At 53.4% G+C, this 137,816-nt stretch overlaps 5 protein-coding genes and 1 long non-coding RNA gene across 16 annotated transcripts; 3 read left to right on the top strand and 3 right to left on the bottom strand.

Annotated features, from left to right (window-relative positions):
- The first annotated feature begins 1,367 nt into the window (after nt 1-1,367).
- COL9A3 (collagen type IX alpha 3 chain) lies at nt 1,368-20,220 on the top strand. The gene is made up of 32 exons (XM_043479283.1): nt 1,368-1,592; nt 2,175-2,243; nt 3,421-3,456; nt 4,069-4,140; nt 4,809-4,862; nt 5,997-6,032; nt 6,244-6,267; nt 6,509-6,562; nt 6,867-6,920; nt 7,330-7,371; nt 8,454-8,510; nt 8,892-8,945; nt 9,562-9,615; nt 9,824-9,877; nt 10,272-10,325; nt 10,698-10,751; nt 11,349-11,402; nt 11,980-12,033; nt 12,125-12,178; nt 12,324-12,368; nt 12,494-12,547; nt 12,626-12,679; nt 13,135-13,188; nt 13,295-13,366; nt 13,684-13,719; nt 14,185-14,229; nt 15,502-15,534; nt 15,700-15,846; nt 16,008-16,062; nt 16,489-16,671; nt 18,696-18,773; nt 19,566-20,220. The coding sequence occupies exons 1-32, from the start codon at nt 1,383-1,385 to the stop codon at nt 19,754-19,756; spliced, it is 2,187 nt and encodes a 728-aa protein (XP_043335218.1). The 5' UTR covers nt 1,368-1,382; the 3' UTR covers nt 19,757-20,220.
- A 156-nt stretch (nt 20,221-20,376) lies between these two features.
- On the bottom strand, nt 20,377-36,675 carry TCFL5 (transcription factor like 5). Of its 7 annotated transcripts, none has more exons than XM_043479285.1 (6): nt 35,958-36,675; nt 34,833-35,019; nt 34,392-34,554; nt 32,414-32,660; nt 30,367-30,508; nt 20,377-21,164 (listed from the first exon to the last, which is right to left on the bottom strand). In XM_043479285.1, exons 1-6 carry the CDS (start codon nt 36,614-36,616, stop codon nt 21,042-21,044), a joined length of 1,521 nt encoding a protein of 506 aa, XP_043335220.1. In that variant the 5' UTR covers nt 36,617-36,675; the 3' UTR covers nt 20,377-21,041. The 7 variants fall into 7 exon arrangements, with proteins under 7 accessions (XP_043335220.1, XP_043335221.1, XP_043335222.1 ...); XM_043479286.1 differs by having other exon boundaries at nt 32,414-32,657; XM_043479287.1 differs by lacking the exon at nt 20,377-21,164 and adding an exon at nt 26,345-26,786.
- A 6,340-nt stretch (nt 36,676-43,015) lies between these two features.
- DIDO1 (death inducer-obliterator 1) lies at nt 43,016-92,268 on the bottom strand. Of its 4 annotated transcripts, none has more exons than XM_043480138.1 (17): nt 92,126-92,268; nt 74,211-74,384; nt 73,506-73,619; nt 71,990-72,827; nt 70,856-71,177; nt 68,807-69,019; nt 67,927-68,140; nt 59,083-59,554; nt 58,657-58,816; nt 58,146-58,262; nt 57,895-57,999; nt 57,524-57,659; nt 56,865-57,393; nt 56,161-56,314; nt 54,887-54,976; nt 53,977-54,172; nt 43,016-47,410 (listed from the first exon to the last, which is right to left on the bottom strand). In XM_043480138.1, the coding sequence occupies exons 4-17, from the start codon at nt 72,823-72,825 to the stop codon at nt 44,367-44,369; spliced, it is 6,588 nt and encodes a 2,195-aa protein (XP_043336073.1). In that variant the 5' UTR covers nt 72,826-72,827; nt 73,506-73,619; nt 74,211-74,384; nt 92,126-92,268; the 3' UTR covers nt 43,016-44,366. The 4 variants fall into 4 exon arrangements, with proteins under 4 accessions (XP_043336073.1, XP_043336074.1, XP_043336072.1 ...); XM_043480139.1 differs by having other exon boundaries at nt 74,280-74,384; XM_043480137.1 differs by lacking the exon at nt 92,126-92,268 and adding an exon at nt 84,388-84,541.
- Nucleotides 92,269-92,413: 145 nt separating this feature from the next.
- Nucleotides 92,414-98,776, top strand: GID8 (GID complex subunit 8 homolog). Its single transcript, XM_043480143.1, has 5 exons — nt 92,414-92,590; nt 95,197-95,326; nt 96,179-96,375; nt 97,007-97,204; nt 97,867-98,776. The coding sequence occupies exons 2-5, from the start codon at nt 95,209-95,211 to the stop codon at nt 98,038-98,040; spliced, it is 687 nt and encodes a 228-aa protein (XP_043336078.1). The 5' UTR covers nt 92,414-92,590; nt 95,197-95,208; the 3' UTR covers nt 98,041-98,776.
- LOC122448654 lies at nt 98,126-103,263 on the bottom strand. Its single transcript, XR_006271711.1, has 2 exons — nt 103,107-103,263; nt 98,126-99,680 (listed from the first exon to the last, which is right to left on the bottom strand). It is a non-coding gene; the product is annotated as an uncharacterized LOC122448654 (long non-coding RNA).
- Nucleotides 103,264-103,394: 131 nt separating this feature from the next.
- SLC17A9 (solute carrier family 17 member 9) lies at nt 103,395-118,005 on the top strand. Of its 2 annotated transcripts, XM_043480141.1 has the most exons (13): nt 103,402-103,597; nt 109,300-109,497; nt 109,729-109,868; nt 111,636-111,735; nt 113,034-113,164; nt 113,662-113,758; nt 113,926-114,022; nt 114,602-114,689; nt 115,340-115,374; nt 115,740-115,855; nt 116,466-116,521; nt 116,667-116,696; nt 117,079-118,005. In XM_043480141.1, the coding sequence occupies exons 1-13, from the start codon at nt 103,539-103,541 to the stop codon at nt 117,240-117,242; spliced, it is 1,311 nt and encodes a 436-aa protein (XP_043336076.1). In that variant the 5' UTR covers nt 103,402-103,538; the 3' UTR covers nt 117,243-118,005. The 2 variants fall into 2 exon arrangements, with proteins under 2 accessions (XP_043336077.1, XP_043336076.1); XM_043480142.1 differs by lacking the exon at nt 113,926-114,022 and having other exon boundaries at nt 103,395-103,597; nt 113,640-113,758.
- The last annotated feature ends 19,811 nt before the right edge of the window (nt 118,006-137,816 follow it).

Below are 137,816 nucleotides of genomic sequence, written 5' to 3'. Positions count from 1 at the left end.
CTCTGCGACCTCATGGACTGTAACATACCAGACTCTTCTGTCCATAGGATTTTCCAGGCAAGAATACTGGAGTAGGTTGCCATTTCCTTCTCCAGGAGATATTCTCAACCCAGGGATTGAACTTGGGTCTCCCACATTGCAGGCAGATGCTTTATCATCTGAGCCACTCTAGAAGGCAGGAATTTTGTAGATTCTCTTGTCCCTTCCTGATATAATTCTCCCTCCCTTTAGAGGCAAAAAGAGAAGGGGGAGGCAGAGGATGAGATGGTTAGATAGCATCACCAACTCAATGGACATGAATTGGAGCAAACTCCAGGAGATAGTGGAGGACAGAGGAGCCTGGTTGGCTACAGTCCATGGGTCACAAAGGGTTGCACATAACTTAGCGACTGAACAAAGATTGGAGGGTGTGGCCAAGCCTGATGAGCGGCTCACAGCTGAACCCAGTGAGGAAGGGAAGAGAGGTTCTTAACTGCGAGGTCTGCCTCCACGCACCTCCTCCATCGACTCAGAAGCTCTGAGTTGCCTCCTGCAGAAATTCTGAAGCCTCATTTCCTAGGGAATTCTAAAGACTCTGATGCCAGGTGGCGGGGAGCTGGGGATTCTGAGCAATCGGGGCTCTGTAGGTGACCTGGATGTTTGAGTGTCCCCCTGGGGGACATTGAGTGCCCCTGGCCTCAGGTGCTGCCCCTCACCCTTCTGTCCCCATGTGTTTCCAGGTGAAGCACAGCTCGCCGAGCTTGTGAGAAAGGAGCAGCCAGCCCCTGTCCACTGTGTTTCTCTCGAGCCCGGGATCACTGGGGCACTTCCTTTCTCTGTGGGGCCCCCACTTTCCTCTTGGGGTGGCAGTGCTGGGTGACAGTCCGGCCTTTGCCAGTGCTGGTTCAGGTGCATGGACCACTCAGTATAGTTAAAGTTTGGGGTGAGGGCCCCGGTGAGGGGGGGGTCCCAGCCTGGCAGGCATGGCCCTGGACTTCTGCTCACGGCAGGGACCGGGGTCCTTGGTGGGCCCTGTCTGGTCCCTGGCACAGATGTGTTCACTCTCTCTGAAGGACTTCCTGGGCCTTGGGCAGCGGGGTCCCTCTCAGGACCCCAGGGAGGAGAATGTGACTTGGCCAGCCCCTTGACAGGACCACGACTGCCCTTTCTTCAAAGGAGCCTTCAGCGTGGGGCTCTCCCTCCACACCCTGGTCCAGGACCAAGTGAGAAAAGAGCCTCTTTCTCTTTTGCTGAAAGGTGTGTGTGTGTAACTCACCGGTCCCAGGATAATTTTAACTCAGAGGCTGGCCCCAAAAATGCCACTGGGTTTCTTTTTTCCCTGGCTGGCTCAGCAGGGAGTGGGGCGATGCAGAAGCCCCCGCCCACCCAGGTGGGCTGGCTGAATGGGGGGCTTGTGCGAGGGCCGGCGGGGCGGGAACTGGCGTCTGGCCGGCCCACCACCAGCCCCGCCCGCCGAGCACAGCTCGAGGCCCCTGCCTCCGCCCGCCAGCTCCTCTCAGAGTGCGAGTGCAGCCATGGCCGGAGCCCCCACCCTGGCCCTGCTGCTGCTGGGGCAGCTGCTGGCCGCCACTGTAACCTTGACCGAGGCACAGGTGAGCGTGGGACCCGGGGCGCGTAGGGCTCACCGTTGAATGCAGTTAGGGTGGGGGTCCGTGGCTCTGCCGTCACCTGTTGAGCAGCGCAGCCAGAGAATAAGCTCCCCACTTGCCCCCTGTAGCCAGTCTCCCTGAGTCAGTGAGGGAGCCAGGAATTCCGGGGCACTTGGGGATGGTGGGCACAGTCTTGTCACTGCAAAGTTTCTGTACCACCTGGGCACAGGCTCGCCCTCCCCCAGCTGAGCCCCCAAGGAAACCCTGGGGATGAGTTCAGGGACTGCCCTGTCCTCACCCAGTGGGGGTGGTGCCAGAGCTGCATCTCCACCAGAGGCACACAATGTGGCCTTTGTTCCTCGTGGGCCTCGGACGTGGTCCCTCTTGGCCCAGTGAGGTGGCAGGGGACGCTGGAGGTCTGAAGGGGAGTGGGGAGGGGGGTGGTGCAGGCCCCTGCACAGGCCCGAGCTCTTCTCTGGACTGAGAGGAGGGTGTACTCTGTCAGGCTAACCCCAGGGCCAACTAGGGGGGCCCGCAGTGGGAGAGCATGGGGTGCTGCCACCTGATGATGTTTCTGCATTTCAGAAAGTGGGACCTCGAGGCCCGCCCGGTCCCCAAGGGCCACCTGGGAAGCCAGGCAAGGATGGCATTGATGTGAGTTTGGGGGGATGATAGGGAAGTCTCTGTGGGGTTCTCATTCTGGCCCCAAACTCCCTGAGCCCCAGGCCTGATGGAGAGAAAACGAAGTCCACCTCCCAGAGCTGGGGTGATGTTGGGGGTGATGAGCACCCCTGTGGGATGTGAAATGGGACAAATGATCCTTGCTCCTTCTGGGAGTGGACCCCTCAGGGATTGTCTCCCAAGAACAGGTGGGGGTGGCTGTGAAGTGCTCTTTGGGTTGGAAGTGTGGGCCCTGAGGCGTGTGTCTCTGGGTCCCTGGAGGGCCCACACTCCTCTTTTCTGGAGGTAAAGGCCCAGGCATGGGGCCTGTCCCCCTAGCAGGGTCTCCGTGGCTACTAGAGGTTGGAGCCAGCCTTGAAGGGGCTGGGGGGCTGTCATCTTCAAGGTGCCCCAGCCTAAGTGTGGCCCTGGCCATGTGGAAGCAGATGAGACCCCACAGCCTGCTCCCAGATCCAGGTGGGGTGAGAGCTCTGGACCCAGAGAGGCCCAGCCAGGCCATGAAAGTTAGGGCCCTCCGGGCTTCTCCTCACCAGTGCTGGTTCCCGGTGGAGCCACCCTTGACCAGTCCTCAGCTCTTTGAGTCCCAGGGGCCTGCCCGGCTCTTGACGGCCCGAGTCTCCCTCCTCCCACCCCCTCTGAAGGGCCATTGCCGAGTGCAGCCATGTTGGGCCCTGGACCCAGGCAGCCTCCCCTCCTGGTGGGGCTGGGCCCCTTGCACCCCAAGGCTCCGCAGCCAATAGGAGCCAGGCCCCATTGTTCCCTCTAGGGACGTTTCCATGTAATACCTGGCCTGGAAGCTTTGGGTGGTCATCAGAGGGGAGGGTGCTGGGGTGCCTTCCTCTGTAAGTGGGGACTGCCACCTCTGACTAGGTTTCAGGCAGGTGGAGGGGTGGGCTTCATGATACCTCCCATCATTTCTGGGGTGTTCCTGTGCCCTCAAAGTGGGCTCAAAAGCCCCAATCTGTCCAGCTAACCCCTCTCCCCACCACCTGCCCTCTCCCCACCACCCACTGCTGTGCCTGCCCCTGGAAGGGAGAGGCCCACCGGTGTGGACGACAGGATGAGGGGCTCCATCTTGTCTTCTGGAGCCTCCTCTGGCCCAGCTCTGCTCCCTGGGGACGCTTGGTCACATGACATGTCCTCTCTGCAGGGAGAAGTTGGTCCTCCTGGTCTGCCTGGGCCCGCGGTGAGTGTCCTGGCTGCGGTGTGAGCTGTGTGTGTATGTGTGTGTGGTTGGGGGGGATGGCCTCCTTCTATTCTGGAGGGGAGGGATGGGCCTATAACAGAGGGGTCATTGACATCCCTTCCCATCACGCTGGGCCCTGGGTCACCAAAGGGGAGGCCTGGGAGGAGGGGCAGAGCAGAAAGGGGTGGGAGGGGAGTAGGTGGGACTTGACTCCTCTCAGGGCAGGGTCTGGCTTTTGAAGCTTGTTAAGGCCAGGGGAGGGATCGACACAACCCTGCACATCCAGCTCATCAGAGGTCCCACAAGTGACCCTCCTGGAGCTGTTCAGGCCAGGAATTAAGGGCTCTAGGCTCACAGAGGGTACCCTGGCCCTTCACTGGGAAGGTTGAAGCATCCAGGTGAGTATCATACAAATGTGGTCAAAGAAGGGTAGGGGACTGCTGGAGGAGGCGCCAGCAAAGGTGGGCAGCTGGGCCAGGGTCTGTGGGCAGCACAGAGGTGGGGCTCTGGTGGAGAGACCCTCCTCGGGCCCTACTGGAGGACATCTGTCTTCTTGGTGAAGGCCATTCTCTGGCTCAGCTTCTGTCACGCCTCTGCCCTTTCCCCCCACAGGGACCAAAAGGGGCCCCAGGGAAGCCGGGGAAACCGGGAGAGGCCGGGCTGCCTGGACTGCCTGGAGTGGATGTGAGTGTGCCCGCGCCTCCCCTCCCTTCCCCCTCCCCTCCTCTCCTCATGCGAGCCCCCACCCCCTCCTGCCTGGAGGGGCTCCATCCCAGCACCCAGGAGTCAGGTTTAATTGCTGTTCTCCAGCTGGGCCAGCTCAAACAGGAGAGCCTGGCCCAAGAGGATCTCCAGAGGTCCCCCAGCGGGGTCCCTTGGCCTCCGTCCCAGACCCGTCAGTGTCTGGCCCTGTCCGCCAGACGACAGCGCCAGCACACAGGAGGGGCGAAAGTCCCGCCAGCTCTCGCTTCTCTGGGAACAAAGGCCCATTATCCAGGCCCCTCCGAGCCCCTGGCGGCTGCATCAGGGGTCCTCAGGAGCTTAAGGCGGGGCCCCAGGACGGGGGCTTTGTGAGCACTGGAGGGGGTCCAAGTGGGGAACTCTCCTGCTCCCTGGGCTTGTCCACTCCAGCAGGGGCTCCAGCTACTGGCTTCCCACTGGCTGCCCCCTCCCCCCAGCACAGCACACCAGGTGGATGGTGGGTGGGGCCAGTGGGGGGAGGTACCAGTCCAGTCTTTGTGACCTCTCTGGACTGGCTTTAGTCAGAGAAGGGCCCATGGCTGGCTCTTTCCCCCAGCGGGGCACATCCTTCCTGTGCGACCCCTCCAGTCCTCCTTCCATCTGCTCCCCAGGGTCTGAATGGGCAGGATGGACCTCCTGGACCCAAGGGCGCTCCTGGAGAACGGGTAAGGCAGGCACCAGGTCCAGTGGCTTCAGCTTGGGGTTGAGGTCCTGGCCAGGGGCAGTCTGGCTGAGCACCACCTGTCCACAGGGTGGGGGTCCTGAGGGCAGCTGCCGTGACTGGACTGGCTGGGCCCCGCCCCTGATGTGGGGTGGAGGGGGCAGGAGGGCAGGTGGACCCAGGGTGGCACGTTCCCTGTTCCCACCCCATCTGGGCAGAGCTGCCCCAGCCCTCAGACTGGTGGCTGACATGGTGGGGGGCATGGCTGGCCCTCCTCCTCCTGTGGTGAACCAGTGCCTCTCTCTCTGTGCCCACCCGAGGGGCCATGGTCACCCAGCCTGTCCCCTGAGTCTGACCAGTGTCCACCAAAGCCTCTTTCTGGTTGACTAACTTCTCTTGTGGTGCTGAGAGCAAAGCTGAACCCAACACTCCCTCTCCTTCCCCGCTTTAAGGAATGACTGTTTCCCAGCCCTGGAGTATAGAGGACAGGGGGCTGGGTGTGGGGGGACCCAGGGCACAGCACTGCCTTTGGGAACTGGGCTACGGAGCTTTCTGAGTAGCAACAAGGAAGAGAGTGGCTGCCTGCAGGAGGGCAGGTGCTTTGGTGATGCCGAGGAGGGTGTGGGAGATGGAGGAGGGTGGGAGAAAGTGGGTTAGCTCCAGGCTTTTCTGCTGGGAGCCTGGGACACAGGAGGGGAGGGGCCTCCAGTACAAGGACCTCGAAGTTGGGATACAGGCAGGAGGAGGGCCAGGAGGGTGCTGACAGGCAGGTGGCTGCTGGAGCTTTGGGGCTCTCTACTGTGGGCCAAGGTCGGAGGGCTTCCTGGAGGAACTGGCCATGGAGCTCCTCTGTGTGGAGGAGTCACATGGGTCACACCTGGTGGTCCATCCTGCCTGCAGCAGCACTCCCAGGAAGGTGGGACTGGTTCTGGTTTTTCCTCTGCAGGATTGTTGGTAAAGGGCTGGACCCAGACCCCTGGGACATCAGAGGTGCCCCCCACTCACTGCCTGTTGTCAGTCTTCTGTGAAACAGGAACCCCTCCTCAGGGGAGATGAACTTGGGAGGGAGGGGAACGGGTTTGCACACACAGGCATGGTGCCTCTGCCAGCCCCTCTAAAACCCCATTTCCTCCTGCAGGGAAGTCTGGGACCCCCAGGGCCACCTGGGCTGGGGGTGAGTACTGGTGTCTCCTCCTGGTGGGAGCTTGAGGGCCCCAAAGCTCCCCAAGTGCAGCCCCTCTGCAGCTTCTCCTGAGATCCTGGGTGCCATCCTGGCTGTATCCTCTCATCCCCAATGACCACCTACCAGCTCAGGGTGATGGGGTGGGTGGTGGGCAACCCCTTCCCATCCCCAGCAAGCCCTGATCGCATTCTTGGCATTGCAGGGCAAAGGCCTCCCTGGACCCCCTGTGAGTATTTACAACCCTCGTGCCCGCTCCCTCGCCCCAAACATGCCCACCACACTCAGAGCCAACATGGTCACCAGGTCCCAAGCCAGGGTGAGGGTGGGGCTTGGTGGGGCGACAGAGTCCCTGTCCCTAAAGAGAGCTGGCCAGCCCTGTGAGGGGATACAGGACAGAGTCTGAACTGCCCTGGGTCCTCAGAGCTCCTTGGGTGCAGAGCCCCCTCTCTCACTTTTTACCTCCCCAGGGAGAGGCAGGGGTGAGCGGCCTACCAGGTGGAATTGGCCTCCGGGGCCCCCCGGTGAGTGGCTGCCAGGACTCCCCAAAGGCAACTATGGGGGTCTTTCCCTCCCTTTTCCCTCCCCTCTTCACCTGCTCCCTGCACCCCTCCTCTCCCTCCCCTCTTCTTTGGTGGGCCTCAGTGGCTGAAGTCCAGAGACAGAGTGGATCTCAGGATGCAGAAGGTGGGGGAGGGGCGAGCAGGTGGGCGGCACCGTAACTGCATGGTCCTGGGTAGGGGGGCTGCTCCTCTCCGGAGGTGGCTGGTCGCCTCACCCATGGTGGGGGCTGCTCCTGCTCTTTCTGAGTCATAACCCCTCCCACAGGGACCCTCAGGACTCCCAGGCCTCCCTGGCCCCCCGGGACCTCCTGGCCCCCCTGTGAGTACTGGGCAGAGGCTCTCAAGCTCTCGGGCGAGTCTCAGGCATGGGTAACTGCTTGGTGGGTGGGACTCCCTTGTCCCCAGGGTGCCCATCCTCAGGCCCCCGGGCTGCCAGCCCCAGGACCCATGTCTTCAGGGAGAGTCCCGGCCACACCCCAGACAGGGGCTACGGCCAGGCTGGAGCAGGTGCGTCAGCTGACCTGGACTAGTGGGGCTCAGGTCTGGGGCCACCCCATCCCAAGGGCAGATGGTTTTTGTCATTGTCACACACCCTGCAGAGGGGGCCAGCAGTAACTGGCACTGGCCACTGGGGGATGAAGAGCCCGAGTGCCATGGTGGTCTCGAGTGGTGGGTTGTAGGCAGGGAGGGTGGAGGGCTGTGTCGAAGCTGGCATCTCTGTGTTTCAGGGTCACCCAGGGGTCCTTCCCGAAGGTGCTACTGATCTTCAGGTGGGCACATGCAGCCTTTTCAAAGCCTTTTGTGGGGGTGCCTGTCTTGGTGGGAGGGGGGGCCCATCTGGAGAGCACAGGAAGGCAGGGATGGGGGCTCCCTAGGAACAGGCTCAGTGCAGGCAGCACCAGTTCTGGGTGTAGCATCTCCCCTGCGCTGCCCTCTCCCCACCCCACAGTCTAGCCTTGCACTATCGCATCTCCTTGGCATGCACGGTAGCGCAAACGGAAGTTAATTTAAGCAAAATCACATGTTGACCAATTCCACTCCTCCTTGGCACAGCCAGGCTTTGCGTGTGAAGGCCAGGTTTTAGCCACGCAGGGCAAGCTTGACCACCTTGGCAGGGTAGACAGAAATTTTCAGGCTAGTCTAGTATTTGAGCTTTGCCTCTCATGTAAGAACAGCAACTCTGGAGGCCCGGGGTTCGTGGGCCAACACCCAGCCTCCTGGAAGGATTGGTTGTAAGTTATTATACAGAGGGCCTGGCCTGGCCCAGCTAGCCCACTTGTGCCCCTGCCGGCCCCTCTTGCCCCCACCTGTGTCCTGAGGGCTTGACATTGGTGTCCCTGGGGAGGCTTCAGGGGTCTTCTGGAAAGAGGAGAATGGCTGGGCCCCTGATGCTGAGGGAGCAACTGGAGGGTGACATCACTGGCTCTACCAGATGAGCTGTGGAATGATCCAGAAGCCCCCACACCAGACCCTGGGGATGCCCGAGGGTCACACACGCCTCCCTCTGGCACCTCCGTGCACCATGGGGACCCTGAGCAGGGCTGGCTGCCGAGCTGTGTGATGAAGGCCCCTTTGTGAAGCCAGCAGCCACCGTGCTGAATAGCTACTTTGAACCTGTGCTGGGCTGAGACATCGGAGCCGGGTGTGTGGAGGCGGCCTCGAGGGGCTGGTGGCTGCGGCCTGGCTCTACAATGCCTCACTGCACCCCGCGGCGGCCCTGAATAAGGCCCTGTCTCAGCCCCCGTGTGGCCCAAGGTCCCCTTCACCTGTGCCAAATGGCCCATCTCAGGGCCTCCATGTTCTGACCTCAGCGCCTGCTCCTATTCTGTCTGACCACTCTGTTTCCCCACAGTGCCCAGCCATTTGCCCACCAGGCCCCCCAGGGCCCCCAGGAATGCCAGGGTTCAAGGTGAGCAGCCACTGAGGGTTGACACAGACCCCAACCCACCTCTACACTCCCTAGGAGGTGACCGGGCCCCCACATGGGCCAAGGTCAGGGGGTGGTGGGGTCACAGGGCTGTTGCAGGAAGCAAGGGGGGCTGGGGTCCCACCCTGCCAGGATTCCTTGCTGTGTCCCTGTCCCCTCAACACTGGTGACCCGCCGGGATGGGGGGCATCGAGAGACAGTGCGGGGAAAGCTGGTCTCAGACCCCCACCCCCATCCTGGTCCAGCACTGCTCCTCCCACCAGGGCCTTGGTTTCCCCAGCTGGCTGGTGGGCTGGGCAGGCCTAATTATTTAGGGCTGCTTAGGGGTGGGGCCGTGACTGTCTGCCCACCTCTGTCTTTCAGGGACCCACCGGCTACAAAGGGGAGCCCGGAGAAGTCGGCAAGGATGGCGAAAAGGTGGAGGCTGGCCAAGGGGTGGAACCCGGCAGGGGGTGGGGAGGAACAGGTGCTGGGATGGGGTTGCGGTGAGGGGTTGGGGTGAGTGAGGAAGTGCTGGCTGCTTCTCAGGCAGGCAGATGGGGGCACCCTGACTGAGCGACTTCTGTGAATCCCCCATCCCCCCATTCTGGGCTTGCCTGCCAGCGCCCAGTGGTTTGGGGCAGGGTCTCTGCACAGACCCCCACCACCTGGCCTCACAAAAAGGTTCCCTGAGCCTGGGCAGGCCCGCTGCCCCGCCCCACTCCCTCATGGCCACTGCCCTGGAGGACGTGTGTCTGTCCTTACCCGCAGACTAGGGCCCCTCTAGCGTGATGGGAGTGGCCAGACTGCCACGTGAGCAGCTGACCCCCACTGGGAGGAGGTGTCTGGGGAGGGCTGGGTGCTTGCTAGGAGGGAGGACAGCGTGCAACCTCTCTGGAAGACAGCCAGCGCCCCCTTGGCCTTGGAGGCACAGCTGTGAGGTCAGGGCAATGTCCCCCACTACTAGGGCTTGAGCAGTGGGTAGAGGGTAGAGGGCAAGGAGGAGAGCTGGGGCTGACCCCACCCACCACCACTTTCTGCGCCTCTCTTGCAGGGTGACCCCGGCCCCCCTGGACCCCCTGGTATCCCGGGCACCGTGGGGTTGCAGGTGAGCAGGGAGAGGGGTTGGATGGGTGAGGATGTGGGGTGAACAGCTCAGGGATGCAAGTGGTCCACCAACCCCCAGGACGGGACTGGGTGGGGGTCCTGAGACCAGGGGCTTCTAGGGGAGACCAGGGTCTCCGTGGCTCCTGGGGGGTGTGCACTCCTAGGGGACTTCTGGCCCGGGCCCTACAGCTCCAGCTCTCTCCCTGCAGGGTCCACGGGGCCTACGAGGACTTCCAGGGCCACTCGGACCCCCCGGGGACCGGGTAAGTCTACAAGCCTCCCCGCCTCCCTGGCCCTTGAGGGGCTGTGGGCCAGCCTGAGGTCAAGAGGCATTGGGGGCCACCTCCAGAGGTCAGGTGGGCCCTGTGAGTGTGGGTCCTCACCCGTAGCCATGGCAGGGCTGTCTCTGGACTCCACTCACTGGATGGTTCCCCAAACCAGAGCCTGTGAAGGCTTTTGTGGGTCTAGAGGGACGGCAGGCATCGGGTGAGGAGGCCTTGGCAAATGTGGGGAGGGGGAGAGGCCTGGGGACCCTAATGGGGTGCTGATGTGGGCATTGCTGGGGAGCTCCTGGGAGGGCCTCTCCAGATGGACTTGGGTGCCTTGGGGATGCCCCCAGGCCTCTGATGAGAGGCTCAGGGTCTTTCTCCTCCACAGGGTCCCATCGGGTTCCGAGGGCCCCCCGGGATCCCAGGAGCCCCTGGGAAAGCGGTATGTGTGTGTCTGAGGGGGGGTGGGGCGGGCCCTGCAGGCCCGGCTCCGTTCTCGCCTCTCTTCCTCACCGTCGCCTTCCCCAGGCCCACTGGGCTGCCCCAGCCCTTCCCGGGGCTTCACTGTCCCATGGGCTCCCCTGGGGGACACGTGTCACACCTGGGTGCATGCCTGAGAGGAATGACCGGGAACACTGGGCGCAGGGGTGTTTCCCAGAGTCAGCCCGGCCCTCATGGGAGATCTGCACCCTGCTTTCCAGACATGAAGTGAGGTGGAGGTGTGGTTGGGGTCCCTCTGGCCTCTGCGACCCTCGGCAGGGTCACCCGTCCCCCCACCTTGTTAACTCTTTCCTGTCCCCCCTTGTCACTGCAGGGCGACAGAGGAGAGAGGGGCCCAGAGGGGTTCCGCGGCCCCAAGGGCGACCTTGTAAGTGAGAGAACCTGGGTTCTCTGGGTCCTTCCTGGGCAGAACCTGGTCCATGCGGGTGGGAGAGGCACACAGACAGCAAGTCCAGGGGCCTGGGGCTGCTGCCCTCTCCTCGGGGTAGGGGGACCCCCTGGCCTTGTTCCCCCTGTGGCTCCTTGAAGCTACTGTCACCTAACAAGCTCCTCTCGGGAGTGGCCGGGCAGGGGCCAGAGGACCACTGACGTCCATCAAGAGGCCCTGGGCTGTGAGGCCTGACCTTGTGCCAGGACTGCCCAGCTAAGATGGAGCAACAGAAAACACGACTCTTGGGTTAAGTGACCCTGAGATAATCAGGCATCTCCCAAAACGAACTGAAGTGACCGTCTCCAAACCCATCTCGTCTTCCCCCGGCTTGAAAGGCACCCCCAAGACCCTAAGATAGCTCCTACTTGATAGGCCTTTTTCCCTAGGGGTTGGGCCTGGCCCCCACAGCTGTCCCCCAGCCAATCCTGAGTCTAGCAAGTGGTGGGCAAGGCTCCTGTCCCCCTCCCAGGACCCAGTGACACATCTGGGAGAGCAGTCCCCAAGGCCTGACTGTGGTCCCTCCGTGTCCCCTAGGGCAGGCCTGGTCCTAAAGGCGTCCCCGGCATGTCTGGGCCTGGTGGAGAGCCGGTGAGTGTCTGCGGCTGCCAGTGCATGGTGGGGGGGCGGGGTGGGTGACCTGTGTGGCTCTCCTGGCCCTGTGCCCACGTTCAGCCCAGACCCGCACTTCCTCCTGGCCCCTTGGCTCCTTCCCCACCCGAGCCTGAGAGGACAGGGCAGCACAGCTGGTGGTGGGGAGGCAGAGCTAAAGGAGGTGGGGGGAGGAACAGACCCTGGCTGTCCTCCTGCCGCCCTCCCAGTACATGACTGTGTTTGTGATCCCCAAATTGGTCGAGCCTGTGGAACTAGGCAGGTCAGATCCTGGCTCCCAGGCCTCAGTCTCCTGGTCTGTAAAGTGGGCACAGCAGACTTTCCCTGGAGTGTTGTGAAGAGTCTTGGTGCATTAGGGGCAGAGTGTGGTCTGGGTGCATCCTCCCTGCCTTCACCTCACGATCAGAGGGCAGCACAGGTCACCACCTGCCTGAGTCCAGGAGGGTAGACCCACGGCACGGCAGTGGGGAAGGGCAGGGCCTGGAGGGCGTGCCTGGGAGGGCATGGCCTGGAGGGGGCCCACGGCTCACGCGGCCTAACACCATCCTGTCCCCAGGGCATGCCAGGCAAGGATGGCAGGGATGGCCTGCCAGGACTCGATGGCGAAAAGGTTGGTCCTGGCTGGGGGTCTGCAGAGAGGAGGAGGGTGTGCGGGGCATTCAGCCTGAAGGACCTCAGCACATGTCCCTCAAACTCCACAGGGAGAAGCTGGTCGCCATGGCGCCCCTGGAGAGAAGGGGCCCAACGGGCTGCCGGTGAGTGCATGCGGCTACTGGGTGGTCATCTACCCCAAGCAGGGGTGCGTGTGGGGTCTCTGCATCAAGGCCAGGGAGGCTGTGGGAGGCCCTCACTTTCAGGGTGTTCTGCCTCTCACCTTGTGTGCTGACCTCTGACCTACAGGGTCTCCCCGGACGAGCAGGGTCCAAGGGTGAGAAAGGAGAACTGGTACGTGGTTGCTTTCTCCTGGGGAGAGGGGGAGGGGAAGGCGCAGCCACAGTCTGGGTCCTGGGGGCAGAGGGCTCCCCCCACCCCCCACAGGCAGGCACTCAGGGTTCACCCCTCCCCTGCAGGGTAGACCTGGAGAGCTGGGCGAGGCCGGCCCCTCAGGAGAGCCTGGTGTCCCTGTGAGTATCTGCAGCCCTTGCCCCCTACTCGTGTGTACATGGAGCCCGCTGACACCCTCTGTCCCTTCCCGAGTATAGGGAGATGTTGGCATGCCCGGCGAGCGTGGAGAGGCTGGACACAGGGGCTCAGCGGTGAGTTGGGGAAATGAAGTCTCAGGGGGCAATGGGCTTGGGACCCATTTCTCTGCGGGCTGGGGTGGCATCTTAGAGGTATGAAAGGGCTGAATCTGTGAAAGTTGGGACATGGTGGTGGCTGGGCCCCAGCTGTCCTGTCCTTCAGACTCTGTGCTGAGGGCACAGAAGCCCGGCACCCGGCACCTGGCCAAGGGAGCAGCCCCGCCTCGGGCCCCTCCACGGACCCAGCAGTGACACCACCAGCCTCAGTGCCCAGGGCAGCAGGGGAATCGGTGCCTGGTGCCAAGTCCAGCTAATGCACAGGGTCCCAGGGCCTAACCTCTGCCACCCCAGCTGCCCCCAGGATGCCCTCCCCCCAGCAACTGGGCCAGATGGCTTGGGGTCCAGTCCTTTGCCTGCTCAGCCCCCAAGGGGAGGTGGAGCTGGACTAACGCTCTCCCTCTGTCTTTCAGGGGGCTCTGGGCCCACAAGGCCCCCCTGGGGCCCCTGGCGTCCGTGGCTTCCAGGTAGGTGAGGTTTGGGGCCAGAGAGCCCAGGTGGGCCAGTTAGGCTTGGGGAGAGGTCAACACTGGGCTCCTCTGTGGGGCTGACAAGCTGGGCACTTGTCTGTAGGGCCGGAAGGGCAGCATAGGAGACCCTGGCCTGCCGGGCCCCCAAGGCCTCCGAGGTGGCGTCGGCGACCGGGTAAGTGCTGTCCCAGCGGGAATCCCTGCACCCCCAGGTCCCTCATCCCACCTCCCACAGTTCATAGCACACACACAGGCAGTGTCGGTGTCTAGTAGTCAGCACTGGGGGGCCCCGTTGTCCCTGATACTCGGGGGCTGGGGGCATCAGGGAGGAGGCTGGGGGCTAGGCTCCCATCACGCTCAGAGGCCAGGATGCCAAGTGTCCGGGAGGGGCCCTTGTGTGCTGAGCTGGTCCTGGCGCCACAGTGGAGGAAGGGCACTGGCCCCCTCCCTCGCCCCGCTGCGATCCTCTAACGCTCACCCCTTTCTGACCAGGGCCCGGGAGGAGCTTCCGGCCCCAAGGGTGACCAGGTGAGACATCGGTGGTCAGGTCAGCTGGGGGGCTGCCACTGTCTTCAGGGCTGGGGGCACCTCCTTCTCTCCCTCCCTCATTCCAGCTTTGTCGCTGCCCCCCACTCCTGGCTTCCCAGGCTGACGACTCAGAGCAACCATCCAGACCAGGGTCAGTTGGCTCCTGGGTACAACAGAGGCTGCCTGTGGCCTGGGGGGCTTCTCAGGGACCTTCAGAGTAGGCATGCTCCCCGCTGACTGTCTGGGTCCCAGGAGCAGCACCTTTTCTCTGGAGGGCCCAGGGTGGGAGAGGGGCCCACAGCTCTGCTGCTGACTGCCCCCCCACCCCCGGAGCACCAGGAGGACCTAAAACAGCCCAAACCCACCTGAGGCTCTGCTCGCTGTCAGCCTGGCACCCAGGCCCGGGTCTCGGGCACGGCTCCCACCAAGAATGGGGGTCGGCAGCTCAGCACTGTGTCGTTTCAGGGCATCGCGGGTGCTGACGGCCTTCCTGGGGATAAAGGAGAACTGGTGAGTGTGACAGGCGGCCTCTCGCCACGTTTGTGGTCGGGGGGAGGGTGCGGGGAGGGCAGCATCTGCAGGTCTGTGGGGTGGGGCTGGGGCCAAGTCGAGGCCCGAGGCAGAGGGTGGGACCTGTGCTGTCCCCTGTGGTGGGCGGCCCCAGGCCCGGTGGTGGGGTCTTCTGTCCCCCACCCCCTCTCCACACTCCCTCTGTGACTTTTCAGTATGAATTAGCCAGAGCTGAGACTGAGCTACAGAAAATGCTGTTTCCACCGAGCTGATAGAACAAAAGGCTGATAGAACTGACAGACAGTCACACTTCAGAAGGTGACTGATAGGGAACAGTCAGGGTGTCTGGAGACAGGGACCTTCGTGGCCCCATGTGGCAAAGGTCTCTGGCTCTGTGACCAAGCCTTTCTTTAAGTCTGGAAACGGCTCAGTCCAGGACCCTCGTCTCCAGCAGAACCTTGTAGCCCAGAGCCAACCTTTCCGGCTGGGGTGCTGGGCACCGTCTGTGGCTGGAGCGGAGCTGGCGTCGGGCTCTCACCAGACAGCGGCCCAGGTGGAGGAGGGGTCCTGGGCCATCTGGCTGCTGGCTGGTGCCCCCCAGTCCCTGTCCACATCCTGCCAGGCAGATTCCCGGGTTCACAACTGGAGAAGGGGGGGCCTCAGCCACGGAGACCCTCAGCTCCACCTTGTGTGTAACAATAAAATGAGTGAGAACAAAATAAACATGGGTGAGAAGAAGTACACTGCTGCTAATAACACTGCTGAGGGAAAATGAGGTGGCTTCCCTGCCTATGGCTCAGACGGTAAAGCGTCTAGCTGCAATGCAGGAGACCCAGGTTCGATCCCTGGGTCGGGAAGATCCCCCAGAGAAGGAAATGGCAACTCACTCCAGTATTCTGGCCTGGAAAATCCCATGGATGGAGGAGCCTGGTAGATTACAGCTCATGGGGTCGCAAAGAGTTGGACACGACTGAGCAACTTCACTTCAGGGAAAATAAGTTTAAAAACATCAGTAGCTACAATACAATCTCAGCAATATAAAAATATAAAAAGAATATACAATATTTATGAACATAAAAGAAACATACCTAGAGTAAGAAGGAGTAACCCCTGTGGATGCTGTCGTGTAATCAGACAGCAGCTTCACGGGTGACTTGCTTTCTCTTCATCCCCACCTAATAACGGGCAAGGCTGGCTCCTGGGGAACTAGTTCCCACAGCCAACAACACGCAAGTAACTGAAGTGCACAACTTCCCTTCTGCTCTTTTCCAGGGTCCCAGCGGCCCTGTTGGCCCCAAAGGAGAGGTGAGTGCCTGGCAGACACTGGCTCCCCAGCCCCCTTGGGGCCCCAGGCTGGCTCTGGGGCACTGATGGCCATGTGGGTCAGAAGTGCGAAGCTGCCAGCTCCGAGGGAGAAGCCCCTGTAGGTGGCTCGGCCATGACCCCTGCCCTGCTTCTGTTTCCCTCCAGTCCGGCAGTCGCGGGGAGCTGGGCCCTAAGGGCATCCAGGGCCCCAATGGCACCAGCGGCGTAGATGGCGTCCCTGGCCCCCCTGGCCCCGTGGGCCTCCAGGGTGTGCGAGGCGTGCCCGGCATCACTGGAAAACCTGGGGTCCCGGTACGTTTCCCCCGGGAGCCAGTGCTCCTGCATGTTGGGCTCTTCCTGGGCCCAGATGAAGTCCTTTCCAGACAATCAGGGTTCCTGGTGTTAGTGGGGGTGCCCCAAAGAAATCCAAGTGGGCCCCCCAATATGATGATGGATTTGGGGGTGAATTTCAGGGGAAAGAAGCCAGCGAGCAACACATCAGGGAGCTGTGTGGGGGGCTGGTCAGCGGTGAGTGTCCTCCATCCCGCCCCACCCTGCCTGGTCCACGGTGCCTGCAGCCTCACCCACCCCCAGACCAGGTCCCATCTTCACCCCCAGCCTCACCCTCACTCCATCCCCACCCCATCCCCCACCACCACCCCCAGCCTCACCCCCACCCCACCCTCATCCCCACCCTCCATCACCTTCCAGCCAAGCCCACTGCGGTGTCCCTGGGGTCTGCACTGGGTGGGTGCCTTCCCCTCAGCATTCCTTAGGGCTGTGATTTGCTCTTCAGCATTTCTCACGGACAGCATACTGACACCATTTCTCACGGACCTAAAGCAATTACAGCCCTTTGCAGTCAATGAACAAGCTTTATTTGAAGGGCACTATGTTCACACTTCACGTAACACACTTCTGATGAATACACGTCTGATCTTTGTTTTCCAAAAGAGCAAATCGCGCAGCTAGCCGCGCACCTGAGGAAGCCCCTAGCACCGGGCTCCATCGGGCGACCAGGTCCTGCTGGTCCCCCAGGCCCCCCCGGCCCCCCAGGCTCCATTGGTCACCCCGGGGCTCGAGGGCCCCCTGGATACCGAGGTCCCACAGGAGAACTTGGAGACCCTGGACCCAGAGGTGAGTGCAGCCCACCCCACCATGCAGCCACACACTAGAGCCCCCCACCGGTGTCTCCACGCAGAGTCTCCACACAGAGATGCTCCCTTATGGGGACAGGGTGGGGAAGAGGCCCAGAGGGGAAACTGACATGAGGCCTCGGGGGCCCCACCTTTCCCCTCCGCTCTCCTCCCATCCCCTCCCCACGGGCTCCTCTAGAAAAGCCCCAGAGGTTAATTGATTACTAGAGATGTCTGGGGTACAGCCCTTCATGCTCTGGGGCCCAGCTCCTTATTAAACCCAAGGGTATGACAACATTTTCCAAAATGTGATGTTCTTCTCAAGTTTCATTAGAACAACATTTGGGGGAGGACTGAGAAGAATGTGAGGAATGAACCAACAGGAGCCCCATTTATACGTAAGAACAGTTCCTGTAATGAAAACTGGCATGTGTGAACATTTCTGTGGCAAAAGGCAAAAGTTATGAAATTGAGAAACGCATCTTAAGAACTAGGAGAGGTAATTTAGAAACGAGGCGGAAACCTTGACCCCCTGCCATGGTGCCATCGAGGGAAGCTCAGTGCCCACACAGTAACACGGCTGTGGGAACTGCTGGCCATTAACCTCTTCTAAAAAAGGCCTTGAACACTTGGTTCATTATACATCGTCTGCCACCACAGTCTGACTGTCTCAGGTCAGCCAGCCTCCCAGCCCAAATTTAGGATTTAGAGCTCCTCATTGCTGCTAGTTCGTTCCAAACTTATTAAAAAAATAATTTTCTATTTCTGAGAAACAGCTTAAGAAAAACAAAACTTACTTCTGTGAGTTCCTTTCTTCATCTGTGACGTTAAGTTTAAATACTTCAGTAGATGAAACTGCTTCTGTAATTGGTGGTATCGTTTCGTTACTGTAAAGACATTGAGACTATGTTCAGCACTAGAGGGCAAACACCGTCAGATGCCCTTCTCCTCCCTGGCCAGCCGAAGCTCACTGTCAGACAGCTTCCTGTTGTCTTGGAGACGTCACTGTCTGCAGCGGGGGGATGGTTCCCCCCAAAGACAGACCAACAAGGTTTTATCCAAATAGGGATCTGAATGCCGTAAAGACTGTTGAAAATAAAATTCAAAAACAGCATTCATTCTCAGAAAAACAGCGTGGCAGGAGTCAGTGGAGGCAGCCACTCGGCTACAGGGTCATTGTGCTCCCTGGGGTGCCTGCCTCGGGCTGGGGACGCCTGAGGGTTACTGTTTGAGTTAAAAGAGAACATATTCTGTAGGTCCTCAGACAGATGCCACTGTCACTGCTGGACGTCCATCTCCCCAGGACAAAACGGGTCAGGGAGCTGTAGAGGCCGAGGAAAGCCCAGGACCCATGGGAGGCTCTGACTGCCCGGCCCTGGGACTCCTAGTCCTTTGCAGAAGGTGTGCTACCTTCTGTGATGGGAAAAATGACAAACACCAATTGAAAGGAAACTGGTGTCACTGCTTTTAGCATCAGGCAGGACAGATGCCCCCAGCCCAGCTGTCTGCCTCAAGCAGCATCACTATGTGGACAAGAGGCTCAGTTTCCCCGGAACATCCCCAGGTCCTGCAGCCAGCATCACACAGGCACAGGCGGCCAGCGGGCGCTCGCAGCGGGCCTTAGCGCACCTTCCAGACACCAGGGCCACAGAGACCAAAAGCAGCCAGGAGTGAGGGAGCAGAGAACACAGTTCAGGGGGTGTTTGAAAACACCTTAAATAACTGTCAAAACTCATGTTGAACATAGGAATACAGGGCAAACGCTCAGATTGAACAAGCTACTAGTCCAAGAGTGATGCTCTGATACTGGGGAGTCACACAAGTGGGTGACATTGAGCCCGACACTTTGCTGCGTGTCCTTTTCTAAATGTGTTTTTTTTTCTAAATGTGTTTTGATTCAGTAAAAAGCTTAGAAAGCGGGCACCCTGCTTGTAAGAAGGCGGATCACCACTCACCACAGCCAGTCTGTCTTTGAACTTGAATCAGGGCTGCTAAGCATATGATTATGTCACTTACTCTTGACAGGAAACCAGGGTGACAGAGGAGACAAAGGCTCGGCTGGCGAGGGCCTGGATGGGCCTGATGGAGACCAAGGGCTGCAAGGTACGAGACCACTGTCACTAACGTCACACGGGCACATCTGGGGGACGGGTACACTTAGTCGCCTTCTAATGGAACAACTTCTTTCTCTTGGCAAACCATTCTTAGAGGCGGGGTCAGGAGCTCTTTCAGTAACCACTTTTATATGGAAAAGCTGAATCAATGAACTGATCACCCTGTGTTAAAGTAGATTCAGTTAGATTCTATTCAACTAAAGCCATCAGGCATTTCAGTTCAGTTCTAACAGAATTTTCTCTTAATTGACCCACGTGTACCCTGGGTGTTGGCATTTTTCATGTCAAATATAAATGCTCTGCCAAGAGGGAGGAGGGCAGCCCCAGCCGTGTTCCCTTCTGTGCCTTCTGGTGGGGGGGGGGGGCGGTACATGCTGAGGCCACCTCAATACACACCCGTCAGCACCCCCGGCTCCTGCTTTCTCCTCTGCTCCCACCTGCAGTCCACCTCCTCAGGTGCCCCCACACAGTCCACCCCTGTGGCTACCACCCTCATCGACAGCACCCCCATCCCTCACCCAAGACCCATTCCTCACTCGGCGCCGATTGACTCAGGTCCACGCTGCCCAGCTTAGGACAGAACCCCAACTCCCGCACCCTGGGCCCGTCCTCCCCTGCGAGGCCTCTGCCCTCGCTGCCCTCCAGCCTGAGCGCACCTCCCCTGGGCCCCTCCTAGAATTAAGAAACGAGCTAGAGAAACACAAGAGTTGGGTTGGCTTAATGGACACTCCACTGATGTCCCCTTTCTGTGTCTCCACTCACCTTTCTGGTGGCTCTCAAGGACCGCAAGGTGTACCCGGCGTCGGCAAAGACGGCCGAGATGGAGCTCACGGCGAGCCTGGGCTCCCCGGTGATCCTGGCCTTCCTGGTGCCGTTGGCGCTCAGGGGCCTCCTGGCATCTGCGATACCTCCGCCTGCCAAGGAGCCGTGATGGCAGCTGTTGGGGAGAAGTCAGGTCCCCGGAGCTCCTAAAACACAACTTCAGGAAAAGTGAGAAAGCGGTGCTGACTGAACAGCGGGCTCTGGAAGGATTGCGGGGACCAGTGGCGTCCTGGTATCAATGGGAAATGCCGCCCAGCAAGCCATCCAGCAAGGCCACCCCTCCTCGTCCTCAGCAGTGACGACTGGACACTTGGTCCCCGAGAGCATGCTTCAGTGAGCTGCTGTCAGAAGTGTTCCGTCTCCACGTGAATTTACAACGGTCCCTTCGGCTATAACGTCATACCTCAGATACAGGCCAACATTTCAGAGGGATTGAGGGTATACACACAGAAGGTTCCGTACAACTCCACGAGAGAAAGAACAGTCAGCAACTTATTTACATGGCATTTGTGTAAAGACTAAGATATCACTTCAATAAAATGACACATGAAATCTTCAGATTAATGACTGGCCACAGTATTACAAAAAAAAAATAAAGAATTTAATGTACGGTATCCCTTCCATACAAAGGTCTTGTCTGATTTACCTGCTTCTTTTGTGCACAAACTTTTAACTATCTCCGTTGACAGTATTTATTGAAAGTGACTGTATTGCACTAAAGCCTATTGGGATTATCTGTTGTAACAAATAAAGCCACTCATTTGAAAAACTCAGTTCCAAACATTACAGTTTATTACACAGAAAGTAATGACTCTCACTATGAAAATGAGGGCACTGAAGCAATACTACTGTGACAATATTTCATTTATGGACAAAAGTACCTTTAAAAGAGGTCTCTGGAAAGCTTCCAGCAAAAAAGTTTGAAAGAGGACTGCATTTTGCAATACCGTTTGGTGCAGCTGGAAATCATTACAAGGGGAAGTGATAAACAAAAGAAATAAAATTTCCAAACTACTTACAGTTAAGAACAATTTAACTCGTTCTAGTTGCTAACGGGGCATATTTAAAATGTAAATAAAATAAGTAAAAAGCAATGTACCTTTTAAGACTAAAGAAATTACAAAGGATGTTAATTTTTTTAAGTTATCATGTTAAGAAAACATGATGGAATCAGACAGATAATTGAAAAATTACTTACTAATTGTCAAGATGTCTTCATCCCCAAAAGGTCTAAGAGGACATTAATGGGTAAGTATTTTGTTCTAGATAAATATTTCTACAAAATGGGCTTTCAAAGTCCACATTAGAGTCCCACGAGCTGAGACACGTCCCTCTCAAGTTAGACTATCAAAGCGGAAGTCCAGGGTCCGAGGTAATGTTTGCGTGTCACAAAGGAGCGGCCGTCTACTGCCCAGGAACCAGTGTTCACATCCAGTCACTTGATCTCCATAGCTGGGCTGCTCTGTAGACTCTCCTGTGCAGGACACGTCACCAAGGAGTCTGGTCTAGTCAGCTTTAGCCTTCTGCCAGTTTTACCGCAAAATACACTCTCAAATTCCTAAAATCGAGACATGACCATCAATGTACTGTATGCACAGACATGAAAACTGCTATTTTCAAAAACACAAAAGGTTGACATTAAGAACTAAACTACATCAAAACATATAGTTAAGGTGTCACAAACATATGTCACATCTTGTAAGGGGATAAAGATGGGGATTCAAACACTTTCCTCGGTTACCTTTATTTTTATTTCATTTTCCAATAGATTCTCAAAAGGTCAGACCATATTGTAAACCCTTCTGATATTCAAAAATGCATCTGTAATTTTATATTTTCATTGTGGGAACACAGACATAAACTCTACTGTTTTAACCATTTGTAAGTGTGCAATTCAGTAGCATTAAATATGTTCACACTCTTGTGCAAACCATCACCACTCTCCATTTCCAGAACTTTCCACCACCCCACACAGATCCCGTGTACCATTACGCACCCCTCCCGCCAGGGGCATTTACAGTCCCCACCCCCCTGTTGCTATGTGCTCAGTACTGGGTATGGCGATGGCCAGACTGAGGTGACTCCCCAGTACACTGGCTGTGGGTCAAGTTAATGCAGCTCTACCTCTAAACGCTTTAGAAAAGGCCTCAGTCTCAAGAAAAGGCTATATCAGTCTCAAGCTCACAAAAGGAGAAGGCAGGTGCAGTCAGACAACTCGAGGCTCATAGGCCTCCAGGAGACAAAAGATACAGGTCTGTGAGGTGCAGAAGGCGGAAAGTCCCGCAGGCCACAGCTTGGGCCCGCTCACCAACATGCAGCTTTGCATGTCGTGAGAACTTAACACTGTGACAACTTCAGCAGAGAATTTTTTCCATATAAAGTTTTTTATGTAATGTACAATACTGAATAATCTTAATTGGTTTAATATTTCTTCCTGAGATGCCTCAGGAGTCTTCTGGAAAACAGTCAGTTAGAGAAGGAAACTTATTACAACCTGTTATCAATAACAGCTCAATATTCCAGGAAAACTTTGCTCCCTTAACAGAGAGAAAGCCCACATCGAGTCTTGCACCACCTTACTTTTAATAGCAAACTTCATTTACTTAATTCAATTCAGTCTAATCTGAGCCCATCTTGACCACATGTAAAACACTTTCCTTAAGGTTCCTTTTCCACAAACGTTCCATCACTTTCTGTATCCATGTTAGTTTGTCCTTTATTTTTGCCCATTCAGAAACAACAAGCTCTGGGACAAAACTATTCTCCCTTTACCCCCTGAACAAAGATATTTCCATTCTTTATATCTTCCTCTCACTGAGAGTGAATATCCTACTTTCTTTACATATCAAAATGCTTCCCTTATTACTTTTAGTAGCTTAATTGCGTATGTATTACAATTTTAACCCTTAAAAATTTTAATCTCTAGTGAAAACCAAGAAGCAAGTAATTGAACTGTTCTTTACATCAGCATGGTTTGATTGGCAAACTTAAGAACACATTCTGTAACCTCTAAAAGCATATATTTTCCTATGATACAATTTTTCGATTTAATGTGGTACAGGACATGTGTCTAATAAGCCCAAATAACTTTTTTATTTTTTCTCTCAGGAGACAGAAGGTGAACTTAGACTTGTCTAGCAATCAATGTTCCAGTATTTTGTCTTGATGAAAAATGACTTAGACCTTTAATGAATTTCTGTCACACAACTTAGTTTAGCAAAACTAGTTTCAAGTTATCAAAAATCTGGAAAAACTAATAGATAATTATTCCTAAAGAGTTCATCTGAAAGCTTTTAACCCATTTATCTCTATTTTATTATTTATGATAATATTATACAGACATTATCCATCCAGAGATCACATAGCTTGTCTTTCAATACAAAATTTATCAGTTTATAACTATTATTCCATTTTCTATCTCTATTATAAAACTCCCCTAAGCTGTATAATAGTAGCAAAACTTAGGTATCCATTAGCAAGCCATCTTTTCCCTAAATCTACAGAGAATTATGGCCAGGCCATATTACAAAAGAAAATCATTTTTTGTACATTTTATTGGTTTGTGACTAAAAGCAGTCCAATTCTGGAGAATGTACCCCAAAAGGCTGCATTTGAGAAATGAGCTTGAGTTCCCATGGCTGGTACCCTTACACACAAGACAAATGCAGACACACATACATATAGAACAAGATTCCCGCAGGACAAAAGCAAAAGGTGGAGTCCAAGAATTCCTTAAAGTTCCCAATGGCTTCCTGTTTTAACAACAAACAAAATGCAAATAAAAAGATAGGAAATCGTGACCACCAGTGTCATGGCAACTCAGCCAGCAAACATAAAACTTTGTAACAGTTGGGATAAGCTGAATTTACTTGATTTTAAAAAGGCTCTTTCTCTCTTCCCCCTGTGATTTGTAGTTCTACTAATTAACCCACAACTAAAGTCATAGGCAATGTGAGTTGTGTCTGCATTTCAAGAACATGATAAGAGTTATAACTTCAGGGTTTCTCGTAGGAATATTTTGATCTCTGAGGGTCATGATACTGAGAAAATATCTAAGCCAGTTTTCTCTGATAAGCAAAAAAGAACTAGTTTTAGAATTTCAAAAGTTTCATCTTAACCAATTTTCTCTAGATTTTGAATGAAGAATGTTGTAGCCATGTGGTGTTTAAAAAAAAATCACTTTTTATAGAAGCATAGTTGAACACCTACCAGTTTTGTAAAATACACCCTAGACTACAAGATAGAACAGAGCAGTGATCACTCATACTTAATTATTCATGGCCAGTGTTGTCAAATACCAAGCAAACAAACAAGTCAAGGCAAACCTGTCTCTCAAGGTTCAAGTTCCCTAGTCTCAAAAGAGGGCGTTCCTAGCCAGTGGCCATCAGAGACAAAGCCACATGACCAAGCCTTACTTAGTCCAAAAGGGAAAATCCCAATCAATGCTCCGCTGCAGCTGAAGTCAACATGATAGGGAAGAATACTCTGGTGTCACCACACATCAGTTCCATTACTTACCAAAGATGTCTCAACCCACCAATGTGAGCACCTTGTTTTCCTCTACCAGGAAAACCAGTGCCATGGGCCAAGGACGCCTGGTCGGTGGCAAGGGCCTGGAGCTGCCCCTGAGACAAAGGTGCTCAGGCATCTGCTGGATAGGATCCATCTGGGTCACCGAAACTGTCACTGAACCAAATCTGGGTCCACTCGCCTATGCACAGTAAAACCAATTTACTGACACCAGGGTGTGGTGAAGGAAAGTGTGGTGTCTGTTGCAGGTACCAAACAAGGAGTTCAGATCTTCTAAGCATTAACACTGATCACTGGACAAGCCTAAGTTCACCTTCTTTCATCTTCTTTGAGAAAAAAAAACTAAAGATGCTCGGGCTTATTAGACACATGTCCTGTAGCACATTGAATTGAAAAGTTGTAGGAAAATGAATGCTTTTAGAGGTTACAGAATGTGTTTGTATGTTTGCCAATCAAAACATGGTGATGTAAGTGAAGTGCAAGTTGCTCAGTCATGTCTGACTCTTTGTGATCCCCATGGACTATATATACTGTCCGTGGAATTCTCCAGGCCAGAATACTGGAGTGGGTAGCCTTTCCCTTCTCCAGGGGATTTTCCCAACCCAGGGATCAAACCCAGGTCTCCCGCACTGCAGGCGGATTCTTTACCAGCTGAGCCACGAGGGAAGCCCAGGAATCCTGGAGTGGGTAGCCTATCCCTTCTCCAGGGGATCTTCCCAACCCAGAGATCAAACCGGCGTCTCCTGCATTGCAGGCAGATTCTTTACCAACAGAGCTATCAGGGAAGCCCATGCTGATGTAAAGAACAGTTCAATTACTTGCTTCTTGGTTTTCACTAGAGATTAAAGTTTTTAAGGGTTAAAATTGTAATACATATGCAATTAAGCTACTAAAAGTAGTAAGGGAAGGATTTCAATATGTAAAGCAAGTAGGATATACACTGTTGGTGAGAGAAGATATAAAGAATGGAAAAACCTTTGTTCAGGGGGTAAAGGGAGAATAGTTTTGTCCCAGGGCTTGTGGTCTCTGGATGGGAAAAAATAAAGGACAAACTAACATGGATACAGAAAGTGATGGAAGGTTTGTGGAAAAGGAATCTTAAGGAAAGAGTTTTGCATGTGGTCAAGATGGGCTCAGATTAGACTGAAACGAATTAAGTAAATGAAGTTTGCTATTAAAAGTAAGCTGGTGCAAGACTTGGTGTGCTCTGTTAAGGGAGCAGTTTTCCTGGAATATTGAGCTGCTTTTGATAACAGGTTGTAAGTTTCCTTCTCTAGCTGACTCTGAGTTTTCCAGAAAACTCCTGAGGCATCTCAGGGAAGAAATATTAAACTAATTGACATTATTTAGTATGTTAAATTACATGAAAAACATTACACAGAAAAAATTCTCTGATGTCACAGAGTATAACTAATCATGACATGTAATACTGCACATATGTGAGCAGACCCAAGTTTGGTTTGTTAACAATTTTTGGTGACCCAGATGGGATTTCCATTGCATCTGGGTGCCAAAATCTGTTACTAAACAGAATTTGGGTCCACTCGCCTGCACACAGTAAAGCCAATCTACTGACACCGGTTGTGGTGAAGGGAAGTGCAGCATTTATTGCAGGCGCCACAACAAGAAATTCAGGTCATTTGAGCATAAGCCACCCAGATGCCTTGTTTGGCACCTGCAATAAATGCTGCACCTTTCTTTCACCACAACCGGTGTCAGTAGATTGGCTTTACTATGTGTGGGCAAGTGGACCCAAATTCCGTTCAGTGACTTTCAACATCATCAACTAAAAAACAGTAAGGAAAATAGGAAAGGGAGCCATTGCATATTAAAAGATATTTAAGAGCTATGAACCAAACACAATGTTTGGATACTGACTCAAATAAGTCAACTGTAAAACAACAGTTGTGAGCCAGGGAAATCTGGACAGGGATTGAGATTAAGGAAGATGATGATGATGCGGTTGTGCTTTTAAGCAGCACTTTCCTTTTTAGAGATACATTTGCGAATGAAGTGATGTGACGTCTGGAAACACTTTAAAATAATTTGGTGAGGGTGGGAGGATGGGGATGAATCTGTGAAACGAAGTTATGCCTGAGGCTGCGCTGAGGGACACAGGAGTTCATTATTTCAGGCTCTCCATTTTTGTGCGTGTATGCATTTCTTTTTTCTTTTTTTTTTTAAGAACAGCATTCTTACACAATTAAGTCTAGGTTTATATACTTTTATTGTGGTAAAATATATATAACATAAAACTTGCCATTTTTACCATTCCAAAGTGTAAATTCAGTGGTTTAAGTACACTCAGAAACTTGTGTAACCATTGTCACTATTTCCAGAACTTTCTCATCTTTCCAAACTGAAACTCTGTCCCCATTAAATACTAACTCCCCATCTACCTCCCCCAGCCTCTGGCACCATTCTACGTTTTGACTCTATGAATCGGATGACTTCATTAAGTGGAATCATACAGTATTTGTATTTTTGTGTCTGTCTTTTCTCACTCAGCATCCTATTTCTGAAGTCCATTCATGTTGTGAGGCATGTGTCAGAACTTCATTCCTTTTCGTGGCTGAATAGTATTCCATCGGCTGTTTTTCCATTCGCCTGTTGACTGGATTATCTCCACCACTCGGATTGTTTCCATCTTCTGGTGATGGTGAATAATGTGGCTATGAACACCGGTATACAAGTACCTGTTCAAGTCCCTGCTTTTCTACTCTCATGGGTATCTACAATACCCAGAAGTGGTACTGCTGGATTATATGGTAATTCTATGTTTAACTTTTTGAAGAACCACCAGCTGTACCATTTTACATTCTCACCAGCAATCCCAAAGTTTTCTATTTCTCCACATCCTCACAAACACTTGTTATTTTGTTTTGTAATAGCCACACCTAATGGGTGGCAAAGACCCAGATGCTGGGAAAGATTGAAGGCAGGAGGAGAAGGGGACAACAGAGGACAAGATGGTTGGATGGCGTCACCAACTCAATGGACATGAGTTTGAGCAAGCTCCAGGAGATAGTGAAGGACAGGGAAGCCTGGCATGCTGCAGTCAATGGGGTTGCAAAGAGTTGGACACGACTAAGCAACTGAACACCACCACCACCACTTAATGGGTGTGAACTAGTATCTCATATCCATTAAAGTGCTTTTGATCTGCATTTCCCTGATCATTAGTGATGCTGAGCATCTTTTCATCTATTTACTGGCCATTTGCTCATCTTCCTTGGAGAAATGTCTATTCAGGTCCTTTGCCCATTTTTGAATCGTGTCGTCTTTTTGCTGCTGGACTACAGTAGATTTAAACTTAATTCATGACCATGAAGGGAAGTGTAAGCACTGTGTCTGCTGCCACTGCGATACCTTCTAGGTCATCTGGAGCTGCTGGAGTGCCCCACCTGACCAAGTGGTGACCAAGATGGCCAGCCCGACCAAGGCCATCTGCCATCTGCAACCACCACCTACGCTCAGAGGCTATATCTGTACATAAACATACTCTAATTTTCTTCCCAATATTTAAAATATTTTCAGTGGATCTTAATATAAAATGAAACATGGTTTGATTATTTTCTGTATTCTGACACCCCTAGCCCAACTATAAAATATTTGTCTATATTTGAGAAGGTAGAGTTTACCTTTGAGAATAACTAAACCGAAGTCATCATTTCTCAGATGTAAGAAAAGTTCTTCAAGAGATTTTCTAAACAACCTTCACACAATGAGCAGACTACCTCTGGGCAGCCATCTTTATTTTCAATAGTTCTGCCGGAAGTAGAGTTCAGGTGTAGCTCAATCCAGACTCTCACACAGCCCCTGGGACTTGACTCGTGGGGACTTGGAGGGACAGTGAGACAGGGAGACAGGTGGACATCTGCCCTCGAGTGCACCAAAGGTAAACTACCACTCTGGCTGGCTCAGTCAGCATCTATTTCAACAAAGCCTGATTGAAACAACTGAGTTCTAAGGGGTTTTTACAACTCATCAGACTCCTTGAAATGATATCTGGGCAGACTTGATATTCACATTACATTTGTAAGTAGGAGAATGCCAATGATAAAATCTGTTATTTTTAGTAGGAAAAAGAAAGATTGTTACAGTTACACGTCAAGAAATTTTATCAGGAAGTTAGGAAGAGGAAGAAAACTGGTGTCATCCATACAGAGAGAGGAGAGACTTAAAGGCAAAAGGTTAATGAAATCAAGAGGGGTGACAAACCCCAGGGCCCAGGTGGGAGGGGGTGCCCCAACACTCAGCTGCATGAGAGCCCCAAAGAGACAGGACAGGTGCATCACAGTGGGAAATGCCACGCAGGCTCTCGGAACAACAGGTATGACAGACAAGAGAGGACAAAAAAGGCCTGAACCATATTTTGTAACCTTGACCTAATACACATACAGAATTCACCAAACAGAGAATGCTTGTATTTTCCAAATAAACACAGAATTTTAAAAAAATTTTACTACATATGCGGTCACAATGGAAGTCTCAGCAAGCTGTTAAAAACTGCCATCTTTACAGATCAGAATGTGAGAAATAGGAGCAATAGATAAAATACTCTTCTTAAAAAGCAGAGTCTTGGACTTCCCTGGTGATCCAGAAAGGACTGTGGGATGAGATGTATACTGAAATAATCGTGGCAAATTACTTAAGACTTTTATGTATTTTACCTTTAGGAACAAAAATGTTCATGTAAGTGGGAGGAGGGATGTCACTAAGGAAACAGTAACAACACAAAGGTTTAGGATTTTCCAGTCTAATTCTCCCCAAAATTGCTACTGGTATCACTTCAGCCTGTTTTTTGATGGTTCCTGTAATCCCACCCAGAAACAATTTACAAACTCAATGTAACTAAATTTCAGAAATATTCAGGAAAAAAAAGAAATATTCAGGAAACCTAATACACACAAAAATTAATACGTTTTAATCTATTTAATCTTTGAGTATAGAGACAGTTAAGTTCTTTTAATTGTTGTAAACACCATCATCATATTTGAATCCATCATATGAATAATAATTCACCACTTACAAGGTACACAGAGCCAACCATTAAGTTCATTTTTTAAATATAAAAGCTTTATTTTATTACAATAAACCAAGTATATTGCTAAAAAATAATGTTAAAAAATAACCAGAATAACCACATTATAAATAACCATAAATGATCCAATTAGCACAAATCTAACAAAGGTATGGCTTTAAAAGGCAATTAAAAATATACAATGAAAATAAGGAACTTGATGAAATTACAAAACTCCCAAGATGGAAACGCACATGGAAAAGAAATGGAGAAACGCACAGGAAAGGAACTGTAGAAGACAAACTCTCAGCACTCAGCCTGAGAGGCTGGCTGTGGGGGGGGTCATGCTCAGGCCCCCAGGATCTAGACACAGGAGGCTCTTTCTAAAATGGTTCTAAAATGGCTCCCTGCTTATTACACCAATGCCAGTTCAGTTCTCTAATTAGACTTATGCTCGGTCAACAGCAGGACAACAGCTGGGACCAGGAGCAAAACCAGGGCACTCTCCACTAACTACGTGCCCCCACCTCAAGTTCTGAGGGTACCTGGACCCAAGGCCCCCAAGGCAGAGCACAGGAGCCACTGCCGGGCACATTCTCTCATCTGAAACCCCAAGGAAGGGGGTCCCACCGGGAGCCCTCAGGGTTATCAGTGGCTCCTCAGCCCAAACAGACAGGGTCAAAGTTGAGGTACTTGCTCTACCAAGAAACTGAGATGCTTGCCGCAGGCCCACATAGTCCTCCATCACCCAGGCCGAAGGGTCTCTCTGCTCTGCCTTCTCAACACGTTTGGTAACCAGATTGTTTGATTATTTTTGACACTGAATTGCCTCTTTTTGTTTCTATTTGTGCTTTATCCCTTTCACAACAATTTCTGAGGGCAAAAATTCACACCCTACAGGCCAGTCTTTGAAACCCCACTGAGCCCCCAAACAATTCACTGTACAGAGCAGGTGTCTCCCTACTAGCTGACCACTGACAATGCAGGCTTACGCTCTGAGGTTAGTGGACAAACCCAGGCTGTGCTTCGTACTTTGATAAAAGATGATGCCATCATTAACAAGCAGGGCGCATTACTCACACTGGACTCAGTATCTGATATTAAAGTCCAGGAAACAAAGGACAGTTTGGGACATCTTCGACGAAAAGGATAAATAGCAATACTGATCCATTTACGGGATTGAAAGTCTCCCGGCCTAGATACTAACCTTTTTAAGAGAATCTCCGTGCCTCTCCTGAATGTATTTCAGGAATGCTGTGGTCCACTGCAGAGTCGTGGCCTTATCAGTCTCGGCGTTGCAAAATGGGACTAAAAGGTTCAACTCGTCACAGCAAATGCGGATTCTGCGCCTATGGTCAAAACACAAATTAATCACATTGAAAAGCTGATGCAGAACAAGGGAATAAAGTGTGTGCCTGTGTTCCTCAAGGAATTAGCTCCCAGCTTGGCCGTTGAGAACTAAGAGCAGCTTCTCCCCAGCCAGGCTCCCCTCTGCAGCACCAGGTCCCCTTGGGGTCCAACTCAGCCTTGTCGTTCTCCCTGGAGAGTCTCCCCTCTTTACTTCTGGGGTACATGCAAGGGCCAGCTCCAAGCCTCTAGAGCAAGGATGGACCCAAAGCCCCAAAACCAGAAGCAAAACTGTGTATGTGCTTCTTCTGGGCAGAATGTTCTTTCACTCAACAGGCATTCACCTGCCTGCTAGGTGCCAAGGAGCTCACACAAGCTAGGATTCACAGCACTCATTCTTCAAGAGGTCCCAGTTCATTTAGGACACAGACTACCAGCCAGTTAATGTCCCCAAACCTGGTCTTTTTAGAGATGATTTACATAACTGGAGCCTTACTCTTAGACCATTTTTAACTTTCATGTATTACATTCAGTGCTACACGAGCTGATGTGGAACACCTTATACAATATGGCCCTTGTTGCTCATCTTCCCGTGTGTACACTCAAAATTTAAGGGAAACTTTGTAAGGTAGTCACAGTGGGAATTCACTAGATGCTCTGTAACCGCAGGCACCAGGCCCAACATCTCAGCTTGTTTGATGCTGGCGTCCTACTTCAAACACCTATTACATACACGAGGAACTTAGGAGGAGGAGACGAGAACAAGAAGAAGGTTGTTAAACTAGGAAATGGCAGAGGAAGAATTCAAACCTTCACTGTCAACAGGCAGTAGTAAGTAAAAGGCTTTTTGTCAGATGGTAGGTACTCAGTAAATGTTTATTAAATACATGTCAGAGTGGGAACAATGCCCATTATAATTCACAGTGAGTTATGTGTGGACACAAATTTGGGGAAGGTGTCTAGCTGCCTAGCTTTAATATTTCTCTTTAAAAAGAAATAAACTGCCTTAGTCCAACACTGTAGGTTCAGAGATGAATATATGTCTTGCTCAGTGTTCTAGTTCCTGAGCCTAAAACAGAAACTGGTACAGTACTCAACAAATGACTAAGTTATATAACTATATGTGAGGGAATCATCATGTAAAAACCCAGTTGCAATGGAAAATTGCAAAAACCACCTTTGGATCTATGCAGAACAGCACAAATAAAATCAACAGATAAAACAACTCACATAAGCTGTAACCTCCTCCTTCTCCAACATTCTTAGAAGAACCCAGCAAACTGAGTGACTCAGTGACCAGTGACCCTGGCCGGCACCTTGAAACTCAGATTTGGGGGATCCCACCACCACCAGTCACCACTCTGTGACTAAGCCGGGGGTGCAAACAACACGGCTTGTTTGCACCAAGCCGTGGCATGTCAAATACTAGCTTTCCTGCTGGGGGTCTGGGATCTGGCTGTGGCCAATAAGGGAGGCCCCCCACAATCAGCCCCCTACTAGTAGGATCCCAGGGCCCCGAGTCTCTCAATAGCTCTCCTGGCTGGGGACACACTCCCATGGCTGGGGGCTGACAGGCATCCTGAGTGGCTCCACTGGGAGGGGTTCCTGGGAGCTGGTGCCTGGTCCCCCAGCCATCCCCCCACATGCCAGTGCTGGCTCTGCTGGGTTCTTTGTTCAAAATAGACCAGAGCCACGAGTGTTCCCAGTGAATCATCAAGCCTGGGGGTCGTAGTGAGTACTCTCAACTCACAAAACACAGTGGCTGCTGACTCCTGCCGGCTCTCTCTCCCTTTGAATACAGAAATGGCTACACCACCGTTTTCTACAAAAGGCTGCCTGCCACCAGCACTGCCCGCCACCTGCTTGGCATCTGAGAGAACCCTATGCTGCCGATGTTCAGGCCTTACCTTCGGTCTCTTTCCATGCGGTTGTGCCTCTCCCTGCGTTGGGACCGGCCCCCCTGTGGCCCGCTCTGGGTCTGCTCACCGAGGGTGGCCTGGGAAGACTCTGCTGACTGCCAAGCACCCTGTGTCGCCGTGGAGCCTTCGCCCACGTTCTGAATCTCTCCAAGGGCTCTTCGTTCTACGTTTGTGTCCAACTGACGTATCCTACTCCGATTCCTCTTATTTATGGCTTGTTTACATAGCGCTTCTTCTTTGCAAAAGAAGGAAAAAGTGGTACTTTAGTTTTTCAGTTCTTCTTAACTTACCCTCGTAAACGCTGAATATATTTTTCAGTATTTTCAATCCAAGATGTAAACATGAATGGGTAAGGAGCACACAGAACCGAACAGGAAGCCTCAGAAATTCCACAGGGGCAGCTGGCACAGAGCTCCAGGTTTCAAACTATAAAACCGAACATAAACTAAATTAAAACACACTGAATATTATGTGATCAACAGAGCTTGTCAAAGGTCTCTCTTTTAAATCAAGAGGCATTTGTCATCTCTGAATAGAGAAACCAAGAAGCTGTTTGACTTTCCTGATATTCAGGATGGAATCTGGGTTTTTTTTTAAACCCAGAAATATTTTCTCCAAAGGATTTTCTTGATATGCAATTATTCTAAAATGACAACTGATACTATAACTGCAATGCCCAGAAGAGGACAAAACCTAAGTGGTTTAGGGTTAAACATGCCCTCACCTTACAAATGAGATTCCCTCCCCCTACAAAACCAGTAATCACATCATAGCTGTGACTTGTGCTACGGAAACATGTCAATTTCCCATCAAACAGGGGTCTAACTGATACAAGTGGTGATGAGCATTCCCAAGGTGCCACACAAAGCCAAATCTTCTACAGTGACAGAATTGCCGAACACAAATTTCAGAACGGGGATAACTTTTTAAAGACACAGAGGGGAATTCACAAGTATTGGTGATGTTTTGTTTCTTAAGCTGAACAGTCAGTACAGGAATTATTTTAATATTAACCTTTGTACCTTACAAATGTTAACGTATACTTTCACATACAACGTCACAATGACCAGGAAAAATTAATCACTGATGTGGGAGAAAGCAGGAGCACTCCATCACTATCCTGTCTCCATCAGCTCTCAGAAAGCACATTGTGTGAGCTGTATTATTGTTGGATAACTTGAAAAAGAATGTTTCCCAGGAAAAATGGATTGAGAGTTAACATCAGAGGTAAGCAAAATTTGTCTTCAGCAGTTTCTTTATGTCTAAAATTTTCTGAATCACCTTATGGCCTCTTGCTCCCAACTCAATCCTTTGCCCATCTGCAGACTGTCCCCACCAGGGCTTCCCAGGTGGTGCTACTGGTAAAGTATCCGCCTGCAATGCAGGAGACGTGGGTTCGATCCCTGGGTCAGGAAGATCCCCTAGAGAAGGAAATGGCAACCTGCTCCAGTATTCTTGTCTGGGAAATCCCATGGACAAAGGAGCCTGATGGACTACAGTCCATGGAATCGTAAAGAGTCGGACACAACTGAACGACTAAACCACCACCAGACTGTCCCCTAAAATCTCTGAGTGGATTTCAGATTCATGCCTCATTCATGAAGTATGAAATAAAAAAATAAAAACTTTACATCTGTCAGCAACTTGAAGGTAACGAAAAATGTACATAAGTCTATCATTTTTCTGTTTAAAGAGGTTACTGTTAAGAAAAACCAGCCTCTAAACTGAATATTTCCAGGCCAAGTATAAACTCGATATTCAAAACTGGTATGAATGTTCAAAGTGAGGTGACTAAAGCAGAGGGAGGGAAGGCTTCCTAAAATGCAAGCAGACTTCCAAGATTATTTCGTATGTTTATAAACCACCTCCCCTTCTCCTACCCATGGCCAAAAAAACCCACCCAACATCAAGGGCAAAGCTCAGGCAGGTAGAGAAAGCATCTGCCAGCTTCTGCCTTATCACTTACCTCCTACTTTAATCCAAACCTGCTCAGGCAAAGCTTTGTTTCTACTACCCAAAGTCTGCTTAGTGGATTCAATTTCTTGCTGATAGCAGAAAGAAAATGCTCTTGGCAATCCAATATCCTGATGCTTGGCAGTTTCAAGTATAGAACATGAGTTACTAGAACTCTGGAGAAAATGAAGCAATAAGAAGTTTATCAACATGCAACAATCTCCTCTCTACGCACAAATAAAATGCACTTTAACAGAAATAACACCAAAACTATTCATATGAACTTGAAGAACTTTTAAGGATTTTTAAATATCCCTGAACCACATAAACACTCTTGATTTTAAAATGTTATTGTGCTTAATGAAAGGGAAAAAAAAAATCCTTGGGACCTAACTAAAATACAATTTATCCTTTTAATACAAAAGAGCAAAGCTTTACAAATTATTTTCCCTACCTGTGTTTGTGAAATATTAGAATTTCCATTAGTAGAGCAAGCATTTGTAGTAAACAGAGGGTATGTAAATTGCAAAGCAGTAGTTGCAGCAGCAGTTTTATTTTTCACTAATGTTGTACATTTGTTTTGTTGTTGATGAAGAGGAACATTCATTAGTTCGGATGGATGGCGAATAAGAGTTACCAAACTGCCAAGACAAAAGAAACCCAGAAACACGTAAAGTGTGTGTGGCGGGTAAGTTTCCTGAAACACCACAATCACTTACTATCACACTCCCGTGGTTAACATTAGATTTTCTAGATAACAGATCGAATCTGTTACCATGAAAGGCCCTTCATCATGGAAATCTCTATAAAACAATTATCCACTAGTGTTGTAGGGGACAAGTTCAAACTGTCTTCCTCACAATGCAAGGTGAAGCTGTGTGTCATCTTTCGGTTACAACTCCCTTCCCATGCCACTTCTGCCACCAATCTCTGGTGGTGATTATTATTATTATTATTTTTGCCATCCTCCAAAATCTGAAGACTATGGGCAAAATGGGGGGAAAACTACAGGGTGGGGAGAGTCAGAAAACTGAGAAGACACTCCAGCAGATAGGCTATTCCCCTCCAGTAGTCGCTGGGAGAGTGCCTGTGAGCTGGCCGTCTGGCTGCAGGATGAAGCTGCTTTTCACTCAAAGCCTCACAACATGACCTCTCTCCTTCCACAGGCTGTATCTGTACAGCGTGAGGTCAGCCTGAGCCTGAGTCAATGCAAGGGGAAGCGGAAGCCTTTCCTGACATTTAGGTAGGCGATCTGGGGAAAAGCCTTGATCCTCAGGAGCATCAGTGCACTTAACTCATCTCTCTTCCACGTGCAGACGCAGACAGAGTGCACACCGAAAGGAAATGCTGTGGGGCGTGAACGCAACACCTGCTCACTCTGCCTGCACAGCGCACACAATGTCTCAGGTCGGCCCCAGGCCCTCCGAGGCCTGCTCCCCGTTATGCTGCAAGCTGCACGGGGGCCGCTGGCCTCTCACGTGACCCTGTCTACACCCAGACGGAGGCTGATGCTTCTCTGCACCGGACCCTGGTCTACACCCGCACCCGACCGGGCCCGCTCCCTGGGGGATGCACCCACTTGTTGAGCGCCACGCCGGGCTCCGGGGGCTCCGCGCCACGCGGGGCGGGCGGGGTCTCGGCAGGGATGCTGTTGAAGCGGTCCTCCAGGCGGACGCGCACCGCCGACTTGGCCCGCGCCTCGGGCGCGCCCTCCGCGTTCTCCTTGCCGGCGCCGTCGGGCGCCTTGGGCCGGGGTGCGCCCGGGCCCGGGCCGTCGGCGCCCGGAGTCTTCTCGGCGGCGGGAGCCGCGCCCGCCTCGCTCAGCAGCATCATGCGCAGCTCCTGGAAGTCGATGTGGCCCAGGCACTGGTTGGCGCCTGCGAAGCCGCCGTCGGCCAGCGCGGGCGGGCACAGCACCGGGTACACGGGCGGCGCGCCCCCCGCCGCCGCCGCTGCCGCGCCCCCCGCCGCCGCGAAGTTTCCCGCCGTCGCGCCGGGCGCCGCCGCCGCCAGGAAGGCCGAGTTGAGGCGCGTCTCGAGCTCGCCGTCGGCCGCCGCCGCCTCCATGTGCGAGTAGAGAATGTGCTGCAGTTGCGTGTACTCGATCTCCGTCATCTCCACCAGGCTCAGGTCGGTGGTCGTGAAGCTCAGCCCCGCCTCGCCCAGCGTAGCGTCCGCGCCCTCGGGGCCCGCCGGCCCGCCCGCCTGCGGCGGCTCCCGCGGCCCGGGGCCCGACATGCCGGCGCCAACGGCGTGGGGCGCGCGGGCGGGCCGGCGGGGCCAGGCCGGGCGGGCGGGGGCGCGGAAACCGCCGGCCTCAGCGCGCCTGCGCCGCCAGCCCGCAACGGCAGCCCCTCCCGGGCGCGGCCCCGCCCCGGCCCCGCGGACCCGCCCCGCGGCCAGGCCGCGCCAACCGCCCGCCCCGCCCTGCCCCCGCCGCGGCTCCACCCCCCGGGCTGCGCGCGCAGGTAGAGGGCGCGAAGGGGGCGGGGCGGAGCCGCCTGGGTCCAGAGTCCGCGGGGCCGGGCCGCCTGGGTCTGCACCGCCTGGGTCCGCGTGTCCGCGAGTCGAGACCACTGTAGTCCAGTGTCGCGGGAGCAGACTGCCCGGGGCCTGGCCGGGTATCGGGGCGCAGGTGCCTCTCGAAGCAACGCACCTCCTTGAGTTCACGGATCCACGGGGTGCTGTGCAGGTAGCCCCTTCTCGGGACACGAGGGTTCCGTGCGTCCGAACAGCAAACACGTGAGACAGCGGCCCAAAGTACAGATGTGACGAGGCAGTCTGTGCCTAGTTGAAAGTTAGGCACACGCGGTGCCCGGTTTCGCCCTAGAACAGGCAGCGCTCCTGTAATCAATGCATGCCGCGAATGCTGGCCAGTGGTGAGTGTGGTGCACATGCCACATAGGTTCATCCTTTTAAAGTGTGCCCTTGGGAGGCAGTGTATTCACATCCCATCACCACCATCCCATCACCACATCCCATCACCACCACCATCACATCCCAACATCACCATGTTCTAGGTTCAGAACATTTTCACCCCAGAGAACCCCATACCCATTAGCACTCCCTACCCACTAACCTCCTTTCTGTCCTTGTGGGTTTGCTAACCCCGGGCCTGTCTTTTAAGGTGTAGGTGCTGTGTCCACCTCTCACCCCCACCTCACTCAGTGGTTGTTTTCTGTAGGGGAACCAGGTAGTTCAAGGACAGGCCTGTGCCTGAGCACAGTTTTCTTCCACCAGGCTGTCAATCTTGTGCTCATTCCATCAGAGCTCAGATGGCTGTCTTTGGAGTGCCATTCATTTCTTCTGTAGTATCTCTTCTTTGGACAATATAAGATCGTCCTATGCATTTGTTGTGATAGTTTGCTTTTTTTTCCCCCACTTAGTATGTCCCCAGTAGGGAAATGATGGACTCAATAAAAGATATCAGGACATTTGATTAATCATATAGAGAAAAAATTAGAACGCTTTCCCCCACACCGGCATAATAATTAGTTTCAGATCATTGAAATACAAAATTATACAACCAATAAGTATACAGGATGATATCAATAAAATATTTGAGACAATTCTAAGCATGACACCAACACAGACCGTAATGTGCACAGACTTGCCCTGCCGATCTTGTTTAAAAGCAGATTCTAATTCAGCAGGCCTGGGTAGGTCCCAGAATGCCCCCTTTCTAGGGAGCCTCCAGCTGATGTGTGTGCCTCTGATCAGTGGACCCCACTCTGAGTAGCAGAATCACAGAGTACGCTGAAATTTACAGTGTTTAAAAGAGAAAATAAAGATTATATTCAACTTGGCTTTTCATTTACCAGAAATAAAGATCACTGGCACCTACAGTGTTTTTTGTGTTTCTTGATTTGCATGGATTCCTTGAAAATAGCAGTTTCTGAGCCTTCTTTTATTTAGACATGAAACATGAGAATGATCTGGCTTTAGTGAAGCTTATTTTATAAATCAAATGTGAAGAAAATATCAAACATGCTTTCTTCAGACTCTAAATGTGGCTCCCAACAGTTCTGGTCTAGCCCTTCAGGGCAGCCCTCCTTAGCCAGGGAGTCAGGCAGAGCCGGGGGAAGCAGGTCAGGGTAGGACAAAGCCCACCCCCAACACTTGGCTCCCCTGAGCCAAAAGTAGGCCCCTGTCCCAAATATGCCAAAAAAAAAAAAAAGTAAACAGCATCATGGAGTGATGCCAAAGGCTGCCTTTTGAGGCCAGGAGGGGCCGCCCTGTGGCCAGGCTATCCTGTGGGGGAGACCTGCGGCAGCCGGCTGGGCTGCGTTTCTAGCAGCCCCTCTCCTGTGTGTTCGAGGTCGGGGGGTCAGCAGAGACAGTTCTGCATAAGATCTGGAGGCCGGAAGAGGAGCTACAGCCTCACAGATTTTTCTACTCAGAGGTCACGCCCTGGGGTCACACATGTGAAGATCCCCCTCTTGGGGACAGCAGCTCCACCCGCTGTTCCACCTCCTATGGGCCCACTCAGCCTCTCTCGAGCCCAGTGTGCCTCTAAGCCTTACAACACAGTGCCCAGCTTCTCAGGCCGGACCATCAAGGCTGGGGGTGCAGAGAAACGTAGGAGAGAGGCCAGTTCTTCCTCAGGGAACCTGACCTGTCCTCACCCCATTCTCCACACCCTTCCCTCAGCCGGTCCTGTCTATCCAGCTCCCACAGCCAAGCTAAGCCTGTAGACCAAGCCCTGATGTGTCTCCCTGTCCCTGTCTCTCTGTCTTTCCCGCTCTGCCTCCCTGTCTCCCCCTGACCCAGATAACGAAGTGACAGTGAAACCCACAGCTCCAAGTCTGCATGTTGTGTGCCGTGCATCTTGTTGCTGTGACTTGTGGGTTTCATTCACTCCTTAAGGAGTAAGATGATCGGAGAAATCTTTGTTAGAGACGTGATTTTAATCAGCTGCTTAGGAGAATTTGCAGAGTCTGACAGGACTGAGCAACTAGTACTGAGTAATATTTGTTGTCACATGACCTGGGCCTGTGATGTGTGTTCCTTGAAGCAACTTGGGAGAAATTGATTAAATATTTTTTTGACTGATTACTAAATATTTGCAAAAATTAATTGTTAAGTATTTAATTTTGTGTTTAAGTGTTTGATACTATCTTTAAATATTTCTAAAAATACTGTTTAATAGATTGATAGGAGTAAGGAATAGGACAATGTAACAAAATACAAGTTTCCCTCTGCTTTCTCAAAGGTTCCTCATCTGTTAAAGTATCAATAAACTACACACACAAGGAAAGACAAACCAAAGGAAAATTTAAAGCCACTAACTTGGACTTCCAAGGAAATGAATGTGTCAGCCTGCCAGGTGAAAAGACCAACAGTTCCATGACAATGGGCAGGTGGCCTGCAGGAGTCAGACCAGCAGAGGCAGTGAGAGGGCTGAGGCTATAGTTAAAAAGTAAAGTGAAGTCACTCAGTCGTGTCTGACTCTGTGACCCCATGGACTGTAGCCTACCAGGCTCCTCTGGCCATGGGATTTTCCAGGCAAGAGCACTGGAGTGGGTTGCCATTTCCTTCTCCAGGGGATCTTCCCAACCCAGGGATCAAACCCAGGTCTCCTGCATTGCAGGCAGACGCTTTACCATCTGAGCCACCAGGGAAGTCAAGAGGCAAGCCACCAGGGAGGCTATAGTTAAAAACTGCAAAATCACAACACATTAAAAGCAGCCCGAGGTGGATCCACGCTGGAGAGCATTGGCCCCAAGTGTCCAGGGCTCGGTGGAGAGATCTCAGGACTGGTCTGGAAAAGGTTCAATGGAGTAGGATGCCAGAGCCCTGGCCATGCTGGGGTTTCCTGACCCAGTCGATCACATGGTGAAGAGAAGGAAGCAGCAAAGGGACCCAAGGCTTCTCTCCCTTGCTCCCACCCCCTCCTCCTTCCCCGCTCTGTGTTCTTTAAACAAAAGGAAAGTGTTCCTTTACTACTTACATGATGACAGATGTCTATGGGGAGCCAGTCCATCATCACAGATGAAAGGATGCTCGTGGTCCAGGGGAGAGGTGTGACCTTCTCAGCCGAGCTGCCTTTCAGGCTTGAGCTGCTTTCTTTTTGTTCCTGACATGCAATGTGTGTGTGTGTGTGTGTGTGTGTGTGTCCATGTGCATGTGTGTACAGGCAGGAGCTAGGTCTCACCCAGCAGTGGCCAGCCCAGCACAGTCTTCCTGTGGGTCTGGGTGTCACTCACAGTCAAGGTCATGAGAGCAAACAGCCTCCAGAGCTGCCATGGGACAGGACCCCCTGTCCCCCGAATGCCTCCGCCCCGTTGCCATGCCCACCACCCTGCCGTGTCTGCCTCCTGTCCCCTCCGGCGTGTCCTAAGCAGAGTCCTGCAGCTGATGGCCTTGGCCTGGGGCCATGCTCTCACTGGACGCACGTGGCTCCCCCTGGCAGCTGGGCCTCAATCCACCCCTACGTTGGCTAAACGGCACCTGGGTGGTTTGCTGGTTTGGGCGATCGTGAATGTGTATCACTAAAAATATTCAGGTTCTCGCACTCTTGGGGTGCCATTGCCCCCCTGGGAGCACATGCTTTGGGGTGAATGTAGAGGAACATGGCTGGTTTGCATGGACTTCAGTGACAAGCCACTGATTGGAAACTGGCAGCTCTTCTCTGGGGGTGTTGCCTTCCCTCTACACTGTCCTGCATCCTCGTCAGCACTTGCCACCATCAGCTTTCTGACTCACGCCGTGTAACTTTCCTGGAGTGGTGTCCATGGTGGCTGAATTCCTCTTCTTTTTACTGATACCCTGATTGCTCTGTTGCAGCCAGGGCTGGCTGTGTGCCCACCTGGCCAACGAGGTCAAACCAGACATTTTAAAGGGGGGGACACTGGCTTCCTCCTACAATAGTGAAGGGATGATGTGATGGTTCCAAAGGCAGCCTTCTTGCAAACAAGAGGACAAGTCATGAGCAGAGGATGGCAGCTCGGGGGACCCTCAGTGACATGATCATAAGTCAGTCCACCTGCCGGGGCTGCCTGTTTCCCACCTTCATGTGTTGCTTGAAGATGCAAAAACCTCTGTACCTCCTTGGTGATCCCCGCCTGAGCACCAGCAACACGGGTACAGGAAAAGGCCAGAGACACTGCAAGGAACACGTGCCTCTGGACGGCGGCACCTGGGGAATCTTGGTTTCCCTGGGACACCTCTTGTTGCCCCCATTCCATGAACATGTGGGACACCACACATCTCCAGGGAGCACACATTCTCTGGGAAGGAGAAGCTTGAAATCTTCTGAACAATTTGAAAAATGAAAATGAGGCTTTCGATGAATACTTGATGTCTTTGGGAATCAGCCAGGTTATAAGAAGTGAAAAAAGATACAAGAATGTATACAATCGCGATGGTGTAAAAGAAAAATCGAGGGAAAAGAGATTAAGGGAAAAGGCACACAACCAGTGACCTGTTGGGTGGGAAGATGTGGGTGGTCTCAGTGGGTCTCCCCTTTCTTAAGGTCTGACAGGAAGCAGGCTTCACAATGATTCGAAACCTGGAGTTCTGATCCCCATCTTGAGCGACCCAGGTTGCGGTTGAGGATCGTACCCCGGGGCACCTGCTTCCCCCAGCCCTGCCCAGCATCTGACCTGCAGCACTTGGGCTCCTCTCTCTGGCAGGACTCGCCGAGGTCAGGCTAGGGCCATGGGTTCTCCACAGATGAGCGGCCTCCTTCGTGGGCCATTGTGTGTCAGCGGGCCTGATGCGTTTCCAAGATGGCAGTGGTGGCGGTGGCCCCAGGCTGGGGCCCCTGCACTCACCCCTGGTTTCTCGTGTGTTCAGCTGGTCAGTAACCGATGGTCAGTTACTGACTCTTCAGCCCACGGGGTGGAGTCTGTCCTGCCCAAGGGACGTTTTCTGGGTGTCTTGATTCACAGCAGGATGATGGGTGCACAAGCCTTGTTAAGAAGCCAAATGCTGGTGCCAGGGTCACCAGGTTGGGGCCAGTCATGCAGCTCAAGTTCAAGGGCAAGACCCACAGCTTCGTCCTCTCCTCCCAGTGGAGGCTGTTTTCCTGACTTGAAAGCATCGCATGTCCCTCCCTCCCACTTCACCACTCCCCGCCATTTATTCCACCCTGCATGGCGCCTGGCCCACCTGCTTTGCCTCACCACATGCTCCTTACCAACCTGCCAGCCAGCCCGATGCACCTTTAAGCCCCAAGTCAGCAACTAGGACTCTGGGTGCCTGCCGATCCTGCAAGGGACCCGCATCGACGGCCTGTCCCCAGACCCCATGTCCCTGTCATCCCTGATCGTGCTTCTCTGTCTTTCCCTTTGTGGCCTCAGACTTCCTGCTGGATGTGGGGACCCGCACTGGAACTGTGCCCTAATGGGGGTGCATCTGGGAGGGGTCTTCAGGCCAAAGGCACCCCCTGCCCACAACACACTCACCCACAGGAAGTAGGGAGCCGAGATGTCCTGTCCAAACCTGACTTTCCAACGTAATGCCACATAAGACAGAAAAACTTTCTGTAGATGTTTATTCTACTTCATGTAACAAAGCTATGAAGTTCCATGTTTAAATGTACAGTGATATAATACTTTGCAATATAAAATACAATTTACAGAAATTTCTATCAAGTAAACCTAAAGAAACACACTTGATTTTTTAATTTGGTTGTATTTAAATTAGAAAATTTTTGTTTTACATGTAAAAAAAAAAAAAAACCTTCACATCACATTAGATGTTGGAACTCGTCACCACTTTAATGTAACTTAACCTACTGACAGGGTCTGTCAACACCCACAAATCACCCCAAACTGCTAAGTTCTCAATGTTCTCGCAGCTTAAATGTTTGTGCTAGAAAGGGAAGAATCTGTAGTGATGTACAATGGAATAGACTCCAAAGAACAAAGGAAATTCTCTAACTTTACGTTTGCAAAATTAAGTTTATGAAAATATAAAAAAATTATGAAAGTGTATTTTATACAGTCAAATAAATTAGCAAGTTTTCCTCTACTTTCCACTTCAGAAGTACTTGGAAACACAGGACGAGAAGCAGCTTACTGTGCTTCATGGTGAAAAGCATTCTAATTTGCAGTTTTTGAGCTAATAGCACTATTTTCACCTCAGGCTTTATACAAATATTGTTCCATTTCAACAACAAATGCTGAGATTTATCACCTGACAAGGACAGCAGTGTGGAGCTAGTGCACTTTTCCTGGGACATAAAAAAGAACTGCTCAGGTGGTAAAGTTCAACCAAAACACTGTTCCTGATTATTCAAGTCAAAGAACGCCCCCCCACCCCACCCTACCCCACCCCACCTTTTAAATTACACTTAATTGATTTATTTCCTTTCTTTAGACTGGTAAAATTTAAATCTTTTAAACTAAATGTTATTTAAAATTCAACAGTTTCTATTCAGATGTTGCTTTTAATCATGTTTTTTGGGAAAGAAAAAGTGTAAGACAATACATAAAAACTGAGCAAAACTAAGAAATGTTTTGTTTCCTGGTTGAAATTTGTAATTCAAATTTTTTTGTGACGAGAGAAAGATGCATCTGTTAACTCTGGCATTTCTCAACCATCCACAGGTTAGCTGACAGCTATACGCAGAAACCCATGGCCACCAGGTCAGAACCCTGTAAAAACAGACTCTGGAAACAGCCACACCTCTGGAAACAGACACACAGGTGAGATGTCAGGAAAGGTATGGCCCTAACAGCCACTAAACTCCCTCAGAATTTACAACAGTCAAGTTATTAGAAAAGATAACTTTATAATCTGAAAAAGCAATATGCTTTTGTAGGTACGTTCCCATTTCAGTACATTTAAATGGAAATGTTAAGAGTTCTTAGTTTTTTGTTTCTAAAAAAGCATCGGAATTGTAAAGGTGTGAAATTTTGTAAGAAACCATTATACACAAAATTACAGTAATATTTCAAGTCCATAAGGTTCTATTTGAGCATGAGCCCGCAGTTCTTTCCAAGACCATCTGCTCAGCAGGGAGTGCCGCTCCCGCGGGGCCCTAGGTCTGGGCAGTGGGGGCGGCAGCCCGAGGGGTCTCCGTCTTGGGGTCCCGGGGCCGCTCAGGGCTCCGGCTGCGGTCCCTGCGGCGCTCCCGCTCGCGGGCCTTGTCGCGGTCGCGGTCCCTGCTGCGAGACCTCTCCCTGTCGCGCCTGCGGTCGCGGTCCCGGTTGCGGCTCCGCTCTCTGCCACGGTCCCACTCACGCCCCTTGTCCCTGCCCCCATTCCGCTCGCGGCTCCTGTCCCAGTCGCGGCCAGCGTCCTTGTCACGGTGGCGGTCCCAGTCTCGACCGCGGTCCCAGTCCCGCTCACGGCTCCAGGTCCGGCCACGCTCCCGCTCCCAGGGCTTCCCACGCTCCCTCTCGCGCCGCCGGTCGTCGAGGGCCCGGCCTGAGCGGCTGTCAGGCAGCGGGGCCTCAGGCTCCTCTGGGGCCTTGTCGCGGGGCCGCCCCTCGAAGGCCGGGCCTCTGTACTCGTGGCCCCGGCCCCCCTCGCGGAAGTCAGCCTCTGGGCCCTGGGCCTGCGCGGAGGACGGTGCAGGAGGGTGGCTGGGCAGCTCCAGCAGCGGCCTGGGTGCCGGCTTGGGGCCAGGGGCAGCTGGGCCCTGGAAGTGAAAGCGGGGGGGCACCGGCTCACTCTTCTCCGGGAATGGGGCAGCCCCCCGGGGCCCCCCAAAGGGCAGGGGTGCAGGTGCCCTCTGGCCGGAGAACCGGGGCGGCGAGTGGACCCGCTGCTCTTCAAACTGCTGAGGCTGCATCCCCCTGGGTCCGGGCACGAAGCTGGGCGCTTGGCCTCTGGGGCCTTCGAACTGCCCAGGGTGCGGCCCCCTTGGGCCCACAAAGTGGCCGGGTGGGGGTCCTCGCTGACCTCCGAACTGAGAGGGAGGAGGGCCGCCTCGGGGTCCCTTAAACTGCGACAGCAGAGGCCTCCTCTGGCCTCCAAACTGGAACGGCGTGGCACCCCGGCCTCCTGGGAATGGGGCCTGCTCAGGTCCCTCGCACTGGGCAGGGCCACCTGAGGCCTCGCCGTACAGGGCGTCCGGGTACTCTCTTTTCTCCCCGTGGGCGTCCTTGCGCTCTTCCAACGGAGGCGGCCCTGCTCCCCTGGGTCCGCCCAGGTGGGATGGGGAGGGGCCCCTGCCATCCCCATAGGGAGGTGGCCCATGTGGCCCTGAGAACAGGGAAGGGATGGGCCCCTTCTGAGGCCCGAATCTGGCCGGCGGAGGCCCTCCTCTTGGCCCATCGTTATTAGCATTCTCTTCTGGGAACGGAGGAACTGGCCCCCGAGGAGCTGGGAAACTGGGGCCGTGAAGGCCTGACATCCCAAAAGCACGCGGTGTGGGCTCCCTCTGGCCCTGAAACTGGGGTGGAGGTCCCCCTTTCTGTGCCAAGGGGGGAAACACACTGGCTCCCTCGCCTGGCCTGGCCTGGGGCTCTCTGTCTCCTTCAGTGTCAGTGGCCAGGGCGTCACTTTTCTCGGCAAACTGAGCATTTCTCGGGTCATCGTACTGGGAGGAGCCCATCGGGTTCTCCTGAGACGCATACATGGGCCCCGAGAAACCAGGAGGGGGGAAGGCCTGGCCCTCGCTCTGCGGAGGGTAGAGAGGCTGGAAGGAGGCGCCCGGTGGTGTGGGCAATAGTACCTTCCGGGCAGGTCTGGCCACAGCGTCCAGGCTGGCCATGCTCTCTGGCCCGAGGCTTTCTGAGGGCTCACGCGGGGGACCATCCTGTTTGGCCGGCAGTGGGGCCTCTTCACCCGGAGCCCACGGCAGAGGGGCCGACTCAGTTTCCTCCTGGGCTGGCAGCATCCCCGGGCCAGCAGGGGCCCCTCCAGATGCTTCTCTGGCCGTCGGGGCCCTCAGTGCAGCCTCACTCTCATTGCTCTCCACGGCCAACCGCCGGGCCTGCCGGGGATCCCGGCTCAGGCGCGCCTCGGCGCTTGGGCCAGGGGCCTGGCTGGTGGCGGAGGCGGCAGCCGGCTTGACCACAGCCTGCGGTTCCTGCGGGAACAGCTCAGTCTTGGGCAGCGTGGCCTTCGGAGGTGGTGACATGAGTGCATCTGACACGGAGAAGTGGGCCATGGAGGCCCCGACGGCGGCCCGCTGCTGCCTGAGTGCCTCTTCCTGCTCCTCCACCTGCCGCTTCTGCTCCTCAATCTGCTTGTTGAGCTCTTCAATCATCTTCTGCTGCTCCACCAAGGAGGGGGCAGAGAGGCCAGGCCCGCCACGTGTGTCGACACACATTCTGTTGGGCAGGTCATCGATGGTCACTTTGGCTTCCTCTAAGATCGTCTCGTCCTCGGGGTCGTAGGCCACCTCCTCCCGCTCAGCTGCCTCGGGGGCCTCTTCCGCGTCCTGGTGCCTGGCCCGGTCACTGGGCGGAGTGTCCACGGCTCTCTCGGGACCGTACTCTTCCTCAGGGTCATACGGCCTATCGTCCTCCTCCTCCTCCAGGGCTCTGTCTTTGGAAAGTTGACCGAACTGCTGGACGATGGGGTCCAGCAGGGGTGCTGCCGTCAGCCCCCCATCAGTCTTGGCTTTGGAGTCCTGGTGGGGGGCTGGGGCCAACTCCACAGGCTCTTTGGAGAGGGGGTCAAACGACTTCTTCTTCCCAAAGAGAGTCTGCAGGATGTGTTCCAGGGGCGAGGCGGTCTTTGAAGTTGAAGAGACAGAGGAAGCCGCTGCTGGAGCTGCTGCCGCTGTCCCAGATGGTGCTGTGGCTCCTGGTTTGAGGGACGACAGTATTTTCACCACGGAAGACGAGCCTGGCGCCCCAGGTGCTTCTGGAGGAGGGGGTGGGGGTGGGGGAGAGCCCGGGGGCGTGGCGCTAACAGCCGTGTCCCCTGGGCAGAGCTGGTACTTGGGGGGCCTCTTCTCTGGCGGCAGGGCAGCAGGCACTTTGGGATGGACAGGCTCCACTTCATCCTGTGTCAGCAGGCGAGCCCGCTTCTCCTCCGCCTTGTCTAGCTCCCCAACGCCTGAGGGCCGCTTTGTTTTCTGACAGATCACTAACCCAAGGATTATGTTTGGACGCGGTGACTCGAGACCTAAAAAACAAGAGTTGTGAGAATGTGAGAATCGAAATCACCTTTGTCCTTGAGAGGTAAGCTTTATTACAGGCAGGGAGGGGGAGGAGATTCTGTGGCAAGATAAAATCAAGTGTTTGGAGAGTTACTATGACAGACGCAGACTGCACCGGGACCGCGCTGCACACTTGCCCGGCCTGACGCCCCACAACCCATGAACAGAGGGCCTGATTCACAGACACGTTCATCCCAGTGGCTGGAATTCTACAGGTTTCCGGTTACACACAATGCTGAGACAGAAGCACCCGCCCCTGACCGTAAATATACTAGGAATGAAGCCTGTATGGACCACAATGTTTTCTAAAATTCTGAGCTCTGTTCTTTTGTCTCTTGCTACAAGTCAGGAGGGTAGCACCCTCTTTTGACTTTAACTTATGAGCTGCAATATATAAATTAAGCTATTTTATATTAATGTTAAAGATTCAATTAGGGACCAATTCTACAACTCAATTACAATGATCAATATAGCACACAGCATTCCATTAAGTTCATCACTTACTTGTGTCAAAAATTACAATAGGAAAAATGACGCTGACTGAAAGGGCTAAAATAAACATTCTTTCAGGTTTAGAAAGAAATTCAATGACCAGTAACTTATCAAGAGCTACGTAATGCTCAGGTCTTTGTCAACAGAGGACATGGGCCTTAAAGCGCACAGGTGTTCAGGACAGGAGCAGTGATGGACAGGCCACATGGAAAACATGCTGAGAATTTCAGAAAAAGCATAGTTCTTAAAAATGACTATTTCTTCAATAAGGCTGAATTGTAGTATTCTACATCAGAAATGTTACTGTTTCAGAAATGCCCACTCCCCGCCCCCCAGCACTCATAATAAACCCAGAATACTGACAGGGGAACAGAAAAACCCAAGTCACAAATCAGTGATTTAGGAAGAAATGATCAACACAGGAGAAAAATTGCTGCCACAGCAGAAAATAGTTAAAATTAATCAAATTGTATGATTTCAATTTATAGATAAATCACCACTATTTATAGATATTCACACTACATATTTCCTGTTTACTCACTAAGAAGAAAATCAGGACTGCTTTTCCTGTTCTTTCTGTGATTTTAAGTTGCTCACAAATCAGTTGCCCCTGGACACCATCATGTGGTTCCAAGTATTTCTGTCGCCCTTCCTAAATGCCAGCAGAGCAGAGAGGGCCAGGCCAGCATCCACATGGGTAACCTCCACACGAAGCACCTCCAGCCCCTCCCCACATGGCTTCTGGGCCTCCTGTTCACAGGTTGACGTTCAATGGCCAAGGACCCATGAAGAACCCCACTAGTGAGAGGAGTGGCTTCCAGAATGTCCTCCGTCTGACCTGACACAGCTGTGAATGGGGGGAGGAGCTGGACACAGGGGGTCATGGGGACATGGGCACAGGAGGGCCAGGCCCACTGCGCCAAGCATCGTATCCAAATAGCTCTGCTCAGATGTCAAAGGTAACCAATCAAGTTCACTTTCTAATCAAAATGCACTACTCTTAGTATGCCTCTCACTCTAACAGCCTTCTACTGAGTATTTATAGCTCACGAAAACTCAGACTGGGGTAGTCAGTTGCTCAGCTGGCTCTCAAGGCCCTTCTGGGCTGTCACCGACACAGCCCCAGAGCTGGCAGAACAGGTCCCCGTGCTGAGCACAAGCTGGAGCCTCGGCAGCCCTGTGAGCAGATTGATGTGCTTGGCGATGGCAGGTAGGGCGGGCAGGAGCCCTGGCCAGGGCCATCCTTTCAGGGCAGGGCCCATGACAGTTCTCACCATGGACAGGCTGTGCCACCTCTGAAGAGCTATACCTCTGAAGGGCCAATACTAGGGCCTGCCTGGGGTGTGAACCGAGCTCGGGCCAGAGTGGCCGTGTGTGGACCATGGTCACCACGTTAGCTCCAGGGTCAGCCTCCTGTCCTCAGTCAGCACTGCTCCCACCATGGCTCTCACCAGCTCCAGATGCTTCCTAACCAACAAAGTGTACCTCAGACTCGGCAAGACACTTCAGACTCTGCGTTTGTGGTCACAGCCATCACACGTAAGGTTTATGATGGAACTGCTTCACATCTACATCTGCTCTGAAAACACTAAGCTCCCTGGCATCTCCTGAGCAGGTCTGTGGTTAAATGCTTTCTGGTCTCAGCTACCCCATCTGCACACGCCTCGTCAAGTTCCGGAGTTGGAGGAGTGTTAGTTTTGGACTTCCCTACTAATCTTCTCCAGGATCTTACATTTAAACTGGGTTGTCTCACAATGCACGCCCCTATCTGGAAGCAGTCAGATCTCATCCGAGTCATACAATCAGCTCATGGAGCATGAAGACCTGAAATGTCGCCAGCACCTTGGAATGGACTTGCTTATGGGAGACCTACAATTCCCTGCACTACACTGGAGCCTTAGCAGTGACCCTCATGGAGACGATAGCATGTCCACTGCACCCGCTCTGCACTCTCACACGTGGGCGTCTGGCAAGGCTGCCACTGGGGTGGTGGTGGGACAATTGTCCCCGAAGACGTCCACTGGGGCCAATGTGGCCATGACCACTGCTGAGTGTGAGTCCTGGAAGAGAGGCATCCTGAGAAGGGTGTGCAGAGACAGGGGCTTCAGAGAGGGCATGGGGCACCCCCAGCACCAGCAGGGGTGACCAGCCAGGGTGCTGATGTACCCATCTCCCTTTGAGGGTGGCTGTGAGGCTTATGAGAAAGTAGATGAGAAGTAGGTGCGGGGGACACTGAACTACTGATTCCAGACAAGGGGTGTTGACCAGGCTGAGCACCAGTGTGTTGGCACCCCCACTTGACTCTCCAAACTGTGAGAGCAAATGGTTCACAATGGTCCAAGGGGGTGAAACAAGTCTTTCAGCTTCGCGCAGCCCCAGATCCCCATGGTGGGAGGGCCAGTCCCAGACTGGCCATACAGAATTGGACTCACTGAAAAGGTGTGTGATTATTTCCTGAGCCAAGGTCCAAACAAGGGCCTGTGTCTGAGTGTGTCAGCAACAGGGTGGCCAGGGAAAGTGATGAGAAGCAGCATCCCCCTCCCCGGGGTGGGAGGTGCCCCCAGATACCTCAGATGTGGTGCTTGGAGGGTGAGGTTTAGCTTTAATTAGTAAACCAGCTGAGAGCTGACTCCTTAACCCCATCATCATGATGCTCCTACCCCTAAGTCTACCTGGCATGCTCCACTATTCATTATTTAAAGTGAAAACCTTCTTATGGCCTGAGTCCGACAAGACAAAATGTTCACACCTGCGGGAACAGAAATTGTGCTGGTGTTAACAGCTACCGCCCTCAGTGTCTGGGCAGAGAAGCCCTGCCTGCCCCCGCACACTCACTCCCCGGCAGACCTCCCACGCTGGGTCCCTAAGACCTGTGGTCCCAGTGAGCAGAGTGCTGTCCGTCCGCAACCAGGAGCATGTGCAGTGCTGCCCGCAGAGCCGGAAGCTCGTGGTGTCGGCTTAGGCAAAGCAGGCAGAGATAGTCCTCGGTCACGGTGCACCTAGACAGGTACCAAGACCTACCAAACGGTTCAAACTCAGACAAACAATGACCAGTTTCCATGAAATATTTTTTATTGATTTCAAAGGAGAGAGAAACGCATTCTGCATGGCATGACTGTGACTCTGATAACAGTATCTCTGCACAGCTATGGAAGCACGCAAGTAGGCGCGTGCGCACACACACACACGCAGACACTCAAGACATGCTTACCTGACAACATTGCAAGTCACGGACATTTTCAGCTAATTCAGGGAGACAATTAGGAGTGAAGACAGAAGACACCACGGATTGACCCCATCTGCTAAGAGAACAGCCTTCTCCTTGCCACACCTTAGAAGGTATGACCCTGTCCTCTGCTCAATGTGGTTGGGGAGCCCTGGCTGAGACCCCGCGTCCCAGCAGTGGAGCCTTGTCCCAGTGTGAGGGGCGCCGAGCTGGGCTACTTTTCACCATAGAGAGTACTGTTCAGCTGGGTCAGAGGGACACAGGCCTCCCAGCTGTCCCTCGAAATAACATGCAGGGCAGCATGTGACATGACGGCGGCCTGGCCTCTCTGGGACAAGTCTGGGAGCACACAGGACAGAAGGTCCTGGAGGCGGAGCAGGCTCGGGCTGTGCTTGGACGCCGTGCAGGGGGCTGGGCTGTGGGCTCTGCGTGGAGACCCCTCCAGGTCCACCATCCACAGTGCGGGGTGGAGAGGACGATGAGAGAAGGCAGGGGGTGCAGGCCTCCCCAGCTCTGGACACGGGTTCAAAGCCTTGTCTCCACCTGCTTCTTGGGTGTGAGCCACACAGTGAAAACCCACTGGCTCCTAAGTTCAGCAGTGAGGGGCACTGGTAACTTTTCCAGCAAACGAGTCGTGCTGAGTAGGTCACTCTCCACCTCCAGCCCCGGCAGCCGGCCTACGGACTGCTCAAAGCCCCACGCCCCAGAGAGGCCTCAGGATGGAGGCAGGGCCAGGGAAGACCCTGGCTCCACATTCCCTGGCCCGGTGACTTCAGGCAGCAACACCCCCAGGCAGTGTGGGTGCTCAGCCGGGCTGGCTGCTGTGAGGGACATGACGCCCCTCAGGCTGGGCCTGTGCCATCAACACGGTGCAGAGACAGCAGAGCACCCTGCCCACCTGGCAGACACTGCACACAGCACAAGCCTGTGACCTGCCCACGAGCACTTGCACCGCCTCATGATTTAAGTGTGTGAAGCGGCTCAGGGAGGAGTGTGGCCCAGGGTCTGGGCGTCTGGCCGATGTGCAAGTGGACAGAAGACACACAGATACCACTGGCAGATGAACATCCCAGGAGAATTAAAAACACATATACCAAGTTAAACGAGCTGAGACTTAGAAGCCTTTCAATCAAAGTCTTGAAACGTCTTCTCCTACTGTGGGTGAAAACCTGCCACAGGAGCTGTGGGGCACCCCTCAGCAGTCAGCCTCGGGAGTGTGGGGGTAGGAGTGAGTCCACCCTGTTAAGTCACCCAGCGTGGTCACCTGGTGGTTGAGCAAAGCACTCCCACCCAGGCCTCCCTGTGGCCGTGTCACCCGGAGTGCCCACTGCGGCCCCCACCCAGCACGGCACCGTGTGTCAGCTCCTGTCTGGGCTTCACTGGGGAAGTCTCCTTGGTGGCCCCCGACCACTGCCTCCCTCCTCCATCCCCACTCCTGACTCATCCGCCCCTGCTCTCCCGGGGACTGTCCCATGGCCCCAAGCCTGGCTAGTCCCCGGCTCACGTGACAAGATGCCCTGGGACAGAGCCACGAAGTCTGCAGGTGGAACTACAAGAGGGGCTCCGATGAGGCTGGAACGGTCTCCCTGCCCCACTGGACAAGCACTCTGTGCGTGCCCATCCCCGTCTATGCTTGAGCTAGGCCCCACGAAGGCTGCCGCCCTCAGGACTGACCAGAGGCTCCTCACGGTGTCGGGTAGCTGGCTTCACGACCATCACTGCAGCATCAGGAACACGGTGTCCAGGGACTGGCCAGAGCCTCAGGAGCTGCCTGCCAAGAACTTTGGCCACAGCCCTCCCAGCCATCTGTCAGGCAGCACCACTTTGGCACGAGGAAGGGGGACAGCCCCCCAAAGCACTTGGCTTCTGACACGTGTTTGGCATTGAGACAGTCTGTGTGTGGTGCTAGGAGCACAAACCTGTGGTTATGGGGACTGACAGGACTTTGGCGGCACAGCTGCAGAGCCCACCAGGGGCGAGCCCCCTGCAGGGACCCAGCCAGCACAGGTGGGCACATGTGTGCATGTGGCTGTGGCAGGAGCATGGCCATGGACACGGAGATGCCAGGTGCAGCGGGCCCCTAAAAATGCCAGGTGCAGCCACCACCCCTGAAGTAAAGTACTTCAAGAGCCCCGAACACGTGGTGGACTCGGCATCTCTGAGGGGCCATCAGTCGTGGGGGCATCATGGCCAAGGGGACGCTCCCACATTGGCATCTTTCTGTGAAACTTAAGTCACATCAACGTCTCAGGGTTTAGAGGGCCCTCAGAGACCACGTCCCCCTTGGAACCACCGTGGCCCCTCCACAAGAGATCAGTGTGTAAGTCACGCTTTGACACAGCATTTTGTAAGGAAGGAGCAAGCAGAAAGAGGCTCACTGAAGGTAAAACTCGAGCAGCAGGTTTCAAAGTGCCTATTTCTAGAGCCATTTCCTATCTCACTGCCATTTCCTGCATCTCCTCGAAATGAATCCCCAAGACGAGGAGGAAGAGCCCGGCCGACGTCCAGAGGGAGGCAGGACCGAAACGCCAGACCTCAGCCCACCCTGCACTGCCCCAGCTCCTGCGCGTCAACACCTGCTTACCTGGCGCCAGGCAGGCTCTAGGTGGACACTGCAGGCTTGGCCCTCTGCACAGAACTCTTTAAGACAATTTACGCCTTGACAAGGTACCTCCACAGTGCCCCTCCTCTACCCTGGAAGTTCTGCAGCCCAACCTGCTTCAGCCCTGCTCCAAGTTCCACTGCCGAGGCAGGTCTAGGGGAGGCTTGGCGTCAGCAGGAGGGGATGCTTGGGGTCTGAAGGCTGGTGCTTACCTGGCCCCTCAAAGGGCAGCAGTTTGGAGGGGATGGGGTCAGTGGCGCTGAGTGGGATCAGGTAGAGGTCCTTGACGTGCCGGCTGTTGTTGGCCACGACGCCAAAGCGGTCACGGCTGCTGAAGTAGGAGTAGAGTGAGATATAGGCCACCTCCTCCTCCTCAGTCGCGGGGTGGAAGCGGATCAGACAGAGCTCCTGGACAGACAGGATGGGACCATGGGTCTGTGGCTGCTCGGAAAAGCTGCTGAGCCTCAGAAGCAGCTGCGAGGGAAGCAGTGCCCAGTCCTGCTGCCCAACACATGAGAAAAACAGGGCGGTGAAGGAGCACAGGCCCCACACTCAAGACTGCTGGGTTCCATCTTGGTCTCGGAGGAGTCTCTTTAAAATTATTTCTATTTATAGTCCCAGGGGATCTCGACACAGATCCCACCTCATGGGGCTCTTGAACCGAAGGGCTCATCTGCGTGTAGGGCCAGCATCTGACACAGAGCTAAGAGACCATGAAGCATGTGATGAGCTGTCTGCAGCTCTGAAACCCAAGGGCTGAACTGGACCAGGGTCGTCACCCTCTGTGACCCCAACAAAAACCAGAGCCCCTCCAACAAAGAGCAGCACACATGCAGACAGACACATGGCTGGGTCCACATCTCCGCTGGCCGCCCTGCCGCTGCCAACGCTACTCCAGCAGCTCAACAGTAAGGAAGCCAAGCGCCCGTGTTTCTGACCGACTCAGCAGCACACCCATCACAAAGCTCCCACCGCCATGCTCCCCAAACACACCCTCACAGGGTGGCCAGCTGTCAGCTGGATGTGAAACATTCACCTGGAAACACCTCACAAACTGAGACATTTCGAGTGCTAACAAACCCCTCCTTCCTCGGGCGCAGCGACCAGGCCGCGGGCAGGTACCTTGGACACTGAGGATTTGAGCTTGCCGATGTAATCCCACACGGTCTTTGGAGCAATCCTCCCGCCAATGTGAATCGTGTCGGGCAGGTCCTAAACGGAACAGACTCTGATGAGTGGCCAGTAAAACCCTGGCGGTCGCAGAGAGATCCCAGACGCCAGATCCACAAGAAAACGACAACTGTTCCAAACAAAGTAGCGATCACGCAGTCAAACGCTGCTCCATTAACTAACATCCAGGCCATGAATGACCAAACCCAAGGATGGTACGAGGACAACCGGCTGCTAACTAGGGTGACGGCAAAGCATTGTAACGTTCTCTTTTAAGAACAAACATACAGAGTAACAATCAGGTATGATTCAGAAGTGCCTGAGCACTCTTGGCTGAGTCTGAAATGCTAGTGCTGTTTCATTAATTCTGAAAAACAACGGTGCTGTGTGTGTGCCCCTGCACACAGGCAGCTGGGCACACGCACACCCACCCAGGTCCTGTACAAGCTCTAGTGGAGCAGAGGGAGGAGGAAGATGAGCTTCAGCTTTTTCAGGGAAGATGAAGGGTCTGAATTCTCACCACTGTGCGAACTGCATAATCTCCGACTTAGCCCAGCACAAACAACCCCTATTTTGCCTTTAGAGGAGCTTGTGAATCCAGACACTCAAGAGGAAGACGGTCACACTTCTGACTCCAGTACAGGATCAGAGTGCCTTGGAAAACAGGTATGCTCGCGCGCGCGCACACACACACACTTCTCTCTTGGTTCACATTTGACTCCAGTCACACACACACACACACACACACACACACACATAAACTTCTCTCTTGGTTCACATTTGACTCCAGTCACACACACACACACACACACACACTTCTCTCTTGGTTCACATTTGACTCCAGTCACACACACACACACAAACTTCTCTCTTGGTTCACATTTGACTCCAGTCACACACACACACACACACACACACACACACACACATAAACTTCTCTCTTGGTTCACATTTGACTCCAGTGAGGAATCAGAGTTCCTTGGGAAACAGATGTGTTCACACACACACACACACACACACACACACTTCTCTCTTGGTTCACATTTGACTCCAGTGAGGAATCAGAGTTCCTTGGGAAACAGATGTGTTCACACACACACACACACACACACACTTCTCTCTTGGTTCACATTTGACTCCAGTGAGGAATCAGAGTTCCTTGGAAAACAGGTGTGTTCATGCGCGCGTGCACACATACACACTCTCACACTTCTCTCGGTTCTAACCTCACTGAGATAATCAAAACATCCAGAGACAGGATACGCCTTAGTGACAAACTTGGCTACGCTTTGCATGTTAATAAATCCTTTCCAAATGGTGCTGAGTCGAGACAAGAAGAGAGTTGTGTCTCCTTCAGGAGGGGACCGGGACTCTGAGATGCTGCAAAACAAAACCACAGAAAGTAAGTGAACCTTCTCTCTCTGCCCAAAGAATTGCCAGTATTTACTTAAATTGTGTGAAAGTCATGTCTGACTCTTTGCGACCCCATGGAACCCCATTAGGCTCCTCTGTCCGTGGAATTTTCCAGGTAGGAATACTGGAGTGGGTTGCCATTCCAGGCAACCTTTCCTTCTCCAGGGGATCTTCCCCATCAGGCATCGAACCCAAGTTTCCCGCATTGCAGCAGACTCTTTACTATCTGAGCCACCAGGGAAGCCAGACTCTTTACCATCTGAGACACCAAATACATCCTGGTCAAAGAAATATATACTGCATAGGCAACAAAAGCAGATGGCTCTAAATTTAGTTTTTAAGATCTATATCTCTAAGAGGATAACTAGTCACCCTAAAACCGAAGCTTCAAAATACGCCTTTCTATGAAACAGAAAACTGAAGAGAGCTGCACTTCTGGGTGGATTTCAGAGCTGAATGACTGTCACTCATCACTGCTCTCCCTGTTCATCAGAAAGGAAGGACGCAGAAGCCGCACCTGATGCTTGGGGACGGCGGCACAGACAGGAGATATCTAGGCTCAGGGGACGCGGATGGCTTGGCCAGGATGGACTTGGGCACCGTCACGGAGGGTGGCACTGGCTTTGGTATGTCTTGTCGGGGCTCTGCTGGGGTGGTGCCCTCCGGGTGGGTTGTTGCAGGAGTTGTGGCCGTGCTCGGCCCGCCCAATGCAGTCCTGGGGTCCCGACCGGACATCGTGACCGTGGTGAGCACGCTGCCACCACCAGGGGTGGGGCAGGGTGGACCTTCCAGGGCGGGGGCCTCAGGCTGGCTATCCTCCAGAGGCGCTGGGAGGTACTTCCCCTCTAAGTGGGTTCGAGCTGCACTTTCCAGGTCTGGCTCCGAGGCATTTTCAGGCGGGGTTTCAGGCGCCACATCATCTGCCTCGCTGAGAACCGGCTCAGGTGGGGGGCTGTCGCGCTTGGACTTGGACTCTTCCTTCTTGACAGAAGTTGACAACTTCTGTTTTTTCGGAGCTGGCTCCTCTTCCGAGGATGGAACCTGACCTGGAGAACAAGAGGAAGGCCTGCGTGAGAAATCCCACATGGTGGAGGGCGAACTCTAGCCCCTGACCATCTGACTTGACTTGAGCCCAAGGTCAGGAAGAGGTTCTCCAGTGTCCCCAGGCCCGCTCACCCGTGCAGATCTTGCAGTTCAGGTCAAAGAGGTGCGCCCGGTGCTGGCTGGTCGTGTCCTGCAGCATGCTGCTGAAGACACCCGGCAGCGGCGCTGCACTCCGCTCGGGGGCTGCCCGCACCGACTCTTGCTGCTCCTAACACACATCAAGCGGCAGAGGGATCACTTCTTTTCCAACCCATCCCCAAATGAACAGCACCCATAAGAAAGCACCCCACATGACTAAGGATCACTGAAGAAAGAAAACAGGACCACTGGACACAAGAACTTGAGGAGCAGCAGAACTCCACACACTTGCTTAAGGTCAGTGTCCTCCCAATAACTCAAGCACCCCGCAATAATCTGGAAACCCCAAAGGCGCAGGTGCTTACATCAGAGTCTGACACTGGTGGAGAGTCTTCCATGTCGGGTACGGCTTCCTGTTTAATGGCAGGCTTCTTAGTCTCATTGTGCAATTTCGTTCTGGACTCCATCACCTAAAATGAGAAAGACATAAAGCCTTAGCCCTTCTTACCCAAGAGGACTCGCCTGCACCAACAGGCTATTAGTTCACTTCTAGGGGGTAGGGGGTGGGGGGTAGGAGGCTTCTGGGCCTCCAGTCGCCGCTCCTGCCAGTACTCACGGGCTTTGTCGTTCGCTCTCTCCACACGGAGAGCTCTTTGGAGACCAGTTCTTCTGGCTTCATTCTCACCAGTTTCGCCAATGAGATTTCTTCACGCAGAACTCGATGGAAAAGTCCCTATAAACAAACAGGTCTCATTCATGCCTTCAAAATCTCTGCAGGTCTGATTCTAAGACACTAGAAAGGATGTGGAGACCACAGCAAGGTGAGTTCCTTCCCGGAGGCCCCACAGCCAGTTGAGGGCCCAGACAACAGGGGCCCCGAGGTGGGCAGCCGATTTGTTGGCCTGCTGCACCAACCCTGCTAGAGATCACCTCACAGAAAAGTCGACTGAAGAAGGTACAGAGTTAAGAGGTAGTGCAGGCAGGCAGGAGCCTGGCCAGGTGAGTGCCTGGCTCCATGAGGACAGTGCACCGCTCACCCATAGCCGCTGCGGGGAACAAGTGCCCTGACTGCAGGCCTGGGCAGCACCTGGCCAGGGCTGTCCCACTCCTAAGGGTCAGGCACACACCTGGTTTTTGGGGTCCTTGAGGTTGAACATGAGGCTGCGGTACTTGCTCTTGTACCGATTGTCCGTGACTCGGAACAAGTTAAACATCTCCTTCTCGATGAGCAGCGCGATTTTCCCTACTTCATTTTCTGTCATGATTAAGTCATCACTGTCATTGACTCTAGAAGGAATGAAAAAAGCTCCCCATCAACTGCTGCACTTATAAGTGACTTTATTTTCTGGGCTGCGCCACGTGCCATTCGGGATCTTAATTTCCCAATCAGGGATTGAACCCAAACTCCTCTGAAGAAGCGAGGAATCTTAACCACTGGACCACCAGGGGAGTCCCTCGTGTGACTTTTTCAACAGTGGGGCCACCATGAAACTGCCACCTTTTACGGGGAAAACCATCCACTCTAACAGACAAGAAACAGTGAAACAGCGTACCTTTTCCACAAGATCTCCTTCAAGGAGCGTCTTATGTTCTGCCGAATCTGTGAATTTGGCTGTGATGAAGCGGGGCTCACGGGGCCCAAGCGTCCCGGGGCTGGAGAGGCCAGGGGAACTGAGGTATTCCCAGGCTTCCTGACAGCTCCCACAGAAGCAGCAGAGCTGGGGAACTTTCTGGAAGCAGATGAGGCAGCAGCAGCCACCAGCCCTGCCTGTTTGGCAGGGGGAGCACTGCCTGAGGGGGCGGTGGTGGCCGAGAGCCACGGCCTCTTGGGGATGGTGCCCTTGAAGCCGGAGGGCGACTTTCTGACAGTGGGCTTGGCCACTGCTGTGTTTGCAAAAGGGGACTTCTTTGGAAGGAGATTTCTGCCTGGGGGTTGTCTGCCGGCCCCTGAGGACCCTGGAGGAGCCAACTTCTTCGCCACCACCACAGCCGTCTTCTCCTCCATGCGTCTGTCCTCCTTCACAGCTGCAAAGGAGAGAGACCCGCTTAGTGAGGTGGAGGTGTGGGGGCCCCACACAGCATGTGCACCAGAAACCAGCAGAGTTAACCAGGCATCACTCTGTGAGACAGACTTAAAGAGAACTTTTAAAGTAACTGTTAAATTCACAAAAGGAGTGTAAAAAGGACTACCAGCAATAATTCTGATAGCGACTATATACTTCGAGGACAAATGCTTTATTATTAATTAAAACTTTTCCTTCAACCAATAAGCCCAGTAAGCTGTTAAAGGCTAAATTTAAGCAGCTAACATACGTTGAAGATTGAAGGGCAAATTTCATTTTATCAAGAAAAGGTATAATTTCAAAGACCACTCTCATAGAGAACTCCAGTGCAATTTTTGGTAAACATGAACTTAGAAAACCTTTCCAGGATGCAGCATACTCTTTAATGCATACTCACTGCCCCCACCCCAAAGGCTCTGGAAGTACTAGCAACTGTCCATCCCGGGGGTAAGGGGCTCACAGGTGTTCATCATTCTTTCGGAAAGTCAATTGGACACGGTAACATTAATGAGACACACGATTCTGGCAGAAGACTGCAACATGGGGAGGCCAGCTACTTTTAAACCAGGAGCCGGGTGGCAAGACCAAAACACATTCCCATCCACATGCCTCCAGCTGCAGCTTGTTACTGGGTAAGACAGTAGGTTTGGGCTTTTAACCCAGACAGGGATGTGGTCAAAATCTAAAACAGAAATCTTTATGCCAGTACTTCATGCTGACAGAGTATACCTAACCCTGTATCAGACCAAGAGAGCTGCACCTGCAGGTAAGCAAGGCAGGTCATTCTCAGAACCAGCCTGTCAGGATTAAAATCCAGACCTAAAACCAGCCCAGTCACTTGATTTTTTTTTTTTTTTACAAACAGTCCCTTGGTACTGGGTTCTGTGGCCCACTCCCAGACAGCCCCGCTCCAGTCCACTGCCCAGAATGGTTGGACCCAGACGGGCGGAATGGGGGGAACAGGCAGGCCCAGGGTGCGAGCTGGACAGCATGGGGACACAACCTGGGGCAGCTGGTCATCTCACATGGGACCAGTGGAGAGGCCGCCTGCCCAGGTGCAGATTTCTCAAATACCCACGGCATGGTGGGCCCCCAGCACCTAAATGGGAGACTTCAAGATGTTCCAGCAACCTTCCCACTTTACCCAGAGATTAGAGTCACCAATTTGTCACCCGCTGGTGCTTCTTGCAACTGTCCTAGGGAGACCCAGGGAGAAAGTCCAGTGAGGGAGGTGAGACCCTATCTGCAACTAAGGCTTGACTCCACAACAGCCCCAAGGCATTCACAGCCAACACCCCGCAGGGCCATCCTGGCACAGGGTCAGAGCACTGCCCTCCAGGACTGCCCTGCCTCCAACACTGGCAATGCCAGGGCAGAGAGGGTGCTAAAAGCCCAGGGACTGCAAGTTTTTTCCACTTCATAGTTTAAGTGAAATTACTTTCTAACCAAGTTTGAAACAGTGTTACTATGCACACCCAGCACTTTTTAAGAGTCGGGTTAGAGACAGTTCACTGTCATCAAGCAACAATCTTGACTTCCAGTCTCCCACTTTCATCTCACAAAACCTGATTCATGCCCCTCATCCACGGTGTCCCAACCACTAGTCCTGTGTCTGCTGGCACCCCCCCGTGATGCTGTCTAGGCCTTCCCAAGACCACCCGCTCCCCGTGGAGGGCCCACTCATGCTCTACATCTGCCCTGCTGGCCAATACCCACATCCCATCAGCAAATCAGTTAATACAGTAAAACCCGGGGACCTCACAGCAACTAAAATGAAAAATTACATTTCTGTGCGTATTATTTCATCAGCTCAAGTTCATGTCCCTAAGGGAGTTGCCACACCTCAGTACATGGAAACTCTTCACCAGCTCAGACTTGGCTAAGAGGGCCTGCAGCACCTAATGTACAGACTGCTAGAGTTTAGGTTAAATGAGACCGGTGGAGGCCCTCTTCTTGGGGAAACGGAGCAGAGTGCAGCAGGATGCGGTCCCAGATGTGACCACCAGCAGGGGATGAAGGAACCAGCCCATCAGGATTAAGATCCAGACCTAAAACCAGCCCAGTCACTGATGGTTTTTTACAGGCTTCACTGAGATTATTTTTAACTGCATTTTAAAGTAATTCCAAAAAGGTAGCCTAAAGTGCTTCCAGAATCCTCAAATGAGGCACCTGTGATAGGGTCTCAAATCCTGCCATTGTGGCATCTACATTGTTTCAGGTGACAATTCCTATTAACTTCACATCCTTCACTCTTTAAGACCCACGCTTGTGCTATCTCACCAGTGTGCTCTCACTCAGGGAAACAGAAGTCAGAGGCTTATTTCTGGGCCATTCCCAGTCCAGGTGACTGAAGTGAGTGACCTGCTGTCCAGGAGCAAGTGCAGTAAGTGAACATCACCTGAGAACTAGGGGACAGCTTTCCCGAACCAGCCTTCAGCTCTCTTGGAAAACTAGTTGCCTCTGGCTTTTTTAAAGTCACCTTTCATCCTGCCTTCCCTGCCTCTCAGAGTATGTAGGTAGATGTAACTAGTGTAAATTAGTAAATATGTGGACACTGGTGAACCTTAACAGCTAGTTGTCTCTGTCCCCCTTGTCCATCTGGCCCCACTGTCAGAGATGTGGGCTGGTTGCTGCTGGAATGGCAGCGACACCACACAGCACTGGAGTGTGGCAGTGACAAACTTATTTCTGTGTAGAGCTTAAATTGCACCTGCCAACTCTTCACCCAAATTCCTCCTAGCTGTTACTGTGTGTGCACCGTCAAAGAAGGGAAGGAAAGCAGCAGCCCCAGGGCATTGTGGCTCCAGGGACGGCAGACCCCCACAGTGCTGTCAGGAAGCAGGGGGGACTATCAGTTTGCAAGTTGGAAGAATAAAGCCCCCTCCCCCAGGAGTGTGCGCCCAGTCTGGGTCATCCTGGGGTCCTGCCTGCAACAAAGAGTGGCCGGAGTTCCAGGCAAGGCATTTCCTTGGGGAGCAGCTACAGGAGGGAAAAGCTGCCCGGTGGCCTGGTCACTGCCCCAGATGACGTCGTTTCTGCTGGGTCCAGCCATTGGTGTGTACTGGAAATGAGTTGTTTGTGGTGAAGCCCGGTAGGAACCAGGCAGGCCGGGTTCATTCAGGGACCAGCAACATTCTAATTGGCTAATTTCCCAATCAGCATGAAACCGGAGGCCTTGTCACTCGGCGAGGCGGCTGTGGCGCTACGGCTTCGCTGGCCACTGGGTGGCACTGGTGGGCCTTGGTGGGGACGGGAGGACACAGGCACGGAGGGCCGCCCTCCTTGGGCAGACAGTGCCGTGCAGCTGCAGCAGGACGAGGCAGCAGCGCTGGGGTGCCCGCGCCCAGTCAAGGCTGTTGCAGGGTGGCTCCTCACAGGGCCCGGCAAGAAACCCTGAGCGACGGCCATGGCTTTATGCCTCTTGTCCTGCCCAGACGAGGTGCCAGTTTACCCTAAAAGCCCCTAGATATGAGGCTTAGTGTCACAATGAAAGCGGGGTACAGAGGAAGCACAGGCGGGGGGCACTTCTCAGGAAGCATGGGCTGTAAACGTCAAAGGAATTAGGGCTTCTGGTGTGACCAGGCACCAAGCAAGACTCACCACATGGTATGAGCAGAGGACCCCCTCCCTTTCCCCCCTTGCCCATTCCCACGTGGCCACAAACCTGCCCAGACAAGGCAGCTACTGCCCAAGGATCAGGTAAGGGGACCAACCAGGACTTAGAGGCCATAGTAGACCTGGCGTATGGACTCCGCACACTGTATCAGCAGCTCTATTTTCAGCTCAGCTTGGCCATGTATGAGGATGCCTCTCATTTTAACTTTTTGACTCCTCCTGGTGTGAAAAACACCATTTTGCTTTTGTACCTTTGCTTAATTAAGTATTCTTCAGTGAATCTCTCCTGTAGTAGTTGTAATGCTTACATGGGGGGGGGGGGGCGTGGGGGTACAGAGAAAACTCGGGAGGCCTGAGCTCTGGCCCTGCACTCTCACAGCAGGGGTCTGTCTGTATGTGGATGCATAGCCTAACTGTCCTCCTTTGGGGCCAAAGTTTGTCCAGGTGGACTTTTTTCTTACTGATATCCAGTATTTGAGCGACTTACACCTTGAGAGGTGCATAGAACTATCCATATAAAATTTGCAAAAAACCAAGTACACTTCCAGAGGCAAACAACCCTTCCTTGTTTTAATAGTTTCACATACAGTATTTTGAAAATAAAATACTGAATGATTCACAATGGGTTGGTAATGTATGAAAAAAACAGTCAAAGTCACCCCTTCAACAGGAATCACTAGGATGACATGGGACGGAGGCCATGGGATGCAGTGTTCCCGTGTCCTGTCTGCATGGCTAGTGGTGGTGGTGACCCCCTCCCCAAGACCCCACCAGGAGCAGAGCTGCTGTGTATCCTGAGCTCCGACCCTGCCAACAGGCACTCCTACCACTTTAATGAGGTTGTTTTCACTCGTCTGTGCCTAAATCACCTACAGCTTTAAGAACCATGATGGGGCCAGGGGCAGGTTGGACGCTTACTGCCCCCACCCTGAAGACCCCTAGTCCCCAAGGGTGGTGCTCAGTGGAGCCTGTGGCCCAAGGCACCTGCTGACCCCAAGGGTTAAGCGGCAGTTACCTTGGTGTTTGTCCTGTTGATGCCTCCCGGTGCACGGCAACGCCCCAAGCTTCGTTTACATAAATTTAAAGTGGAAAACTTTCTTATCGATCTTCTTAGCTTAACTTCTTTAACTTTCAGAAGGAAGACTATAACTATGTGCACAGTAATGTGCAACAAACAAACATCAAGGACGTTAACTGTTCAACTTCAAGTACACCCGAACCTCGTGTACCACAGGGGAGGATTTACAGCTGCATCTTCAAAGAGGCCCGTGGACTCGATGCCACCTCAGGACTCTGCCTCGGGCTCGTCTGCATGTGTCACAGGAGACGCAGAGCCCCACAGGCCACATGCTGCAGGCCACAGAAGAGCAGGCATGGTGAGCAAGACCAGTCCTGCTGGAAGCTTCTACCCCATCCCCTGGTGAAACATCAGAACTACTGGGGGCAGCCTGGGCACACCTGAGGGTCTGTCAGAGAAAACATCTGTGCATGCGAAACCTTCCCTGCACTAACTTTCTGAATAGCTGACTATTAAAAAATCAAACACTTGGAAGAAGTAAAATATTTAAAAAATACCAAAGAATGTCAATGACATCCAAAAACATTCCAACTGTATAGGTGACAAAAAACAGCCATCTTGGTGAACCCTGTATGAGAACAGGTTCTGACTCTCAAAGTGGGGGGAAAAATGCAGATGTGCAAAGCTAGTTTGTCACCAAACACATTTTTGCCACTATCCTGGAAGAGACGGATAAAAATGGCTCATGCAGCTGATAAAACATGTCTCTCTGAGTGGGCCATCGCTACTGACTACTCTGCTTTGGGAAGCTCATCTTCTCTCACAGTCTGTGACAGGTGTCACCCCTGTGAAACCAATCCCTGGGTCCTGGAGCCCACGGAGCCGCCACAACTTGGGAGACTGGACACGTGGCTCACGCGGGCCACGCTTGTGTCCCAGCAGGCTGCTCAGCATCACTGGACCTGGTGCACAGGTTCTGCCAGGGGTTCCCATTTTAATTCTCAAAGCTAAAGGAAACTGCAGAAATCTCATTTTTCATTCAAAATTTTGTTCAAATCCCGTGTTTGTTCAAATCACTTCGGGGCCATGGAAGAAGCCTAAAACATGGGGAAATGTTCTGAGTCTGTCAGAGTTCCACTTTCAAATTCTAACAAACCAGGGACACTTCAGAAAAAACACTTCAGCCCTCTCTGTGCCTGGATAGTACTGAGAAGTAAAGAGGAGGAAATGGAGAGGAAAACTTGAGTTGCAGAACTATGAAAACATGAAGAAACATAATTTGGGGGAGAAATAAAAAGACAATTGTTTCCCTAAGGAAAACTGTACAGAAACTCTGAAAAACAACATAAATACCAGAGAGCAAGTACATGTTACTCCCATCACCCCGAGGATGTGAAGGGCTCTACGTCCATGGGGGCAGTAGGTCAGAGCCCTCATGAACAGAATGGGCTGCCCCTCACCCACAACCCCAGGCCGGGACCAGCCTGGGAGAGGAGGTTCCAGAGCACAGCCGGGGCAGCACGCTGACCACCCAACTGCTACCCAAGACCTGACCTGGACCCAGAGCCATGTGGACAACGCCCTCTCCTGATGACTGTCCTGGCATCACCTGCACCCAGAGAAAAGTCACAGCCGAGGCTCAGGTGGAAGGTGAGGGTCCTGCTGAGTGTGTGTGCAGGGCCCTGGGGAAGGTCCGCAGCGCCCGCCCTGTCAGGGGGTGGTTTGGGGAAGAGGCAGAGGCACAGCTGCTACTCACCGAGGCGAAGTCGGGTGTTTACCAGCGCCCTTTTACGCTCCTCCCAATCATCTTTTGGGAAGATGACATTTCTGGGATAACAAAAAATCATCAGAAGCAACTAGCCCAACTAGCTCAAAAACTAGCCTTATGTAGGCTTGAAATTGTGGCTATGCATCCACGTGGTTCTGAGCCATAAATGTGCTGGGAAAGTCAGTGAGGAGCTGATGCGCAGAAAGAAAAGGCAGGGCAGAGGGGAGAGAAAACCCCGCCTGTGAGCAGTCACTGCCTCCTCGTGGGCCGGTCTCCCCACCTCCCCACCCCTCCACCCCAGTCTTCCACCAAAAACCCAGAAGAAAGAGTTGGGGGACAAGTGCCCACCCCTCCTGTCTGTCAACTTTCCTTACTTGTGGAGCGCCCTACAGCTGACTCCTAGCTCAGAGCCTGGCGGATTCTGGTTGATAGAGAAGGAAGTTGGAGAGAAATCAATCACCCAAGTTTGTGGCTACACCCCGGTCTATCTTTTATTCTGTCACATGCCTAAGAACCAACCAAGAGCAGTTAGCACAGGATCTCAGAGAGGCTGTTCCTCGCCCGCTCACAGCTGGGCAATGGTTACAGTTAGGTCCAATCCTAAGCCCTGTAAAGTGCTACTGTGTAGAGGTATACCTCTACTGTGTTGAGGTGCTATAATTTGATGGAAATTTGACATGTTGTTAGCATGAAGTTCTTAGTTCAAACAACCTGAGGTGTATTGAAACTCATTTTAATACAGCAACTGGTTAATATTTAACCACTCACTCCTAATATCCGAAAATAAATAAATATATAAAAATATATATACATACACATAGTTATCATCTTGCAGTTTACTTGCAAATTCATTTCTTAGGTCTTGGGTCATTTACATTCTCAAAATGCATCTAGTAATGCAGTTTTCCAGCCACATTATATCCAGGAGGTCCCCCTTTGGGGGAAAAGGCCCAAGACTGGGCTGAAGGGAGGCAGCACTCGCCTGTAATCTGCAAACTTAGGACCACTTAACCTTTTGGTGCTTTCAAAAAAGTTGCAAGAGTTTAAGAGCATAAATTAAAACTGAGCACAAAATAATCTCAATCACAGAATACAATGTGCCCTGGAGCAATTTAAGCATCCAAAATTTAATTTTGGAGAATGAGGTTGAGAAACAAGAACAGAGGAGAGTCAAGCTGCATGATCTCCTCTGGGACTGCATGAGTCTGTCTGACCCATCCAACCCCACTCCCAGGAAGCAGGGGAGGAGGGCAGGGTGGGACTCCTGGTCTGGGTGCTGCTCCGCGCAGAGACGTCGTGCTCACTTACCTTCCAGCACAGGAAGCGGGCCAACGGCCTTCAGGACTGGCGTGTGTATTTGTGTCGTGTGTAGTATGTGAATTGGACGTGAAAAAAATTCCAGTTTGGTCAAAAATAATTTAACTCCCGAAAATCTTACTTCAGCTGAAAATCAGCTACAACACTACTGTGCAGTAAGAGATTCCCACAACATACAGAGAAGAGAGGGTCACGTGTGTAGGGAGCAGACTGCATGGCACAGCCCCACGTGGAGAGCTCCCGGCGGTGGTAGCACCATGGCAGACTCCGGCGGACCTTGGGGGCGGGCTGAGTGCCCCACCATCAGGTTCTGCTGAAGACACTATACATACTTACCAGAGCCTAATAATAAAGAAAGCGATTAAAGACATCAATGGTCAGAGGTGAACATTCAGCCATGAGCTGGTACAGCTTTTTGGAAATACTGACAGGAAGTCCCGACAGACTAAGGAAGGGTGCGCCAGGCTCAGGAGGCCTCCTGGCCTCGGGCAAGGGCTCCGATCTCTGCAGGTGCAGCACCACACATGGCTAGAACTCCTAGCTCTGAACAGGCCCAAGTGCACGGCTGTCCAGAAAGACCAGGAAGGGTCCAGAGTTCCCCCTGGGTGATACATACATTTATACAACAGTGGCGGCCAGGGGGCAGCAGTCTGTTCTGGCTTTACTGCATTGTAATTGTGGTCGCTGGCCCAGGATGGAGTGCTGCTCTCACAGGCTGGCTCCTTAGTGAGGACCTCGTTCCTGGGAGGGGCCACTGCCGCCTTCTTCACTGCGTTTTCCTTCTTGTCTGAAGCCAGTCTCTTGTGCACAGAAGAGATTTTAATGCCTGCCTGGATAATCAGTAAAGCCCCAATCACTAGGGAGATCAGAAGTTAGCCTGCGCTCATTTTACTCGGCGGTGCAGGCCGGGACACACTCAGCTCCTGGGTCACCCCAGCCCATGACCTGCATGGGCCACTGCCCTAGCATCCTGCTGAGGGGCCAGGCTGCCAGGGTAACAAGGGGCTTTGGGGCGAAGCAGTGAAAGAAGTGCGAGCACAGCAGGCAGCGCCCCCGTGTGACACCGCCCAGACAGGGGCTGTGTGCACAACAGCACGTGGAGAGGACAAGCGCACCAGTGACACCCCCTGCACCTCCCCCACACACTCAGTGTGGGTACCCTCAGGGCCCGCTTCCCAACCCCGCTGCCTACACAGACTCCAACAGGGAACACTCGCTCCCAGGAGGGCTGATCTGCAGGGGGAGGTACTCTATGCAGCCACTGGCTTCTGTGTTTCTGTTAGTCCCTCAGCTAGAGGCAGAGGAAGAAAACATGACAACACGTGCCTCTTCGTAATTCTGACCAGAACACTGGTGGGAAAGGCAAAGGGTGCATGCAGGTGTCTGGGCCTCTCTGGGCCTGTGTACCTTCCTCTCCCTCAATCAACCTACCAAGCCTGGCACCTCCAGGCACTTTTGGTTTCAACTATGCAAATGGCTGGTCTTGGTCAACTTACTTGAACGCTACATTTTTGAAGAACGATTTTTTCTGGCTTTGTCTTGAGCTTTTCTTTTGCTTTGGGTTTCTGCTCCTTCCCTGCACTCAGGAAGCGCATGGTGGCTGCGGCATGCTTCAGGATGCAGTCGTTGCTGCAGTAGACCGAGTCGGGCTGCGCCACGCTTGAGCACCCAGGGCCGATGCACTTGGCAGCACCAGGCGCCTCCACGACCTGCAGGACCAGACACGGGTTCAACGTACTCACCCACTGGGCAGGCACCATGCTTTGTAAGGTTACTATTTATGGGGTACCGAGATTAACGCCTTTAATCATGTATGAATGATTATGCATAAAAATGTATCTGTTTATTCAAAACACATAAACCCACCTCTCCCCTGAGAAAGGGGTCAACCACCCTTCAAGCCCTGCACGGTGGGCAGAACTTTCAGAGGACTTCTGCTGCACACTTCTCAACACAGCGGGATTTCACACCAGAATTAGGTTCTGTCATTGAGCGAATGGGCATGGATTTTGCCAGTTCAATTAAGATACCAGGCAAGAGACTTTTGAGTTAGTCCAAAAGGTTTGACTAATCAGGTAAAAACCCTCAAAAGAGGAACTGAGCCTCCAAAAGAGGGAACACTCCACTGCTGGCTCTGCTGGGAAGGTGCCCAGGCCTGGGCTCTGCAGTCAAGGACCTCAGGCAATAGTCAGGACACCCAACCACACATGGATCTCAGAAACAACAGGTCCAATATCAGTATGCCACAATTGCCAGGAACATACTTTATATGCTAAGTTACGTGAAAGCAGACTGATGAGACCCCAGCCCCACTGACACATGGAGATCAGCCTTGTAAGACCGAGGACCCGGCTCAGCTAGGCCTGGGTTTCTGGGGTAATGGACGTTTATTGTCTAAGTCACTAAGTTTTGGTCACCTGTTATGCAGCAGGAATCTGGAAAATGACAAGGGCTGAACACAGCTGCTTGTGGCCATGATTACTAAAGCACATTTTAATGGTCAAAACTAATAATGTATGTGACATATACATCAAATGTACTTGAGCAAAGTCTTTTTCCTCAAATAATGTACTTAACTGACTTCCCTCCACAGAATTCAAGTTCGACCCAGAAAAAAACACTTAAGCTTATGTGCAGTCTCAAACACAGTAGTAAGATGATGCTCCCTGCTGACTTCCATTTCTATTATTTTTTTCTTAATTACCAGTTATTCTCATATTTCCACTCAGTGCCTCCTCACACCCCCAGGACAGGGTCCAGCCCTCAAAGCTAACTCACTGCAAGGGGGTGATGGCAAGGGTGCTGACATGGCCACCGCCAGGCCCCCTGCGTGTACAACACCTTATAAGAGATGGGCCATGATGGTGGGGTGGGGCCCCAATTCAAGGAAGGCTTGGGGTGAAAACACACTCTGAGTACAACACTCGTGAGAGCCTGAGACAGTTCTCAAGATGCACAGAAACCATGGCCCCTGGACAAGACATGTGTGAAAAGAGCTGAGAAAGGAGAAAAAAAGAGCTGCAAAACACTGGTGAGTAGGGGACACCATCACAGAGGGCATATCAGGCACAGTCATCTTGTCACCCTGAGGAGCTGTGCGGCCACCATGGCTGGCCTTGGCATCTTGCCTTGAAGTGGGGACAAGACTACTGGTTTTCTCAACACAGGGCAGGCGATACAGGTGCACACGTGCTTCTGTGACTCGAAAGTAATTTTCTTAATACATGCACTTTAAGCTCAAGATGCTGGTCATGAGACCACTGAAGACTAATTTTTTAAAAAAATTACGAAATACATTAAATCAGTAATGACAGCACAGGAGACAGACACAGTTAACAACAACAACAGAAAATAGAATAGGCTATACTGGCCCTGAGCAGGTGCATGGCCCCAAGAGCCCACAGAGCCCAGCCCTATGCCAATCATTATAGGAAAAACCTAACTTTATCTCAGAAGACAGACTCTTTCAATCTTGATGTTTCTGCCCAAGGCAGTTGAGGGCTTACAGTCACCTCTACCATCAGCCTCAGGAAATAAGTACTTACGGGCTGGAATATCTTGAGTTTCTTCTTGCCACTTGGGTTTGTAGCTTTTTCAATTCTACCCTTAATTCCCTGGTCTTCACTTGACTTCTGCTCCACGGTTCCTATACTGGTGAAGTCTGTGCTGTCGGCACCCAGGGGTCCTGACCTCGTGTCCTGCACGTCTGTGGCTTCTGAGCTGGCCTCGTCCTGCACCTGCAGGATCGTGCAGTTGGGGCAGATGTAGTCTTCCCCATTCCTCTCCAAGAGCCGCCCTCGAGCCTCAGAAATGCCCACACAGTCACCATGAAACCATTCTTCACATCGATCACAGCAAATCATAAACCTGAAAGAAAACAACGGTCAAAGTGTTAAGTCGCTCAGTTGTATCCAACTCTTTGCGACCCCATGGACTGCAGTCTGCCAAGCTCCTCTGTCCATGGGATTTCCTAGGCAAGGATATTAGAGTGGGTTGCCATTCCCTCCTCCAGGGGATCTTCCCAACCCAGGGACTGAACCCAGGTTTCCCACATTGCAGGCGAACTCTTTACTGCTTGAGCCACCAGGGAAGCCAATGGTATCAGGAATGAAAAGGCAGAGACAAACTCAACTTTAAACTTATCAATAAGTCAAATTCCAAAACTCTTTAAAAAAAAAATTACAGAAACATGGAGCATAAAGAATGTTAGTGTGCCCTTCTCTCAGTTCTATTACCATTATACATTACCAAATGTACATCATCCTTTTCTTCGAAGGCACCCTGCCCTGAACCTCAAATGCCTGTCCACAGAATGGCAGCCACGCCTTTACGCCTGCCTAACTACCCAATGTCCACACTGTGCTCCAGTCACAGTCAGTCCAAGCAGTGTCCTGAGGGCTCTCTTGGATGGCAGACCCACTCTGGTGCAAGCCATCTCACCCATTCACTGCCATGGCTGGTGTGACCAGGCAGCCAACATACCACACCAGCCACCTCCTGCCAAGGGCATGGTTCTGGGTAGTGCCCGCCCACTCCACTGGTTTCTTTCTGACAACGACTTGCTCATCTTTCCCAACGAACAAGTCGCTCATTCAGGCCAGCTTAAGACTCTCTTAAGAGAACAGCGAAGTCTCTGGCAGTTTCCCTGGCTCTGCCCCCAACCCTCCCCCACGACCCACCTGTTGTTGTGAGGCTGGCGGCACAGGCAGTACAGGGCGCTGGGGTCGTACACCTCACACTCCGGCTTGTGCCGGACCGAGTCTGCAGCTTCCTCAGCTCTCCCTCCCGGGGCCACTCTCCCATCCGGTCGGCCCTCTCTGTCCTCTTTCGCTGCCTGGGCTGCAGCCCCCAGGTCGCCCTCAGGCTCCCGTGAGGAGGGCAGCGAGCCCTCCATTGCATCACCCGCCTGGACGTCCACGGTCTCAGCCGGGTCCTCCTCCCGCCGCTTCCTCCGCAGGCGGTTCTGGATGCCCCTCGTGGGCCGGTCTGTAGGCTCCTGCTCACGCTTCTTCCGCAGGCGGTTCTGGAGTTCCTTCAAGGTCAGTCCGTCACTGTCGCTGTCGGACGTGTCATCCTCGTCCTCACCCTCTCTGGCCTTCGCCGAGGAGGCCTGCCGCTGCTTAGCACCCGTGGAGCTGGACCTGGGCCCGCTCTTCCCGTCTGAGGCGCTCTCCACACTGCCCTCAGAGGCGGTCTCCGCATCTGTCGCCGGACAGGACGCTGGCTCCCCGGAGTCCTCCAGGGACGCGGGGGCGCTCCGACGGCCGCGGCGCCGCACGGTGGTCAGAAACTCCTCCACCCGCTCCGTGCGCTTTGGCTGCCGCCCACTGCGCCGCAGAGACGGGCTCTGCTGCTGCCGGGGCGACGGCTCCAGGGTGTCCGCCTCCGCATCCCCGGCACCCTCGCGCTTGGCGATGGTGGTCCTCCGGAAGCCCCACGTCTTCCGGAACTCCTTGCTGGTAGGCTTGATGGCTTTGGGCGCCTCCTCACCACTTGGGTCACCCTTCTCATCCATACCTGACAAAAAAACACAACCAGGCCACGTCAGGCATCAGCCAGGGCTGCGGTCCGGGCCTGACACCCATCAGCTACGAGCAAGCAAAGGGGGCACTCCCTCACACATGAGGAAACCCTCCCTACAGAAAGCAAAAATGATTCTACAGTGCAGGAGGATTCAGTTACGAACCCCATGCTCATGAGGAAAACCCAGCGAGCAAACTACATCTGTGAACATGTCCCTGACTGCTGAGGACAAGCATGTATACCGGAAGTCGAAGAGAACGAGGAATTGGGCAGTGGTGCTGCCAGGATGGGCCAGGATAAGGCAGCAGGGGTTCTCTGGCTCCCCGCAGGGAGACATGGGCCCACCTCCCACCTGGCTGGCTCCGGGCCCAGAACTCTGGAGCCCCAGGTAGTGTGAGACGTCCATCACCCAACAGGGGAAGGGTGGAGATGGGATTGTCGGCACCCTGAACACTCAGCCCTGCTGAATCTGCCCAGATTCTAGAGCCGAGACTGTGTCGACACAACAGGGGTCACCAAGCTCTGCGCTCAGGTCCGCAGCAAGGACACTGAGCCAGATGGCACCTTGTGTCTCTATTTCTTCTCTCTTCTAAAAGGTTATTAAAGGCTCCGGTTTGTGAAAACTTCATTCTTATTTCAAATGAAAAAAGCCTGAAAACATACAGTATATACCTTAAGAATTTTTTCCCCAAGCTGTACAGGCTTCAGTTACATTTAAATGCTAATGACAACTCAGATTTTATGCCACGTTCCATCCCAGGGGAAGGACTCGTACAGAATGAAAACCTTCAAACAGAAAACACACAAAATTCAAAGTCACACACCATGGAACTCTCTGTTTGGTTCCCACCAAGTGGTGTCACCTCCCATCCCCCATCCAGGCCTGCAGCCTCCCACTCTGGGCCTGGGCTCACACTCTGTGACATCAGCACCCGTTCTGTGACACTGCGCCCTCAAGGGCCACGCCACTGTCCTGGTCACCCAAGGCTTTCTGCAGGAAGGACTCTCCTCTACAAGATACAGCCCTCACCATCAAGAATACACGTCACTAAACTAAAGGAACATTCAATCTAATGATTGATTAGACACTCTTGGGCTAAAGTTTAGAATATTTCAAACAAATATTAATGGTACACCAGTTTTTATACATATATAATGCCACTTCTGAAATAAAAACATGACATCAAAACTTAAAATTGTGTTGTTGGCATTTAACATACTATCAACTGTGGGAGTTTTGCAAAAACAAACACCTGTGGTTGACAATTTGTTATGTAAGTGAATACTGAAACGTCTCTGGTAAATAACATTTGGATGACAAAAGACGCATCAGTACATCTCTGGTCAGTAAGCTCTCAACACTACTGCCATTGTTACCTGCCCCACACAGAAGCATGGGCACTTCTCCCAACTTCCTAAACCCAGCACAAACAGGGCCGTTACAACCTCGTGGCACAAGGAAAGCGCCAGGCCCCCAATGCTGTTGTCGTCAGCCACTGTTCACAGATCACAAGGCAAGTTATCTTGAGACTGTGTCCACGGAGTAAGCTCCTAAAACAAACAAACAAACAAAAAAAACAAGTTTAAAGATCTAAAGCAACCAGAACTAAAATCACATTTAAGGAAAAAAAGGCACAAAACTTTCCAAGCAATCTCTTAAGTCTACATGATGTGACCTACAAAGACATTTGTCAAGTCCACAAACATGGCCCCCTCCTCTAAGGACTTTTTTTAAAAAGGGAAGATGTATACTTTGACTACACGATGAAAGCAGGGGCTGGGACAGGCCATAGTTGGCACCCTGGTGGAGAGGGAGCTGGTGGTCAAGTGCAGAGGCCTCAGTGGGCGGGAGGATTTCAAAATCAGTCATTGGTATCAGCTGCTTCCCAATTACAACCCTACTTCTGATGGACCCAGGCCAATAAAAACCAGAGGGAGAAACAGGAACAAAACATGAAAAGATGAACAAGAAAATTATACATGAAAGCAATTATTTAGAAATTCTTAACACTGTAGCTCTGTTGTCATTTTAGTTAAAAATCTAATAAAAAGATTTCAGAAGATTAATGTTATAATTATTGGACATCCCTGTGGTAGCTTATTCTTTGTGTATTTATGCATTTAAAGAACATTTCTCCTCCAGTCTCCTCAATCAATCATCATACCTAAATGCTCCACAAACACGTTTTTGTTTCTAGGTAAATCCTCAGTATTAACATTTTTTAACACATTTCACATTCTATACCCAAGACCAGTGCCTGCACCTCGCCTCGCCTCTTCCTGGCTTCCTCGCCTCCCTCCAACTGCCTCCCCTGTAACTGTGGTCTCCTTAGTGACCTCAAGACAAACATTCCATTCCCTCCTTTTAAAGGGACAGGGTCCATCTCACTCTGGCCACCCCCCATTGCCAACACCATGGCCACTGCATCTCTTTTAAGTGGTAAACCCATTTCAAAATGAGAAACTTCTCAGAAGGTACTGGAAATAATTCTTTTATATTTCACAACAATGAAAAAAGTAAAGAAATTAGGATGTTCTCAGGAAAAAAGTTTTTAAAATTTATGCTAATCTAAAAAAATCATGCCTTTGGATTTCAGTTCTGAAAAATCAGAAAAGGAAAATCCAGTTACTTCTGTTAAGTGGAATGAAATACTTAACTCAGAAAAGATAATATAATTTTAGACAATTTGATTCATTTTTCTTGATTTTATACTTGCAAAATCAATTTCATGATTTCTTCACAAATTCAAACATAAAATTTCAGGTCATGAAACAAAAAAGTCTATCAAGACAAAAGAAAAACAAAACCTCTAAGATCAAGGCAAGTTAAAAAAAAAATTGTTACGTTCCTAACACAACTTAAAGTAGGTCCACATACAACAGCAGGTCACCAAACAGTGGTCACACTGTACCAGCAACAACTACTCCAGAGAGGAAAAGGACGGTAGGCACTCCTAAAACTGGGAAAGAGAAACCCAGAGGCGAACACTGGATACACTAAAATGTACAATCTTAAAGTTTCTAAGTGCAAATGTCCTCTCAGTTGAAAACGGTTCCATTTCCTACTAACTAGACAAGCAAATACCAGTGAGAAACCATGGGTTCTGCAGGACCTCCTGGACATCAGCACCCAAGGACAAGTGGAAGCCCACTTCCCAGGCAGCTCTCCACTCCAACTTTTTGTTGTCGAGGCCCCGTGATATCCCTAAAACTTGAGGACCCCAAAGAGCATCTGCTCATGTGGGAATGTATATTTCCAAAATTAAACCCAAGACAGACTTTCAGAATTGCGGACATTCCCTCATACCACAGTAAACCTTGACAAATTGCACTTCCACAAAAAGCAGTTGTGACAGAAACCTGAAGCCACATCTGTGAACTCTGCACACCTTCCTAGGCTTACAGCCTAGCCATATAAAACTGTAAGGCACTCAGTGCATCTTGTGCCCATGTGCACACATGCAGAGCCCACAGACTGGCACATGTCATTAGCCAGTATGAGACACATCTGCTAATGCCAGCGTTCATCTCCTGAAACATTTTTCCTTACTGGGAAGCCATCAAGCTCATGGTGGCAGATAAAAATTTTTCAAAATTCTAATTTTCACTTAAGCTGGCATTTTTTCATCAGTAACAAATACTGTCAGTTGCTTTCTTCAAGACTCACACTGTGTATCTTTGAGAAAACACCTGCCACATTCCCGGAAAATGCAGTCCAGCAGCGATGCTCTGCGGGCACCTCTGTCCCCTTGGGGGGCATGCTGCCAGGAACCTCTATGCCAGTGGCACATGCCCACTGGTGGGACCTGCTCACAAGGCTGTGACCCTGGACAGGGTTTCCGAGCCTACCCTCCAGAAGGGTTTTGAAACATACCACGAACATCTGTAACATGACATTTCTAGTTGCTTAAGGACACGCTGGATCCATGTCAAGCAGTAACATGTATTCACACTTTAGGGTCAGAAAGGAACAAACATTTCCTTCCACAAAACTGGTCTAAAACCACCACTTAATTTTCCCTTCAGATTGTCCAACCCTTGAAAAATGAGCCGCCAGAAATGATTTTCTTAAGAACAAAAAACATGCTCTCAAACAACATGGGTGACACTGGACTCTACAACCAGGTACATCTGAAGGCTCAGCTTCTACAAACTTACAACATGCAAATAACCACACCTTGGTCATTTAAAGATGTTCAGGTCTATGGACTGAGAGTTCATTTCCGAGACACTTTAAGTTATAATATATAACTGCAATGAAGCACCTACTTTCACAGTACAACGACCAAACAGCTATGTTTCTCAAGAAGGTAACAGGCAAGCACACATCTGCCCTGCCCTACATGGCAGCAAAACAGGCTGGTCCTCGAAACCTCACAACAGCGAAGTATTTCCAACTACAGCATTACCTCATTACTCTGGGCTGTGCTAACTTACTTTACGGTTCTGCCAGGTGAGGCCAAGGTTCACAGCTACTGAGATTTCATGTTAAGTGTCTTCCGTCTCTGACTAATTCTGTGCTGTGGATGAAGAGGGACTGAGAAGATGCTGAAAGTTCTTTAAACTACCTACCAGGAAAAAAAGGCAAGCTTTCCCAATTAATGCCCCTTTCACTATTCTGTTTTTATTAACAGGGCAGTCACTACTGATGGCCTGCCCAGGGATTTCAGATGAGAAACACCCTGAAGGGTGGGTGTCCTCTGACCGTGGGTGACCCCATGCTCATCTTGACTCGAATGTACAGATGGCACTTCAGTCCTTCAGGAGCCCCGTCAGGATAACCCTGAGGTTACTAAAACTACCCTGAAGCAAAGGTGCCCGCAGCACGGTAAGCTTCTCAAGAGGTAACCACAGAGAGACATCTAGGAACAACCCTGCTGTTTAATATTTCTGAGGTGTTTTTGCTTTATAGGTATGTGGAGAAAAAAACAAAACTTTTTGCTTTTTTTAAAACCTCGCCGGGATCGACGTCTCCCTAGGCCAAGCTCCATGAGGTCAGGCCCCCAGCTCCCTGTGTGCAGGGGGGCAGTGGCCACTCCAGTGTCTCTCCCCAGTTTCTAGTGAAGACACAGGCTTGTGACCAGATAAGCCACCTGAACACATTGAGGTCACAGAGGAAACGAGGCTCCCCGTTCTCCACAGGGCCCTGCCACCGTGGACAAACTCCTGTGGTGGTCTGCACATCTGCACCCCCTGAGCCTTCACAGATGGGGTCACTGCCCTGGCAAGAGGCCCCAGAGCTCACCCATGGCCCTGCCACCAGGATCGAACTGCCCCAGCACCCTGACCCCAGGCCCCCTGCCCCTGGAGCTGCAGAAAATCAAGTCTACTGTGTAAAACCCCCTGGACAGCACTGGGATGGAGTGCCAAATGGGCGCCACGCCTCCCCTTCCCCAACCAAGACAGAGGGCAACAGTGACTGTGTGGTCACAGCTGGGACCTGGGCACGGAGTACCTCCCAGAACAGCCATCCATGCAGGCACCCCAGCAGCTGCTTCCCCTGCATCTCCAGGTCCCATGGCTGTTAACACAGAACCTTGACCCTCCAGCTCCCCACTGCCTGCCTATTGCTTTTGTATCTACAACGGTCCATCTGGATCCCAAGTGCATCTGGGTTGGCTAATCCCATGGCAGGGGCAAGATCCCACATCACCCACAGTGCCCAGTGCAGGCCCTGACTCTGTCTCACGGTGGAGGAGCTACTAGTTAGGGTCCAGTGGGAGGCTGTGGGTGAGGAGAGAACGTCGCACAGTAAAGGCAAAACACCCTCAGGTCAAAAGACCCGAGACCTATTCACCCAGTAGGCACCTTGTCCGCACTCCAAGTCTCTCATTCCAGGCGGTCCACTGTGAGGGAGACGTGTGCACTGAACCCTCCTCACTGGGGATGGCAAACTGGCCGTATTCCACTCTTCCCCCAAAGCAAGGGAAGGGTTGAGACCCCCGCATTGTAAGACACTGCCTATCTTCTTAGCAGTAATCCATTCCCCAGCTGTTAAAGTTGAGACAACTGTCTTTTTCAATTCTCATTTCTCAACAAGAGCATTTCTAATCATGATCTGGGCAGAGATTCTCAAAGTGTGGCCCCCCCGGACCTTCCAGCAGGCCTCCAAGGTCAAACGATTTGTACAACACTACTTAGCAAAGTGACTAAACAATAACACGAACGTGTTCTGTGACTTTTCAGGGGCAGGGTAGTTTTTCAGAAGCTAAATGATGTTGGCGTGATGATAGCTGGAATGTAGAAGCAGGCAGGAGAATCCAGCTACTGTTCCCTTGCTTAAGTCAGACATTTAAAACCCCAAGCCACCTTTCTCATTGTTTCTTATCTTGGAACATAGTTTCTACAGACTGTTAGTTATGTTAATATGCAGGTGTTTAATAGTATTTCTAAGTGAGGAAGTAAACTTAATGTCTCATTTTTAATGCCAACCATGAGAAGTATCAATAGACAAAACAGAAACAAAAGCCCTTGGGGTCCTTGTTAATTTCAGGTGTAAAGGGGTCAGTCTGAGAACTGACAGCATATACTTGACATGAAGGGTGATGTCAGATGGCTGTAAGACTGCAAGGCCGTGATGTGAGCCTCAGGACACCACCTTTCCAGGATTATGGAGAAGCACTGATCATGAAACTGCAGCATTCAGAGGGACTGCCGCCCACGTCCAAAGAGCAAGTGGTTGGGGAGAAACAAAGCATGCTCTCTCACAAGCATCTGCTTCCCGAGTGCAGCTGCAACTCATGCCACAAGCCATGGGGCAAGCACGATGCTTGGAGACCACGGACACGCAAAGTCCAGATCCACACTGTACGCTTCAGCTGGAATTGTCCTCTTTCTCTGAGATTAGCAGAGGCCAATGTCTAGGTCTGGGGTGGGGGAGGGGGAGGTGGTGGGCAGTGGGGCAGGTTCGAGCTTAAATAAAACAGTTATAACAACAGGACTGTCCTACTAATTTTTACAGATCCACACAGAACTTAACTTGATGCAACTCCCCGCCACTGCCACTGCTGCCCGGATGGGGGACGTGCTGAGAAGACCACTTTACTACTAGAACACCTTGTGAAAGGGCCAACTCTTTTTTAAATTACAACCTAAAGAGTCAATGGGTAGCGCTGTACTAACCTGTCTCGATGGGGCATCTCAGGGGGACCACTCCCCCTGGTGCAGCTGAGCATCCCGGGTTCTGACCAAGGGAGTCAGCAGTGTCCACCCTCAGTGACTACAGCATGACCCTCCCAGGTTAATGCCTAAGTCCCAGGGTGTCCCAGACTTCAATCCCAGCTGCAAACCTAACAGCTAGGCATTCTGCCCAGGCATATATAGACAACTATGACCTCAGTTTCCTAACAGGATACCTGAAACGACACAGCATCAAGTACCAGTCAGTGTAGGATAAATGGCAAGTTTATGAAAATGACAATGTCTGCTTGTCAGTGGTTGGGAAAACAGGCCCTCGTGAATAGTCTGTGAATATTTATTTATCAAGGGCCCCCCAGTGCTCAGCACAGAGCAGGCAGCATCTCTGTTCCCCACAGGGGTGGCTGCTTCATTGCGACCTGGCAGAGAGAACTAGGCAAGAGCAGGTGTGTGTGTTTATGAGGGTGCTCCCAGCATGGACACAAACCTATGACCATCACCAGGAGACCTGTTTGAAAGAAATCCGGAAACATTCACGTGATGGTGTTCTCTACTAAGACTGTAATGAGAACAGGATGAACCCCAGAGCCCCTGCCATGGAAAGAGCCCCACGCCCGTGAGTGGAACAGGAGGTTACATCCAGTTCCCAGACATACTGCCTACCCCCCACCACCCCCCAAAACCAAGTTCACAAACATGTCCACAGCCGTAACTGGGCTTCCAGAGGCTGCTACTTTCTGGGGTCTCTGCTTTCTTTATATTCTTGTATATTGTCTTGTTTTCTATGTATAAATTTATCTTTGCAACCCAAACACATTACAGCTGGCTTTATACTGGGGGAGGCCCCATTTACCTTCCTGTTGTAAAGGTATATTAATTATCACTTACACGTCTGCATCAGCATATGAAAAACAAAACCACAGCACCGAAGTATCAGCACCCAAGTCTGATACCCGTGTGAGAGAAACAGCTGCTTTACAAACTGGGCTCCCCATCTGCCCACAGCTGATAACCAACATATAACTTATGTTTGGCCTCTGTGTATGCAGACTGTGCTGTACCATATAGTACTTACTACTTAAAAGCAGGCCCTGTGCAAGTGGACCTGGATAGGTCAAACCTGTGTTGTTCAAGGATCAATTATATGACTCAAAAAGAGGAAAAAAACTAAAAAGACAGTCGCCATACTGTGCTGTGTGCTTAGTTGCTCAGTCGTGTCCAAGTCTTTACGACCCCATGGACTGTAGCCATACAAAACAGTGATCCACTCCTGGACATATATCTGGAGAAAACTCTAATTCAAAAAGATACATGCACCCCAACATTCACTGCAACACTATTTACAACAGCTGAGACACAGAAACAACCTAAATATCCACTAACAGATGAATAGATAATGCAGATGTGGTGTCTGTATACAACAGAATATTACTCAGCCATAAAAAAAGAATAATGCCATTTATAGCAACACGGATGGACCCAGAGATTATCTTATTAAGTCAGAAAAACTACTTACAAAACGGCAATAAACTCAGACATAGAAAACAAAGTTATGGTTACCAGATGGAAGTGCATGCTTGGGTAGGAGGATAAATTAGAAGTTAAGGGGAAAAAAAAGGCCTGAGCAAGAGACTCCAGGAGGTGTGAGCACGTCACATCAAGTGAGGACTGTTTGGCCCGTCCCTTCCCAATTAGTATGTGCCCATTAACTGTTAATCGTGGAGATTCTGCAATGGAATTAACACACATTAGTGGATGCAGGCCATAAACAGGGTCATGTTAGGTATCCATTGTTAAAGACGCCACCCATCTAAGTAAGAAGTGCACAAAGGACTGTTTAAGGAAAGTTTTCTTAAAGGTTTCCCAAGGCCACCAAGTATGTGAGAAATCAGTCTGCTATTGGAAACAGTGCCATTTCAGGGACCAAGGATGAGTGAGTCGGCCTGTGAAAAACTCAACCCTGGTTCTCAGGAGCCAAGTGGAAGGAAGTCACCAGGGACCTTGGGACAAGTGTGTAAAAAAGGAAAAACACGTCCTGTTAACAGGAATATAAAACCACCAGAACCTGGAACATCTGCAAAACACATACAAAAGAGACCCAGTCTGTGGGCTGCCTGGGAAGGGGGTCAGCACCTCTGAGGCCTCTATGGTCATAGAAAGGCTTACAGTGTCAACAGCAGGTCCCACAACTCCACAGTAATAAAGAAGATGGGATCCTAAATTGCCACTCCAATCCATCCCCTCCTCAACACGAAGACAAATTCCACCTCACGAAGGCCCACCCAAAGTACTGGGCACCATGACACACTTCCTCACCAAGCCATTGTGAGGTTCACACAGGCATGTGTGCTGTGAGGGGCATGGCTGGCCAGAAAGCAAAGGTCACTGTGGGAACTAGCAGACAGTAAGGAGAGCGGCCAACTGCACAACTTTTAATTTGTGCCCTTTCTTATCAGAGCATAATTCACTTCACTTGAAACAACCTGAATAATCAAATACTAATAAAGGATAGTTCTTGGTGGGAAATCAGAACTAAGTTAAAGATACACCTTATTCCTAAACTCATTACTAAAATAAGTCTGCAAGAACACAACCAACTAGGAAACAGAATGCTTAGGAAGTGCGTTAGGCAAGGAGTTTCACAACAGGGTTGGGGCTAGGTCTTCGCAGGTAGCCCTTGACAGATCTATGCCATGTTAAAAGCTGGGAAAAAATGGGCCAGTCATACAGACAGTTATATCTATTCGCCAACCCCAAGTGCCAAAAAGGGCCCCAGGCTCCAGGTTACATGGCTGGTAACCGTCCTAGTTCCCTGTTGCAAGTCTCCAGGCCTGTGAAGGCCACCCTTCTGGTCTCTGCTACAGCCAGGGTGCTTGGCACACAGGATGCAATAAATATTTGCTGAATACAATGAGAAGTCTTCCTAAAGGTCACAGATCTTATTTCTTTAAAGTCTCCAGCTAAAGCACCTTCCTTGGAAGCACGTTGAAACCAAACTACATAGCTCTGAGAAAATCGAAGAACCTTTGTCTGGGGTTGGCCCAAAGGCTCAGTTAGAACCCAGGTATTCCATCTTGGGCAAGCCCAGCTTCTTGGAGGTTAGAACACAGAACAGGTACAGAAGCATCGTAGTCACTGAAACGAATGAGCACACATGAACTGCTCAGAACAGGGTCAGCCTGGGTGGACTGCCCACTGCGAACTGTTGCCAAATGGAGGCTCAACCTCCCCCATACCAACCAACAGATACAATGAGGTATGTGAACATATAAACACATTGAAAAGATCTTAACATCTGCCTTTCCCTCCTGCAAAATGCCCAAGATCATGAGGCTCAAATCTCATTCCATCAAGCGTACAAATTACACGGATGTTACCTAAGACCAACACACAAATTAAACAGTATCTTAAATTTCACTCACATGCTGTTGTTGTAAGGTCTCATCTCTGAGCTCATTGATTGGGGTGCTGGATTCAGAGCAGAAAACCTGCCCTGACCTCCAGGGTCTCCCAAGAAAGAACAGAGAGAAAGCAAGAGGGTGTGGGATCAGGACCCACAGGCCTGAGCCAGAAACGGGATGGCGGGGCACATCTCCCGAGGAAGATGAAAGTTATCCCTTTCTACTGTGAGGTCGACCAAAGGATAAAATACAACATAAATTTGAATCTTATATCAAATCGACAAGTGGCGCAATAAAAGCTACATATCTGCATTTTACGGCTAGGAACATACTCTTTCAAAAAATGAAACCCGATTTTCTGAATCTTTTTTGTTGTTCTTTGCTTCACATAGCATCAAATACCACACAACTGTCCTAATGTTATCCTTTACAAGGATAGTCGACTAGAAACAAGCGAAACAAAAGCGACAAAAACCACACGTTACGGTGGGGAAAAAAAAAAGACCGGCAGGGAAACTTCACCTCCCTTAAAATGTCTAGAGAAACTACCCTGGTTTAAAAAAAGAAAGGGTGGGGTGGGGTGGAAATTCAACCCTAGGCAGAATCATTTCCTCGGACCAGCAGCTAGACCAGGAACTTCTAGGAAAAAGCATCGCCCCGCTCTAGGGTCACCCCGCTGTGGGTCACCGGGCGGCGTCCTGCTGGCGCACTTCAATCCGTTCCGACCACGACCCGGCCCCTCGGACACGCCCGCAGCGAGTGGACCGAGCCCGGCCCCTCGGAGTGGACCCTGCCCAGCAGGCCGGCGCCCTCCGCCCCCCTCCAGCCCACGGCCCGCGCGGCCCTCCCTTCCCCCTCCCCGCAGCCGCCGCCATCTTCTCCGCTTGGCAGAGCGCGGCCGGGCGCGGGCCCTCCGGGGCCAGGCTGGCTGGCCCCTCAGGGCCCGCCATCCCCGCCCGTCCCACGCGGTCCCGCGGGCGGCAGCCCCTACACCCGGCGCCACGGCCGCCACTCACCGTGGGCCGCAAGTCTCCAGGGTTTCGCAGCCATTTCCTCAGAGCGCCGCAGAGTGGGCGGGCGGGGTTGGCGCCAGCCACCGAGACGCGTGAGGTAGAGGGGCCGCCCGCGCTCCCAGTGGAGGGAAGACGCCGGCCACCGAGACGCCGGGGGGTAGAGGGGCCAGTCATTGCCCGAGCAGCGCCCCAGCGCGGCGGGCGGAAGGAGGAGCCCGGCCCAGGCCCCGCCCCTGCCCTGCGCCGCACGGTGGCCGAGTCCAAGGCACAAGGCTGGCAGCTTAGGCGGCGCGGCTCCCGTCGGCCACCCTGGGCCCAGCTTGTGGCAGAAAAGGCAGGGACCCGGACGGAGGAGCAAGGCGCCGCGCTCCTTTCCCGCTGGACTGCGTTCCCAGATTCTCTGGAACTCGAGCCCGCTCCCTACCGGGCCAAACAGCTCAGCGCCGGGGCAGTTCCAGCCTCAGAGCACACAACCGGGCACACCTGCCTAGGGGGGATGCAAGGAAAGGGATCTGACAAATGATAACCCTCCACCTGGATTTTCTTCACTCAGTGCTAATATCAATTAACACCCCAGCACCTGTGCGTGCTTACTCGCGTTGGACTCTGCAACCTCATGGACTGCAGCCCACTAGGCTCTTCTGTTCATGGGGATTCTCTAGTCAAGAATACTGGAGTCAGTTGCCATGCTCCTCCTCCAGGGGCTCTTCCCAACCCAGGGATCAAACCCTAAACTCCAGCATTGCGGGCAGATTCTTTACCGTCTGAGCCACCACGGAAGCCCCCCAGCACCTGCCCCTCCCCAAATACTCAACAAACAGACCTCAGAGGGGAAACAGCTGCTACCTTGGAACGCTGGCCCCAGGACAGTAACTCCTTGGCTGAAGGCCTTTTGTCTCTATCACTGCCTCTACAGCTCCCTGCTTCCACATTCCTTAAAAGCAGGAACCCCTTGGCAAAAAGTGCCCTGTGTGTAGTAAAGCTGTACCCAAGACCCTACAGAGGCCTGCCAGGTGCTTCCATAGGGGAGTACTAGGGGCCTGGGAGCAGGTGTGCTTCTAAATAAACATCTGGAAAGACCACACTGCCTGCCAGGCTCTCAGAGAATGCCCCTTTTCTTCAAAGAATTCCAACACAGCTTGTTTCTGTTGGTGTGATTCCATTAGGACCACTTCCATGGAATCTTGCACAGACTAACTTCACACTCCAACATCTTGACCGTCTTCAGGTTTGTCCCAGACGAGTGTAGTGAGTTCAGAAACATGACAGATTGAGTTGAAACTGGCTTGAACCAGCAGTATGATCTTGGGCAAGCTGTCTGTTGAATGGGACTCATGCTGGGGTACAGGGGAAGCTCCCTGCAAAAGGCTCCCTAAATGGGAGCTGGAATGGGGAAACCCCACCCAGCATCTTTGGCTGAAAATCTTTACAAGAAGCAAACCCAGCAGCAATGTCTTTCTACAAGGTGAGATTTTTTTTTTTCCAATCTGTGTTGTCTTTTCACTTTTTTTTTTAATTATTTTAATTGGAGGCTAATTACTTTACAATATTGTAGTGGTTTTTGCCATACACTGACATGAATCAGCCATGGATGTACATGCGTTCCCCACCCTGAACCCCCTCCTACCTCCCTCCCCATCCCATCCCTTAGGGTCATCCCAGTGCACCAGCCCTGAGCACCCTGTCTCATGCATCGAATCTGGACTGGTGATCTATTTCACATATGATAATATACATGTTTCAATGCTATTCTCTCAAATCATCCCACCCTCGCCTTCTCCCAGAGTCCAAAAGTCTGTTCTTTACATCTGTGTCTCTTTTTAACTTGTGTGCAGCTTCAGGTGGGCACTGGGTCCTGTGAATGACACCGAGGATCGGGCTACCGATGGAACAGGAGGAAGCTCTGGGCAGAAAGCTCAGAGGACAGAAAGGAGACCCCAACAGGAAGCCCCACCTGTGCCACTACAGTACTTGGGTTGGGGGTGGCAGCTCAGGTGGGCGCTTGGGCAGCAGAGGAAAGGAAACTGCACATCCCCACCTACCCCTGCAACTGGCCTCCCTTTCTAATCTCCCAGCAGGAGCTGGCCGTGACCATGGGCTACAGGGTTCAGAGGCATCTGCCACCTGTGGGAGGAGTCAGGCCCTTGTCCTTCTACAGCCTCTTCAGGTAATTCAGTTCACCTGCTGTCACTCCTCACAGGAGCTGCTCTTCCCTGGTGAAAAAGGCATTTCTAGAACTGCAGTTTGGGTACTTTTAGTTGAAGTCTACTAGCTAAGAAGGGGCTTCCCTGGTGACTCAGATGGTAAGGAATCTGCCTGACATACAGATCTGGGTTTGATCCCTAGGTCGGGAAGATCCCCTGGTGAAGGGAATGGCAACCTACTTCAGCATTCTCATCTGGAGAATCCCATGGACAGAGGAGCCTGGCAGGCTACAGTCCACAGGGCTGCAAACACACGAATGAGCAACTAACACTTTCATTTTCAGCTAAGGAATACCTTCTCCTAACAAACTTACTTTAATAGCTAAACCCTGAGGAACAAATAGGTTTAAAAGGAGTCTCCAATTGTCTCAAATACCCCAAATACACAAATAAAAATCCTCAAGTTCAGGAAACTGACAACAACAGTGGTTCAGAGGTTAGGAAGCTAAGCAACCTTCCAGGCCTCAACGGGTTTCAGTCTTTGAGGAAAAGTATGGGAAAAGTACGATTGATGCATCCTCATCATGTGTGGACACCAGGTCCTGCCACCAACACCCATGAACAATTCTGAGAAAATTTATGAAGGCAGAAAAGCACAACTGGAAAAGTCAGCAATCCTTTTTAGAAGACCGTTTCCTGGTGTTCGGCCTCCTCTCACCCCTGAGTTAAAGCCCAGTGGAAAGCAGGGTCCTGAGCAAAGCACCCCTCTCTCCTGGTGGTCAAGTGCAACCCTGAGAGACAAGGTAGAATGTGTCAAGACCCTCTCCAAGGACAATTTACAACCAGATGAGGCAGCAGCCAAGTTGCTTTATTGTTACTCTTGTTCAGAATTCAAGGGTGAACAGGCTAGCACCCACCCTGCAGGCAGGCCAAGAAGGGGTCAGGAAGTTGGGGTCAATGGTGGGGCCCACTGCCTGGCCCTGGGGCAAGGTCCCCAGTGAATCTGGACCCAAACTCAGATGCAGTTCTGGGCTGGAGGGGAGATGTCTGGGAGAAGAGAGGAAACCAAGGGCCAAAGTCATGGTCCCCTTAGCTCCTCCTCCCTGGCCTTGGTCAGCGTTGGGTGTTTCTGAATAGCTAACGCATGTGCCCTCTAACCCCAGGGGCCATGGGCTCCAGGGCGCAGACTTCAGAACAACGCTGGTTACTCCTACCTTTCAGGATGGCTCCTGATACTGAGACTACTTTCCCCACAAATTTAGTGAAAAGTAAATAGCTAACTTCAGAAGAAATATTTTAATAAGTATGAGGCATAAGAACTGTATTTCCTTGCTGGCTAGTTTCATCTTGAGTCTCTGAAAGAACACACCAAATAAAAAAAGACAAAAAAATCAACTCCTTTCACAGAAGAGCGGTTTTGACAGAAAAGCAGTTTAAGAGTAGAGCAGACACAGCACGTGGGGTGCTGCCTCCACCACACTGTGCCTAGATCCAGCATTTCCTCACAAGCTCGTCCATCACACCAGAAGTGCAGGTGACAAAGGAGAAAGGCGAAACAGGCCCACAGATCTGAACCGAATTCCGAACGTGGCTGGTGAGCAGGAACAGGAGCCTCCCTCCACAGGGTGGGAGGGGATGGTCAACTGAGACAGGAAGGTCCCAGAGCAGGGCCGCAGCCGCCAGTCCTCAGACACAAGAACGCATTGACAAATAACTGTTGTTGTTTAGTCTCTAAGTCGCGTCGGACACGACTCCATAGACTGTAGACCGTCAGGCTCCTCTGTCCACGCGATTTTCCAGGCAAGAATACTGGACCTGGTTGCCATTTCCTTCTCCAGGGGATTTTCCTGACCCAGGGATTGAACTGGTCTTCTGCACTGCAGGTAGATTCTTTACCATTGAGTTATCAGGGAAGCCCTAAGTAACTGTACTGGCTAAATTTTAAGAGATTATTTTTTCCAAAATTAAAATACTTGAAAAGTGAAAGATTCACGAAAGTCAGATCTAACAGTGGCTTTTGGGATTTGTCCAAAAGAGAGAGAAAAAAAAAAACATGTAATTTCCTGTGCTTGCCTGGATCACAGAAACTAAATGGTGAAAGTGAGAAAAGTGTATTTCAAGGAAATCTCAACAAGAATAACACAAGTCGAGCTATTAGGAAATTTCAAAAAGATACCCAAAAGGTTTTATTCTTAAATTTCAACAAATCAATATAGGAAACCAAGAATGTTGTCTTTTACAACTATACATAAAAATGAAAAATCTTGGGATTCTGTCCGGCATACAAAAGTTCCTCTCATTCCGATGGAAAGTAAAAGCATTTAAAAGAGTAAACATAAGAGGATTTTAAAGTCATAAAAAGAAAAAAAAAACAAAATTTGGCAAGTGTCTTTAAAAAGGAACACATGGTTATCAATTGAAACAATGGCTCATCTTTATTCAGTGTTCTATCTCCCATATCAGACATCTGATCAGAACTGGGCTCATGCAAAAACAAACCAACCAAAACCAAACAAAAACAAGAAACCCCTTAAAGCATATACAGATAAATTTTCAATAGCTGTGCACATATATATTATAGGTGTTTATATACACACGTGCATGTGTCTGTATCTATACCAATGTAATTATCAAAGCCCTCTCCAGGCAGGAGGGAAGGAAATGGAGAGTTTCAGCAGAGATGGTCTGCAAACAGCCCACTGACTGGACAGGGTAGGTAACTGCCACTCGAGCTTGCTGCCTGTGCCCCACTGTCCAGCCCAGCCTTCAACCCACCCCATGTGTTTTAGGTAGCACCAATGCTGGACACAGTTTATGTTACATCCTCTGCAGGAATTAAAAACGCAAGAAAAATATTACTCTAAAATATTACTTTACCCATCGAAAGCAACTGATGACATAACCAGTGCTTGCTGGTTTAGTCATATAATCCAGAAAGGGAAATACAGTCCAGCAGGGAGCGGGAGGGCGACCATCTCAGACCCCATGACACATGCTTCACAGGGTCTTCATTCAGCTAATTCATCTGGATACATGCAGCAGAACTAAAAACAGTCTTCCTTACTCCTTTCAACAGTTTCAGGATGAACCTGAGAACAAGACCCTGAGTAAAGTCAAAGCTATGGCACTTGACCTTTTGGAGTTTACTGCCCACTAGTGGTAAGGACATCTAGCCATTACTGATTAGACAGCATCACCAACTCAAAGGACAGGAATTTAGGAAAACTTTGGGAGATAGCGGAGAACAGAGGAGCCTGGTGTGCTGCAGTCCATGAGGTCAGTAAGTGTCGGACATGATTTAGCAACTCAACAACAAGAACCGATAACAATTCTGAGCAGCAATGTCCAATCAGCTTATGCCTTACTCTGAAGAAACAGGTTTGATTTACCAAATTCCCTGGAAAGCAGGGCTCCAGCATTCAGGGGTTTGACTTCATGCTTTGATGGTTTGAGAGTAAGACAGAAACACCCTCCAAAACACTGTGGTTCTGTAAAATGTGCCTGACACCTGGTCGTTGAATAGTCCAGGATTTGATTAAAGGAGGCAAGGTGTATTTTATTCTCAAAACACATTTCACTTTAAAATAATTCTTGCATGCTCCTTTAAAACTAATAAACCTTAACAACTCTCCTTAAAGAACTGCTCAACTTCCCTGGTAGTCCAGAGGCTAAGAATCTGCCTGCCAATGCAGGGGACGCCAATTTGATCCCTGATCTGGGAAGATCCCTCATGTCTCAGGGCAACTAAGCCTGTGCACTACAGAGCCCACACTCTGCAAGAGAAGCCACTGAAATGAAAACCCTGCACACCTCAACTAGGGAAAACCCTCAAGAAGCCAGAAACTAATAAATTTTTTTTTAACAAGGGACTGCTGATCTGTGATTCAGCGCCATTCTCAACTTCTTCCGCTCTCATTCCACCCGGACTGCTGCTTCCCGTCCTTTGTCCATTTCCGCCGAGACAGCTTTTAGCGAAGGTCTTCACCCTCACTCACTCATCTGTTCCTCCACATTCTCAACAAGTATCTACGGAACCCCTGCCACACACTAGTAAGTTTCAGCTCTTGTGAGGGTCACATGTTGGTGGAGAACTGTGACACTATCAGGCATCAATGACGTAGAATGGTGTGCTGAAGGCAACGAAGGGATTGTTCAGGGACCAGGGGAACACAAAGCGGTGGAAGACACTCTGCTTGTCCGGATGGTGTTCCCACTCCTAGGCGCCTAGGAGTGCTGCACACAGACCCATCTTCTGAGAGCCCAGAGGAAGTGCAGGGTGCTGAGGATTTCAGCTGCGCTCAGTCTGCACAGGCAACTGGGGGAGTCACTGATGGGTGTGAAGAGGGGGCCAGGGACAAGAGAGATGACCCTGCCTGCGGTATGGGTTTCAATAGGAAGCCAGTATCTGGACAGAATTAAAGCGGAGCAAGACCACTTCTGGGGGTGTGGGGCCATTAACCTATGACCCGCAGAGAAGGCGCAGCTGAACCTTCTTTAGACTGGAACACCCTAGCTCTTTAGGGCACCAATTTATGCTTGTGCACCCTTGAAAAGAATTTTAAAAATCTGCACCCCTCACCCACTGTAAAGCTGGTGTGTAAAGTTGTTCAGAGGATTAAGTGCCTGAAAAGTATGTAATTGCAGACACACTGTATTTGCATTTTAAATAGATTAGGGCCAAAGCTTTGGACTTGCAGATTTAGCTCAGTTCACTGACGGTAAATTTCCACAATTAGTCGTCTTTGTCTAATCTGTTTACCAAATTGCACTTACTTTCTGCAACAAGTCCCACTGCATTTCCACGCAATCACACGAAACCATCTAACCCTGACTTTTAACAGGAAGACACTGGAGTTCATCGGATGGAATAAAGGGCTGTCCCTTAATTTCCTTCCCGAAGGATTCTAAAATCTTTTAACTTGACTCTCCAGCAACTGGAAAATGGGGACGACAGAGGATGAGATGGTTGGATGGCACCACCGACTCGACGGACAGGAGTTTGAGCAAGCTCCGGGAGTTGGTGATGGACAGGGATGTCTGGCGTGCTGCAGTCCACGGGGTCGCAAAGAGTTGGATACGACTGCGCGACACAACTGAACTGACCTGGAAAATGAGACCCTGCTCTGACGTAATCTGTCCTTTTCTCCCGTGGACGCACAATAATAACCGAATAAAAGCGTGAATGTCTTCCTGCGCCTCCGCGACCCCGGCCGCAGGGCAGGAAGATCCCCCCGCTCCTCGAGCAGCGGCCGCAGCACCTCGAAGCCCCAGTTGCACGGGCCTGCGGTCCCCGCCCAACCTGAGCGCGGATTCTGAACCACGGGCGGGAAAGACCGCCGGGCCCCTGGGAGATTCCCCGAGGGCAGGTCTGGCCCTGTAGACTTGTTCTGGAGCGAGCTGGTGTGCGCTTCCCGCCGCGGTCGCGTGCCCCGGAGCCCACCCCAACCGTCGGAACTGAGAGCTCCCGCCGTCCGCACTCGGGCGGCTCCTCCCGGGCCTGCGCGAAGGCAGGCACCGGGTCGGGAGGGTCCCCTCCTCGGGGCTGCGCGGAGCACCGGCGCCTGTACCCCCTCCCCGCCCCATGCCCTCGGGCTTACACAAACGACGGGAAGGACGCTGGGACCTTAGCCTCAGTCTAGATGTCGCCGTCCCGGCGCGAAGTTCCCCTACAACGACGCCTCCACGGCGGCCATCTTAGCCAGAGGCAGCCGATGCCTTTTGACTCTCGCGCCAATCCGTAGAGCGAAGGCGCCGTGAAGAGAGTTCTGCGCAAGGACGGAAGCTGGAGTTCCGCGTTTCCGGGCGGCCGCCGCACCCCGCCCCCTCGTGAAAGCACTTGATTGGCTCCCGGCTCGCGACCTCGCGATCTCGCGGGAAGTGGCTGAGGGGGCGGCCGCCGGTGCGTCTGCCCTCCCGTTCCCCGCCCCCGCCTCCGCCTCCGCCGCGGCCCCCGCCTCCGCCTCCCAGACCCCGGAGCCGCCACCTCCCCCTCCCCGCCTGGCCCCGCCGGGCCCTTCGAGCGGCCGCGGAGACCGCGCAGCGCGGCAGGCGGGATCCGCACGGTAAGATGGCCGCGGCGAGACCAGGCGGCCGGGCCTAGCGTCCCCGCCGGAGTGCGGCGGCCGGGAGGCGGAGGGCCGGGCTGGGGTGGGGGCCAGGGAGGGATCGAGGCGGGCCGGTGAGGAGGCTAACCGGGCTGCGGGGTTGCGCCTGCCGGCCGACCGTGCAGGGTGCCTGCCGGTTTCGGACGTCCGAGCAGGTGTCTTCGGGCCGCGTTCTCGGGGGAGGCGGCGCCCTCAAGAGTTTCCAGGTCCAACTGTCTCCTCTTCCTAAGGCGGCGGAGTCCGGGCGTGGACTCAGTGTTTGTTGATGGAGCGTGTTTTGAGGGGCGGCGACGCCTGCTGGGAGGTGATAGTTCTTCACAAGTCGCACAGGTCTGCGGCGGGAACTGTTTGCACCAGGACCGCGTTCGAGCAGACACTGAGCTGCCAAGACAGGACGTTGCTCGTGGGGCGAAGGGTTCCTCGCTGTCCGTACTGTTTGTGGGGTGTTTAGGTGCTCAGTTTTTCCTACACAAAACAGAATGGGCCGGTTCTTCAAAGTTGTTAACTTTCCAGTACTGCTCTGTCGCCCATGAGTGAGAGTTTGCGGTGAGTTGCGCTAGTGGCCGCAGCTTAGAGAAATGACCTTGTGTGAGGGGACGGCCCCTCACACAAAACTTGTCTGTTTTGTCTCAGACAAGTTCTCTTCTGCGGATCAGAGTTGGGCATGGGATCCCCCAACGACCGAGGACTTTCTCTTGCTCCCCGCTTCCCCACCGACACTGTCTCCCTGGGCGATCTCTGGTGAACGCTTGGCTTTCAGTCACTTTGTGGTGGACATTGCCCTAATTAATGTTTCCATCGCCCAACTGGGACCTGTAATCCAAGTGCCTGCTTGACTTCTCCTACTGTGGGTCTGATAGTCACCCCAAACTCGCCCGACTCCTCAAACCTGTTCTTCTCCCAGTCTTTCCTCATCTGGGACTCCATTCTCCAAGGTCTCAAGCTTGACGCCTCTCCATGGTCAATGAATCTTCTTTTATCTTTTCCCGGTGGGTCCAGCAGCAAGGCCCGTTGGCTCAGTCCACAGTCTTGTGGGCTGTGCTCTTGGTTCTCCCTCTGCTGTCCTGTTTGGGTGGCTCCTCACTGGTCTTCCTGCTCAGCTCTCACCACCCCACAGCCATCCCATGTCCACCGGGAAACCAGAGCCATCTTTTAAATTGCTTTTATTTATTGAGGTAATTGAGCATGTGCTTTGCTTTACGTAAAGTAATATCCACAAAACCTATGTCAGTTACAAAGGATAAAACTGAAGTGGACAGTGGGTGGGCTCACCACCCATCCTGACACCCCTGCTGGGGCTCCCAGGGCCCCCCTTCCCCTGGTAACCACCTCCTGAGTTTCAAGGTTCACGCTCTTACTTGAAAAATAGCAAATGGTTTTTGCTATGAATGTAGTTACTACTAAGTAAAAATTGTATGACTTTTCTTGTTTTTGTTCTTTAAAAACTGCTGCTCTTGGGTCTGTGCTGCAACTTGCTCTCTTCATGCAGCTGGTTTCTAAGTCCCCTGTGTGGGCCTGTTCATGTATTTTAACTGCTTTGGTAAATTTTGTTTCATTGCTACAGTCAGTGGTCCTAAAATCCACAAAACTTTGAAAACCAAAAGTTTTTAGTCTTGTTTTTAATTGATTTCATGGCAGAACCCAACCCCGCAAAAGCTGTTTAGTAACTTCTGTTCCACTCGGTGTGATCCTCATGGGTTTCACTGAAGCAGTCATGTTTGATCGTGGGGTGCTGCCACAGACCCCAGGGAGGATGTCTTGTGATACATGTACCAAATAGTCTTTGTTCTGAAGTCAGAAACTCGTCTGCCCCAGGGCTTTGGTCCTTTGGGACTGCAGTCCTATGAACCATCGTTTGCTTGTCCCTGCTGCTGTTAACTAAATCCTGGGTGGGCAGTCTCCATAGTGTTGCCATCCTGAACAGTGACTCTGCGCACAGGCTTGTCTGTGTCTGGGACACAGTAGGCTGTTTTTCGGGGTCCCAGCTAGCAGAAGAGCCATTGGTGAGGAGCGGAGCGCACATGCACAACCTTGCAGAGTGGTGCTGAGTGTGTTGCTGTGCAGTCCGTTCTCACCATAGGGTAAGGGGGCTCAAGAGACCACGCACATGTCTGTGTAAGCACTTGGTGTTGTCAGGCTGCTTCATTTTTGTCAGCCTGGAGGGTGTGCGAGATGGCTTGTCTTGAGCACACACATCATAGCAGGTGAATCTTCAGCTTGTACCTCTCTATGCCACCCTGTGCTCTTTAGAGGAGCATCCATCTATTAATAGATTGCCGCGGGGCCTGGAGGGCCTTCATCTGACCCAGACTGACCTCTTGACCTCCTGGTCCTCAGGCTCCTGGCTCTTCCTCATGTTCATCCTGCCTTCTGAACCCCCCAAGCTTTTCTCTGGTCCCTGAGCCTGTGTTTGAGTCTCAGGCCCTCTGCATGTGCTGTTTTCTACATTTTAAGTGTCTTCCCTCTCTCTCCCCTTTGGTTCCTGGTCACTGTTAATATCTGAAATGATCACAATTGTGGGAATTCTTCACCAATTCTTAAAATATTACTTTTATTCCCTGTAGAAATAAATCAGAATGAGTTACACAGAAAAACCCGATGAAATCACAAAGGATGAGTGGATGGAAAAGCTCAATAACTTACATGTCCAACGAGCAGACATGAACCGTCTCATCATGAACTACTTGGTCACAGGTGAGGGCTGTGCTATGGGTACTGCCTCTTGGGCACCATTCTCCCTTTCTGGGCTCACAAGCAGGACTTTACCACTGGAGGGTCCTGAAAGTTAGGTTGCGTTCAGGCATCATGGAAACTGCAGTGCTCTTGTAACAAACTTGTAACTACCATTTTAAAAAGATGTCCTCTTCTGGAGATGAAATCATGATTCCAGGTCTCTGAGATCTAAAGAAAAAACGTATTCCTTGGCCTTTGACATTTTTGCAGCTGATCTACATCGTTAACAATGTGCAAAAGTACATTTAAAGTCCAAGTAATTAATCTCTTCTGGCCAGTCTGGTAAATGATACTGGACTGTTCCTAGAAGGTGTGTCCAAGTCAAAAGAAGAAAGGGGGAGGGGCCTGTGGAAGGAAATGCAAGTGCTCTGTGATAACACCCCATCCTCCTGACCCTGTGGGGGAGAGGGTCGCTCTGCAGAAGTAAGAAGACCCACATGTCTCCAGAAAGTGAGTCTCCTTCCTGGAGTTCCCAGTGACCTCGGCCCCCATCAGTCTCTGAGATTGAAGAAACTGTGTACTCATTCACAGTGGGAGGGCACCGTGCTGCCCCTGGAGCAGGTTGGCAGCTTCTCCACATAGGCCTGGACCCTAGTTCGGGGGCCTCAACACCCATCCTCCCCTGACTGGAAGTTAGAGTTGGGTGGGGCAGGGGAAAGGAAGTATAGCTGGTAAGTCACAGAGGTGTGACTCCCACATCCCAAGAAAGTGCAGTTCTTACTAGAGGTTTTCACTCACAGAGGGTGGGATAAAAAGCCCTGGTGTTGGTATCTTGCTGATTTTCTGAGCAGTGAAGGTAGTTTTCTTTTCCAGAGGGCTTTAAGGAGGCAGCAGAGAAGTTTCGAATGGAATCTGGGATTGAACCCAGTGTTGATCTAGAAACACTTGACGAGCGAATCAAAATCCGTGAGATGATACTGAAAGGCCAGATTCAGGAGGCCATTGCGCTCATCAACAGCCTCCACCCAGAGCTGCTGGACACAAACCGTTATCTCTACTTCCATCTGCAAGTGAGTTGTTTGCAGACACTTGATGAATTAAGGTTCTTCATGTTAGCCATCCCCAACTTCCGGGCCACAGACCTGTTGGGTCAGCGGCAACATTACATTAGAAATAAAGGACACAATAGACATAACGTGTTTGAGTGATCCCAAACCATCCCCGCCCTACTCCAGTCCAGGGGAAAAATTGTCTTCCACAAAACAGGTCTTTGGTGCCAGAAAGCTTGGCAAGTGAACGTGTTAGTCACTCGGTTATGTCCAACTCTTTGCGACCCTGTGGACTGTAGACCGCCAGGCTCCTCTGTCCATGGAATTACCTAGGCAAGAATACTGGAGTGGGTAGCCAATCCCTTTTCCAGAAAGCTTGGGGACAGATGCTTTCTGTTACTGAGAGATAACGAGGCTAATTTCGTTAGAATATTGCTGTAATTGACGAGGGAAGGGGTTTAAGTTAGCTGCTCTGTCATGTATCTCAGAAGCTGTTTCTTGCTTGGAAAATGCAAATTCAGGAGCTTGGAGTACTCAACAATTCTGTCCTCTGAGAGGCCCTTTTCATAAGAAGCAGGCGCAGCCCTAGGGTGGGTGGGTGTCGCTGGCTGGGCGCAAGGTGTTCACCCCTGTCTGCCTGGCCCCCAACCAGCAACAACACCTGATCGAGCTGATCCGCCAGCGGGAGACAGAGGCGGCGCTGGAGTTTGCACAGACCCAGCTGGCTGAGCAGGGTGAGGAAAGCCGCGAGTGTCTGACCGAGATGGAACGCACACTGGCCCTGCTGGCCTTTGACAACCCCGAGGACTCCCCCTTTGGAGACCTGCTCAACATGATGCAGAGGCAGAAGGTGGGCTCCAGAGGGCTTCTGTCCACATCCTCTGTGGATATTCAGGGCAGGATTTCCAAGGAAACGGGGTGGTGTATGTGGTGTGACCGGGACACTGCTGGGAGGGCCCCACACTTTACTTGTGTCATACGAGGAGCCTAGGGTGTAGAGACCCTTAAACGATAGTTAAGCCTCTTTGCCTGTTTTTTTCTTTAATCTGAGCTGGCTTACTGTGTGGAGACTCTTAGGAACAGATGTTCCAAGTATCTTTTGATGAAAATCCCACACTTGGTTTGGATACTTTTGCACTCTGTCATGGCCTCTGTGTTCCCACCAACAGGGCAGCTCCCTGACCGCACTGCCCTGAAAAGAGGATGTCTTTGGGGTCTACATCAGGTGTCCTCCTAGGGCTTGTTGGGTGGAACTGGTCCCTCCTCTCTGCCAGTCCCCTCATGCCCAGCCAGATGTGACATCTGCTGACCATACCGTGTGCCCCTCTGGGCAAGGAGTGTGTTTTACATCCCCAGAGTGCCCGACGATCACAGGCTTCATGTTTGTTTAAATAAGTAGCCAGCCTCTCGTGTAAAAATGGTTTTGAAGACGTATAAGATGCATCTTATAATGGATCCTTTTTGCAGGTGCTCTGTGTGTGAGGTGGTTTTTATTGGCTGTCCATTTTATAGGTGTGGAGTGAAGTGAACCAAGCTGTCCTGGATTATGAGAATCGTGAGTCAACACCCAAGCTGGCAAAGTTGCTGAAACTACTCCTTTGGGCTCAGAATGAGCTGGACCAGAAGAAAGTAAAATACCCTAAAATGACAGACCTCAGCAAAGGCGTGATCGAGGAGCCCAAGTAGTCTGTGTGGGGCCCCGCTGCATGGCCCTGGGCCCGCGGGCGCCACCTGGGACTGAAGATTTTTACGGCAGCAGAGGACTCTCTTCTCCCTTCTTTTACTGTTTGTGTTTTTGTTTTTTGTTTTTTTTTTTTTTTTGACCCAGCATCATTTTGAAAGGGAAACTGGCCCTTTTAAGCACTGGAAAACTCCCAGTGCAAGATACCGTCTCTTCTGGAAGGCCGGCAAGGACTGCCCCATGGCGTGTGCTCAGCGTTCTGGGCACTTCAGCTCCTGAAGGCGCCTCATCTTAGGGCCGCTGGTCCACCCGAGGCCCCGCTCAGAGCACCAGGCAGCACTGATGACCATCTTGTTCTGTCAGCATCCAGGAGGACAGCGTGTCCTCCTCCCCCCCATCACGGCCGGCCTTCGTGTAGAAGTGTTTTCTTTCCCTCTTTGGTTTTTGGTTTGTTTTTGTTTTTTCATAGGAAAGACTATATGAATTTGTAAACCCCAATTCAAAGACTTCTTTTGTGCGAGGGCACTCAGTTTGGTTGTCTTCCTGTTTGGTCTGGGTCATGTGGCTTTGGGGGAGATGGGTGTGTGTGTGTGTGTATGCGGGGTGGGCTGTGTGTTTTTTAATTTTTTAAATATATATTTTGGTGCTGTAAGTGGTGAGAGACTCTTTCCTAGTGGATCAATGAACCATCTCTCCTGGGCACTTTTGTTGAAAATAAAGGTTTCTCCTTAATTTCAAGAATGACCACAATGGTCTCTCAGAAGTGTTCATCATCTCGAGCACAACTTTTGCTTTTAGGGTGGCTTCCCCGGGGTGACCGTGGTGACACTATCTGGTACCTACAGCCAGAAGGGGGCAGCTCCTGGTAACACGTGATGGTGCCAGGCGTGCGCTACGGTGCTGTGGGCTCTGTGACCCACACTTCTGCCTCTCCCTCTTCAGCCAGTATGGCAGACGTCCAGCTCCTATTCCCTCACGTCTGTCCCCTGCCCAGTGCCCACTGCTGTCAAGAGTCCTGAGTGCAGGCTCAGGTGTTGGGGTTCGGGGCAGGTGGCCCAGGGTGCCAGTGCAGAGCTGCCGGCCCTCAGTGAGGCCGGTGGAGATGGAGGGGCCCTGGCGTGTAGAGCTCCTGGGGCTGGTGACCCCCACACATCCTCTGATGGGAGCACCTGCGTGGCTGGGATTCAGTTCTCACCTGATCCCTCCCGCATGGTGGGCTGTGCTGGCACCTGGGCTCCACAGAGACACACATCAGCAGCAGACGAATCTGGAGAGTCCGTTGGCCTTAGTGCTCGGCTGGGCAGGTCTTTGGGGAGGTCAGGTCTGCTCTGGCTGTGGGGTGTCTCAGTCACATCCCCACACACTCAGTGTTTGTCCCGCAAGGTCTCTGGCTTCAGCTCCTCTCCCCACTCATTTCCAGCTGTGCTTGAAGGCTGCAGGTCACTGGTTTTCAGTGGGTACAGCTTCAGGCAGAGTTTTCCCTCCCCAGTCACAGAGCAAAGGCAAAAGCGCTGAGGTCTTCATAGATCATCAGGAGACCATCAGGCCCTGGGACGGGTCCTTTGCTCACCCCCTGGAAGTGATGAGCTTCATCTCTGTCTCAGTCATCAACTCAGATGTGACCTTTCTGTATGATCATTTCCTCCTAAGATTTGGGAATAAATGTAGGGAGAAAGGGGCCTTTAATTTTCAGGTGATAAATACAGCAGAAGCTGAAGAAAAATATTAGGGAAGTAGAGGTAAAATTAAACTTTTCGAAAAGCACGAAGTAATTCAGCATATTCCTATCCTTTATTATTAGTGTATATAAGCTAATTTATGTGCATCATTAACATACAATCAATCTGACATTTTTCAAAATAGCGGGTTTGAGATGTATATTACTGGGTAAGAATCATCCATAAACTATAGGGACCTGAGGAGGGCCTGTCACGTGTAGGAAGTGTTGCCAAATGCTTAAGAGAAGTACTGCTGGCTTGTTCACCATTTAGTCAGTGAGGGGCTTGACCAGTCAGTGCAAAGACCCATGTGAGCTGGGTGCCAGCGAGATGTGGAGAACTCAGATGGTGCTGTTAGGTTCTTTTCCTTTGTATAAAGAGCGTGGTTCCTTTCCCATGGGCTGGAAATCTTTAAAGGGGTGACTTTGCAGACTTTTCTGTTTCCTCCTTTTGCAGTCTGTTTTTTTTTTTTCCAGCAAGCATTTCAAGATAATGAACATTAAGTATGTCGATTTTTCTACTTCATCTCATTTGAATCTCGCTGTCATGTTTGTTAAAATGTGATGTTTTGCCAGGGTAGTTTATTTCTTCTTTTTTACACTTTCTGGTGGAAAGTGCCTTGAAATAAATAAAACGTGACAATATTTTGGTGCTCTGTGTTCCTGATATTGTGAAGTCACATGAGGAATGACCCCTAGTTTGAATTCTTTCAAAGCATAGGGATTATTGCAAGGCACATGAGAAATACTGTATTTTGTTATTTGAATTAAGGTTTCCAGCTTCTAGAAAAGGCAGCTGTTGGTTGGGATGGGTCCTGGTGCAGACTGAAATGCCAGGGGTGAGCCTGGTGGCTGCAAGGCTGGCTCTACCGTCCAGCCAGGATGCCCCCTGAAGACCGACATGCAGAGCAAGCATGTGGTGGGCAGCTTTCCTAAAGCAGCGTGACGTCTGTGCTTTCCCCAAATGCTGACTGGGCTACACAGGGGCCAGAGGTGGCGAGGACCCCAGGAACACCCAGGCCATGGTCCAGCGGGGCTGCACTTGACCAGAAGTGCCAGATGTAGCAGCCCATCTGTGCTGCGCAGTAGGTACGGGTCTGGAGGCTGAGGAAGGTGAGGTCACAACATAGCAGTGAGGCCTTTGTGGTGTGTCTAGGCAGCAAAACTGGAAGTAAAACTCAGGCAAGGTGCACAGGCCCCAAACGAGTAAGAGCCAAGGCCCCAACACCAGTGGGCACGGCCGGAACAGCTGTCACCAGCACTGGGGGCCAGGGCTAGTCTCTACACGACCCACTGATCACTCTGCACCTTGAAACTCAGGAACAGTGGGTTGGCTGGATATGAGGTCCCTCACAGAGGTTACTGGAAGCTGGAGGCGTGTCCAGCTGCTGCCAACGTGAGCGTGGCTTCCTCTCGGGTTGGGACATGTGGTCTAGTAGCCCTAGCTGACACCCAGATTTTCTGCCTCATGGAGGATGACCCTGCCCAGCTCAGAGGCTCAGGAAGGGGTCAGATGCTCACCCCTGGCCCTCCATTGGCCTCTGTGCATTCCGAGCAACCCTCCACCTCTTGTTCCCCACTAGCCAAAGCCTCCTCACTTTGGGCCTGGAGTATTGCAGTGGCCTGTCCTTCCTTGCCTCTGCCCTGGCCACCCTGAGTGGTCCTCACAGCAGCCAGAGTGATCCTGTGACCCTCTAGGGCTTTCAGTGTCAGAGCCCTGGCTGGACTCTACCTGACCACCAAGACCCATGAGCCTGCCCTTCCCCACTGCTTTGTCCCCCTTCCTGTCCCCTTACTCACCCACCAGGCTCCTTGTGGTCCTGGAGCTACCCTGGGCCTCTGCCCACCCCACCCTCATGCCCTGCTCATTGCTCTCAGACTTGAAGCGTAGGTCTTTTCAGGGACACTTCCCAGCCAATCCCATGGCAGAAGCCACCCTTCCCTGCCCTCTTGGTTTCCTTTCTGTGTTTTGCTCATGCACAGCTCCAGGAGCAGAGGGGCTTTGGATAAGCAAATGACAAATGTCCCCCATGGTGCGGCTCTGGGTTTTCATATAAAATCACCATGAGGGACTACCCTGGTGGTCCAGTAGTTAAGAATCCACCTTCCAATGCAGGGAACACAGGTTTGATCCCTGGCCAGGGAACTAAGATCCCACAGGCTGTGGGGGGAGTAGTAAGTCCATGTGCTGCAACTGCTGAGCCTGCATGCCACAACTAGAGAGAAGTCCGCACACTGCATTGTATGTATGAGAAATCCTGCATACCACAACTAAGACCCAGTGCAGGGCTTCCCTGGGGACTCAGTGGTTCAAAATCCACCTGCCTATGCAGGAGACACAGGTTGGATCCCCGATCCGGGAAGATCCCACATGCCACGGAGCAACTAAGTGAGTGCACCTCAACTATTGAGCCTGTGCTCCAGAGCCTGGGAACCGCAACTGCTGAGCCCAAGCACCACAACTACTGAAGCCTGTGCTTCACAAGAGATGCCACCGCAGTGAGAAGTCCATGCACCACAACGATGAGTAACCCCCACTCATCACAGCTAGAGAAAAGCCTGTGTAGCAACGAAGACCCAGCACAGCCTAAAGTAAACAAATAGATTTAAAAAAAAAAAGACCCAATGCAGCCAAAAATAAATTTTTTAAATCATCATCAAAGCACCTGGGGCAGTGGGTGGCAGTGAACTGCCAGGTAGAATTTAGCAAGGATTCTCACACTTTCCTCAGTTCTGGGTTATTTGGGGGAGCACCCCTCTCTCCATACCATCTTTCTGTCCCATTGAGCATCGTATGGGTAGAAGAAGTGCCGCCTGTTCCGCTAGCGTGTGTGGAGCAGGGTGAGCCAGGCCTGCGGTGGGCACCACTGCACAGAAGGAGCTGGGGGAGGGGGAAGGCCAAGGCCAAGGGGTAGGGCATTTTAGGTTTTGTTCAGAGGGCTTTCTCCTGGTGTGACCCGGCCAGGTTCATCATGCTACCATGTGAAGGATGAACCCAGGGGAGTGGGGTGGAGGTGGGGTTGTGGGTGTGAAGAGGCAGCAGCTAGGAGAAGCGAAATTGCCCAGAAGTCCACTTGCTGCCTCTCTGTGGCTGTGCCCACCACCCCTGGGCGTCAAGGCTTCTGAAGTCACGAGAATCCCCCCAAGAGCGAGGATCCAGGGATTCGAGGGCGGGGCCTGGCACCTGCCAGGAGTCAGAACTCTCGGTCCCCTCCGTGGGCTCTGGATCGCCAGGCTTCCCCCTACTGCTCCAGGGTCCCGGGGCCAGAGCCCACCTTCAAAGACCCATTTTGAAACTGGTTCCTTTCCAGTCTTGCTCCCCTTGCAGTGGGTGAGACCAACCCCAACTCTCACCTGAGGTGTGCACAGCCCTGCGAGGTGAGGAGCCCCCCCATGTGTGGACGGCATGCAGGCTGCCCGCCAGGGTCACCGCCGGCTCAGCCCCTCCAGAGCCCCATCCTTCCGGCCAGCTGCAGGGGAAGCGCCCGCGCCGTCCCGGACGTCCGCGGCGGCCGCGAGAAGGCCCTGGGGCGCGCAGGGGTCTGCCCAGACCGCGGGAGCGCCAGGCCCGGCCTCCCCGACGGATGTGAGTGGGGCGTGTACCGAGTTGCGAGCCCCGCCCTGCCCGCCCGCCCCCCGCGGTGGCCGTCCGGGGGCGACACGTCCTGGGAGCGCGCCGGACGGAAGCGCCGCTGGGACTGACACGTGGACTTGGGCGGCGCTGCCCGGTGGCTCGGCCGGGCGGGAGCGGCCCCGGACACGCTGCGCCCGCGCCGTCTGCGCCCGATGCAGCCGCCCCCGGACGAGACCCGCAGGGACGCGGCCGAGGACACCCAGTGGTCCAGGTAGGGCCGCGCGCGTCGGGGGATGGTCAGGGGAGGGTGCGGGCGTCCTGGGCGGAGACAGCTCCCGCTGGCGGCACCTTTGCTCCGCCTAGGGGCCACGTACCACCCGGCCGCCTCCCTTCCATCCAGGGCCCGGTTCCCCACAGCGCCGTCAGCTCTCTGCAGGCTAGGTCGGGTCTTGGGGGGATGGGAGGGCTGGGGGCAGGGCCTCCCAGCTCAGGACCACACACGTTGACAGGCCCCAGTCCCCACCTGTGACCACCCACCGGAGGGCCACCTGTAGGTGCCCAGTCAGTGGGCTGGGGGCAGGGGGCTACGCTGGAGCCTGCAGCAGACTCTGACCCCTGCCATCCTGGGCCAGCTGTGTGATGCACACAAGGTCCCCCCGCCCCGGGGCTGGGGGTTCACCATACAGGGAGACCTTGGGCAGGTCATGCCCCTGGGCTGGGGGCTCTCCCCCCAGCGTGCCTCACACAGTGACCAGGAGCAAGAGAACCCCCTCCGGTTCTGGGGGGACTGAGGTCCCCAAGTCAGTGAACATTAGGCCCTGCCGCCCCTGACATTCCCCTGCCTCCCCTGAACTGGCCCTGTTTCCAGGGCTGGTTCATCACCTCCGCCTTCCCCTCCCCCAGCATCCCAGAGCCAGTCACAGGAAGACCTTGGAAGCCAGGGGCTCCCTGGGGACAGGGCCCAAGGACAGGGGAGCTCTAGAGCCCAAATCACCCACCAGGTGCCAGGTGCCAGGAGGGCTGCACACTGGGTGTAACTGCCTCCCATTCACCTGCTCCCTCCCCACCCTGCTGGTTGTTTAGGCGAGGCCTCCTCCCTCGAGCTGACCCAGGAGCCAACCCAAGTGATAGGAGCTCTGCAGGCGGCTGGGCAGAGGGCTGGAGCTTCTAGAGAGTCCTGTTGCTTTGTAGCAGTCTGGTTTTGCCTTCACCACCTCCCTCCCTCCCTGCCTGGTTTAGAAAGGAGCACCTTACAGGCAGGCAGCAGGGTCCTGGGTGGAGTGGTTCACACCCTGTGTGGATAAAGGTGATGAGAACTGTGACAAAGGGTTGTGGCGACCGTGTGCAGCTGCTGACTGCTGTGTGGACCACCCAGAGGCAGGGCCATTCCCCAGGGACATATCTGACAGGGCCGCCAGCAGCCTCAGCCCCGCTCCTCTCTGGCCCTTGCCCTCTGTCCCCAGCAGCAGGCACAGTTCCCTTTTCTGAATCGAGGGTCCACGTGACCTCGTGTTTGCTCAACCATGGGTGCTTCTCAGGCATGGGGGCCTTTGGCAGGAAACAGAAGTTTCTAGAAAAGTTGGGGGCATGGACAAGACTCAGGACTGGGCAGAATGAGGGGACGAAGGTCTTCGGGACTTTTCATGGCTGATCCTGTCATGACCTTACGTGTTCCCAGTAAGCCCTTCCGGAGATCAGGATTCTGGGTCTGGCGTTCTGATCAGCCGCCATATCTGGGTCACCTGCACCAGCAGACTTGCTGGTTCGGTGTCCCCAGCACCCATGGAGGATGTCCCTTCGCCCGGCCAGCGGCACTGCCTGCCAGCTCAGGGACAGGGCTGCGGGTCCTCCAGGGCCCTGGGAGGAAGCCCATAGCACCTGGCCCCCCAACTCCTGTGGGGGTCCCCATTCTGGTGCCTCAAGCTCAGGGCCAACTGGTGGTCTGGAAGCTGATGCCTTTCCTGACCTCTAGGTGCCCTGCCAGCCTTCCAGAGTAGGCCAGTCTCAGCCGGCTTTCCCCGGTTTCCAACTGGACTTCCCACCCAGAGAGCAAACAGAACCAGGCTCCTGGGACGCTGGCAAATTGCTCCAAAGGAGGGGCAGGTGTGCTAGGGGCGCGGTCCCATCTATGCAGGTGACCCTTCATAACTTTGGCCACAGAAAGGAACAAAGCTTCCTTTTTAAAGGCACCTTCCAGCTGTGGCTGTTCATGGATGTTGGAAGCTCTGCTCCCCTGCGCCTGGGCTCGCAGGGCTCACCTGCAGGCTGTGGAGGTCACCCTGCGCCAGCCTCTGAGGCTCATGGACCTGCACTCACCAGTCCTCTGCCCGCTCCTGCCGGCTGGCCTGCCGTGCCAGGCTGGAAAAGTGGGGGCAAGAGGGGGGACTGGAGACGTCATTTCCACGGTCAGAGCCCCAGAGGAGACAGGCCCTGAGCTCCTCTGGGGGTCGCTGAGCCAGTGCCTCCTGTGGCCTCCTTGGCCTTCCTGATGCCCCTCCCCTGTCCTACCCCCAGACCCCACTCACAGTCTGGTTCTGTAAAGAAAATTAGCATTTGAGGCCACCAGGCCCCAGGAGAGTCCTCCACCTGCCCTATGGGGTTCTGCCCCCGCTTCACCTCTCGAGAGGGGCAGCCCCCAGACCTGCCTCATCAGCCACTGCGCTGCTATCCCCACTTCTGAGTCATTCCAGTCACAGTTTGCCAACCAGGAAGGAAGGTGGGGGCACGATGGCCTCTCCCTGGTCACTCAGGGTCACTAGGCAGCTTCCAAGGGGGCATCTGCCCCCAACCAATCAAGCAGATGGCTCCTGGGACTGCAGAACGGCGGGCCTTCCAACATGGGACATTTTCCCATTGGACTCATAGGAAGCTCTAACATAAAATGCAAATTGTCACAGAGTACTGCCCAGGAGCCCCGTCCTTGTCCCTCCTTAGGGCACCCAGAGACCAGAGACGCAGCATGAAATCTGTGGTCCAGTGCACCTGGGGAAACTGAGGCCCAGGGAAAGGGGGGCTCCCCCAGTCAGGCTGGGGCCCAGAGTAGCACCCAAGTGTCTCCTTGGGAGAGTTGCTCATCACATCAGACCATTCCCTTCGTCCAGAGCTAATAGCACTTTGGACAGTAATTCCCAGACTCCTAACTGGCAAACACGACCCTCTGGGGAAGCAGGCTGGGCTTATGCCCCCCAAGTCCCCTCAAGTGGAGGTCTGTCTCCACTGCTGGGATTGCAGGACCCCACAGCCTCCAGGGGGCAGCAGCTGGATGATGTGGCCCTGAGCCTCTCCCCACCCAGGGCCTCTGCAAGCCTGAGACATAGGAAGGCTGCCCATCTCATTTCCTGGCCTGTGGGAAAGTGCACTGAGTTGCTAGGGGGAGCGGAACGGGGTTGGGGGGGAAATGCTGGCAGGAGGTGGACGCTCTTGCCAAGCCTCCCCCGGCCCCACCCCCCAAGTCAACAGCTCCTTGTTGGGGCTTCGGGTGCTGGCAGTCACCTTGCTAGTCACTGACATGTGAAGGAGACAGGCGTCAGGGGAATGAGCCCATCTTCACCGAGGAAACTGAAGCTCAGGAGGCCTGGTGGCAGGGCCCATGTCCGCCCCCCCATATGGCTGCACTTACCCCAGGTGGCAATGGCCATGACCTGGAGATAATGGACATGGCCCATCATGCCCATTTACCAGTCTCCTGGTGCGCGTGATGCCCACTGGCTCAGGGCACAAAGTTACACTCAGGGCCTCTGAGGTCTCTTACTCCTGGGAGGCATCCAGACAAGGGCTCTGGCTCTCCCAGGGCTGGTCCTGGCCTCACCCTGGACTGTCCCCCAAGGCGGCCTCAGCCTGGGGGGATGCCACAGGGAGGGGATATGCCTCCGTGCCCACAGATGGAGTCCAAGCTTCTGCCGCCCTTGGCCCCTCTCGCTGTTTTCAGGCCAATGCCCAGCAAGGCAGCCAAGGGAGCCCCCGCCAGGTCCAGACAGGGGTTCAAAAGTTTGAATGGGCTTGGGGCGCAAGGGTGAGACTCCAGGGTTCTGGCTCATCTGCCAGGTTTGAGGTCCCTGCCCTCCTCTGTTCCTTTTTTTTTTTGGCGACACCACTGCATGCCTTGTGAGATCTTAGTTTCCCGACCAGGGATTGAAACCCACCTCCCACCCCCACCCCCTACCCCCTGCCCCAGAGTCCTAATCACTGGATCACAGGGGAATTCCCTCTCTTGGACATGGGTTTGGGTAGACTCCGGCAGTTGGTGATGGACAGGGAGGCCTGGCATGCTGCGGTTCATGGGGTTGCAAAGAGTCGGACACGACTGAGCGACTGAACTAAACTGAACTGTTCTGAGAACTGCCCATGCACTCCTGCCGACCTTGCCTGCCCAGTGGCCTGTCCAAAGCCTTACAGCACTGATGCCTTGGCCCCTTTCCACCAGGCCTGGGGATGGGGGGGGGGGCAGACTTGAAGCCTCTGCCCTGTCTCCTCCCCACAACCCGAGCAGCATCTCACTCCCCTGCCCCCCGACCTCACCCCTGCCCTAGGAGAACCCTTGCGCATTTAGGCAGGTGAGCCCAGGTGTAAACAGGATGCCCGAGACACCCCCACAAGGCTGCCTCAAGGCCTCCCCACTCTCTTGACCCCCCCTCCACCTCACCCCTGCCCCAGGAGAACCCTTGCCCCATTTAGGCAGGTGAGCCCAGGTGTAAACAGGATGCCCGAGACACCCCCTCAAGGCTGCCTCAAGGCCTCCCCACTCTCCTGACCCCGCCCCCACCTCACCCCTGCCCCAGGAGAACCCTTGCCCCAGTTAGGCAGGTGAGCCCAGGTGTATGCAGTATCCCCAAGGCACCCCAAGGCTGCCTCAAGGCCTCCCCCCTCCTGAACTCCCCAATGCTGTGACCCCTGCAGGGGATGTCCCCACATTGCACAAAGACATCACAAGTCACTAGTGGTGCCCTCTCCCAGGCCATTCCCCATCCTCCCCCCACAGAAAGGGCACTGAGGCGCTTCTCTCTCTCATTCAAAAATCCCACCACCCCCATCTCATCTTTAAGAACAGTTGTAGATTGGATCAGGAAGATCCCCCGGAGGAGGGCCTGGCAACCCTCTCCAGTATTCTTGCCTGGAGAATCCCATGGACAGAGGAGCCTGGCGGGTTACAGTCCCAAAGTAGAGTCTCAAACAGTTGGACATGACTAAAGAGACTTAATATGCACACACAGATTTACAGAGCTACCGCGAAGCTGGTAAAGACTTCTCTGTGCCCCATACTAGAGTCCCCCTTTCACATCCCAGATCAGTGTCCATTTGTCACTGTCCGTGGACTGCCGTGGACAGTACTGCCACCAAGCCACACTGTGCTTGGGTCCTGCACTTCCCCCTGATGTCCTGGGATGCCTCTTCCCACCCTCCTTGGACCAGGGTCCCATAGGTGCTGAGCCCCTGGGCTCTTGTCTCAGGCTTCTCCTGATTTGGTGACTGATAATTAAGGAGTGCTGGCCAGGAGTTTGGAAGACAGTCCCGGTATGGATATTGTCTGGCAACCTTCCTAGAAGATCGGGGCTGCCTCCCTGCTGCCCAGGCTCCTCTAAGGGGCCTCTGGCCCCCACGGCCACCTCACACCACTTTCCCCTGGGTTCCCTGCTGAGCAGACCCAGCTTTCCTGGGGGCCTTGCAGGGGCCACAGCACAGCTCCTACCTCCCCTTTGCCTCAACTGGGGTCCTCTTGCCAGCCCGTTGCCCCCTTGGTGGGTTACCCTTGGTCTGTGGAAACTGACTGCCTATGTCCTGGAGCACTGGATCTCCCCCACTGCAGCTTATTAACCTGCCCTTGCTGGCCACCGTGTGCTCCACCTCCGCTGTTTCAGGGGACCTCAGGCGTCATTTCTAGCATCTGCCTGTTCCTCCCAGGAGTCACCAGACGTGGGCAGGTGGGCATTCGAGAAGTGGCCGAGCTGTCCCTTACATCAGCCTCTCTCTCCCCAGGCCCGAGTGCCAGGTATGGACAGGGACGCTGCTGTTGGGCACATGCCTGCTCTACTGTGCCCGTGTCAGCATGCCTGTCTGCGCCGCCTCCATGAGCCAGGACTTCGGCTGGAACAAGAAAGAGGCCGGCGTCGTGCTCAGCAGCTTCTTCTGGGGCTACTGCCTGACTCAGGTGGTGGGCGGCCACCTGGGGGATCGGTAATCCCTGCCCCCCCAGGCCAGGCTGGGAGAGGGGGCTCCTAGGAACAGAATGTGGGGACTGGAAGACCCGAGGTCTGAGCTGGGGTGGGCTTGGCCAGCACTCAGCTGTCTCGGGGTGCTTGGCTCCTTGGGGACCCCATCCCCTCCTCAGCAGGATCTCCTGGTCCAGCCCATCCTGGCAGCCTGGCCGCATAGCTCCGCATGGCCTCCCTCTTGTCCCCCTTGCAGGATCGGCGGCGAGAAGGTCATCCTGCTCTCGGCTTCTGCCTGGGGCTTCATCACCGTGGCCACTCCACTGCTCGCGCACCTTGGCAGCGCCCACCTGGCCTTCATGACCTTCTCTCGCATCCTCACGGGCTTGCTCCAAGGTGGGGGCCCAAGCACAGCAGAGCAAGGGATTGTGTGCACACGTGTGTGTGCATGTGTACCTGTGCGTATGGGTGCATGTTCAGGCAGGTGCTCCTGAGCATGCATACGTGTCCTCGTGTGGGGGCCTGTGTATGATATGCCTCAAACTCTGCCTCAGATCACAGTGGGTGCATTAGCACCCAAGGCTGTTGCTGGTGAGGCCGCGCCTGGTGGGGCAGGTGGTCAGCGGAGGACCCTTCCCACTAGTGGGCAGCCAGCTCTCAGTCTCACATCCCTGCACCGGTGTTTGTCTGTGCTCTGGTGCCTTGGCACCCGAACACTTTGTTTTCTAGAGTCACTTCACAGGCTGGCTGGCACGTTCTAATGTCACTTGTCCTCCTGCCACAAAGTCTGCTCCAGGGATGGTGGCCACCAGGCTGCCTCGTGGTGCTGTCAGCTCCACCACGGAGATGTGCCCAGTTGCAGGCCACATCCCACGCTGGCTGGGCCAGCGGGCAGAGGGATGCCAGCTTTCCCAAGACCTCTGGGTCTCATGCTTTGGGGACGTTACGCTTCTGGAGAGAGGGCTCCTCAAAGGCCCCCAGGGGGCGGGGGGAGTTGGTGGCAGGGTCTCACGCCCTCCCTCCGGGGGTGGGATGACCTTCTGAGCTCCTGCCCTACCCCAGCCTGGCATCTGACAGGATACACCCTGTTCCTTACCATATCTCCTGCTTCCCAGAGCCTGGGCTGGGGGTGGGCTTGCCTCCAGCCCACACCCCCAGGATCCCAGACATCCTGGACTGGGCCTCTCCCTGATTCCTGATCAGCCCCATCAGCCCAGCCTAGGGGTGGTCCTGGTGCTCTAGGCAGTCCAGCACCTGCACTCCTTCCAACTCACCCCACGTGACCATGTCTAGTGCTGTCTGTCCTGCGGCTGAGGCAGGACTGAGCTGTGTGACATCTGGCTGGTGGCTGCCCCCTGGGCACCCGGCTGTTTCTCCCCACCCTCCTAGGAGGCGGAAGGACTTCTCTTTGTGGCCTGTTACAGTGAACAGACCAGGGGTCCAGGGGCAATTCTCACCCTGGGTGACCAGCGCTTGGTGTGGGCAGTGCTGGGTTCCAAAGGGAAGGTGGGGGCCATGTCCCTTCCCAGTGCCCCTGCCTCTGAGCCTCTCCTGGGTGCTTTTGGAGAAAAACCCAGTGTAACAGGCAAGAGTTGCAGGCCCCCAGTACAGTTTTGTTTTTTTCAAAACTAGATTTTGAAATAATTATAGCTTCACAGGAAGTTGCAATCAAGGCTGCAGGGAGGCCCCAAGCTGCTCCCCCCTGCCCCCCCTCCACCTCCCTGCAGCGACATATTCCACAGCTACAGGGCAATGTCACAGCCAGGACCCGGCACTGTGGTCCCTCAAGGCCTTGCAGGTCTCACCCAACATTCGTGCACCGTGTGTGTTAGTGTGTGCACTTGTCACGTGTGTGCATGATCCTCTGTGTCAGTGCCAGGACTCTGGAGCCCTGTGGCCTTGAGAGCCGGCATAAGCCCCCCTCCGCACCACCCCCAACTGCCCTAGCTGAATGTCTTCTTAGCCAAGTGTCAGGAAAAGCCCAGATCTACTGTCCTGGGGGTGATGCAAGGAGGAAGGAGACCTGGGCTTGGACAATCACCCAGGGCCCCTGGTACTTCCAGCCCATCTCTCATGCCTCGACCTGCTGCCCTGGTGGGCCTCGTGGGCCAGCTGGCTCGGGACACAGCTCCACATGGCCCCTTCTTTCTCTACCTGCTCCAGGGGTTTACTTCCCTGCACTGACCAGCCTGCTGTCCCAGAAGGTGCGGGAGAGTGAGCGAGCCTTCACCTATAGCACCGTGGGGGCCGGCTCCCAGTTCGGGTGAGTCCCAGCCTGGGGCTGACGGGGACAGGCCACTCGTGTGAATGCCACAGGGCCACACACGTTCAGTGATGGTGACGCATGGAGAGTCTGCTCCTGGAGGCACTTGCTGCCCACCTCCCCCCTCCCCATCACTGTGTTTGTTCTGTCTCCCTGGGGCCAGTGGCAGATGAAATGGGCTTTGGGGCTCTTGCCCACTTATGTTCCCTTCCGTCTGCACTGACAGAACTGGATGGGGGCCTTCCCCATGGGGGAGGTGGCCTGCGTTTGCTTTAGAGGGCACCTATAGTGGTCCAGTCATGACAGATCTGATCCTGTGTCCCTCTCCAGTGCGTGTCCCCCAGAGCACCAGACCCTCCGTGGGGTGTCTTGCTGTCCTAATGGGGCTTTACAACCCCTGGGTTCAGGGCCTCACTTCACTGCTGCCATGTTCCAGGCAAGAATGCAGAGGGGCCAGGGGTGCCTGTGGGGGTGCTGGGAGCTGCCCAAATGGAAGCCCTGGGTGCCCAGTGAAACATGAATTTCAGAGAAGCAATATGAGACGAATCACACCAAGAAAGGTTCACAGTGCATCTGAAATCCCATCTCACTGGGTGACCTGGACCTGTTGGGTGGGAGCAGGTAGAGGGGAGGCACAGGGAGAGACCGTGCCCACCCGCCTCCCTTCAGATGGGGAAATGGAGGCTCAGAGCAGAAGGCAGCCTCCATGGGCCTTGGTGGGAAGCTTTTTCCTTTTTTAACCATCTCCTGGTCGAGCCTCAGCAGATGGGGGGCAGTGGGGAGAAGCTCCTGGGCAGACAGGCCAGCCTGTGGCGGGGAGGCCCCCCACAAGGGGGACACAAGGAGGCAGTGGGGTTTGGAGGTTGTTTCTGCATTTAGAAGTCTTTTTGAAATTTCATCCTCTCTGATAACGAGGAGCTGAAAACAGCGTGGTGGTTTTATGTCAGCGAATTCTTGTCATCACTGTCTTCTCGTTGCCTTTTTTTATTTTAAAAAGATTCATGTGCAAGTGTAGGGCAACTGAAGGCCTAGTAGAGAGATCCTAGAGCAAAGCAGGGCCCCTGTGCCACATCATGGCTGCGTGGCTATGCCTGAGTCCCACGCCGGCCCGTGGCATCAGAATGCCCTGCCAGCTCGCACCCCTAGCATCCCGCACAGAGCCTGCCCTCCTGGGCAGCTGCTCCACAGATGACAGGGTGCCCTGTTTTCCAGGGACTCAGCTCACACAAGGTGGGGTCCCAGAGGCAGCTCTGGCCCCTGTGAAGTGAGGGTCCTGGCCACGCCCACTGTCTTTGCAGGACGCTGGTGACTGGGGCTGTGGGCTCCCTGCTTCTGGACTGGTACGGCTGGCCGAGCGTCTTCTACTTCTCGGGCGGGCTCACCCTGCTGTGGGTGGGTTATGTGTACAGATGTCTCCTGAATGAGAGAGGTACGTGCCGCTCCCTGGGGAGGTTGGGAGGCCTGGTGCCCTCCTGGTGCCTCGTCCCCTCCAGGGAGGGGCCACTGAACCCTGAGAGCAGGTGGGCCCGGGGACCCGGGGCTGTGGCTCTGCCCTCCAGAGAAGGATGCCCCAAATAGAGAGGATGCCTGCTCCCTGAGTCTCATCCGGGCTACAGTCAAGTCTGGGAGCTGTTGGATGAATGCAGACGTGCAGGGGCTGCTCGGCCGGCACAGGCAGTTTGCAGGGGAAGTGGTGGCCTCCAGTGACAGGAATGGGGCCTGGGAGGTTTGAGGGCTCAGGGGACAGATAGTCAGCACTAATGTCCACCCCCAAAGGCAAGTGCTGCTGACCCCAGAGGCTGGCAGAGAGGGTGTACAGCCCCCACGCACAGCCAGGGGCCCACAAGCTGCCCCCAGCCTCTGGTCTCTGGGAGCAGGTCCATCCTCCCCTGGATGGCTTTCAGGTGGACCTGCCTCCCCCCTCAGATCTCATCCTGGCCCTGGGCATCCTGGCGCAGGGCCTGCCCGTGTCCAGACACACCAAGGTGCCCTGGAGACAGCTCTTCCGAAAGCCTTCTGTCTGGTGAGCGGGCTGTCGTGGGGATGGGGTTTGGGGGCCTGGGTCCACCACCACAGGGGAGCGGCCGGCATGGAGGCAGCTCCACTCGGCTCCCCGCTCTCAGCCCCTGGCCATCCTGGTGTGGGGAGGGGCTCCAGGTGTGGATGCTGAGCCTGGCACCCGCCCCCCAGGGCAGCCATCATCTCCCAGCTCTCGGCGGCCTGCTCCTTCTTCATCCTCCTCTCCTGGCTGCCGACCTTCTTTAAGGAGACCTTCCCCAGCTCCAAGGTGGGTTGGCCACCAGGCAGCTCGCAGGGTGGGGGGCACCGCAAGGCGTGTGCAGAGAGCTGGGTTCCTTCTGCCCAGGCTCTGGCAGTTCTGACACCCTGTGGCTCAGCGCCGGCGCCTGGGTGCACACAGGAGAGGCCCAGCTGCTGCCCTGTCTGCCCACCCAACTGTGGACAGTCCTTCCTGGGGTTGGGGGGCATGCAGGCTTCCTGATGTGGGCACAGATGTGCTGCAGTCAGCCTGGCTGGCTTCACTCCAGCCGCCCAGCCACCAGACCCCGCGGTCTGGTGACCAGGAACGTCGGGTCACACACTCTGGGCAGGATGCAATCCCCAGCTCTGCCCCCACCCTGTGGGGAGCCACGAGGGAGGTCCTGCTCACAGGGGAGACATCACCAGTGGGCCCAGCGCTCGGTCCGTGTCGGGGATGGATTAGGGGCTGGGAGGCCTAGCCTGTGGGCAGAAGAGAGACTTACTGCACAGTGGTCATGGGTAGCAGCCACCCCACTCCTTTGTCCTCTCCGGGTGGCCAGGTGCCCACTCTGGATGCCTCTTACATCCCTCCACTCCCTCCCTCCAGGGCTGGATCTTCAATGTGGTGCCCTGGCTGGTGGCCATTCCTGCCAGTCTGCTCAGCGGGCTTCTCTCTGACCATCTCATCAATCAGGGTGAGCCCTGGGGGAGGGGAGGGAGGCATCCCTCCTGGGTGCCACTGTAGGAAGGAGGAGGCCTCACCCCTGAGGACTAGCCATGATGTGGGTCCCCGGTCCAGAGAGCCAGCCCTGGGGGCTCCTGCCTGGCTCCCAGCCCGACAGCCAATGGCTGCCTCCAGCCTGCCTCCTCCCTAGCCTGTTCCCCGTGAAGGGGACATATTCACCATGTAGCAGTAGATTCTCCCACCTGGGTGCTAGACACAGCCCCCCTGGTGGGGTCAGAGCACAGACCTGCACACCCATGCACACCCGAGGATGACCATCTCACAGGCACGCTCCCCACAACCCTGCCCTACATGGCCTTAAATATCAGTCTTGTCCTTGTTACCAAAGGAACCACCCACTCACTGAGGGAAAAGTAGAAAATTTGCAGAAACACAAAGAAAACATTTTGTAATCATTGAGCGCCTTGCTTTGCTTGGCCTCTAAGTGCACACACACACTCATACACATGTGCACATGGCTCAGATGATGCAGGCTGTCCCCCGCGAGCCTGGCCCGGCCCTCCTCTCCCTGCAGCCCTGCCAGGTGGGACCCCTCCAGATGCTGTCAGGGGTGGGGCGGCACAGATGGCCAGCGGGACTCTCTGGTCTTCCCCTGTCCAGGTTACAGGACCATCACCGTTCGGAAGTTCATGCAGGTAGGAAGGTCCTGAGACCGCTCTCTCCTGACTTTCCCACTCTGACCCTGTTTTGCTCCCAGGGCCCCTGACCTAGAAGGTGGCTAGTGTGGTGCAGCGGCTGGAGGACTCCCTGGGTCAGCTCTGGGGACTGGCCTGGCTAGCTGAGGCCCTTCCCTGAGCCCCGGTACCCATTTTTGGGCCTGAGTCTGCACTCGTCGACTGGGGCTTCTCTGGCTGCAACTAGCACGGCCAGCTGGTTAGCGTAGCCTTGTCCCATGTCCTCCGGGCATGAGAGGGAGCCCCACCCACCCTCATTCAGGGCACCCCGGGCAGCCCAGGAAGGCCCAAGGCTCCCACCGCGTCCCCACTTGTCTCTCCTGCAGGTGATGGGCCTCGGCCTGTCCAGTGTTTTTGCCCTGTGTCTGGGCCACACGTCAAGCTTTTGTAACTCTGTGGTCTTCGCATCAGCCTCCATCGGCCTCCAGACCTTCAACCACAGGTGAGGGCCAGGTGACTCATCCACCAGATCCCCCCACGCCGCCTTTGGGCTCCCGGGTCTTGGGTACGGGGGAGGAGCCATGTGTCTCAGCATGCGCATGGAGGGTGGGTGGTGACAGGTCCCCATGAGTGAACCATGAGGCAAAGAGGAATGGAGCCGGCGAGGACCAGGGCTTTTTGGGAAAATGAAGCGGTGTTTGGGGGGCGGCTGGCAGAGGAGATGCTGATCTCTGAGCAGCATCCTTTGAGCCCAAGGTGGGGATCGAGCCTCATGTCCCACAACCTGCTCTACAGGCCCCTAACCTGCGCTACAGCTCAGGGTTTAATCAGGAAAACAGCTCTGAATTGTTCTGAGTTGGAACTTGATGTCATTTTCCAAATTATTGGGCAGCAAAGTTGAGCATGCACTCAAGCAAGCTTGCCTCTCGTCTTACTTCATTCTGGGAGTGGGTCCCGCGCCATCACTACTGCTGAGCTGGGGCTGACCTCCTGGTGTGGTGGACAGGCCTGGCTGGCCTCTGGGATCCAGGTGATCAAAAGAGCTACAGCTGGCATGGTGGGTGGCAGCCATCCTATGATCACTCGACCCCGTTCTCTCCTCTTTCCCGCAGCGGCATTTCCGTTAATATCCAGGATCTGGCCCCTTCCTGTGCCGGCTTTCTGTTTGGTAAGGACCACAGGCCCTCTTTGAATAGGGAGTAGCTGCCCCTTCCTACTCAGGGCCCCTAGGGCCTACCCCCTGGCATGTGGGCTGTGGGAGGGTTCCAGTGGGCTTCCACTGACCAATCCTCATTCTCCCTGTCCTATTCCAGGTGTGGCCAACACAGCCGGGGCCTTGGCAGGTGAGAGGTGGGCTGGGGTCCCCTGCCTGCGGGTTTCAAGCTGCCCCACCCCTGTGTCCTCCCACCCTCTGCCTCAGCCCTCAGGATGGGGCATGGTGCCCCTTGGGGGTCCCATAGTGTTAGAGCAGTTGGGGGGAGCTCAGACCCTGGAGCTGGCTGTGGGGCGAGAATAGAGCTGCCCTTGGTGGTGTTCACGCTCACAATGACGTGGAGCCCCTGCACATGTGCGGGTCCTCAGAGGCTGAGGACTGGATTGCAGTGACAGACCTGGTGCCCTCAGGGCCCCTAGCTTCTCTCTGCACTGTCCTCGCAGGGGCTGGACAGCCTGTCCTCAAGCCGGCCTGTCTGTCCCCCAACCAGCCTGTCCCCTCTTGCGGTACAGGTGTAGTGGGCGTGTGCCTGGGCGGCTACCTCATCGAGACCACGGGCTCCTGGACATCTGTGTTCAACCTAGTGGCCGCCATCAGCAGCCTGGGGCTGTGCACCTTCCTTGTGTTTGGGAAGGCCCAGCGGGTGGACCTGAGCCCCGCCCATGAGGACCTCTAGCCGCCCTGACCTACATCCCTGAGGACCTTGGGCCATCAGCAGGGAACTGGGCCCTGCTTAGGGGCCCCTTTGCTCCTGGCCCTAAAGGGAGGGAGCCTCAGCCCAGGGGGGCTGCGGCCTGCTTCCTCCGCCCATGGGGGTCTCACCCTTCCTCCAGTTGGTGAAACTTCGGTGTGGATGGATTAGTATCTTTAGTAGCAGCAGCTTCATGACAAACACAGTCTGTTCTGTGTAGATTCATACGAGCCCCACGCAGTCATCCCTCCCTGTGGTCAGGGAGGTGGTCGACTGGAGTCTCCCCCCAGAACCTGCTTGGCTTTGTGTTTCGACACTGGGGGCCAGATCATGCTCTGGAGGGGGCCATCCTATGCACTTTAGGGTCTTTAGCACTATCCTTGGCCCCCACCCACCAGACAGGCCCCTAGTCCCAACAGCCAGCCCTGCCCCCTGACATGACCAAGTGTCCCCAGGGGACCTGTCCCTGGTGCCCCCTCCTGTGAATCCCTGGGCATTGCTGATGGACCTGCTCCCCTAGTGCCTCTTGAGGGTGCATGGGCACCCCTCCTGGCCAGGACACACCCTGAACCAGTGAAACCCCTGTCCTTGTTTTTCTCCCTCCCTGTTTACACTAGAGGGACCAGTCGTCTTACAGATTAATAATAGACTCTGCAAGATGTATATGTAGAAAAAAGAAACTATGAGAATATGGAAAATCACACCAAAGCCTTATTTAAATGATGACTATTAAACTATTTAAAAAGAAGACCATTATGTCATTTAACACTCTATTTATAAAAAGAATAAACACATGTTAAAGATTTATTTCATTCACTTGAGGAAACCAGCAAAGCGTTACAAACAGTTCAAGGAAAACATCACGAACAGACAGACACACTGATCCACGTGGGTGCTGACATGAATGCGCAAGCACCACTGAGATGGGCCTTCCTTGCTCCACCCCAGACAGACCCTGTCTGTGCGTCTGTGTCAGAGCCTCTTGGCAGTGCTGTCCTCTGTGCAGATTCTAGAATCAGACAAATTCTAATTTTCCATGTGAGCAAAGATTTCCCCCGACAGCCCCTCACCCCCACTTTTGATCAGGAAGAATCAGAAAGAAAGATTCTCGATTACAAAGTGAGTCTGGCCTCTCTAGGTTTGGCCTGATTGTTTACAGAGACGCAGCAAGAATATGAATTTACCATGAAGGCCTTTCTCTTTGCTCGGCTGGGGTTTTTCACGAGAAACCTCAGGTGGAATTCCAGGCTGTGCTGACCTGAGCTGGGAACCCAGCCCAGAAAGTTCCCCCATAGTAGGGTGTCCTCCTTAGGACACGGGACGTGGGCCAGCCATGGGCTTGTGGCTGTTTATGAGTGCCGCTGTACGTTCACCTTGTTGGGCAAGCGTCACCCCCATCTCCGCCATGACTTTCTTCCCGAATGAGAACTGTCCCCTCCCTGCCAGCCCCTGGCATCCACCATCTGTGTTCTGTCTCTATGACGCTGACCCCTCGAGGCCCTCATGGGAACCCATCCTACAGTATTTGTCCTTTCATGATGGCTCGTTTCGCTAAACATGATGTCCTCACTGTGCATCCATGCTGAATCATGTACCAGGATCACCTTCCTTTTAAGTCCATGTAATATTCCATCATGTGGATGGACCACGTCTTGGTTATCTCTTCATCCGTCAGGGGAACACGGGCTGCTTCCACCTCTTGGCCACTGTGAATTCACTGCTGTGAGCCTGGGTGTAAGAATAACACTTTTGTCTCTTGTTGTTCAGTCACTGGTCATCTGCTAAGCTTTGCAACCTCATGGGCTGCAGCACACTAGGCTCCCCTGTCCTTCACTATCTCCCAGAATTTGCTCAAACTCATGTCCGTTGAGTTGATGGTGCCATCCAACCATCTCATCTTCTTTCATCCTCTTCTCCTTTGTCTTTAACCCACAGCGAACTGTAAACTCTTGGAGAGACTGAGAGAGACGGCCCAGCCTGTGGGAACACAGCTATCCCATTTGGTATCTCTGTGCCTGAGTCCTGAGGGATGGGGGCCCAGGGCACTCGTGTAAATTGGGATCCCAGGCCTCGGTTGGACTTCTGTCACGGCCTCGCAGTCACCACCTCAGAGGGCAGGAGAAGGAGGAGCCGGGGTGGGGGCACTGGGCCTGCTGTGAGCAGCTGGGCCTTCTCCTCCCATCACTGCTGTTCCTGGTCCTGAGCGTCTTCTGGGAGCTGGGTACAGCTCCACCCCTTCCCAAGGCCAATGCTGGGCCCTGGAATGGGCTCCTTGGATTCTAGGTGAAAGCGTTTGCTGGTGGGCAGACAAGTGCTGTTAGCAGAGACAGGGCGGGCAGGAAGCCATGTGTTATCTGGTGCAGGCAGGCCCAGACACGGCCTCACCCCTGGGTGGCCCTGGCAGGATCCCAGAGCCAACACTGACCCTGAGTGCAGTGGCGGGAAGCCAGGGTCAGGCAGGGGGCGGGCAGGCTTCTGCAGGGTCACCAGACCCTGGGCACCAAACCTGCTGTGCCTTCACTCCCGAGAGGAGGGGCTCTGGCTGCCCAGGGCCATGAGTGTGCATTTGTGCGCGGTGTTTGTGTGTGTGTGCGCGCGCGCGGGCGCGCGTGCCTCCTGTCTATGCCTGCATCACCCGCGGCCAGAAGTGCATTGGGAGGACCAGGCTGTTGTTGCCCCGCAGCCGGCCGACAGAGGGCGCCGCCCGACAGGGCTTTGTCCTGGCCCCCCAGCAGCAGACCTGGCTCTTCCCTGGGACGCCAGGTTGGGGGCTGGGGGATCCGGTTGGCCACCAGTGCACCGGCGCTCGGGCCCCTCGGTTCCGTAGGAAGGAATAGGTTGGAAGGATGTTCCAGGAATGAGGATGCACATGACTGGAGCCCGAAGCAGGAGGGGGACTCAGGAGTGGCCGGGCCTAGGAGTGCGCACGTGGGGCGACTTCCGGGGACGGGGGCCCTCTCTCACCACCCCTCCCCCAGTCTGAGTACCTCCCACTGGCCGTCAGGCCTCCTGCACACGCGGGGTTTCTGTGTCCACTTCTAATAAGAAGATGACATGCCAGCAGGACTTAATGGTTGGAGGCCCCGAGGTCCGTTCCCCCCACCCTCTCCTCTCCCCAGGGCGCAGGTGTCCTCAGGGGCAGGACTGTCCCCCCACCCCATTCGGGACTGCGGAAGTCTGGCCTCAGGTGGGGCTGGGGTCCCTCCGGTGCTCAGGATTGAAGGGCTCAGGGCCGGTTGAAGTCCCCCCAGGTCCTGTCCTAGACCCCAAAAGCTGCACACAGGCCTCACTAGGTGCCCCACCCCCCAAACCCCTCTGCCCCCACCCCCACCCCTACCCCCACAGGTAAGGTGTCCCCTCAGTAAGTGACTCTTTTCTGTCTTTTCTTTAAAATAGGATCTTTAACGGCCACTTAATATTTGTAATTAGCACGCTAATTAGACCCACCCCTCTGGGCTCCCCACCCCCATTTCTTGGCTTTGTCTTTCAGCCCTAGGAGGCAAGGCCCTGTGGGTCACCACTTGCCCCTGGGGACCCCTTGCTCACCTTTCCCTGGGTGGGAGGTACGGGGGGCCACCCTGGGCAGTTGGACCACCCCCAACCCTGGGGACCACGGCTGAGTTCTTTCCCGTGTGCAGTGGAGCCACTATCCCCCTCCGCAGCAGAGGGAGCTGAGCTGCACGTAGAAACACACTTTTAGGGAATTTGCTTTATCATGTTTAATTGAAGGCCGTTGAGGCCATGGCATGAATATTCAGCGAGGTGGCAGGAGCCTCTTCAGACTGCAAGACTGCAGGACGCACCCAGCACACGGCCTGTCAAAGGGGGAGCGAGGTGGGAAAGCTATTAATTGAAATAGCTTCATTAATTAGTAATTAACAGCAGAGAAATGACTGTGTCACACGTCGTATTTCAGTGGATGCCCTTCATGTGTTATGGGGACTTTAATTAAAGGATGTGCATTTTAATTAAAGGCAAGCTTGGCCCTTTGACCTTTGGAAGACAAAAGAGGATCTGAATTTTCAAAGAAACTGGCCAGGAGGCTGGTGCAGGCCTCAGGGGACTGGCGTCCTCCGGCTTCGGGACCCTCCGCCTTCCAGCCCCTCTGAGGCCAAGGGCCCCAGCTGTTCCTCCCTGAGCCCAGAGGCGGTGGCCATGTGAGGTCCTGTGGGGTCACAGGTCAGCGCAGGAGGGGTCCCGGGCAGGAGGGCCCAGAGAGTGATGTATTCGCAGCCCTGCGGGCTAGTGTCCTGTGAGTGGGGGCTCAAAGCAGTGCCCTGACACCTTGGGGCAGGACGGAAGACCCCTGGGCCAGTTGGCTGAGCCCTCCTCCCACTCCTGGGCTCCGAGTCTCTGTTCTGTTCTGATGGGTGTGGATGCGTTTTGTGACCAGAACAAGGCACATGCACAGGGTGAAGCCCAGCTCTCCCCTGCGGTCTGGAGGTGGTAGTGTCCTGGGGCTGCAGGATCAAGCTCTCAGCCCCGGGGCTGGGACAGCAGACTTCTCACAGGCCTGGAGGCTGGAAGTCTGGGGTCGAGGTTCCAGCAGAGGTCCCTCCTCTCTTATGCATGTGGATGGTGACACCCCCACCCCCACCCCGCCCCGTGTCCTCATGGGCTTGTCCCTTCTCTATGTCTTTGTCCTAATCTCTTCTTATCAGGACAAACAGATCGGATCAGGGCCACCCTAGGGATCTTGGTTTAAAGTTATCCCCACCCTGGAAAGGCCTTATTTCCAAACACAGTCACGTTCTGAGATCCTGGGGGTTCAGGACGTCAACATATGAATTTTGGGGACCTCGTTCAGCTCATAACAGTGTGGCTCCCCCACTTCTACCTGTCTGGAGCCCAGAGCCATAGGAACCAGGAGAAGCTGCCCTGGAGACCTAGTGGGTGCTGTGGGCCACTCAGACCCCCTTATGGATGGGGTGGGGTTGCTAGCGGCTCACAGCTGAGTCTCCTTCCTGGGGTTGACCCCTCTCCAGCATGGAGGGACAGAGGCCCTGCCCTTGGCCTCAGCTGGGACAACCCTAAAGAGTATCAGGTTTCAGAGCTCCCATGGGGTGGTGGAGCCTTCGGTTGTAGCAGCAAAGCATCCCAATTCCTCCCCTGCTCCCCCCTGCTCCCCTCAAACCACTGGTGCTGAGACTACCCCCATGACCTCCTGCTGCAAATCTCCACCTCGGCCTCATCTGCAGGCAGGCCCTGCATCCCAGGCTGGGGGCTTCCAGAACCCCTCCCAACTTGGGAGGGACACACAGCTCCTGCATCTGAGACTCTCCATCCGTTAGACTAGAAGATGCCACACGGATGAACTGCCCTCCAGGCCCCAGGCGATCAGTAAGTGACAGCCCAGCCTGATCCTGCTCCCAGAGGAGGTGGGGACCAACACCCTGCAGCCCGGCCCTCGTCTGAGGGACGGTGGAGCTGGGCTTAGGCAGCACTTTTTCTCTCTTTGGCTAAGGACAAGCTTGGTCAGGTTGGGGCTCGGGGGTGGGAGACACTCACAGTGCTGCAGCACCTCAGAGTCCAGGGTCCTAATGTCCCTCAGCACCATAGTTTCCCGGAGTTCTCCCCATAGGCTGGCGAGACTTCAGGAGGTTTCTCTGTCTTCTCACTCTCCAGTATTTTTGCCCCAAGTGGATGAACTGAACACGGACAGGTCCAAGGAGCCAGGTGATGAAGGTCCCAGAGCTACACCCCCTCCCAACTGTCTCCCCACTGCTGGGCTTTTCCTATTCATCAGTCATCTGTCCCTTGGACCACTCACATTTTTATCATTTCTATTTCCATGCTTCCTTTTCTGAAGTGAAAATCACCAAGGTCAATTCTTTCTTTCTTCTTGGCTGCACTATGCAGCATATGGGATCTTAGTTTCCCGACCAGAGATTGAATCCATGCCCCCTGCAGTGGAAGTGCAGAGTCTTAACCACTGGACTACCAGGGAATTCCCAGGGTTAATTTTTTTTTAACATTTATTTTAATTTATTTGTTTGGCTCTTCCAGGGAGAAGGAAATGGCAACCCACTCCAGTATTCTTGCTTGGAGAATCCTGTGGACCGAGGAGCCTGGAGGGCTGCTGTCCATAGGGTCGCACAGAGTCGGACACGACTGAAGTGACTTAGCATGCATGCATGCGTTGGAGAAGGAAATGGCAACCCACTCCAGTATTCTTGCCTGGAGAATCCCAGGGACAGAGGAGCCTGGTGGGCTGCCATCTATGGGGTCACACAGAGTCGGACACGACTAAAGTGACTTAGCAGCAGCTTCCAAGTCTTAGTTGCAGCATACGGTATCTTCAAACTTTGTTGCGGCAGGCAAACTCTTAGTTGTAGCCTGTGGGATCTAGTTCCCTGACCAGGGATCGAACCCGGGTCCCATGCATTGGTTGTGAGGCGTCTTAGCCACTGGACCATCAGGGAAGTCCCCTGGTTAATCCTTTTACGTGAAAAACATACAAGGCTCGGCTACTTGGTCTATGTCAAAATTGACCAGTTATAAAGTCCAGTCTCTGAGGCCTATATCCACCTATGCTCTCGTCCTGGGCATCTACCCTCTCGTCCTGGGCACATCTGTGATTCAGAAGCAGCAGGATATGGTCTCAGCCTTCTGGCAGGAGACCCTCAGGGCTGGCCTGGCCCTGCTGTAACTCCTGGATTAACCCCTGCCCCGGGTCCTGCCTGCTGCTTGGACCCCATCCTGGGCCTGGGCCAGTGGGTTCCCATCATGGACTTGTCTCCAGAGTTGGCCTAATGGGCAGCTCTGGGCAAATGGGAGTGGGGCGCCGGTAACTGCCTCCTCGTAGGTGGAGGGCCAGCTCATCTGCGGTCAGCGCGGGGTGGGCAGGAGGCTTGGGTGGCCCTGGTGGGTGCCTTTCCTTCCACACTCTGTTCTGTCGCTATGGCCACCCCGGGGCCTCGCCTGCCTGTTTACACACTCATGTCTTTGTTGAATTAGAGACAGTCCTGTCTCTGGCTCACCAGCAAGATTCAAAGGGGTTTGAAGAATAAATGTTTTCCTAAGTTTTAGCTGACATTCAATTTTAATGACTTTTTAAACAAAGTAACTGTTAAACGTGTGTGTTTTACAGCCTCCTGATGTCTGACAGGTGTTTTTGCCCATGTGGGAAACAGATGCTGACTGCGCCTCCCTAATAGCTCATAAATAACCAGCCCTGGGCGTCCTCCTTTGTATGTGGCTCTGCCAATGGCCAATTTGTTCTTCAGAAGTGGCCACGCTGGCCTGTCAATCAGCTCTTGCCGTAGGCACTTTTTGGTGATTAGAAGCCCCTTGGAGAGCGAGAACTCCAAATTAGTTTTAAATAAAAAATAAGAATATTCATGCTGTTGAACATCTAAAGGTAAGAGAAACAACAGAATCCAAACCGGCCGGCTTGGGTCCCCGTGTTGCTGGCGGAGGGGGCTGCAGGCCCAGACCCACCAGGGATCGGGTGCAGGACAGAAGCAGGGGATCATCGGGGGATGGATGTGACCAGGGTCAGCCTGAGACACAGGCCACCGGAGCATGGGATCCACAGACCGTTTCCCGTCCACTCTGGGCCTTTGTGGGACATAAAAGCTCACCCAAGGACGGGGGCTGGGGAGCTGGTCTCCTTGAGAGGAGGACAAGTTCCCCTTGGAAGAAGTGAGAAGGACACAGCGTCTCCGATGAGGCTGCATGGGCATGCCAACTTCTGTGTGCTGCCCGCTCTCCCCTCCCCCTCCCCATCCCCGGCCTCTGCTGCCTCTCCCCTGCCAGGTCGAGCAGGTCCAGTGCCTGCTGCTGTGTCACGTCTGCTGTCCTCTTCTCTGGGAGTCAGGGTGACAGCCTTGTGAAGTCTTTCTGGTGTCCTTGCTGGGCTTCAGCCCCCAGGCCCTGTCCAAGGTGCTGACCAGGCTCAGAGAAAGGCTTGGTGTCAGGCACATGAGCTGCCCTGGACTCACCTTCTTCCTACAGTGGTGTCCACTGCTGTGGGGACGCTCCCGCCATTGGTCCTGTACTCCTCACCTCTGCTCAGCGGGGACCCTAGCCCTGCCCTCCCAACCTCTTACCTCTCCATCAAGTTCATCCTTCCCTCATCCCTTAGGGCCCCACTGCTGCCCTGGGGCCTCTGTACCTGCTATTCCTCTGCCTGGCTTGCTCACCCCATCCTCCCAAGCTCAGCCCAAGGTCACCTCCTCCAGGAAGCCTTCCTTCATCTCAGGTTAACTTATCTGATTACTGTCCATGCTAGTTCTCAACGGTGGGTTCTGCCAGGGTTCACCTGTTCTTGCTCACAATTTGTCTTCAGCAGACAGCTATGCCTGGCACATGGAGACGCTTGATCATTAACAATCTTTGAGTAGGTTAGTCAGTTAATTGGTCAGGGTTAGGTCATTACGATTGATACCAACATCATCTCATCGTGGTGACTGTCTTTTTCAAATTTACCACTTTCACTGGTTTTAATGTTGTACAGTCAACACCTCTATCAAGTTTCAGAACCTTTTCACCACCCCAAAAGGATATTTTGTACCCATTAGTAGTCACCACAACACTCTTTTACTCCAGCTCCTAACAACTAATAATCTACTTCTGTCTTCCTGGATTTGCCTCTTCTGGGCATTTTGTACAAGTGGAATCACACACTGTGGGGTCTCCTGTGTCTGGCTTTTCTCACTGATGGTGATATCCTCTGGGTTCATCAGGGTGTAGCTGAGTAATAGATGAGCCCCTTCTGTTGGTTACTCCTCAGCTGGTGGGCATTTGGTTGGTTCTGGTTTAGGCTCCTTTTCAGTACTCAGCAGCAAGAGGAGCATGTTGAGGGGCTGCAGAGACACAGGCGTCCAAAGTCCCGCGTCCCTGTTCTCAACTGTGACCGTCCTGGGAGCCCATGACCCTCCCTTGGCCATCAGCCACTCCCAATTTCAAGAGGGACAAAGTGCTCCCTTCCCAAATGAAGTGAATTCTAACCTCTCAACCAGGGAGGACTGTGCCAGCCAGGACAGTGTCTGCTATCGCTGCTGCCCAGGCCTGTGCCTAGCGGCCCCGTAGTTCTCTGCTGGAGTGGCTGACGTCCACATATGCCTGGCAGCACAAGTGCCCTGTGAAACCCCTGAAATATAAAAATCTTAAATATTTTAGCAAATAAAAAAATTTTAAACTGTTCGGCCAGATGTCCAAGTTGACAAAGTGCTTAAGGCGTTTGACTGATAAAAAGCTGGAGCCCCCAGTAAGTGGGATTTAGAACAAGCCCCGAGGCAAGTGTGTGATACTAGAAACGTCCCGGCCCTCAGCGCGGTGCTCGGGCTCGGGCACGGGGGTTTGAAGGCAAGCGTCCATCTGTCACGCCGTGCGTCCCGACACTCAACAAAGGCACATGGATCTCAGCGCGGCCGCGGCTCTGCTCTGCGGCAGGCCCAGGTGGGACGTGTCACAGAGGAAGGGCCATCAATATTCATGGTTGGCCGGCACCTCTCCTCTCTCCCCTCTCTGCAGTATGTCAGCTCTCTGCTTGGGCTGCAAATAGCACTCTGCCTTCAGAGTCTGCAGAAGCATCTGAGACACAGAGGGACCTGGGAGGCCATGGTCCTCACCTGGGAGATGGAAGATCACCCTAGGCGCCTGTGAGGGCAGAGGGCAGAGCCCTCCCCAGACTGAGAGGAAGAGAGGGAGAAAGGGGAGCCCTGAGGGGTGGGGTGCAGGGAGGGATGGGGCCCCGAGAGGAGCATAGACAGCTGAGAACTATTTAATCAGCAGAAAGCCTGAACTCAGTTGGCTGATTTTTAAATCCAGGGGTTAATATCCAGCACTGCTCTCTAAGTGTAGCACATGTAGCTCAGGAAGAACTGACCATGGGGTCTAGGAAGGTGGGGACTGTTGGCCTTGCCAATGGAGGGAGAGGGGAAAGAGCTGGGTCTTCCAAGTGTGGATGGTCTGGTCTCATTTGCACCCCTGAGTTGCTGGTTCTGACTGTGCTGGTGACAGTGGTTTTGGCCTGGAGCTCCCACCACCTGAGCCCAGTTGGGCCCCCTGAAAGGCCTGGTCCAGGCCTCTTGGGGGAGGGCCTCTGGTTCCGATCCACCCTCTTTGGCATTTGAGAAGCCCTCTGCCCACGTGGCCTCCCCATGTCTGCACGGAGTCAATCAGCACAGTTAGCCCCAGAGTCTGGCAACCAAGAATGAGTCCCGGGAGCTGATCCACGTGGGAGACTTAAGGGTCTTGTCCTGGAGAACAGCATGATTATCAGGAGAGTCACACACAAGCTGGGTCTGTGCTCGACCCTTTACACAATGTCAGGGGACCCAGGCGAGACTTTTGTTTGAGGGCACTGCCCATCTGGGTGTCTGTTGGTCCCATGGGCACCTCCCAGCCCAGCAGAGACTTAACCCATTTTACACACCAGGACACTGAGGCTCCAGGTGGCCAGTGGCCGATCCAGGCCTTGGGTCCTGCCTGGTCAGGGGCGCCCCATCTGCTGCTCACAGCCGGCCCCTGTCCAGCTAGACCATAACATCTGCAGTGGGAAATGTCCTGTGGGCTGTTCCAGTCCCGGGACTCCTTCCATGCCCAGAAGGGCACCTCTTCCAGAACATTCTAGCACAATCCACATTGCAAAAAAATAGAGATGAAATGAAAAGACCACAGAGGAAGTTTTATTACTGTAGCTTTTATATCAGACTCTGAATGGCCACTCCTATGATACAAAATCATTATCACAATTAAACTCATTCCATTAAATAGCACAGGCATTTATTGCTGCCAATGAAGGACAACATCAGGGCACTGATGGAGCCAGTATCTCGGGCTCTCTGCCTCCTGAGCACCTGGGCCTGACGTCCGGACTTGGGGGACTTACTGGAGAGGATTGGGGCCCCATTGGGGTCCAGGGTCACATGTCACATCTCCTCATTGAGTGCCTCCTATTTCTGAGCATGACCCAGGGGCTGAGGGGACAGTCAGCAGAGACCCAGAGAGAGAGGACAGCAGTTTGCTCTTGGAAAGGATTGACAAGGAGTTTCCTCGCACGTGACCCCTTGTTGAGACAGTCGCATCCAACTTTAGAACTTGGGGACTAGATGCTTAAAGAAATGAACACCTAAAAGTTGCAATCAGACTCTGTGATTGTGGGAACATTTTTACATGCCAGACAGGGTATCTTTTGGTGACTTTCTTTCCACCCCTTCAAGTGACCTATTCTAGCATGATGGTTTTAAAATACACCTCCAGATTATTTGACAGTCCTCACCACAGGAGAAGGCTTAATTCCCTCTTCTTGAGTGTGGCCTGGGCATAACTATGTGCTTCTAATGAATAAAAAGTGGTGGGAGGGGTGACTGTGATTTCTAAGCCGATGTCACCCATCATTGTTTGCCTCAGGGACTAGCTGCCCCGTGGCCATCGTGACTCAAGACAGCCTTCCACCTGCTTCACTGTCTCCCACCTGTGAGATGTGAGGGTGGTTTTCCCAGAACGACTAACACCTTGGGGTCCCCAGAGGGTCCAGTAGGCATGCCCAGCTCGTGACTGTGTCAGGGTCCACGTGACCCTCCCACAACTCTGCGACACGGCTCCTAGTGATGCAGAGGTTGTGGGTCCATCTAGGCAGCTCTGTGCTGTTTCTGACGACCCATGGACTGACCTGCAAAGAGGATGGTGGTGCTGTGAGCACCCCAGGGGCTGTGTGCACACAGTCGGCCAGGGGGCCTGGAGCAGCCACCATGGGCCCTTCCCTGCCCCCCTGAACCTCTGGGAGGATAAAGCCATGGAGGAGCCCTGGACAGCCCATGAAGGAGAGGTAGTGCCATGAGGGTTGGTGGGGTCCTTGTATCCTCCAGGGTGGGCTTGGCCATGGCTTCTGCAGCTGCCATGGAAGTGCCCACAGACCTGGGCTCAACAGTAGAAACTTGCTTTTATGCAGTCTGGGGGCCAGAGGTCCTAAGTCAGTGTGGGCAGGGCCACAGTCTCTGGAGACTCCAGGGAGCATCACCCTTGCCTGTGGCCACTCTGGCGGGAGCTGTCCCTCTGTGGCTCTTGTCACTGAGCTCCCTCCACCTTCTCTCATGCGGACAGATGTAACAGCACTCAGAGCCCACCCAGATGAGTCAGGTAGCTGCCTCTTCTCAGGATCCTTAATCATGCCTATTGTCGTGTCAACCAAAATTTCTGAAATGGAGACCTGATTAAAATGCTAGTGCTTACTTGGGGTTTATTAGGACTGAAGCCTGGGAGAAACAGATTCAAGAAGCACCTGAATTGTGTTCTGTCAGATCTCAGCATGGGGGGAGCTCATAAATGCAGAACCTGCAAGGTTACAGTCAGTTATGCAGAGAGGGGGACACAACCAAGCCAGACCTGTCACCATGCCTGTAAATGGGCAGTATGTGCATGCATGTACACAGATGTGAGCATGTGTGCAAATGCGAACATGTGTCTGGATACATGTATGCATGTGTGCAAATGTGAACATGTGTCTCAATACGTGTGTGCATGCTTGTGTGTGAGCATGTGGAGGCAAGCTTCTTTGCATTCCTCCTCCCCCAGCAGGGCTGGCTTTGCAGGAGGCAGCCTGACCTGAACAGTGTGCCAGAAGCCCAGCACTGTAATTCTGTAATTTCCATCCTGTAATTCTTAATCACTTTGGAGCCAGGGCCCCATAGTTTCATTTTGCACTGGGACTGCTATTCTGTAGCTCATCTGGCCCCCAGGAAACCCATGGAGTTGTAGGAGGCAGGGCTGCCAGGGGGTCTGCAGCCACATGAGTGACCCGGTCAATGGGTTTCGGGGAGGCTCAGGGCTAAGCGTGCGGGGGCCAGGACAGTGGCCAGAGCAGCAAATACCAACACAGGACACCTGCTGCAATCTGAATTCAGATGATCAGGAAATGTGTCTTCAGTATTAAGTACGAACCGTGCAGTTACTTCAGGCAGAGGCTTACTAAAATGACTTCCTGCTCTTCACCTGGGAAGCCAGCTGTGTGTCTGGCCAGGAGGATGCGGACACTGCCGGTCTCCAGGAGGCATCTGTCAGTGGGCACCCCCCAGCCCCGGCTCCTGGGCAGCTTTGCTTCTGTGTGGGGTGGGCAGGCGGGAGCAGCAACAGAGGAGTCTCAGGAGAGTAGCGGGGACAGTGCCACCCTGGAATTTTGGCTGCATTTAATATGTATAATGGGAGGAAGCGGGCCAAGGCCTGAGATTAGCACCCATCACAGATCCAGGGCAGCAGCCGTCCATCTGGATGCACTCAGGTGGGTCCAGTCCGCGGCTCAGCCCATAGGCCTCACCCACCAATGTCTGCTGGTCTTCATCTAATGAGTGATTCTGGATTAAAATGGGGCCAGCAACAGGGCACTGATTTATATTAAATCTCCATAAAATGAAAATTGCAGAAACCTACTCAGGGTCATTCGTTATGCAAGGAAATTTAATCACAGTCCCATCCGAACATCCCCGTGCCACCCAATGGATAATGGAGCTGCCACGCGGGGATTAGGAACGCCTCCTGTTTGCTAGGACAGTTTCCCCTGATGTCTGTGCCTTGGGCCCCCACAGCCACCCCCCAGGACAAGGAAGGGTGTGTTGGGGCACTCAGGTCACCCCAGCAGCAGTAATTCACCCCGACCACAGCCCATGACACTCACTTTGCTCTCTAGAACCTTCTCCATATTTTTCTCTATCAAAAAAGTACAACAGGAGGAAAACCTGAGACAAAATTCAAGCACAAAACCCTGGGCTACATTCCCACTTTGTGGAGACAGTGGTTGAGATATGGCCTCTCGTCTCCCCGCACTGGATCATCTCCCCACCAGCACATCATCACACCTCCCAGGCAGGGCCCTGCCCACTATGCAAGCTTTTCCTGTTCCCTCAGGAGAGTCTGAGGCTTCTGGCTGCCCTTCTGTGGTTCCCAGGAAGGGGCCTGGTGTCTCCAGGTTAAAGCTAACTGACAAGCAGCTTAGCAGCAGCCCTGGGCACTGGACTCATGGAAAAGTGATATCATGAGGCACGTGCCCGCCTGGCCCTCCTGGGGCCCCTCCCTGACCACTGCTGTCAGCCCCATTTACTCAGACGCACTGGCCCGGCCCCTCACAAGGACATGTATGGACACCAGGCAGCTCAGGGGCCGGACGTGACCACTCTCCCTCACCTTTCCTGGGCCTGGACCACCTCACTGCCCCCACCTTGTCAGGGAAGCCAAACCCAGGTGTCCCCGGAGAGGACATGTCTTTGGAAGGAAGAGTAAATGCAGGAGACAGAGGACTCCAGAGGGTGATTGGCATGGACGGAGTGGTAGATGCTGGACCTCCTTTATGGGGTGCCCCAGATGGCCAGCAGGGTCATCTTCAGAAACAGCTCCATAAAGAGCAAAGTGGGGTGCTTGAGTCCCCCCAGAGCCTCTTCCACAACACGGCGGCTCATGCAAGGCTCTGCAACAATCAGGGTGGCCCCTGACTTTCAGAGATCAGTGCCCATGTTGGAGCAGTAGGAGACACCACCACCCAGCTCCCATATCTCCAGCACCATTGAGTTCACCACCCACATAGCAGATGGTAACCTCTACAAGCTCCAGACTCCCTGGGCCGAGTGACAGAGGCCAGGCCCCAAACCCCATGCCCTAAGAATCCATTTAGGAGACATTCCTGAGAAACTCACTGTAGGGCCAGACAGCAGGCCCGTGGTTTCAGGGCAGGTGAGCACAAGAGGGCTTTTGGGGTAATGGCTAGAGTGTGTATCTTGCTCTGCTGTGTCTCAGGTTGTATGCATTTACCCACATCCAATGAACTGCATCTAAGGGGTGCATTTTACTGGGTGCAAATTGCACCTCAATAAACCTAACTTGAAAAAATCAAATTCTAGGTGTTAACAGAGCTCTCTGGAAATAGACTGGCGGGGAGGTGGTGGTTGCATGACCTTGTGAATGTTCTTAGTGCCAACAAATCATACATTCAAAAAAGGGTTAAACAGTGTTTTATGTAAGTATGTTTCACCACAATAAAAAGATACTGTAAAGGACTTCACTGGTGGTCCAGAGGTTAAGAATCCACCTGCCAGTGCAGGGGACCTGGGTTCCATCCCTGGTCCAGGAAGATTCCACACATCTCAGGGTAACAAAGATCACTCCCCCAACTACTGAGCCCAAGAACTCTGGAGCCTGTACTTCACAAGGAAAAGGAGTCCCCACTCCTGGCAGCTAGAGAAAGCCCTCTCGCAGCAACAAAGACCCAGTGCAGCCAAAAAAAAAAAAAAAAGATACAGGAAGCAGTAACCCCTTGAAGAATGAAGGGACTGCCCCTCTGGAGCAGTGGTGCCCAGTTGCCCTCTCATCTTTTCCTGCAGGCTCTGCAGGGGGCCTAAGGGGGTGGGGGTGGGATCTTCAGCAAAGGGTCACCGAGTACGTGATCCCAGACGCTGGCTGTGACCTCCCCTGGCCGGGAGCACAGTTGGCACTGATGAAGCCTTGACAGGGTGGGAGCGGTGGAAGCTGCTTCTCAGGACCCCCACTCAATCCTCCTGTGGCACAGGGTCCCTGGACAGAGGGGAAAACGGGTGCTGGGCTCTGCATCCTTGCCTGGGTGCTGGGCTGATGCTCACTGGGTCTCAATCGTGTCTGCTCATTTGTAGTTATTTTGGAAACACTGTTCTTTCCCAGACGCGGTGGGCGGAGGAGCAGTTGAAAGCCAAGGGCCTTGTTTCAAAAACGTCTTTAGCAGGTCTGCGGCTGTAATGAGCCGGTTTAATGAAGTCAGTATCCTTGAAAGTTCATCTGCATCCCTCATCCGTCAGCATGGCCACTTCACAGCACGACATTAATTAGCCGCGGCGTTCCCTGCAGTGCAGAGAGAGGTGAGAACGACAGGTGTGGGCACCCATGGCCCTTCAAAAGCACTGTTTAACCAGCGTGTTAAACAGAAAACAAGAGCAAACCTGCCGACAACGTGCTGATTAGTAGGTGCTGACCCTTGCCCAACGTTCCTGCAGCTCCAGCGGCGGCCAAGGCCTCCTCCCTCTCGGCCAGCTCCCCTCTGCCTCTGTTGAAATCGGGCTGGGCTACAGGTTAAGTGCGGAGGGTCGGGTGCTGGGGCCGGCCAGTCTGGGGGACTCAGGACATGACCGCAGCTCGGGGAACACTGCCCTCACCCCCGTCTCTGCAGAGTCCCTTCGACAGTGGCCACATTCGGCCATCCAGGCTCCCTCATGGTGAGGCTGTCCCCTCTCGGGTCCTGCCCGCTGACCTACAGAGCTGTCTCACCCACCTCCCCAACAGCCCCCTCCCACCCCTGAAGGGCACCATGTGGCCCTGGCAGAGAGGAAACCGTCTACAGTGTGTCTTGCCTGTACATGCACTCGTGGACGTGAGCGTGCTCACCTGAATGTGAGTTCAGGTGATGCTTGGGCAGACAGCATGGTTGCCCCAGGCTGTGTCCACCCGGCTCCAGGCTGGACTGAAAGGGGATGGTCAGCTGTTCTGGATCAGGTGTTCCCTTTCCAGACCAGCCAGGTCTTCCCAAAGCAGAGGCAACCAGCATTGCATTAGGGGCAGTGAGCAGGGTCATGAGACCCTAAACCTGCAATATTTGAAGGAATGTGTTTGTTAGGGGAGGAGGGCTTGCCAAAGGGAAGGGAGGGTTATAGTCTCTTCTCCCCAGAAGTAGCTGCAGCAGAGAGAAGGACAGGGAGAAACAGAGAAAGAGAGAGCAAGAGAGAAAGGGAGGAGATGAGCCAGGCTGTATGTGCAGGGGGCCTAGAGGCAGCTTCTGTTCCCTGGAAGCAGCCCTGGGACATTTGAGGACAGCGCTTTCATCCCATCTGGCAGCCCCAGGTCCCTGAGGTGGGGCGAGGGGGGGATAGCTCATGGAAAGCTCTGGAACATCACTGCTGACCCTGAACCCAGAAGGGCTCAGGGTGGATGAAGAGTAGTGTTTTCACGTCCAGGAAGCAGGTTACAGACTTCACATTAATTTGGGAAACCCAGACGCCTGCATGGAAAACAAACACCTTCCCATGAGTCTGTGATGCGTCAAAGGAAGCCCTGCCGTCTTAGGCCTTCAGTGGTTCAAGGGTGGCTGAGGGCCGGCTCGGGGAGGTGCTGGAAGGACAAAGGGTCTTAATGCCCAGAGGCTTGAGACCCAGCTCCTCCCACCCACAGTCTGGGCGCCATGGGCCAGAGAGCAACTTATGAACAGTGGGGTTTCTGTGCCCCTGTTACCAAGCCCCATGGACGTGTCCACTCCTGAGTGGTGAGCTGGCCCCTATCAAGCTTTCGGTCAGCATCCAGGCTGCTCTACCCAAACCATCCTGGAACCTGGAGTGACTTTGGCAGGGGGGACCTGACTTCCCGCCTGCTCGGTGATGACTCGGGGCTGCATCACGTGAGCCTGTCTCTGGACCCCCGGCAGGTGCAGGCTGGGCCCAACCCAGACCTGTCACCCCACATGCACGAGGCACTCAGACCGGCCACTCATCCCCATGGATCTTGTAACTTGGGTGCCGTCTGTGGTCAAAGGCAAGGATGCAAGCTGGTGCCCCGAGCTAGTGGCTGCGGAGTGAGAAAGGCGACAAAACGCATCCTGGCAGATGCCTCGAGGCCGTCCAAGAGCCCCGCGCTTCCCTACGGCATCTCGGGACTGGAAGCCAGGTTCCCAGGCTGGCCTTGGCCTCATTAGGGCAGCGAGAGCTGTCCACGCGGAACTGGGGAGACTGTGCTGCCGTCAGGCCGAATCAGGGCCCCCAGGAGAGCAACTGACTGTGGACTCATCACTTTAGACAAAATGGAGCTTGGAGGCAAAGCCAGGCCTCTGGGAAGGTTGGGCTGCTTCCAACATGCAGGCAAGCTTCTCTCGCAAGTACCTCCCTCACTGCCATCCCCGGTGGCAGCATAGCACCTTGCTGGGCTGGCACCCCAGGAGGCCTTGTGGGTCGTGGGGGACAAGGCCACATGGGTCTCTGTGGTGCATTCAGGGGGCTGTGCCCCCAGGAAGTGCGGACCCAGACACGGGGGGGCCACAGAGCATCTTCCCTTTGTGTCCCTACCGGGCACCAGCCGGGAGTCCTGCAGAGCCCAGACAGCGAAACATCCTCATTTACAAACTCGACCCCCTGATGTTAACCTCCAGAAAAACTCTGGTCGCCTTCCCACTCAGAGCCACACTGAAAAAACAGCTTTTATACTGTGATATGAACGCATATGCCTCAGGCACTTCGGGCTGGGAAGAAAATGGCACAAGTCACTTTTTTAAATGGGGTAAACCCTGGATCAAAGGTTACTTTGCTAATTATTTCAGCTATCCTGCATTTATGGTAATGTGGGTTTTGCTCCTTTGGGGTTAAATGTACAAATGTGTATTAACTCTCTGATTTTATGAACAGACTTGGGGAGTTGGAACATCGAGTTGCAAGCCCAAAGAGGCAATTGAGGGAGAAATTATTTAATCCATCATAAATCCTTCTATCCCATCCCTTCAAATGGGATGCCCAAAGGGATTAAAGACTAAAAACATATCCCAGGCAAATTCACATGATAAAATTGCTGTAATCACTCTCTGCTGGATTAAGCAGGGCCCGGAGCCTCTGCGGAGCAGAGGGAGAGGCAGGCTGGCTGGGCCAGGCAGAGTGATGGTTGATGCATTTCCCCATCAATTCAGGAAAACATGTATCTGTCCTTTGTGAGGCAGAACTTCTTTTAATGCCCCCAGACTGCAAAGAGACAGACAGGCATACTTGACAAAGCAAGCATCTGCACTAGGACGCTCCTCAGCTTACTCGTAAGGGAAAACAAGGTTCCCGGAGGTTTCCATGACCTCTGCAGATGTGAAAAGGAAACCTCACCTTTGGGATGAAGTCAACAAAATGAAACAATGGAAGCATGCGTGTGGTGCTCGGGGGTCCACCCCTGAGCTAGTGGGGGCTGGATGCCTTCTGTGTGGTCCACGCTCCTGGTCTCTGGGGGTAGAGCCTGGTGTAGGTAGAGTTCTGCCCTCGGAGTCTGAGCGCCCTTACCTATTACTGGAAACTGGGATGCTGCTTTAGGTACGTGAACTTCCTACCAAGAAAAGAATGATCTTTGGGCATAAAGTGTGTTGGGCACCATCAGAACCGAAAGTGCTGGAGCCACACCCGTCATGTCAGTCAGTAAATGAAAATGAGGTGCAGGACTGTGATCAAGTAATTTGCCTCTTCTGACCCTGGCCAGAGTCACCATGGAGCCACTGGGCTTGAGAAGCCTGCCCCAAGCTGCCAGGAGCCGGGGTTCTTGGGCTCGTAACCTGAGTGTGAAGGAGTCTCGGTCCGAGAGTGACTCACGCAAGCAGCCAGTGCGGTCGAGCCCTTCATCTGTGGGGCAGTAGCGGAAGGCCCCGCTGAATCAAGACAACCCCTTGGCCAGAGCGGGGAGGACCCCAGGGTCACTCCACTGACTCCCCAGGAGTCAGTGTGGTTGGACTGTGTGAGGCTGATGTACAGCAGAAACCAACACATTGGAAAGCAATTATTTTCCAATTAAAAATAAAGACTTAAAAAATGCACTTTGAATGCTTTGCACTTTTATCATCTCGAGCTGCTATCTCCACCGGGACATGGACACTGGGCACTTGAAATGGGCTGTTCCGAACTGACATGGGCTCTGTCAATGTCAGACACAATTGATTGAATTGTGAATTGTGAATTGATTGTGTGAATTGCACAATTGAATGCAAGACACACTGGATTCTGAAGACTCAGGACAAAAAAGAAAAAATGTAAAATATTTCCCTAGTAATTTATATTTTCCTAATAATTAAAAAATACTGATTACATGTTAAAATGATAATAGTTGGGCTATGGTGGAATAAATAAGTCATTAAAGCTAATTTCATCTACTTCTATTTTCTTTACATAGCCACCAGAAAATGTAAGATTCCACACACGGCCAGCACTATCTGTGTTGGGCAGCCGGTTTTAAAAGGCTTGCCTTAGTATCTTGCTCCTCCAAGAATCAACCCTGAATATTTACTAGAAGGACTGATGCTGATGGGAAGCTCCAATACTTTGGCCACCTGATGTGAAGAGTCGACTCATTGGAAAAGACTGATTTCCCATTGGTGTTGGGAAAGATGGAGGGTAAGAGGAGAAGGGGGTGGCAAAGGATGAGATGGCTGGATGGCATCACTGACTCAATTGACGTGCGTCTGAGCAAATTCCAGGAGATAGTGAAGGACAGGGAAGCCTGGCATGCTGCAGTCCATGGGGTCTCAAAGAGTCGGACACGACTGAGTGACTAAACAACATCCTTTGAAAATAAGCTCTGTCAAACCTGAGCTACAAAAAGCTCTTTCCCACTGAATTCCTCCCCTGCCTCCGCCCCCGCCTGTCCCCTGTTCAGGAGGCGAGCTCTGGGTTAGGCGCCAGGTGATGAGTTTTCTCAAGTTCATTCACAGCAACTCATGCCACCCCTGCAGGAAAATGAGCCTTAGGGGAAGACACCAGAAACCCCATCAGAAGCTCCCAGAGTTTCGGGCTCACAAACAGGCACCTCTGGCTGGTTATACTGGGGACACACAGGCCATGGAGTGGTCAGACCCTTCCTGTTGGGAATGTTCTTCCAATG

This window comes from Cervus canadensis, chromosome 10 (assembly GCF_019320065.1).
Source record: "Cervus canadensis isolate Bull #8, Minnesota chromosome 10, ASM1932006v1, whole genome shotgun sequence".
Lineage (NCBI taxonomy): Eukaryota > Metazoa > Chordata > Mammalia > Artiodactyla > Cervidae > Cervus > Cervus canadensis.
The sequence above is the reverse complement of the archived record's forward strand: the minus strand, read 5'-3'. Positions and strand labels throughout refer to the sequence as shown.

What these genes read in the sequence shown, in the direction of transcription:
- COL9A3 (XM_043479283.1), top strand. Translation starts at nt 1,383, where the DNA reads ATGGGGGGCTTGTGCGAGGGCCGGCGGGGCGGGAACTGGCGTCTGGCC. An exon ending in CAGGGCCACCTGGGCTGGGG is followed by an intron (nt 6,033 to 6,243) that starts GTGAGTACTGGT and finishes TTGGCATTGCAG; the next exon opens with GGCAAAGGCCTCCCTGGACC. An exon ending in CGGGACCTCCTGGCCCCCCT is followed by an intron (nt 6,921 to 7,329) that starts GTGAGTACTGGG and finishes TCTGTGTTTCAG; the next exon opens with GGTCACCCAGGGGTCCTTCC.
- TCFL5 (XM_043479285.1), bottom strand. Translation starts at nt 36,616, where the DNA reads ATGTCGGGCCCCGGGCCGCGGGAGCCGCCGCAGGCGGGCGGGCCGGCG. An exon ending in CCCGGCGTGGCGCTCAACAA is followed by an intron (nt 35,020 to 35,957) that starts GTGGGTGCATCC and finishes TTGTCTTGGCAG; the next exon opens with TTTGGTAACTCTTATTCGCC. An exon ending in ACGGAGATTCTCTTAAAAAG is followed by an intron (nt 21,165 to 30,366) that starts GTTAGTATCTAG and finishes TCTCGATTTTAG; the next exon opens with GAATTTGAGAGTGTATTTTG.
- DIDO1 (XM_043480138.1), bottom strand. Translation starts at nt 72,825, where the DNA reads ATGGATGAGAAGGGTGACCCAAGTGGTGAGGAGGCGCCCAAAGCCATC. An exon ending in CCGCCGTCCCCAAGCATCAG is followed by an intron (nt 56,315 to 56,864) that starts GTGCGGCTTCTG and finishes TTTGTTTTGCAG; the next exon opens with CATCTCAGAGTCCCGGTCCC. An exon ending in GTTTTGATTATCTCAGTGAG is followed by an intron (nt 54,977 to 56,160) that starts GTTAGAACCGAG and finishes TGTTCCGTTTAG; the next exon opens with GACCTGCCCGACACGATTCA.
- GID8 (XM_043480143.1), top strand. Translation starts at nt 95,209, where the DNA reads ATGAGTTACACAGAAAAACCCGATGAAATCACAAAGGATGAGTGGATG. An exon ending in CATGAACTACTTGGTCACAG is followed by an intron (nt 95,327 to 96,178) that starts GTGAGGGCTGTG and finishes TTTCTTTTCCAG; the next exon opens with AGGGCTTTAAGGAGGCAGCA. An exon ending in ATCTCTACTTCCATCTGCAA is followed by an intron (nt 96,376 to 97,006) that starts GTGAGTTGTTTG and finishes GCCCCCAACCAG; the next exon opens with CAACAACACCTGATCGAGCT.
- SLC17A9 (XM_043480141.1), top strand. Translation starts at nt 103,539, where the DNA reads ATGCAGCCGCCCCCGGACGAGACCCGCAGGGACGCGGCCGAGGACACC. An exon ending in GGGGCCGGCTCCCAGTTCGG is followed by an intron (nt 111,736 to 113,033) that starts GTGAGTCCCAGC and finishes CTGTCTTTGCAG; the next exon opens with GACGCTGGTGACTGGGGCTG. An exon ending in TTCCGAAAGCCTTCTGTCTG is followed by an intron (nt 113,759 to 113,925) that starts GTGAGCGGGCTG and finishes CCCGCCCCCCAG; the next exon opens with GGCAGCCATCATCTCCCAGC.